The sequence below is a fragment of the Phoenix dactylifera genome, chromosome 6 (assembly GCF_051530095.1).
Source record: "Phoenix dactylifera cultivar Ajwa chromosome 6, Ajwa_hap1_PhDact_Kaust_v1.1, whole genome shotgun sequence".
NCBI lineage: Eukaryota > Viridiplantae > Streptophyta > Magnoliopsida > Arecales > Arecaceae > Phoenix > Phoenix dactylifera.
In genome coordinates, this window is record NC_143195.1 from 30,505,768 (window position 1) to 30,649,946 (window position 144,179).

The 144,179-nt window shown below is 38.8% G+C and overlaps 9 protein-coding genes across 26 annotated transcripts in view; 5 read left to right on the forward strand and 4 right to left on the reverse strand.

Annotated features, from left to right (window-relative positions):
- Positions 1-18,752: 18,752 nt before the first annotated feature.
- On the forward strand, positions 18,753-21,269 carry LOC103697445 (uncharacterized). The gene has a single exon (XM_008779300.4). The coding sequence runs from the start codon at positions 18,964-18,966 to the stop codon at positions 19,867-19,869; it is 906 nt and encodes a 301-aa protein (XP_008777522.3). The 5' UTR covers positions 18,753-18,963; the 3' UTR covers positions 19,870-21,269.
- A 2,693-nt stretch (positions 21,270-23,962) lies between these two features.
- Positions 23,963-47,974, reverse strand: LOC103697443 (MADS-box transcription factor 50-like). Its single transcript, XM_008779298.6, has 8 exons — positions 47,764-47,974; positions 47,461-47,673; positions 25,760-25,829; positions 25,103-25,164; positions 24,886-24,985; positions 24,763-24,804; positions 24,611-24,652; positions 23,963-24,299 (listed from the first exon to the last, which is right to left on the reverse strand). Exons 2-8 carry the CDS (start codon positions 47,640-47,642, stop codon positions 24,171-24,173), a joined length of 627 nt encoding a protein of 208 aa, XP_008777520.4. The 5' UTR covers positions 47,643-47,673; positions 47,764-47,974; the 3' UTR covers positions 23,963-24,170.
- A 10,474-nt stretch (positions 47,975-58,448) lies between these two features.
- Positions 58,449-70,019, forward strand: LOC103719655 (SUMO-conjugating enzyme SCE1-like). Its single transcript, XM_039126688.3, has 5 exons — positions 58,449-58,617; positions 58,722-58,805; positions 69,209-69,361; positions 69,448-69,561; positions 69,651-70,019. Exons 1-5 carry the CDS (start codon positions 58,549-58,551, stop codon positions 69,711-69,713), a joined length of 483 nt encoding a protein of 160 aa, XP_038982616.3. The 5' UTR covers positions 58,449-58,548; the 3' UTR covers positions 69,714-70,019.
- A 602-nt stretch (positions 70,020-70,621) lies between these two features.
- On the reverse strand, positions 70,622-92,270 carry LOC103719656 (dual specificity protein phosphatase 1-like). 5 transcript variants are annotated; one of them, XM_008808998.6, is made up of 7 exons: positions 91,996-92,270; positions 90,689-90,797; positions 90,475-90,610; positions 83,760-83,880; positions 78,369-78,514; positions 71,734-71,790; positions 71,319-71,632 (listed from the first exon to the last, which is right to left on the reverse strand). In XM_008808998.6, the coding sequence occupies exons 2-6, from the start codon at positions 90,794-90,796 to the stop codon at positions 71,765-71,767; spliced, it is 537 nt and encodes a 178-aa protein (XP_008807220.3). In that variant the 5' UTR covers position 90,797; positions 91,996-92,270; the 3' UTR covers positions 71,319-71,632; positions 71,734-71,764. The 5 variants fall into 5 exon arrangements, with proteins under 5 accessions (XP_026665258.3, XP_008807220.3, XP_008807219.3 ...); XM_026809457.4 differs by lacking the exons at positions 71,319-71,632; positions 71,734-71,790 and adding an exon at positions 70,622-71,025; XM_008808997.6 differs by having other exon boundaries at positions 71,319-71,790.
- Positions 92,271-101,434: 9,164 nt separating this feature from the next.
- LOC103719657 (scarecrow-like protein 8) lies at positions 101,435-103,761 on the forward strand. The gene has a single exon (XM_008809001.6). It carries the CDS (start codon positions 101,677-101,679, stop codon positions 103,558-103,560), a length of 1,884 nt encoding a protein of 627 aa, XP_008807223.1. The 5' UTR covers positions 101,435-101,676; the 3' UTR covers positions 103,561-103,761.
- Positions 103,762-110,716: 6,955 nt separating this feature from the next.
- Positions 110,717-111,966, reverse strand: LOC149753405 (thioredoxin domain-containing protein PLP3A-like). The gene is made up of 6 exons (XM_089923743.1): positions 111,949-111,966; positions 111,734-111,829; positions 111,419-111,460; positions 111,281-111,342; positions 111,025-111,122; positions 110,717-110,937 (listed from the first exon to the last, which is right to left on the reverse strand). The coding sequence occupies exons 1-6, from the start codon at positions 111,964-111,966 to the stop codon at positions 110,822-110,824; spliced, it is 432 nt and encodes a 143-aa protein (XP_089779869.1). The 3' UTR covers positions 110,717-110,821.
- Positions 111,967-112,148: 182 nt separating this feature from the next.
- On the reverse strand, positions 112,149-115,743 carry LOC120110842 (zinc finger BED domain-containing protein RICESLEEPER 2-like). Of its 4 annotated transcripts, XM_089924016.1 has the most exons (6): positions 115,417-115,743; positions 115,183-115,308; positions 112,845-114,558; positions 112,504-112,753; positions 112,323-112,405; positions 112,149-112,234 (listed from the first exon to the last, which is right to left on the reverse strand). In XM_089924016.1, exons 3-5 carry the CDS (start codon positions 114,552-114,554, stop codon positions 112,332-112,334), a joined length of 2,034 nt encoding a protein of 677 aa, XP_089780142.1. In that variant the 5' UTR covers positions 114,555-114,558; positions 115,183-115,308; positions 115,417-115,743; the 3' UTR covers positions 112,149-112,234; positions 112,323-112,331. The 4 variants fall into 4 exon arrangements, with proteins under 4 accessions (XP_089780142.1, XP_088575744.2, XP_089780141.1 ...); XM_088719618.2 differs by lacking the exons at positions 115,183-115,308; positions 115,417-115,743 and having other exon boundaries at positions 112,845-114,197; positions 114,408-115,171; XM_089924015.1 differs by lacking the exons at positions 115,183-115,308; positions 115,417-115,743 and having other exon boundaries at positions 112,845-115,171.
- Positions 115,744-118,615: 2,872 nt separating this feature from the next.
- Positions 118,616-131,564, forward strand: LOC103719672 (B-type cell cycle switch protein ccs52A-like). Of its 11 annotated transcripts, none has more exons than XM_089924022.1 (10): positions 118,616-119,019; positions 122,244-122,290; positions 122,377-125,151; positions 125,248-125,369; positions 125,456-125,560; positions 128,920-129,163; positions 130,385-130,486; positions 130,570-130,632; positions 130,731-130,749; positions 131,146-131,564. In XM_089924022.1, the coding sequence occupies exons 1-3, from the start codon at positions 118,708-118,710 to the stop codon at positions 122,714-122,716; spliced, it is 699 nt and encodes a 232-aa protein (XP_089780148.1). In that variant the 5' UTR covers positions 118,616-118,707; the 3' UTR covers positions 122,717-125,151; positions 125,248-125,369; positions 125,456-125,560; positions 128,920-129,163; positions 130,385-130,486; positions 130,570-130,632; positions 130,731-130,749; positions 131,146-131,564. The 11 variants fall into 11 exon arrangements, with proteins under 11 accessions (XP_089780148.1, XP_089780147.1, XP_089780146.1 ...); XM_089924021.1 differs by having other exon boundaries at positions 130,599-130,632; positions 131,107-131,564; XM_089924020.1 differs by having other exon boundaries at positions 130,599-130,632.
- A 10,172-nt stretch (positions 131,565-141,736) lies between these two features.
- LOC103719659 (homeobox protein knotted-1-like 3) overlaps positions 141,737-144,179 on the forward strand; it is a 4,681-nt gene continuing 2,238 nt past the window's right edge. The window contains exons 1-2 of the mRNA XM_008809003.5: positions 141,737-142,586; positions 142,697-142,817. Coding sequence (XP_008807225.3) covers positions 142,239-142,586; positions 142,697-142,817 — 469 coding nt within the window. The 5' untranslated portion in view covers positions 141,737-142,238. The remainder of the gene's footprint in view (positions 142,587-142,696; positions 142,818-144,179) is intronic.

Below are 144,179 nucleotides of genomic sequence, written 5' to 3' on the forward strand. Positions count from 1 at the left end.
TGGGCTCGATGGGTGGGGGAGAGGGGAATTTTTCCATGCTTATATGGTTTAGAGGATTCCTTAGGTTTTCTTGTTTGGACTGAGAAAAAGATCACTGGTCTTGCGTCGGCGTACGCGGTTTGTAATCTGTATCCGTGCCCCGCGGCAAAGAAGGGAGGGGGAGAGGGGTTGCCGGGGATTGGACGGCCCTTGGCGCGTTTAAGGGTCGTCGAATTGGACCATCGTGGTGATACAAAGGGACGTCCCTTCCTCCTTGCCCCCGTGATGGACAGGCGATAGCTTCTCGGCCACCCATCTGACATGAGCTGCATGTGGACGTCAAATGGCAGTAGTCCCTATCCGTTTTAATGACCCCCATATGGAGGACTTTGGAAGGAAGCTCGGCATCATATAAAGCTTATGCTTTGATGTTGATCATGGACTTCTGCTGCTTTGATCCATGGCTGCTGGATCATGGACTTCTGCTGCTTTGATCCATGGCTGCTGGGTTTGCAGTTCCATGTGCGTGGGTACTTGGTGGAGTTCCATACTATAGAAGATCATGTATGTTAGGTAGAAGCCGTCGTAATACACTCGCATTGTTCTTCTCAGTTTAGATGAAGATTCATTGGAGAATATATAGTTCTTGTCGCACCAAGATACTTAACAACATTGCATATGATATAGAAGTGCTTCAAGGACATGAGTCATCGCAGAAGGTAGTTCATTATGGATCTCATGTTTTTTCATGCATTAATGCGTTAGATAGGAGAGAATGAACATCTTAATGGTACCACACTTGTTAGTACTGATACCAACTAGTGATGTCCGTGATCCAGGGTTGAAATCCCCGTTATTGCTTCCAAAAAAAAAAAAGTATGTTTATGTATCTTATTTGCTCCAAAAAGAAGGAAGGGAGGGGGGGGGGGGGGGGGGGGCGAAGGGAAATTAATGGCCGGTCCATCCTTGAACTGGCCATTAATAATTGGTCCCTGTAGACCGGTTTAAAATATAACTACTCCCATCCTCCGAACGAACGAGAAATCCCTTTGTTTCATCGTCGTATCCTTCCTCTGAAATTCCGTCGATCCAATGAAATTTCCTTTCCCTAATTCTCCAAAAACATCTCTTACCGATCTTTCCCTAGTTTTGCACCCACCCATATTCTGTCGACTACATATGTTCTTAGAAGCCATTGATACTTGAAAAAGTAGGAAGAAATGAAGAGATGTTGCAGAGTGCTATTTCAACATTTGCTGTGAAAAAAATGATGACATAGAATAGAGAGGATTCTTCATTACGGGCTCCTTTTCTACCTTAATAGACTAAGAATTGGAACTGCTTTTAGTTCATATATTATACAGAGAACCAAATGGGAAAGAAGAGATTTTGCTCACTTGAAAAAAATATGGGATGATAAACAGATTTGGAAAAAAAATACAAAAGCGATTTCAATAAACGAAATAATTTTCATAAATAACAAATATGGGTATTGGAAATAATTACCTTAAATTAAATGGAATGCGATGATAAATAAAATTACAGTATTAGGATTAATTATCTTAACTGAAATCGATGAATTGCGATCACCCAGGATATCAGAATCTTTTCATTGCATTGTAACCGTTTTGGTGGGGGCTGTGGGACATCTTCAGAATTTTAAAATATTGACATAGCTATTAGGGACCGAGAATTAAGATTTGCGAAATAGCAATTCTAGTTAATAAGAAGTTTCTGTTATACCTCGGTTATTGAGAGAAGGGAGAATTAATTTCCGCAAAGAAAGGTCCATATATGCTTTATCATGAAATGCAAGTATTTGTACCCAAGAGTACTTCTAGCATAATGGTGAACTGTCTTTTTTTGACGTAAATAATGGTGAAGTACTCGAGCTTACAAATGTCATGTATTTTTTTCAACCATCACCCTTGCACAACTTAAAAACAGCTGTAGTCTTTGTGTCACTTCGAGATTTACCTCTTTTGGCGATCTCTTAGTTTTATTAGTTCCCAAAGCCTGGACTAGATTTTAAAAATGCAACTGAATCAGGCTTTTGCCGTAATATTTCCACATCACAATAAACCTATTCTAAAAGCTTGTTGTAAAATTTGCAAATGAGTTTCACATTGTCTCCATATTCCATATAGCTAGTAGTATGGTAATTTAGAGTATCCAGACAACATCTAAGGAGATTCCGAATCGTAATTAGAATTTCATATTTTATCAGTTGTCCCAGAATATCACCTCAATAGCAACCAGTCTCTGATAGATCTACTGGTCATCTCTTACATATATTTCCATGCTCAATTTATCTTTTCTTCTTTCCACAGTACTAAGCCATGATGAGTGGGAAAGAAAAAGAATTTTAGAGTGAGTAATTTTTACAAACCTTATAATTTTTCTTCTTTATCATCACTTGGTGCCCCTATGATCATAACTGCATGATAAGGGAAGCTAGTATAAGACTAAGCAAGAGTCCCTCTACCCATGTTTTCAGCAAATCCTTTTTTATTTACTCCCTCCTATTCATGTTTGTAATTGCACAGGCGCACAAACTTAGTCGTAGTTCTAAGCTTAACCTGTAGACATCTAATCACCATGTTTCATTGCAGGCAAAATTGTTTCCAACAATTGATGAATTAGGTATTGGCCATATGGCGCATAGAAATGAAATTTAGTTCTAAACATTATTGTTAAGGGCAATTATTTGAAAGTGCAGTTAGCCAAACATTTGTTCCCAATGATCTGCGAAAATAGTAAAATAATCTACCATTAAAGCTATTATATTCTAACAAGAAAATTTATATGTGGCGATCGTTAAATTCTAATGAGGAAATCATTGTCTTTGAAAAAGAGCTCATGATAATGGACCCTCGGGATCCCTTTTTTTTCTTCTTAAGATAAAAAAAGTCCTTAAAAAATAAATAGCTTAAGGGTGTGGGATGTTTGCCAAACACCTCTATTGGGTGAAATTTTTAGTTGAATCAGATCCAATGATGGACCAATCCAACTATTGTATTGCTCTTTTTTCCTCTTGTTTTTTTTTAGTTCTTCTTATGCATGTTGGTTTATTAGATTGATTTATTAGTCATTACTAAGCTGGTGAATCTAGTCCAACCAAGTCCCATTTGGAAAAGCTATTGGTAGTAGAGCTTTGGAAGTAGAGCTTTTATAAAAAGCTGTTTATTGTTTGGTAACTATATTTTCACTACAAGAAAATACATTTTCAGCGACCACTTTCGGTGACTAAATGAATAGTGATCGCTGCAAATAAGACTATTTGCGACCAACATCCTTATTAGTTACTGAATGATTGTCCTACACCGACTAAATGCATATTTGGTCGCGGAAAATCAAAACCAAGTTGGCGGGGTGGAGGTAAAACGTTTGGCGACTAAAGTTTGGTCGCTGCAAATAACGCCATCTGCGACCAACATTCTTGATAGTTACTGAATAATTGTCCTACACCGACTAAATGTATATTTGGTCGCGGAAAACACCTAGGCATATTTGGCGACTAAATTTTGGTCCTTAAAGGTTCACCTCCAGCGACTAAAAAAAATTTAGTCCAGGAAAACTTTTACGAATGGCACTTTTTCCAATAAAAAAATTGGACAAAAAGTTTGATTTTTTAGTGACCAAACTTTTGGTAGTGGAAGGTTCCCGTAAAACCAAACGATGTTGTACTAGCCCCTGTAAGATGCTAATTTCTAAGTTCAAAAAAAAAAAATTGCTTATTTTCAAACGGTGCTGTTTAACACCTTAATTCACTTAGGCATATCCTCGTCTCTTCGACTGAATCTCAATCCCACAACTTTTCTTCATACTTAAATTATTTTTTATTTTTATTATTATAATATAATTTTAAAAGCTCGAGCTCGGTGCTTGACTCCTTGTCAAATAAATATACGGATCGCCAGGATACGCGGCATGCGGACGTGGGAACGGGAATCTGCTTAGAAATATATAGAATTCTTGGACATCCTACGGGCAGGATCGAAAATCCGCTTAGAAATAAATTTGCACACATCCTTGTTAGTTACTGAATGATTGTCCTACACCAACTAAATGCATATTTGATCGCGGAAAATCAAAATCAAGTTGGTGCGAGTCCAATATTTCGCGCGGGCTGGAGGTAAAATTTTTGGCAACTAAATTTTGGTCCCTAAATTTAGCGACTAAAAAAAATTTAGTCGAGAAAAGTATGCATGTAGGGGACATGTGAGAAACCAAACAAACCCTAATTCCCTATTCCTCTATTCGGCTTTAACTCCTTACCTTCACCCGCACGTCGCCTTCGCCCGTTCGCCCGTTCGCTCATCACTTCGGCGTTGGCGTCCCAAGGTACGTATGTGTCCTCTGGAATTTCATTTAGCAGAGGCCGGGAGGGAGAGGGAGAGGTGGCCGAGTGTCGTCGGGGATTGTCGGAAAATTTGGAGGCGAGGCGAGAGAAGAAGAAACCCAAAAGGGCTTCTCCTCCTTCGCTTACGTGTCCTCTGGAATTTCATTTAGCAAAGACCGGGAGGGAGAGGGAGAGGGAGAGAAAGAGGTGGCCGGGGGTCGTCGGGGGTTGTCAGGAAATTTGGAGGCGAGGCGGGAGAAGAAGAAATCCAAGAGGGCTTCTCCTCCTTCGCGGCTGCCGCAGCCACCGCGGTGGGCTTCTCCTCCTTCACCGCCGCCGCAGCCACCGCGGAGGGCTTCTTGTCAAGGCGGTAGGGAGAGAGAGCGAGGAGGCGAAGGGAAGAGAGCGAGGAGGCGAAGGAGATTTGGGGCGAGGGCCTTTTCTTGGGCCGGCAGGGAGAGAGAGCAAGGAGGGATTTGGGGACAGTAGTTTCGTTTTGGGTGGAGAGAAACAGAGGGGAGAAAGATAGGGGGATTGGAGATGGACTTCACTTTTTTAGTTTTGGTCTTGGTTTTCCTTCCCTCACGTTACTCCTGATCCAGTTGGGCCATCGGGAAGAAAGATAGGGGAGATGGGAGATGTAGCTTGGGTATCGAAGGGGAGATGGGAGATGGGAGATGGGAGATGGTGGGATGGGACTTCTTTTAAACTAATTATTTTTCTATGCTTCTATTCAAGAACTATATTAAACTGAAGAGGCTTCTTGTCTATCTTTGTTAGATTCATGCATCTTTGTTGAAATAGTATACTTGACAGCTATCTATTTTCATATCATTTTTTTAACTATTTTGTACTTATTAAAATTTATTATTATTATAATAATAATAAAAGAAAAGGTCTCATTCACTGAATTTGTCTTAGGCCCCCAAATGTATTGGGCCGCCCCTGGTTTTCTGCTGCAACTTTTTTTGCAGGATACAAAAATAAATCTATAAACTAATCAATCTAACTTGATGAAGTACTTTGTAGGCAGTCAAAATGGACAAGAGTTGGATGACAATAAAAAATAGAATGAAGAGTAAAGAGTATAGAGAAGGGGTGAAGTCATTTATTGAATTTGCGGTGGCAAATTTAGGCTCAGCAAATGATATTTGGTGTCCTTGTGTCGAGTGCATGAATGACAAAAAACAAAGCATTCAAGTTGTCAAGATTCATTTGATGTTGAAAGGAATCTCGCCTTCTTACAAGACTTGGATGCAACATGGAGAATCTATTCATGTGCATCAATCTTGTGTTTCAAATGATGCTAACTGTGACAATGGTGAAGGTGTTGAGGATAGAATGGCTGGGGATGGCACCGATGATAGGGACGAATTGTCTAATATGCTGGAAGCTGTTTACATGGGCGCTTTCATGAATGACGATATTGACAAATTGCCTAATAACTTGGGGAGGGAGGATGCACAGAATTTTGATAAGTTATTCGATGATGCTCAACGACCCGTTTATCCTGGTTGCAAAACTTTTACAGTATTATCATTCATTATTAAGATGCTTCATATTAAGGTGTACAACCAGTGGAGCATTTCCTCTTTTGACATGAACATGAAGGTATCCAAGGAAATTCTACCAGAGTGTGATAAGTCTGTTCCATGAACCCTTTATGAAGTCAAGAAATTTTTATGAGATTTGGGTTTGGGATATGTGCTAATTCATGCATGCAAATATGATTGTGCTCTTTTTTGAAAGGAGAATGCGAACCTGGAGAAATGCCCTATATGTGATGAGCCTAGATATAAGCTGAATGATGGTAACGGTAAGAAGATTTCTCATAAAATTTTGCGGTACTTTCTCCTGACACCGAGATTGAAGCACTTATTTTTGTCCCCGAAAATAGCTGTAGATATGAGATGGCACAAGGAGAAGCGAGTGGATGACGAAACATCAAGACATCCGGCTGATGGGGAGGAATGGAAAAACTTTGATCGGCAACATCCTGAGTTTTCCAAGGATCCGCGGATTGTGAGGTTAGGGCTAGCCACCGATGGTTTCAATCCTTTTGGAAATATGAGCACATCGTACAGTATGTGGCCCATTATCGTATGCCTTATAATCTTCCACCTTAGAAGTGTATGAAAGAGCAATTTTGTATGCTGTCATTGCTTATTCCCGGAAAAACAGTTTCCGGTAAAGAAATATATGTTTACTTGAGGCCATTAATTGATGAGTTGAAAGAGCTTTGGAAGGATGGCGTGCAAACTTATGATGCCTCTAGTGGAAGTACATTTAGAATGCATGCTGCTCTCATGTGGACCATTAATGACTTTCCTGCATATGGTAACATGTCTGGATGGCCAACAAAAAGTTATTTAGCTTGTCCCATTTGTAATGAAGATGCTTCATCAGAATGTTTGAGGAGTAAGATTGGCTATATGGGTGCGAGGAGGCTCCATTTTTATCTTACATGCTTCTATTTTTTATGGAGAGTATGATGTATGTCACGCCCCCGCCTCTGCGAGGCACGTGAGGCACCTAGTGCCCACGTGGGGGCCACATGAGGGGGGAACACGGGGCTCCCCTGCCAGATATTGTCCGGTTCTGGAGCTTCACGCAAGCGTCCTTCACCCCTCCCCGGTTTTGTTTTCCACCCAAAACGCGTCTGCAGGATTTGGAGTCACCCGCCTCATATGCCCAGGCTCTGGAACGAGTCTTTCCGATGTGGGACTATTGGGCCTCACACCCTTCCCACCATCGGACAAGAGCCGTCCTCGGCTCTGATACCAAATATCACGCCCCCGCCACTGCGAGGCACATGAGGCACCTAGTGCCCACGTGGGGGCCACATGAGGGGGGAACACGGGGCTCCCCTGCCAGATATTGTCCGGTTCTGGGGCTTCACGCAAGCGTCCTTCACCCCTCCCCGATTTTGTTTTCCACCCAAAACGCGTCTGCAGGATTTGGAGACACCTGCCTCATATGCCCAGGCTCTGGAACGAGTCTTTCCGATGTGGGACTATTGGGTCTCACACCCTTTCCACCATCGGACAAGAGTCGTCCTCGGCTCTGATACCAAATGTCACGCCCCCGCCTCTGCGAGGCACGTGAGTCACCTAGTGCCCACGTGGGGGCCACATGAGGGGGGAACACGGGGCTCCCCTGCCAGATATTGTCCGATTCTGGAGCTTCACGCAAGCGTCCTTCACCCCTCCCCAGTTTTGTTTCCCACCCAAAACGCGTATGCAGGATTTGGAGTCACCCGCCTCATATGCCCAGGCTCTGGAACGAGTCTTTCCGATGTGGGACTATTGGGCCTCACACCCTTCCCACCATCGGACAAGAGCCGTCCTCGGCTCTGATACCAAATGTCACGCCCCCGCCTCTGCGAGGCACGTGAGGCACCTAGTGCCCACGTGGGGGCCACATGAGAAGGGACCGCGGGGCTCCCCTGCCAGATATTGTCCGGTTCTGGGGCTTCACGCAAGCGTCCTTCACCCCTCCCCGGTTTTGTTTTCACCCAAAACGCGTCTGCAGGATTTGGAGACACCTGTCTCATATGCCCAGGCTCTGGAACGAGTCTTTCCGATGTGGGACTATTGGGTCTCACACCCTTCCCACCATCGGACAAGAGTCGTCCTCGGCTCTGATACCAAATGTCACGCCCCCGCCTCTACGAGGCACGTGAGGCACCTAGTGCCCACGTGGGGGCCACATGAGGGGGGAACACGGGGCTCCCCTGCCAGATATTGTCCGGTTCTGGGGCTTCACGCAAGCGTCCTTCACCCCTCCCCGATTTTGTTTTCCACCCAAAACGCGTCTGCAGGATTTGGAGACACCCGCCTCATATGCCCAGGCTCTGGAACGAGTCTTTCCGATGTGGGACTATTGGGCCTCACAATGTACTTTTTACTTCATATTTCTTTATGGCTAAATGTAATATATCTGTCTGATTTTTATTTTGAAAGATGCACAAAGTAGGTAAAAAATTTGCGAAGCCTGGGTGCTTGTCCCAAAAGCTGACGAGATACGAAAGGCAAAGGCAAAAAAGGATTGAAATAAACTCAACGAGATTAGAGGCTCTTGGCATACCGGGCATGTCCAAGGCATTGTTTGGTTCAAATCAGAATGGTAATGAAGGACCGAACAAGATTAGGAATGGCGATGATTATGAAGAATATCTGCCATCTGATAATGAAGGACTGAATTCTTCTGGAGATGCTGAACTTGTGCCCATGATGGCTGCCCAACCTACTCTGCTCCCCACCTTTTCTACCCAGCAAACCCACGAGCTTTCAAGTCCACCTATTATTGCCAACAGCGTGGGTGAGAAAACTCATCTTTCTGAATCTTGTTATTGCTAAGATACTCTTGGTAAAATGATGGCATTTCAGTGATTTTGTGTTTTTTTTTGCGTTCTCTTTGTCTATCACTAGCAGGTTTGTCTTATGGCCTAAAGTATTTAAGTATTTAGCAGGTTCATCATCAAAGCGCATGCGGGGTAAGACAGTTAGGAAAGGAATTGATAAGCTCATTGCCCAGAATGGCGGAGAAAAGCTCTCTATTCCAGTACTTGATGAGTGGAATGCTTTATGTGGTATTAATGCCCCAAAGGTAGCCAATCTGTTGGGGGTGTATATTAGGAGAATGTGTCCAATTAAGGGCATACCGACGTGGCGGCATGTAGACGAGGCTACTCAATCTGCTATCATACAATCTGTCCTTGTAATTATTTATTGCACAATATTTTTTTAAGTACTTGTACTAGTTGCATTAACATACTACATAATGATTTTACTTATATTTTTAGGACAAGTTCAAAATCTCAGATGATTATCATGGCAATCTAGTAGCTCAGCAAGCTGTCCATAGAAAATGCTACAGTATTCACAGAAATTGGAGGCACAATATGAAATTGCATTACAAGCATCTTAAGAACGTCTTACATGTGGATCCTTATAGTCATCCATACGAACATGTGACTCAAGAGGATTGGCGCCACTTAATTGACGATGTGTGGAAAAGCAAAGAACACAAGGTAACTTACATATTTAGTGCTTCAGAGTTTATAAGTAAAATATTTGATCATAATGTTTTCTTTAGATTTTTAGTTTGTAATTTTTTGAAGGTGAGATCAAAAGCTGGCAAAAAGAATAGGAAAAAGCTTGAGTACAATTATTGTTCAGGATCTCGGTCATTTGTTGCAACAATGACTATACATGTAATATATTTTTGAGTATATACTGGCTATATTTTTAGTGAACTGCCTGTGAAACAATCTATGGGATAGTTTTGGCTATTGTAAAATAGACAATTTGCTGCAAGTAGATTTTTATTCTAGTTTGCTGCAAGTATATTTTTTGAATCATTTTATGCAAGTAGATCTAACAGTTATTCTAGTTTTCTTATTATGTAGTTGCTATATACTAATCTAAATTACACTTTGCAGCCAGAGTTTAATGGTTCTGAAAACCTTGAATTTCCAGAATTTTATAAGAAAACTCATACCAAGAAGAACAAATAGTGGATTGATCCTATTTGCGCCGTGAAACATGTAGATATCTAAAATCTTAATAATCATTTAAATCAGTTTCAGCTTTTGCATGGTTATATACGTTTAATTCTGTTGTTACCTTTGCATTGACAGTCAAAGATGTTGAGCTTGCGAGAAGAATCTTCCCAATCCGGTGTGCAATTAACATCAGAGGAGATGTCTAGGCAGACACTTGAAAAAAGAAAGAGATACATTTTTGAATTTGGGGATGGGCCGAAGCCCTCTTCATCTTCTTCCACACCCAGTCGTGTGTCACAAGACCATGTTGAGGAGTTGCAGAAACTTAAAGCTGAGATGGAGGAGATGAAGATGGAGCGTGAGGAGCTGCGGAGGCAATTGGAGCAGGAGAGGAGAGAGCGTGAGGAAAAGAAAGAGTGAGAGGAAGAACAGAAGCAAATTGCACATCTTACAAGTTTGGTAACAGAGTTCTTAAAGAAAAAGACTCAAACACACAAGTCATCTATCCATCATGATGGGGCCATGTATTCAACTGGTGGTACAAATACTCGTTGGTATGTATTCTCATTTATATTACGTAGATTATTTAGAGATTTGGACCAAATTAAGCGAAATATCATTGTGAACTTATACTTGAATTTTAGTTTATTATTTTTCACATGTGGTTATTGATTGTGTATTCTTTTTTGCTTTCTCAGATACATGGTGGAGTTATGAGCATGTAAAATCTAGTTTTTGGTATATGGATAGCTTTTGTTCAGATGATCATGATGGAGTTGTCTACAAGCAGAATCCAGTTTTTGGTATAAGAATATTTTTGTCTACATGATGATTGTATGGATGAATAGCAAGATCAGATATTTTGAAATTTTTAATTTACATTTTGATGTGTTTGGTGATGATTATCACCTTAACATATGGTATGGATGAAACATTTTGATGTATAGTTAATAGGTATGCTTGACTTTAGACTTATAGATGATGATATTTATAATGAATGATTATGGATTCTCCAATATTGTGTATACTTCTATTTGGATGAGCAAATATATTATGCAATATGGATATTGGATAGGCTGTAATGGTTGTACAGGATTTGGAACGAGCCCAAAAATAAATATTAAGCTTATAATTTGAATTGTTAATTAAATACAGGTTAATACTTTCTGCCACCAAAAAATGTTTGTTGCCAATGCATTCCAATACATTCTGCGACCAAACTATTGGTGGGGGAAGATAGACATTCAGTGACCATTTTTTTGGTAGCGGAAGACAAACCTTCCACGACCAACTATTTGGTCGGCATTGAAATTAGCGACAACAGATTTGGTCGCTGATAATTTTCTTCGGCAACCAAACGTTGGTCGTTGTTGGTGTACCTTAGGTGACCACACAATATTGGTCGCCAAAACCTTTCAGTGACTAGGGTTCGGCGACGAAGGGTATGCTAGTCGCGAAAAGGTTTCAACGATCAAGTATGGTTATTCGGCGACTAAAATCTTAGTTGCTAAATATGTATTTTCTTATAGTGTTTTAAAGTGTCGTGACACTTTAACATGTATTTGGTAAACAAACTGAGAAAGTACTTTTGTATGAGAAAATTATTATAAAAGACATTGCATAATATTATACAACAGAGCATAATAAAATATAATATATATTAATATATAAGTATATGATATAGTATAATATTATTGTAATATAATATTATATTATTATAATATAATAATAAACATTGTATATTATAGCATAATAATTCAATATAATATTAAATTATTTAACATAATATATCAATGTATTATGATATAATGTAATATAGTATTATATTTATACTATAATATAATAATAAAGATATAAAATATTATAATTATTAGTGTAAATTAATTTTTCATAATATAACATAATATTAAATTATTTAACATAACATATTAATGTATTATGATATAATATAATATTATATTATATTTATAGTATAATATAATAACAAAGGTATACAATAATAATAGAAAACAAGAATACCTTTTTTTGCACGGAAGGAAGTCTGATCTACGGCTAGAGTTCTTTATTAGGGCTCCAACAAATTTTTAGGTTTATAAAGGGACAAAATATGTATTTGTTATATTTATTATGAGCATTTTGGTCAAAAAAATAGCTTTCTGACAAATCTCCAAACAACTTTTTCGAAAAGCTCAAAAATGAAGCTTTTTTCCAAAAAGCTATTTTTAGCTTTTTGAAAAAGCTAAAACAGCTTCTCGAAATTTTTACCAAATACCCTTTTTCATCCAAAAGTACCTTTGGAGGACCAGAAAGTACTGTTTGGCCCTCCAAAAGCTCCCCCAAATGGAGCCTAAATCATTCTTCGACTGGACAAAGGAGATACACAAAGTACCAAACCAACCCATAAAATAGATTCATGTAAAAGTGACCCGTGGTGAACACTAACAATAAAATGGTTGGCTGGTGCTTCGTCACCGTCTTCTTTTTTGGAAGAAAAGGTTACGTGATAATTTGTTGTGACAGAAGCCCTTTTTAATTTCCTGGGAAAAGAAAAATCCTTAATCGGTTTTTCTTTTATCTAGAATGAATCATAGGAGAGAAGAGGAAAAAATCTATCTAAAAAAAACAGAAAAAATTCTAGGCTTATTCAAACATGCTACGGAGAACTAGGACACATAAAGTCCAACATCAAAGAACCATTGACCAACAAACCAACCAAAATCTATGCAGAATAGCTGTCAACAACCAGTTAGCCAACAACTGTCATCCGGATCCATTGGAGAACAACTGATGATACATGCCCATTACCCTGGTGTTAGAAGTTCAAATGTCTAGAGATTTACTTGCAGATATGGAACGTACGAGAATGGCGCAGCTGCTCAAAAATGTGAGACGAGGTTCACGGACTGCCTCATAACTCGAAACAGAGAAGTGGCCCAGCTACTCAGGTATCCGTATTCCAGTTCGTGACTTTTTGGAGTGATAAGTTACTAAAAAAAGACACAAACAATAGCACCTTATTTATTTAGATTCACTAATTACCTCTCTCTCTCTCTCTCTCCCTCCCTCCCCACCTCTCCGTGGAGTTGGAAACTTTATTTATTTATTGTCCCGTTCTTGGGCGAAGGGGTTAACTCTCTCACGACCGAAAATTCTTCCGGCTATCTGAAAGCGTTTATTTCCACCAAGCTTCCGACTCCGCTTCTCCCTTCGATGCCGGCCGGTAGATTAATTCCAAGACCAAACCCATTGATTTCATTGGTGAAAAGATTGCTGATGGGAACTCGATAGTGCTCCTAAAACTACTTTATGCATGTTCTATTGTCGGCAAAGAAAGACGTGTTGGGTCAATCCAGCACGTCACGCTTGCTAATACAGTCCAATTCTCTGTTAGTAAAAGAATAGATGGTAAGAAAACTTATCGGTTGAGGCGTATTATCACTATCCTTAAAAATAGATCGTGTTTCTTGGAGAATGAATCTCAATGTAGCAGATAATGACGGCCTATCCTCCAAGATATAACAACCAGGTCGCAGATGCAGTGACTAGTGAACAGCCCAGAATTGCTCGAAAAAACAGAAATAGAGAAGAGGAAGATATGGATGCAATTTTTTATTACACGCCCGGTTAACCCATTTTTGGATCGGATCTGCCAATATTGTCCTAGGTCTTCATTGGGCTCATGCGCACGTAGGCTACTTACTTTCTTTATTTTAAAATTTTAAAAAAGTTGAAAACTATATAAAGACCATTTGAGTTTCATCACTTTCCAATGTGGGACTAAAAAAAGTACACAAGAGAAAAGAAAGGTAGGCTTGGAATTTTGAAATACTCTAACATTCTCTAATTGATGATTGTCTGTATCTCTTTCTTTGAAGCAGAAAAGCAAAAAGTGTTTCACGTTTCTTCTGAGAAAACTCAAAAAATATATTTGCAAAAGCTTTAGAGGCCATAGAGCAAAAGATTTCTTTAAATAGCTCATTTTCAAGTTAGTTGTTTATACAAAAAAAAAAAAAGAAGATAAGGTTAGCTTAAGGCAGTACAGTATCAAGAAATGCTAAGAGCCTGGTTAATTGGTACCATTGCTGTTTTTTTTGTCTCTATATATTAAAGAATATTAAATGAAAGTTGATGTGAAGATAATATTTGCAGGAATTGGAAGCTACTCCTGGCTATTATTTGCACTCTGTTTTGAAAGTAATAGATCTTTGTTTTCGAAAGCTTTAAGAATTTTACAAACAATTTAAGAAAATAAAATAGTTTCATCATACATATCACTCGGCTGAGTTCATATTTCTGTTTGGATTTTTGAAAGCAAAGGCAATGCCAAATAGATCTTAAATTGACATGAAAACAAAAGAATAATTGCAAAGAATCATGGTTGGCACTTGTTTAAGGGGGTGAAGGGACAAATACCTGATGACGGGCCTCCTTAAAAGCAAAGTTCCGGAACACTGGTCAAGATTTTGCAGCATCTATGGTAGCAAAAACTAGTATTCTTGTTAGTCAAAAAGTCGACCTGCTTTGTTTCTAAGGAGGCCCAGCCGAGCTACCTAGACTCGATCGCAATAATAACAAATTTTACAAGGTTTCGCTTAACGACATCCTAATCTAGTTCCTAATCTGATGTTTAAACTACCTAAACCCAAACCAAATGAGTGAATGTTTGTGGTCCTGGTCCTGGTCTGGTTCTTAGTCACAACCCAATTGTATGCTCAATTAACCATCATAAACAATTAAGCAGCTCATTTTTATTAATTTTAGAGCATGACTATGACAAGAGAATCATGATCAAAATGGAGGGTTATCATTAAAAACTCATTTAATTCATGAAAAAGGAGAGAAAAAAGTATAATCAATGAAAAAATCGAAAAATGTCTTATATTTAGTACCATTATTTTATGATCAATCAAATACATGAAACTATCTTTCCAGACATCATAGATTCAGGCATCAATTTTTCAAAAAAATAATATTTTAGTAAAAAAAATTCGTAAACCAAACAAGTCCCAAAAATTTTGTACCATAATTTCTAACTTTAGTGTGCTACTTCGTTGCTAGTCTTCTGTCCAAAAGGAAAACCACTACTTACCATTAGATTTTACTATTTCACGTGTGCTTGAGATCAAGAAAAGGTGGAAATGAGAATCAGATTGAAGGATGTTACGATCGTTTTTACAGCATTTCCGTCCTCCACGCACAATCTAACGCTTGATTTGCGATTCTGCTAGTACATGTACGTTAGCATTCCTCTCAAAGTTAAAATATAGCGCGGAGTAATTTAATCATGGGTTAAGTGATGGCGAGCTATTCAAACATCCTCTTCGCCATCCACGACTATGAGGGACGTGCTTTTGAAACATCCATTTCAAGAGTCAAATCAGGAAACGTACGATGAGAAGATGGATGGTTGGAGCAACTACTGACGTATGACTCTTGCTGAATTATTTATTTATTTATTTAGCTAGCACAGATAAAGTTCGCTGCAGAAATTTATGTAATTTTTTTTTTTGTACTTTTCTTTTCTGCTCTTGGTGAGATTAAATGCATGGCAAGAAATTGCATGGATATTTCTAAATAGGCTTCCGTACCCATTATTTTTTTTAAACGATACATCTCATGTGTTGATGTGGCAGCATGTGATTGGACTGCAGGTTGCACCTTTATTTTGGTTCCAAACACGTGTTACCACTTTGGTGTATGATGAGGTGCAAAGCGCAAGAACTTTTATAATTGGAGTGGAGGCATGCCGACCGTTGAGCGAGGCGAATTGCCGACCGCACAGATCCGGGACTAAGACCTGAATTAAAGTTTCTCAACAGAGGTCGGTGTGGTAGAGTTAATTTCGTCATCCATGATGCCATATAATCTCTGGTCGTGATGGAGAGAGTTCTACTTTTTGACACAATTGTAGGTTAGACTGAGCTGAGAGCTGCTTGAGAGGGTCTGGTGTATATCACTTCTCTTATGTAGGTTGACAAAAGAAGATTCTAAGACAGTGATATCATAGCTTAGCACTAGGATAAGGCACCCTAATGTCCAGCTCTAATCGGCATTCATAGACTCATTACTAGCTGCACATGTTGTCGGATCAGATATACATACAGAGAAGACAACAACAGGTGCGACTAGGTAGCATCTACTGATACAGTGATATAGGAGTCCTCATTAGAGCTACTCCAACAACTTCATTATTTGATTGCGATGGATGTTTATGGTTGTATCTGCTTTAAGATACTGTAATAAAGCTAGTTTCAATTAAAAAAGAAAAAATAGATACCTTGCATCTTGTGGTAACTATTTTGTTATCCTTCATTTTTTTTCCGACTTCAATAAATTTCGTAAGACCACCAAAGACCAAGGAAATCAATTATGAGGAGCCCCTAATATTTCTTCGATATTTCTAGATCTCTTTAGAGATAACTAGAATATATCATATGGAATGCATATGGATGAGAAATCACGGACAATGCTTCAATAATGCACTCCCTCGGGGGCTGCTGTTCCATAATAGAATAACAAACATCTTTAGTAAGTAAGGCTGAAAGTGGGTCGGGCTAGGCCAAGCCATGCCCCTACTCAAATCAAGCCCCTTTTTTTTTGAGCTTGGGCTCAAATTTTTTTGGATAATCCAGACCCAAGCCCGACCCATGCCCAAGCTCGAATCCGACTTGAACCCCATTGGCCCGAATTATCTGTTTAGGCCAAAATAAGTCTGGCCCAAACCCAATTGAAGGTTAATACTTCATAATATTTCTTCCCAAGTAAATGAGCTAGCTAAAAATTGGGCTCTCTCCTATATTATAAGTAAATAATATGTGATACATTTCTCTCAGTTAAACCCATTTCAATTTGTCCTTTACTTCCTCGTTATTCTCTCTAAATAACAATATACAAAAATAAATTGATTTGGGCCTGAATTTGATCTCTGTTTTGGGTCTTATTCGAGCTTAGGCTCGAGCCGGGTTAGACTGGGCCAATGACATACCCGACCTCGGTTTGAAAAATAAATGTGCTCTACATTTAAGCCCAAACATGGTCTGAACTCTTTACGAACATAGTCCGACCCAAAGTTGGTTCAGCCCGATGGGCCTCTAGCCAGCTTGAGCCCATGTCTAGCAAAGGGTTTGGGCCCAAGTCAATCATATGCAAAAATTTCAATAGGATCATTTTAAACCTGAATGCAAGGAACTGCACCTTCATGTCCCTATTCCATAGAGTATAACTCCATAGAGTATATTGGCTATAATTGAAAATTTACATACCCAGGGTTATGACCTCATTTTTAATGGATCAAATTAAGTTGCAGCAACTTGCGCTTGTAAGTAGTTGGAAATGCGCGCTAGAATTGCAAACCCAAAAGCAAAAAATCCAGCCTAGGCTGGCACTACTAGGGGCAGTAGCGGCTGTGTCCATGCAGTGGCCCAACCCTAGGAACTAGCTCACGATGCCGCAAGCTCGATTCGGGCAAGGGCCTTGGTCAACGTAAACGCCATAGGACGGGACCCCTACTACTTTTTGATATGACTGAGAGCCCGTTTGGCATTATTTTTATTATTTTATTTTAAAATTAAAATTAGAAAAAATTGAAATAAAAAATGTACTATATTTTTATTTTCAAAGATATTTTTACTATTAATAAAAATGAAATAAGAAACTTTTATTTTTAATGTTTTAGAATAAAAATTTATATTTTTTACTATCATCCACTGCATCACTTTCACTATCTGTCTCCGTGGTTACTACCATCACCTTCCGTATTGCTAGCTCTCCCTCCATCTTTGCCTCCCTACAACAACCACTCACCACCCCCATTGCTGCCTTCGCCGCATCTTACTGCCATTGTTCTCATCTTCTCCATAGTATCTCATTTTTCACCATCGTCTCCATTGTCTTAGTTGCTACTATCACACTATTTTATATTTTCTAGAAATAATTAACTATATCATATATATTTTATTTCTATTTTTTAAATAAAATTTTATTTTCCACTTCAAAAATGATAAGTGATTTTTTTTTTTTGGGGAAAGGAAAGGTGGGGTCTAGAGTAATTTAAAATAAAATACTCGGAATTTATCTAGTACTGCTGTTAACTTCGGCCCGATTAACGGTATACATAGTGAGTAGGCAGGTATTGCGTTCGAGCTCGGCCTGCAACAACGCAAAGAAAGATTTAGCTGGTTGGTGCTTAGCCCAACTCAATTATTCCTTGGGCCGGGCCACCTAAACTCCTAGGAGCCGACCCTACCCTTCCCTCATCAGCACGCTATCATGTTTCCCTTCTACCCCCTCTTTTAAACTCCTCCAGCTGCCGCAGCAAAAGCAGGGTGTGGTTGAGCTAGAAGAGGAAGCAGAGCTTCATGAGTTCTTCACTCAGGCAATGCTCCAGGCCATCTCGACCTGGCCACAAAGTCCTGACTTCAAAAGCTCAAGCTAATCGACTAGTTTACGTCAACAAAAAGATTTTACAAGCTATGTGAGGACTCCAGCTTGGCTGTAGACAGCAGCAATCCAAGTACACCCGGACGTCACAAAGCGTCCCATAGTGAGAATTCCAAGCGTAAAGACACCCTCAGAGCGCAGTTCCAAGCATGCCATTCCCACCATCATTCCCATGAGCCCCAGGGCTGCATCCCTTCCGGAAAAGAGGAGCAGGCTTGCCCGAACCCATCCATGCCAAAACGCTTTTATGCCCCCTCTTCCTCCCACTAATCAAGCTTTTGTGCGCCCACTGTCACACTAATCAATTACCAAAGAACGTAAACACGTGACCCCCAAATCTAGTCTCCTTTACTAAAGTAATCCTAACACACATTCCACCCTCATCATCATATTTCCCAAATCCAGCTACCAACCAGAGCTCGGCTATAGGAGTACATCAGTAAGAAACTTGTAAGCCATTTCTTTTATAATCTAGAGACATAAACTAAATGGAATTTATTAAGAAACGAGATACTCTATCTGTCCTCCATTTCCTTCTCTGCCCAAAGATTTCCCACTGCCCTGGTTTCTATACCTTCTGGTCTTCCCTCCTGCCTTTATAAGTCGGAAAAGGTTGCAGAATGAGAGCCCTCGATGCGTTTTCCAGTGGAATCGGACTGCAGAAAACTTTCTTTCTTGCTTGCTTGCTCGCTGTCCAATGGCTCTCCCTTCCAGACCTCGTCTCCTCTTCCTCCTCCTCCTCCTCCTTATAATCATGTTGCCATCCCCTTCACACCAAGCCCAAGACCCTCGCCTCATTGACCGCATTGTAAGGGACTACGCCTTCCAATCCTACAACACCAAGCACCACAAGACGGCCATCCTCTATAAGCTGCTGCTCCCACCGAGCCTCTCCGGAGTCGCCGCAGAGACCGTTCGGTATCGAGCCGGCAGCCTTAGAAGATATGGAGCAGCCATCAGAGAATTCCGGGTCGCACCTGGTGCCTTTGTTCGCCCCCGCGTCGAAAGGCTCATTATCGTGCGCCAAAACTTGGGCAACCTCTCCTCCATGTATACCGGTTACGGAAACGTATCTGGGTTCCAGCTCGTCTCTCCAGTCCTGGGCCTTCTCTTCTACAATTCAACCAGTCTCCGTAGCTCTCCTTCCAAGAATCTATCCGAGCTCGGGGTCTTGGTCCCTAGAAAACCGATCACGGTGGATTTTTCCAGAGTTGTTGGAGACTTGCAGCGTCTGAGACCGCTCTGTGCGGTGTTCAAGTTGGACGGCAGTGTAAGCTTATCGAATCAAACGGCGAATAACGTCTGTGCCTCGCGGCAGCAAGGCCACTTTGCTCTGGTGGTTCGCTCTGGTAAGAGCACTGATGGTATTGAGAAGAAGGTGAAAGCGAGTAGATGGAAGGTTGTGGTGCTGAGCGCAGCGGCGGGTGCCTTCGGAGCTGTGCTTCTGGGGCTGATCGTGGTGGCGATCGCGAGTGCGAGGAGGAAGAGGTATCAGAAGGAGGAGATGGAGCGGAGGGCATACGAGGAGGAGGCGCTGCAGATCTCCATGGTGGGGCATGTGAGGGCGCCGGCGGCGGACAACCATGCATCGTCTTCTTTGTGATTGGGAATTGAGGCTGAGAAGGAGAGTTCTTCGTTAACAGGGCGTCTTCCATAGATCCGATTCGTTTAGGCTTGCCTTTTCCATGACATTCGTCAAGAAGAGAGTTCAAGCTAGACCGTTGTTGTGTATCTGCTTGCTGACCATATACGTAGAAAAATTCTTTGTACAAGTTTGTCTCTTCTCTTTGTTTTGAGAAGCAGTTTGGATTCTTCGACAAGACAAAGGTAATCCACTGAATCGAATCCTGAAGTTGGATTTCCAGGAGCACGAGCCATTGCCTATTGGCAATGCATCAGATGAGCGCTGGTGGGAGTTGGCAGGCAGAGGTTGCCAAGCATGATTCCTTGTACTGATCTTTCGAGGACAAGAAGAGGCAAAATCATTGTGTTTTTTTTTTAGTCCTTGCGTTTGGGCCACGGTATGCTTGCATTTGTTTAAAACACTGAGAGTAAAGTTCCCCAAGCATAAGATCACTACACTATAGATAATTGGGTACAAAAACATTAAGAAAAAAGATAATTAACAACCATGGTTTCCCCTTCAGTATTGTGTTACTAAGTGAAAATTATGAACCCTATTCATTAGAATCATCTCCACTATAGATAATATTTAAGCATAAGATGAAACTGACTAATGCTAAAAGAGCTCTACGCGCTTGGTTTTTTTCAATAAATCACCACTTCATATGTTCTCTCTTCAATCTTTAAACCCATGTCATTAAAATCAAGTTCTGGCAATTTTACCAATTAAGCTATATAATGATATAAAACTCTTCTTAGATAGTAATTCATAGTTTAACAAAATCGTATATTATTTGTACATGTAAGTGAAGATCCTAGTGTGTTGTCAAGACCTATTTTCTCAGCTTCAGCTTGAATAAGCCGAGCTCAAGCACCACAAGATCGTTACACTGCAGGCGACTCATGGGGAGATGCTACAATAAGCTGCAACATGTGCCCATAGGAGCCATAAACATGGGCCAAACCCAATATCAATGTCAAATGGAACAATAAGCTTAAAAGCATGTGCCTGGAATATTTGTTTTACCGCCTTCTCGCAAAGTTAAGAAGGGAATTGGACAGGTTAACTCAAGCCCAACCCAGAATTCGACAGGGTTGGGGCAAGTTTGGGCATGACCTACGTTGGATTTATTTTGTTTGAAAATTGTAACCTAACTCAAATTGGTTTGGCTTCGGGTTGAGATATCAGGCAACGCAATCCAATCTGAACCCAAACACATACAAATACGTTATATACACATATTAGGTGCCGCTTCCTTTTTCAAGAATTCACTAGTGTTTGTTTAACTATTTGAAATTGGAATCCATATTAAACTCATAATGTTGCCATTCCTGAATAATCTTGTTTTACTTTTACATACTATTATACATGATATTGGAGTATCCAGAGTTTTTTATTTTCTGCTTAGAAAATAATGTTGTTATACTTTAAATTCATTGAGGGAGTGGAGGAAGAAAAGAAAAGGGGAAAAGGACATGAAGGGCCACCAAGCCCTCAAGCCCAAAGTAGACCAGGTCTTAGTCAAAATTGAACCATAGAAGAGAAGTAGAGGATGCTCTACAGAAAAAAATTTATTTTACAAGCACAAATTTACAGTGTGCGGTTTGCACTACGGAGTTTGGTGCAACATTCGATGGTTGCCATCAAAAGATAGATGGTCATCAAATAAAATTTGATGGTTGCCATTGAGCTCTACACCAGACTCTGCAACCCTTATTCGACAGTTGTTTATCTCTTGATGGCAGCCATCGAGCTATACCAGACTCTATGGTGCAAAAAGTGCACCACACGGGATCCTGCCTCCTATTTTTTACATTGGGGATCGAAAGCCCTAGGTCCATCCCGAGTTCAAGACCGTCATTACTACTGTATCTCAATTAACGCACACTTGCCTACCTTCCGCATTTCTCTCCCTAAGGTCATATATGGTGAGTAATAGCTAGAGGAACACCTTCACCCTGAATTGCATGATTCCCTCGGTGAAAGCCCGGGCGAACGGACTTAGAACCCTGCCTTGAATTGCATGACTCCCATCTCCACTCTTGTAGAAAGGTCTTGAGGTCGGTTGGATTGGATAAGTAATTCCCCAGAACTTCCTCATGAGTTGAGAGTCCTGCTGAAACATAACTTCCCCACGTCACCACTTGGTCTTCTATCCTTGACTGCCCTTCTACTTAGGCACTCGGATTTCAGGCAATACAACGATACAGCTGAGGAAGGCGCTGAGCCAATGCGAAGTTCCCGGCCCAGCTACCCATCCAGAATTTAGCCCATCGGCGCTTCTAGAATTGTAATAATATCCTGCTTGAGGGGCAGGTGTTTGAATTCAAAAGTGATAAAATATTTGCTGAAAAAAATAAGAGAAAAAAAGAAAGAAAAATAATTTTATTTTTCTACACACGGGATACATCTTAAGGATTATATATAGTTGAGTATAGACTCTATACAAAAAAAAAATAATATATGCTGATATAAAATTATACTAATATAAGAGCATAACACTCGCTGATACAAGTTGTTATGTGATTGCTAAAATTACTTCAATAAGAACATGCTAATAAAAAAAAATAATACTGACCGATACAAAATCACGCTAATAAAAAAATATTATGGACTGATATATGTTGTTACATAATTTTTAAAATTATGCTAACAAAAAAAAATTATTTAATTACTCAACGAGTAATAGGTCCATGTTACCACCCGCTCGGCTCTGGCCTCGTTATCCTCTAGAGCAAGGACGCCAGTGGAGCAATAAGAAAACCGTAAAAGATACTTATTGATGGAAGACAACTCACCCGGTAGTTGAGGCTTCCTTCATGCTTCGAAGCTCAATTTGTACATTTATTATATACTGTCCACTTGTGATTGAAATCTAATTCTCATACCCAAAATGAACAATACTATAAGAAAAGATTTGCTTTAAAAAAAATTACCATACCTAATAACAGATTGTAACATTCCAGCATCTGAGTGATGAGTTTTCTTTCCTAAAAGCAATTAATCAACACCAATTTCGGATAAAAACTTTAGAAATCTCACCAAATAAATCATAAAAATTTAATAAAAAGAAAAATACGAAAGACTCACCATCAATCTTGTGGCTGGAACTAGCTATCTAGCTAGGTTAGGATTCGTTAAAAATGAAGAGAGCACGACATGTTAGCATTTGTTAGTGTATCATTGTAAAGGATGGTATTTTAGAGGGGGAGGAAAAAAAAAAGACTGCTTGCTGATGGGAAGCCATTTTACGTATCTTTCATGTAAGTATTTCCATCCATAATATGAGTAAATACTGCTTATACGAAGATAAATTAGCAACATTAAAGAAACGCCATCCTGTCGTGGGCACATCTCATCTCCCACCTCCCAAGGAACCCCAGGCTTCCCGCTACACTCCGTGGAAAATCTCGTCGCATTGAAGCCGTGATCGCCCACCTAAAACCGTCTCTCTCCCAGAAGTCCACTACGCATCGAGCACCCGCCATTCCAAACCCTATCGAAGGCAAATCGCTTCTCCCATCTCTAGTTTCAGGATATTATTCCTCACTGCCCTCCTCTATTTAGCCTTTTCCTAACTACCATAAGTTCCACGAAACAGTTTTCATAGCATTTCAGTCCCTTCCCAACCCACCCGGGTCTAATCCTCTCCTTCAACAACCCATCCTCCCCCAAACCTCGGGTCTCCTACACCTTCTCCCTCTCCAGTCTTCCAAGTTCCTCCACCCCCAGTCCATTATTTTTCTCATCTAATCCAACCCCACACTCAGAAACCACCTCATTCAGCTGCTCACGAGGCAAGAATTGAGGACGAGAGCAGTTTCCTCCGTGGGCTAGTTGGCTCCACCTCCAAATCTTGTGCAGCCATCCATGATTCTCGCGTCTGCTATTATAGGAAATTGCATTGGAAAAAGGCCCATGAAAATTCTCGTGGCGAACATAACTTGCTTGTGCTCCCGTTACCACGCACCTTCATTTAAACACTTTGTGGGCAACTTTTTTTATCACAAGTAGGATAGAATTTTAGCATAAAGCATTTGTATACTATAGCTAAATAAGATCGCCTATGTTCTGCAATATAAAACTGCCTTCTCCACATATTCCATTCATTATTGAATTTTTTTCCCTTTCTGATTGAAGCCTGCAACAATCCGGCACGACACTAGATTTCAGCACATCAACATATCACTTATTGTCGAAAGAGGTAGAGCCATTGGTATGTTATTAAATTATATAGACGCGCTTTAGCGGAACTGAATTGCCAGTCAACCTAGCGACATTCAATTGGTCCTCCGCCTTCCAGGCCATCCAATGTACAGCTCTGTCTCTACCTCCATATTCTGACTGTCGTGGTCGCATGGAACAGTTTCCTCTGGAGCAGCTTGCGGTGGTTGAGATCGTAGCTTGCACTTCAGACATACCAAAAGATTATATTAGTTACACATTTGACATTTGTTTATTATCCTTTATTGACAGATCAAATAATTCATGCTAGATACATGTTTGATGTGATTATTTATTATCGCAGGACATTATCAATTACTCCCATGAATGATGAAAGAAAGAATGCTGCATATATTGCCATAGGAGCAGCAATAACATGGTGGGTGATAAGAACTACTTTTGCCAAAGTAGCTGATCATAATTACCTATAGGAACGAAACTTTTAATAAATTGATTGATTACTGATGGAGAGGATTTTAGACAACTCGTTACTTACCTTCTCTAGTAGTAATGCATTCTCTTTCATGAGCATCTGCTCCTGCATTTGATGAACAATATATATATATATATATGTATGTAGAAGTTTAGGATCTAGCAAATCCTTCAGCAAAATGTAACACAGCTATCATAGAGAAGCTAGTTATCTACCTGTTCTTTGAGCTGTGCAATCTGCTCTCCTAGTAACTGATTCTGGAATTTATATGAGTCAAAAAGATATGCTTTTTGTTTATGGCTGAATTAAAATAAACCTAATTATTTTTCACAACTTACCTTCCTCCCTCTGATGTTGCAGAGGCTTTGCTCTATCTTACCCTCTATTTCATGCAGTTCTTCAACAGAGCATGATTCTAGGCTTTCACCTAAGAGCTTCCTGCACCATACTTAATACTCCCAATATTACATGGCATACCTCATGTACTTCTCAAGTGTCAACATTTAGGAGAAAGGAGTGGAAACTGCAGTACCTGTTCAAAGTTTACGTACTTACCGTTTGGAAACTTCAAGGAATTCGATCTTTCTTGACATGCTGGTAGCTTCAAACTTCCATTGCTGCAGTTAGACAATCTAAAGAAATTTAGGCATAGTAGAAAATATAAATCTTACAACTGTGATCTGACTATTTTGAAATGATTATGATCATTCTGGAGTACGTATAACTTGGAGCTCCCCTGTAAGAAATGATAATGCAGATTTTCTTTCTATTTTTCATTGTTTTATAAGTTTATCATTCATACCACCACTTCACAGGGGTTTATAATGTGAACTTGCCAATACAATCATTTTAAGCACTCTTTCGTCTTTTTTTTTTTTTGAAAATTTATCTCATAAATGACTACTTTTCAAGATCACAATCTGACCATGTAAAAAGCATATTGAATCTCTGCCGTGAAAATCTTTTTATTTTTGCTGCAGATTTGCCGCATAAATGACTAGTTTTCAAGATCACAATCCAGGTATGTAAAAACACATTGAAAATCTGCCAGGAAAATTTACATTGAACTTGTTGTTTGGAGAATCTTACTATAAATTCAAGTGCATATTTTTTTCAAGAGAACCAACACCTGATCAGTTCTTACAAAGATCCAATAAAGGAAGCAACTGAAGCCACTGTACAAGAAAAATAAAATAACCAAAAAATTTGCACCTGAGTTACTTCACTGTTGTTGATGCCATTTTTTGCATGTGTTCTATAGCGATCAATTGTTTTCTCCATGCTACAAAATCCCAAGAATAACGAAAGGTATCAGTTTGCAATACAAAACTGGGGAATGGAAAGATGAAATATATATAAACAAAACTAGGAAAAACTATGCTGCAGAAACTTAATTCGTTTAAATAATGCGTGCATATAGTGCTCATATTCACAATTATGAAAAAGTAGATATTAATGGAGAATCTCATCCAACTTCCTGTTGATCAAAAAGAGCAAGCATTCTTGCTCTCCCTTGCAGATCTACCATGAAAATCTGAAATATTTCATGATCTAACGTTAACATTGGTTGAAATCCTAACCTTGCTAGCAGATAAGATATCTAAAGGCATAAGCTTCTCGGAATTCATTACAAAGTAAAGAAAGTCAAGGGAGTAGGGCAACTAGGTTAGGCGATACCCATGTCACCACAGCTGACCTCACCCATGCAGGTTTTCTCTGGCATCAGAATGGATATGGTGCAAAAGAGTTCTATGAAACAATGAAAACTTAGGATAAAGAGAACAAACTAGAAATAGACAGGATATATACGAAATATCAGTGTTCACATCTCGCAGACCCATGTGAGAGAATTTCTCAACTCTCAAATCATGCATCAAAAGTTATTTAACATGATACTAATGGTTGCCTTCTTCCTCTTACTAAACAATGTTATCTATCGAAATCATGTCATAATATGAAGTACTAATAAGGCCAAGCAACAGTTGAATTTAGTAATTGCTTGCATGCTAGCTAGTTATTTTGGATCTTAAAAATTGCTTAAATGTCCAATGCCATCCAAAATAAAACCCTCTTTCCTGGTGAGTTTTAAATTTCCAGAAACTTTCAATCAGCCTTTTCCCAGGCATGCTAGTAATGAAATTCTAGCTACTAAATGTTAATTGGATAGTTATGGACGATGGTGTTTCGTAAATACCGTGCACATAAATATTTATAATCATGAGCTATTATCCTTTTCCCCTAGTTCATTAAAAAAAACTCATCTTTGAGTTTAATAGTGACAAACAATTTCGATCACTCATTGTTCGAATTGACATACTTGATTTTTAGGGATTTTGATCATGTCAAGGATATGTGCCATGAGTTCTCCATGATCATAGATGATACAAGGTTGTATCACAAGCTCAACCATTAAAATCAATTGCAAAATTGAATGAGCCTATTGAGAATCACTTGTGAGGTTTAATCCCGGATGGAATGAATTGTGGAAGTGTGAAGGATTGATATACATAATTGAATTCAAAACCTAAGAAAATGCCTTTAGAGCAAGTTAGGTTCCAACATGTATATCAAGGCTTTCCTAATTACCCTCTCCATCTATCCAAGAAGTGGTATCAAAACTAGGGGTGTAAGTCACTTCCAAAAACGTGAGCTAATTCCAATCAACACAAGTAACATAGCAAATCCTCCTTATATTGCTAGCTAACTAACTAACTAACTAACTAACTAACTAACACACACACACACACACACACACACACACATATGGGTTATTAGGTTTTTAGATTTGATTTTAGCAGTCCAACCGAATAAGAAATTAAATCCTATATATGGAATCCAACTGACTCAACAAGGTTGTCAGAAACCTAAATTGGATTAGTACCCGATTATTGTAAAATTTCATTATTTGTTTTCTTTTTTTAGTTGTTCTCGTTGTAGTTCATATTTCTAAAGTCATAACTTTATTTTCTAATAAATGGTAGAAGGAGAATACAAACAAACAACAGCATTAAGAAACATAAGATGAAATTTTGTTATGAATTGAACCCCATAAACACTTGAACCCAAAGTCAAATCCATCTACTAATCATGTTTGGACTCGAGTTCGGATCTTACTCATTTTGATGGATCCAAACTTGAATCTAAACTTGGATTATCTTATCGAGTTTGTACCAGACACATCACGGATCTAACTCGAGCCTTAATCCGAGCAATAGCTGAAGATCTTGGGCAAACTCTCCAACATACAAAGGCACCAAAATTGATAGCTCTTAGGAAAAATGGTAGCATGCGGGTCATTGGAGTGGATTCATGGTGGTTGCAACGTGGTGAGTGTGGCAAGTGGACTAGATTGAGCAAGGCGACCTGGTTCCTAGCTCAAGATCAGATATGGTTCTTGAAATAGTAAAAACTTATGTAAGGGTGCAATTAAACATGGCTCTTAAAAAGTAGGTGGCTCTTAGACTGGAGTGATTACACATCTTCAAGAAACATTACTTTTACAGAGCACGTGTATTTACAACACAAGCTCAGATATGGTTCTTGAAAGAACAAAGTTATGTAAGGGTGAAATGAAACATGGCTCTTAAAAAAACAGGTGGCTCTTAGACTAGAGTGATAACACATCTTCATGAAGCGTTGCTTTTGGAGAGAGTGCTCTTAATTGAAGTAGTAAAATGTGCACTCAAAGAATAATTGACTGCAAGGCTTGATTGTAGATTGTTGGATCATAATCGAGGAAGAGTTGAATCAGCTCACACATGAAGGGGAAAATTGTTGAGGATCATGCTTGAGGTTTAGTCCCAAAAGAGAATTGGGTGCAAAACCTAATGGCTTAAATTTTTAGGTCAAGTTAATTTCTGACATATATATCAACATCTCCTACATGGTGATGTAGTGTAGAAGAAGCTACCTTTGGTCAAAAAGTCAAAGTCTTATCTTTTTAATTTTTAGTAAGTTGTGTTTTAGTAAGTTGTGCTTAGTAAGTTGTGTTGCTAGTAAGTTGTGTTTACATTTATTTTGGGTTTGGAAATTGTAATGGCATTGACTTAGGTGGTTGAGAGTTGGAGCATGATTAATGCTTAGACTAATGTAAATAGACTATGTGGTAATAGTAAAGGGCAGATTGTGAATACTAAACTATTTGATACATGAGATAGCTTGAGCTTGTAGCTCGTTTTATCCATCCCCTTCTCTTGTTGTAAATGATTGTTCATGCATTTATCATTTTCATTTGGCCTTTTTCCCCCTTATCATTTGGAAACAGAGCTTGTGATTACGCGCTTATATTATTCTCTTCTTTCTCATGGCAACCGAATGAGGGATAAAAGGGATGATGAACTTCAAGCACTTCGAAGACAAGTCGAGGAACTTACTTTGCATCTTGAGCTGCGAGAAGCTCGCAATGAGCAACATGGTTCAAGCTGTGGGTCTTCTAGTGACGAATCCGATATGAATCCATATGCCAATTATGGAGGACGATTGGAAAGGATGTTCTATCATGATTCCGATACTTTGAAAATTGATTTACCGAAATTCCATGGTCGCCTTCAATCCGAAGAGTTTCTTGAATGGCTTAGCATCATTGAAAATTTTTTTGAATACAAGGACACACCGGAGATTCAAAGAGTGAAGCTTGTTGCTACAAGGCCTCGTGGTTATGCTTCGGCATGGTGGGATAGAGTTCAAGAGATGCGGTTTCGCAAGGAAAAGCCTAAGATTTCTTCTTGGGAGAAAATAAAATCTAGGCTTAAGGAGATTCCTTTCGGTGGATTTTGCTCAAATAGCTTTTTCTCAATTCAATAATTTTTGTCAAGAGTCTAGAAATGTGATTGATTACACTGAAGAATTCTCCAAGCTAATGGCTCACAATGATCTTCAAAAATCCGAAAAACAACTTATGTCGAGGTATGTTAAAGGTCTAAGAATTCTAATTTGGGATGAAGTAGAAATGCATCGATTATAGAAACTCAATGATGCGTATCAACTAGCCTTGAAAGTAGAGGCTAAACTTGCTCGTAGTGAAAGAAAGAAATTTGTGGAGGTACAAAGCCTTTACCCGCCCTCCAAAGGAGTCTTCACATGGTGGAGGTACAAGTTCTAATGTTCATGGTGTCCTTAAAGACACTACAAAACCAACTTCGAATACTCGTAGTGGAAATTATTTTGGCCGCTTCAATTCTTGTTTCAAGCGCGGACAAATTGGTCATTATTTGATACTCGTGTGAATCTTGTGAAAGAAGAAGAATATGAAAACTTTGATGATTCAAAACAGCCTGTGTATGATGCAGAAGGTGAGATTGAGCAAGTGGAGGTTGAACCGGAAGAAAGTGAAAGTCTTGTATTCCAAAGGGTTCTTTCTACTCCGAATGTTAGTTTGGATGAAGATTGGCTCCGCTCCAATATTTTCAAAACTCGGTGTAAAACTCATGGTAAGATATATAGTATTATGATTGATGGAGGAAGTTGTGAAAATATTGCTTCTCAAGAAATGGTGAACAAGCTCAAGCTTTCAAACCGAGCCTCATCCAAAGCCTTATCGGATTGCTTGGTTCAAAAAAGGTAATGAGATAAAGATATTACTAAACGCTGCCTAATCTCATTTTCTATTAGTAAAAATTATCAAGACCAAGTATGGTGCGATGTAGTTCCTATGGATGTATGTCGCATACTCTTAGGAAGCCCGTGGCAATATGATAGGCATGCCATTCATGATGGGTGTAAGAATACTTACACCTTTAAGATGGGAAGGGTTGAGATTGTTCTTTTACCATCTAAAGAGAAAAAAAGCTCCCAAATCTTTACAAGAGGAGGATAGTAATTTTCTCACTATGTCAAAATTTGTAAAAGAAAGTGAAGAAAGTGGGGTTGTTTATTTGTTGGTTGCAAAAGAAAAAGAGAAGACCATAGGTGTTCCTAGTGAGCTAGAACCACTCTTGGAAGAATTTGGTGATGTTATGCCTGATGAGTAACCTAATGGGCTTCCTCCTCTACGAGACATTCAACATCAAATTGACTTGGTTCCCAAGTCAATTCTTCCTAACAAAGCCCATTACCGAGTGAGTCCTTTTGAAGTATTGTATAGAAGACTTCCCCAACATTATCTTGATCTTGCACCTACACCAAATCCATCCTTGCCTAATAAGAAGGTTGAAGATTTTGTTACTTCAATAGCAAGAGTTCATGAAGAAGTAAGAAAGAAGCTTGAAGAAAGCAATGAGAAGTATGAAAGAGTTGTTAATCTTCATCGACGAGCCAAAGTTTTTAATGAAGGAGATGTGTGGGTTTTCTTAAAAAAAGAGTAGTTTCCTTCAGGTTCCTACAACAAGCTCAAAGAAAGAAAGATTGGCCCTTGTCGAATTCTCAAGAAGATCAATGATAATGCTTACAAGGATGAGCTCCCTCCCAACATCAACACTCATTCCACTTTCAATGTTCGAGATTTGACACTTTACTATGGAGAGTCGAATGACAACTCGGGGTCGAGTTCTTTCTCACCCAGAGATGATGATGTAGTGTAGAAGAAGCTACCTTTGGTCAAGTCAATCTCTCATCTCTTTAATTTTTAGTAAGTTGTGTCTCAATAAGTTGGGCTTAGTAAGTTGTGTTTCTAGTATGTTATGTTTCTAATAAGTTGTGTTTACATTTATTTTAGGTTTGGAAATTGTAATGGCATTGAATTGGATGGTTGAGAGTTGAAGCATAATTAATGTTGCTTAGACTAGTATAAATAGACCATGTAGTCGATAGTAAAGGACAGATTGTGATAAATAAACTATTAGATATATGAGATAGCTTGAGCTTGTAGCTCGCTTTATCCATCTCCTTCTCTTGTTGTGAATGATTGTTCATCCATTTATCCTTCTCATTTGGCCTCCCCTCTTATCATATAGACTCTCCATCTCCCTAACGAAACCTTCATAAGTTTCTCATCAAATTGTTAAACACCATTCTTCATCTGCTATAATACAGGTTACTTGGTCAAATCATCAAAAGATTGTGACAAAGATGTCATTGAAATGAAGGACTACTCCAATCTAAATGAATATTTGCAAGGAAAGTCTATTCTAGAACCAATTTGATGCAAGAAAGTTAAGATCAAGATAAAGAGAAGAAATATAGATCAAAGCAAGGGAATTTTGTTCATTAAGAATATGACAACAAAAAATAGATGGGGCTTGGACACTTACCCAGTAAAGAGGAAGCATTTTACACTCATACAAGCTTCAAATGAAACCGAATTTCATAATAGTCATTAAGCCTTTGACCCCATTCTAGCCATCCATGGTATGTACAAGTACAAATTTGAAGCCCTAACTGCCACCAAAAACTATCAATTGTTCCAATTGAACCAACCATGTTGTAGTTAATTACGCTCAAAAATTCCAAAATCTCTTAACAATTGACGCTTCTTTCTTGATAATTGAACAATTTATGACAATTTACTTATGCGATGCTATAGGGCTGCAATGTTAAATTAGCACCAATAAATCCATTATATATTAGAAAGGCTTGTGCTTTCAGTGATATTACTTGATTGTAAAGAATTTTTGCTACATTTCAATCACGAAACCATTCATCCATTTCATACTCAAAAGAAATTAAACTTAAAAATGATAAAGGGATTTAATGGCTTCAAAAACACACTTTTTATAAATCAAGTGTCGTGAACAAAGAAGTAAATGCACTTACTCGAAAACTTTATCACTCTTAAAAGACTCTTTTAAACTGGAAGTTTTTAATTTATATACAGGATCATAATAAGGATGTCCTCACTTTGCTAAATTTCATGATGCTCAAAATAAAAAAGACGATTACTTTGATATTATTGAAGGGTATCTATTCAAAGAAAAGCAGCTTGTCATTCATAAAATATACTGTCACCTTCCAATTATCAGCCAGTTGCATGGTGACAAGCTAGGAGGTGACTTTGGAAGAGGCAAGACTACGGCAGTGGTTCATAACTGAAACTTAAATGCCAAGCAAGCGACCAGCATGGCCAATGGAACCTTGTTATCATATGTTGGATTATTGGATGCCTATGATGGAGACATGTCATAAAGCTGAAAGGAAGTCATATCAAACTATGAATTGAAATGGATGGGAATTGTTTTGGGATGTTCTCCACCTCCTCTCCAAATTATGGAAGTGTTGATTATTGTGCCACACGTATGGAGGGACAATATTCGTGCTGCAAGTATTTTGGCTAAAATTGTGCCACCAAATACTTTGAGAGAAGATCTTGTGATCACCTACCCGGACTTGACTGTTCTAAAAAGGGCACTGGTTGCATTATCAGGAGAAAATACAACGAAGAATAAATTTTGCACGCCTTTGCTTACAATACTAAACATCTATTTGCTTTTCGAGACAAGAAAGATTTCCTCCAGATGTTGTATGGATGAAGCCTAAGACATGTTTTGGCCTTCTCTCATCCCCATATCTCAGAAAAAATAGCATATATCCAAGGTGTGAAATTTAAATCAAGGGATGAGGCCATATGTACTAACATAAAGAGTGCTTTCCCACTAACACCTGTGAAGACCGTGCTGCTTTGCCAAGAAACTTTGGTCCAAATGCTTATCAACTAGAGGTACTTGACGGAATGGATTTTAATGCTATATACCACATACTGAACCAACATATATACTATGGTGATTTTTATCGAACCTCATAAAAATTGAAAATCTAAGCTCCCTTCCAATAAAGTCATCTAGAAATGATGATGCCGCTCAAAAGTGAAAAAATATGGAGCATGGATGTTCACCCAATACACTATTTCATGCACTTAATGGCCAACTAGAGTTAGGAACGAAATTTTTAAATAAGTGTGGTCAGTCATTCCCAATCTTTCCTTTGCTAACAAAGCTAGAAACAAGGATTTAAATACCGGTGGGGCAATGGAAAACTCAAGATAACATCTTGAACAAGGTTCGTCGTCGTAGTAAAAATTGAAAATCTAAGCTCCCTTCCAATAAAGTCATCTAGAAATGATGATGCCGCTCAAAAGTGAAAATTATGGAGCATCAATGTTCACCCAATACACTATTTCATGCACTCAACAGCCAACTAGAGTTAGAAACGAAATATTTAAATATGTGTGGTCAGTCATTCCTAATCTTTCCTTTGCTAACAAAGCTAGAAGCAAGGATTTAAATACCGGTGGGGCAATGGAAAACTCAAGATAATATCTTAAACGAGGTTCGTCGTCTCGGTACCGGACACCATACCGGTTCTGGATCTCGTCCCAGTACCATTCTATCATAGTATTGGTGCATCCGGTATGCTACCCGATTCAACATATTGAGTGTCGGTATACTATACGATTCAACATACTGAGTGTCAGTATGCCCCCCATATGGAATAAGGTTGGTACCATTATAGTATGGTAGGGTCGGTACGGCAAACATTGGTCTTGAATGTTAAGATAGAACAAGATCAAGACAAAAATGGGATATCCACTATCTTGAATGTTGAGACATGATGCATCATTTTCCATAAAAAAATAGAGACAGCTCTGTTCCACAAGATTTGAATCCTTGGTTAGAAATACTAATAGACTTAGGAAGAGTATCTTCTACTAGTATCTCTGTATCCATTTTGAATAATTGCATCCTTATAGAATTGGGAACACTATGGGCCTTGGCAGCCCCATCATCATAAATATCCCCACTATGTACTCAAAGAAATAAATCAAACAATGGAGTATCTTTTTGGTTGATTTCATGTTCATAGGTTCTTTGCATGCTGGATTTTGTGCATGCTTTTGTGGATTTTCAGAGCAGCCCCTTGTGAATTCTAAAGAATATTGATGGTGAGTTGATCGATTCAGGTAAGTCACAACAACCTTTGAAGGAATTTAGTGGATGCTAGGAGTTGATGAAGACTATCGGTAGTGAAGTAAAACTACCAATTATCCTTCTAGCCTTTAGTTTTACTTGCAGCTATCCTTTTATCTTCTAAATCTACTTCTAGTTTAGTTTATGGGTTAATTATTTGCGTACTTTGATTTTAGTTCCCTATATTGCTTTGATGCTTGCTGGCACCATTCACTCGTGTCAAGTAACTAACAAGAGTTCATTGTGGTGCTTGATGCTTAAGATGGAATTAACTCGCCAAGCTGTTGTAATTAATCTAAGTATCAAATGTACAATATATGAGAAAGAAGGAAAATAACAATGAAAAATATTATCTAATCCAAAGAAACAATCTATTCATTAACTAAATGAAACCAAACCCTTAATAAAATGATGTTTACATCCCTGATCCTATGATAACACCTTCAAGCCAAGACAACATGGTTTAATTAAGTTTGCTCAAACACCCTCAGATATCGGAATTTTCTACCTAGGGTAATGCATCCCTTACAGAATTTTTCGGGAATCTTGAACCCCCTCTCGCTTTTTTAGTGCTTCCGTGTTAAAAAGGTTTCTACAGGATGTACTTCCATGCATCACGAGATTGGCTTGTGCACCCTCTCCTGATTCTGCCAACTAAGAATAGACCTAATTCCTTAAAAAAGATATTAATTAAGGCATGTCAAAATCTACTAAATATGATTAGATATGAAATAAACTTGGATCTTAAGTTAACAACCCCTAAAACAAAGGGCATTAGTTAAACCCAAGAATAAATAAATGTTAGTCATGAATTTTGGTCTATAGTGTTTTAACCCTAAACTACATGAAAAACCATCTAGCAGATTATTTAGAACCACGACTTCTATGTCAAAAAAGATTTTTTCCAAATCTTTAACCACAAGTGTATGAATGAAATATGCATATTTTCTTCTCACCTTGCGTAATCATAAGGGAAGGAATAAATTTCTTTGTATTTCTTCTTTTTGAAGTGGATTCCCATCGAAATTCTGGGTCATATGTCTTGGATTTCAAAATAGAATTCATCCCTCCATGGATGAGAAAGCACGTGTATTTCCTCCCCCTTGTGAATTATGTTTTTGTCCAACACTTTCCAAGTTGGGGCCCGTTTTCATGGGTGTGCATAGCATGGCACCAACTCTACATAATCTTACGAATGCAAAAGGAACCAAAGAATGTGACGTGATAGGAAACAAAGATTATTTTTTTATAAGCATCATAGTACAATACCTAGCAATGTTCTCTAATGCAAGATAACCCACCCCTCCCTGTTTTTTCTAGATTCCAAATAAGCTAGCCTAGAAGAAGACTTGCAAATCAGCAGAAACGCGCAATCAGCTATTACCACCCCAATATTCAAGGAATGTCACCCATTTAGCCACAAGACCTAGTGGTAAAGCATAACTGGCATAGAAACATATTAAGGCTAGGAAGATGGTATAAATCATTAATAACAACTGTCTTAGAATTACAATTTTGCTTATTACTTTATTGTTGGTCTTGAAATAAAAGTATAATTTAGAACAGTAGAATTAGAACTTTAACGCAACTACGCACTTGAAGCCTGAAATCCAAAAGCATGTGGCATCCTTGCAAAGAAAGCTTTACTAGGATTTGTTCTTACGGAATTGGTTATTTCTGAACACGCATTAATCCACTGCAAGAATTTTTTTCAACACTCTTCAAATCACATAAATCATGTTTGGATGAAAAACAATTATTATCTCAAATGAGGGGGTGTTTTATTGAAAGTTGTTGAAATTGTTATGCTTATTGATTTGGCTTTCTTCAATATCCTGGCACAAACCCAAATTAAGTTCTTTTTTTTTTGTATGTTTTTTTCCAAGAAATCCATGTAGTGTGGATTAAGAGTTTGGCGAATCCTTATTGGTTCATTAATAAGGAATCAACAAGGTACAAAAAATATCTGAAACAATGTTTTATGTCTTAATCTTGATCCTGATAAGGTATTAATATCTTTCACTTACTACATATACCACATACCCACCTACTATTAGAGCTGGCAAACCAATAGTACCATGTGTTGTACTGGGGCTATGCCAAGCCCCCTTATAGTAGCAATACCCTACCCAAGCCAATATGGTCCACCCTCAACCATTCATGCACCTTGGTACATAAAACCAAGGTTCATGATATTGCACCAACCAAGCAGTACCCCTATACCTCAAGTCGGCAAAGAATTAGGATGGAATCTCATGTCAGATTTGTCCACGATCCAAACTAGCCCAAACAAATAGATACTGACCAATTTTACCTACTGCCCATCAGTTTTGACCAACAGCTGCCAGTTCAACCATACCCAAAAATAGAGAAAAGGGTCTCCCGACTCCTCTTTTCCTCATTCTACACTTTCAAGTTGTTGGGAGATACATTTCACTAAACCAAATCCTATTACATAGGAGTTTGTGGCTCTCACTAAAAGAGTTGACCCACAACTAGAAAAAAAACTTTTAAGCATACCTCCATTTATACCATAGAATTCCTTAGATTCCTAATAGAACATTGGCAATTTTATGACTTGGATTACCATGATACTATGTTTACCATAGTAGTATGTCATCAGGAATCTTGTCTTTCTTGGCATCCTTCTCTTGTTTTTATTGTTACAGTGGCAAGGTTGTGTGTTTCATTCCGATTAAGACTAGGCCTTTGGCCATGGACCATCCTTACCTTTCTAACCACCACTACCTTGAGAATCATTATGAATAAAAATTTTGAAAATTTGGTTTCAGCCAAAAAAAAGATTTTTCTTGCAATTTTGATTGTCTAAGTCTAGATTCAGTAAAACTAATTGAAAATTATAAAAGAACAAAATATAAATATCTATTGAAATGAGGAAAAACAATGATGATATATTAAACTAAATAAAATAATTTAGACATATTGTGAAGTATGTTCTAAATCTTAGGACCTCTGGTTGTATCATTTTTTATGCTCTCATTACTGAAACAGTCAAAAAACGTGTTCAGAAATTTATATATCGTTTTACTGTTTAGTGGCAAACTATCAAATGATAATCAAAATTATTGCAATATTTGATATAGAATAGCCAAATTCAAGTACCAAAAACATCACTATTACAAGTTTCTTACGTATCTCAGCTTTCATTTGCTCATATTTATCAACCCACATGAAGACGGGGATATCTGAACAAGGTTCCTGAGAAGATCCACTTTCCTATTGTGTATCTAGCATTGAAAAGCTGTACAGGAATGATCTATATGAAGTATGGGTCAACTAAGGGCTTTGAAGCATATTACCAAACATTTCGATCTTTTATTTTTTGATGTATATGGTTAGGATTTGTTCGCAAGTTGGGTTCTTAATAATTGGTGAAAATCAATATTGCACTTCTAACACATTGATTTTGCAGATTCTTTCTAGTATAGTTTGGATCTATAATCAGTCTTGGCTAACTGTTGATTTTGTTGGATTGTCAACAAGATTAAAGATCTAAATTATAATGACCAGATGGTGTTAAGCATGCTTCAAATGAAACTTTAATGACCATGAAGAAATAAGATTTGAGGACAAATAATACCCTAAAGAAAAATGTTTAATGCAAAGGAAGAAAGGGATATGTCATGATTGAATTTAATTTTGCGAGCTATGCATCTCAAGAGATTTGGGATATATTATTAAAGTTCACAAAAGTCCAAAATTATATTATGGAGATTAGATTAATGAAACACTTCTAGTAGTAGAATTCCATTGCTTGGTCATTTTTTGTTTGAGAAGGTCGCATGGAAATGATAGTAGAGCTAAAAGGAAAATGGGCGGCGTTGATATATCGACATCTAAATGTGAATTATTCAAAAAAACTCGAGCAGACAAATTTTTCTCCTACCCACCATCCTATACTCTCCCATGCAATCTAATTGCCTTTTAAGAATGCTGAAAATGTGATCTCTATGCAATCCCTTTTAGCAAGATCATGTCTCAAATTGATCATTTGTTATTCAGCATAAGTGTTGTTACATATTAGTACTTGAATTTGAAAAGATGAAGAAATGAATAGGAAGAGGAAAAGAGAAAAGAAAAAGAAAAAAATTGCATGAGGAAGAAGAAGATAAAAGGTTAGCTCTATTTACTCAAAACTAAGTCTATATCCTTCTTGAGAACAATCTTTATGACCCCCAGAAGTTATTGGTTTTGATTGCTAAATCCTTAACCCCAAATTTTGGCTATTAACTCTAACTTAATTGACATGAATGATTTGCAAATAAAGCTCATAGATATTAATTTAGTTACTTGGTTTTTCTCATATAACATAAGGGGTTGACTCATCACTTCTCCATTCTAATTTCTACATGATACAAGCAGAGATGATGCATAAATATTTTCCTCTACTATTACTTACCAATTGAAGACCTAGAGGTCAGGCAATAATCAGTCTAAAATTAATATTTCATGTAAAATAATAAATTATTTATTTAAAATTTTGGCTAGTAAATAAACTAATGTTTTATAGGGTAGCAAAACTAAAGGAATTTCTTTAAATTGAAAGGACATTCTATTTTTAAGGAAAATAAAGAAATAAAAAGATTGATATGTTTATAGAGCTGCAGAGATTATTTACACCAATAGTTGCCTTCCTTCTATAAAAAATAAGGTTTATTAATGCATTATAAAATATGGGTTTGGAGATTCATCAAATAACAAAACTTATTTAATATATACCAAGCTTACATCTAATACCAAGTTTCATCTGGAATTTTCAGATAGCATAAGTTAGATATATGCCCTAGAAGCCAATCTGGCTGACACATTATTAATTTTGGAACATTATTTTGTACTTGACTTTATTATTATTGAATAATAAATGGGCATTCTTTTCATTCATATTGTTTATGTGTCTATGAATCGTCCAAGGAATTTATAAGATGATACACATTCTCAAAAGTTGAGAATTTGAGCCATGTATCATTGATGATTAATTTCTAAATACTTCTGATCAATGGATCATCACGAGGACGGTGATCGATCCGATAGATCAGTGCATAGATCGCTTTTCTTATAGATAGATGAGACTCGAGTTCACAGTGTAGAGACACTGAAGTGATAGTGCAGGTGCTTGTTAGAGAACAAGAGTACTGAGCGTGACCAAGACAAGAAGTCACTTGGATGTCTATTCACTCGTCGGTGACTTGCTTGATGTTGCAGTAGTGCGACTGGTCCTTTGACCTGCGGTGATTCGGCTACTCACAGTGGGGTTATTGTAGTTTGACTATACATATACATGGTCTCTAGTCATATGGGTCCTTGTAGTCTAGATTGGCTGCAATAGGTTCACTATAGGAGTAAGGTATGCCCCTACATGAAATCTATCAATCTTGATAGATGAGGAGTGATCCTATGTGATTTATAAGACTGAGTTATAAAACCTTAGCCAGGGCAGTATATACAATGGAGAAAGAGTTTTCCACTCTCGAACTCAAGTCGAATAAATCTAGACATATGACAGACGACGGGGTTTGACGAGTTATCCATGACCTCCGTTCTGTAGGATCCACGATAGAAGTATTTTATCATACGATAAATGCACTTAGAGGTTCACCATTCCATTCTACTGGGTTGCCACTACATGCAGCTAGGTGTCACTGGTGGATGGTGAGACTCATAGGGACCATCTTGATGGTCGATGATCCCTGGTGAGTTGAGTTGGAATTGTTTCAACCCATTGAAAGAAGTTTTCAATGATATTGTGATAGAGATCGCAATATATCTCACTACCGGTCAGAATAGAACCTATGGGGTCACACACACTAGAAGTGTTGACTGATTCGATGGTTGAATTGTGATTAGGAATCACAAATAATCAATTTGATTGATAATTGGTTAACCCACTAAGAGTTAGTGAGTTGAAAAAGGAATAATTGCAATCGGATTGCAATTTAATTTAATTAATTGAATTTGATTAATTGGACTTGATCATGAGTCCTACTTGGAGTAGGATCTTTGGGGTCCTAATTGGATTAGGATTTCAAATTAAATTAAAGTCCTATTTGGAGTAGGATTTCTAAAGTCCTAATTGCCTTAGGGCTGAAATTTAATAAGTTCTAATTAGATTAAGATTTTCTTAAGTCCTAATTAATTTTAATTTTAATTTAATTAATTAAAAGACTCCTAATTGGATTAGAATTGAAGAGTTCAATTGAGTCATGGTTCAATTAAATCCTAATTAGATTAGAATTTGGAAAAAATTGAAATGGGTGCAAATCCTATTTTGAATAAGATTGAATCCTAGCACTTGGACCCAACCCTTCCCACTTAATTAGATTGAGTGGGGGATAACCAAATGGGAGAAGAGGGAGGGGCCTATAGATTGAGTGGGGGATAACCAAATGGGAGAAGAGGGAGGGGCGTAGGCCCCTCCCTTAGCTGGTGGCGTGAAGGAAAAGGGAGGGGCCATGCCCCTCCTATTTTGAATTCACAAAGGGATAAAGATGAGTTCCTAAAATTTAGGAGCTCATCTCTATCCACATACCATAAAAGAGGGGTTCAAAGAGGCTCCGAATTTTCATGATTTTTCCTTGGAATTTTGGCAGCAAACTCCTCCTCTCCTATCCTTCTTTGAGCCGCAAGCAACAAGAAAAAAAAAGGAGCCTTGGCGGCTCTCCTACTTCCTCCATTTTGGTTCCAACGCGAAGGAAAAAGAAAAAGGTTGCTGGCTTTTGTTCTCCTTGCATTGAACCAACCTTCTTCTTCTTCCTCTCTTAGGCATTCAAGAGTTGATTGAAAGGGAGGATATCAGCCATCAATATCCATCTCTGCAAGGGAGCTAGCACCCTGGGGAGATCCAAAAGCTTCGATCGGTGCTTTACCTCGTGTGGATACCCGTAGAGACCAGACGCGTGTGCGGCTTCTATCGAACCTTTAACAAATCTACGTGAATCAGATTTGCGGAGACCATCTACCCGTACAAGATGAAGATCTGACCTTTTTAATGATTTAAAAATAGTTCATAAGAATTTAATCCTAATCTATCTACAAACAAAGTTGTAAAAATACGTTCATACAATGAACGGGATCTCGCGCATGCCTTCCGCTGTGATCTGAAAAATTTTTGAAATTTTCTGCGGCATGCATCAGATACTAACAGCATAATCATTATTATTGATCACTGATTGCTTCTAACATAGAAGTTCTATGTTAGGAAAATCCTGGTTTTTCACATTGCTTCGCTTTGAGCATTAGAGCCCATAATCATATACCAAGAACATGTCTTAAAATTGTAGTAGTCCATATATGGGAGATCAAAGATCGCCTTAATGAGATGGAAAAGTGAGTTAAATTCCCAGGAGAAATTAATCTTCAAGAAACAACTAATATGTGCTAAAGATGAAAGCATGAGAATGCTTTCTTTCCCTAATAAGGCAGTAGCAAGACTGGTTATTGCATTGATTTCTCTTCCCTAGTGTTAGTTGTATATCTAGATCTCTAGAGGAGCATTAGGAAAATATGAAGGCCTTTTATTGAGTAACCTTTTTAGTGTGGTTCCAATGTTCTAATGTTGGTAAACTCTTAATGAACAATTCCTTGTTGGTATGATGGAGCTCCTCCAATGTTTATCGTATTAGTCATTTTTTTCTTTTAAAAAATAACTGAAAAAAATCAAGCATATAGATATAGATCATTAGGACCTGATATTTTGGTATTTGATAGTTGCATTTTGCTAAAATCTTTCAAACTATTGTTACATCCAACTGTTTTGGACTTATTCTCATTTATTATCCTACACCACCTTGGTTTACACTTCGGCTTGCACGCTATCAAACTAAGATAAGTCCTCTACAGGAAGAAAAGCTAATCCCGACTGTTATTTGCCGACACTAGAAAAAAAACGTTGATAAGTTATCTATCACGCCAAAATTTGCTAACGCAACTTATCAGCATCCGGAGATTATGATGCTTAAAAGTGTTGACAAGAAAGAGATTTTATTGACGCCTTCTAGTAAGCACCGTTATATTATAATGCTTAAAAGCATCATCGGAAGCCAATAACAGACGACACTTATAAGCATTGCTGGGTTCCACATATTTTTCCTTATCGCTCAACCAACCCACCATCGATCGGCCCCTTTTCTCTCCAATCCAGAGCATTGCTGCCACTGCCGAGCTCCGCCTCTGCCTTGCCGCTAGTCTCCTTCTCCTCTGCCTTTCCGTCGGCCTCCTTCTCCTTCGCTAGCTTCCTCCTCCTCCCCGCTCGTAGCCACCACCAATCTGCGGTGTTCTTTAAAGCTCCGACCGACCACCCTCCTCCGTCGATGACGCTGTTGCCGTCCTACAGATCTCAATCAACCCACTCTCCACTAGTGATTTTTCAATTTCAGAATAATCCTCTTTTGAGTTTTTGCTTGATGCCCTAATCATCCCCTTTTGAGTTTTTGCTTGATTTTTTCCATTTCCAGTTTGAAGATATATATTTTATTTCCTTCCTAGTTTCAGAAGTTATTTGCATTTTAAATGAAAAGATCTAGAGTGAATCAATAGTTATTGGCATTCCATCATGTTTTTTAACACGATGAATTATAATCCTTGAAAGGATTATCACTGATTATCTTAGCACCCATAATGTGATGTAGGCTTGCCAAGTCCCTGAATGCCCTTGAATGCCCTCCACGTCCTCCTCCTCTATAGAAAAGGATTCTGACGATATATCTCATTAAATTCACTACATATGAAATAATTGGCTAATGCACATTGTCACTTGTCCTTGTCAATGTGTGATATTGCCTTGCAGCAAAGCAAAGCCTACATTCATAAAACAATAATAATCAGCCTAAAGAAAGACTGATATAGTTCTTCAAGACTAGAGCTGAAACTATATTTTAGGGCTGTTCAATAAATGGCTCTAAATCTGAAATTATTTTGTCAAAAGCCAGAACACTATCTTCAAAAGAGTATGGGGAATGAGACATGGAAAAAGAAGAAAGTGAAGGAAGATAATGACAATTTTAAGAGAAAAGCAGGATAGGACACTTGAGGCAAGAGAAAGAAGGGGTTGGTGGGGCATAGGGACATCAATGGGGTTTGCCAGAAATAACAATGACTATAATCTTATGATGGAACATAATCTTATGACTATAAGTAGAATAGGGACATTTGTGAAAGCTTGAGTTTACCATTTTCATTGAAACCCCATTGACGCAACATGTAATTTGTTCAAACGTATTAGCCCAATACAGAATTACAATAGAGAATATAATCTTATGATGGATAGCAGAACTAGAGCTTGCCGACTTGAAACTCAAAGCACAAAGTACTCTTAGATTCAATTGTGAAATCTGCTAAAGACTGTTAGGCAATAGTGGAAGCCAAAGTGACAACTCTTCTCACAATACTTCACCTGCTCATAACAATTGATTTGCTAGCCATTCAAGTAAAACATCAACAGGCATGTTATAGTGTAGAAGACTAGGCATAATGCACAAGTCCAAGAGAAGATGATGAAGTGACCCATCTATAATATGCTTAAGTCACCGACAATCCTCAACCTCAATATGCTCAAGCAATAAACATTTCCTTCAAAAAAGATGGAGAACTATTTATAAAACATGTTAATCAACAAAAGCTCAAGTGTTCACCGAATTGATGGGACCAGAGAATTATAGTCGAGTGAGGAATTATAGCATTGGAATTACCCCCACTCAGTTGTCAGTGAACAAATATACCCAAGATGTTAGACATAGTAGCAGCACTGCAGATGTTTATAGGCTAGGGGCAGAGATAGAGGAGATGAGACAGAGCTATCCGGCAAAGATATAATTTTTGAGTGCTCAGCTTGACCAGATTACATCCTTGTTGCAAAGGTTTGTCCCTCCTCGGATAAATAACTGCATCTATTTGAATATTTTATATAATTATCATGTATATTTTTGTATATGCTTACTGATTTATAATACTTTGTGATTTTCATATTCTCAACCTCAAAGTTTCTATCTTTTTCTTATGGGTTTCTAATACTTCTAACAGTCGTAGAGATGATGATGATGATGATGCCATGGACCACTAATAGGCCATACATTTTTTTTAAAAGTTTTATATGTGTATATTTTTATGTTTTTCGAGGCACGTTGCATTGTAATGGACATTCAATCATGTTTGACAATGTAAATATAATCCTATTTGACAATATAAATATTTGCTATATTTATATATGAGACGTGTTATTATATGACTATTGTTATGTATGTGTTTGGTGTATTATGTGTGTACAGAATTTTTAAATTTTTTAAAATAAATTTTAAAAAAATAGTTTATACTTACGGCGCTATAAAGCGTCGCCACATCACTTTAAAGCAGCATTAAAAGATACACAAATGGCGAAATAAGCATCACCGGTTGATAACTAGCGATGCTAACTTGCGTTGTTAATTAGCGACACAAATAAGTGTCATTAAGTAGAGATGCTTTAGTGCTGACATTTGTAAAAGCGTCATTGATTAGTGACGCTTAAAAATGTTGTTCTCCTTAACTCACAACACAAATCAAAAGCATCATAAAATAGTTTTTCTATGGCTGCACTATCGACACTTTTGCGACGCTTTAGCAAGCATCGGGGATCTATCAAAGGCGCTTTTTCGCATCGGCAGATGACTTAAAAAGCGTCAGCAATGCCAAATGTTCCTGTAGTAGTCCCGCACAGCTAGCTGCTATAATTTGTCATAGAATAACATGGATCATAAAGATAGACATGCTCATAAAGTTTTTCATTACTGGCTTCCCTCAACTAATCAATAAATTATCCTGAGAACATTTCTGTAAAATATATAATGGAACATATTCATCCTTTACATGGCAAAAACTTTTTAATGATCAAATCTGGTCCGTACATCCTAATCCTATTACTGATTGGGTTCCATAGAGGTTTTAAGAAATACAAAGAGTGGAGCAGCGATGAAGATAGGAACTCAGTAAGAATTAAAAATTTAATCAAAGAACGGTCAGCAAAGTGAATGAAGATGACATCCTGAAGCTAGGATGTGCTTACTTGAGGTAGAGGCAGACCTCTAGTCAAGTTTGTCTTCTGTTGATCATACTTGCTTGCTGTCATATAGATGTCTAGTTATGATGACATTCACTATCACAAAACTTTTTCTATATAAAGTGAAAATTAGTGTACCTAAAGATGAAATCTTGAAAAGCTCTGAAGTAATTCTTAGCAAACATGTTATTACAAGCATATATCTTCTTGATTATTATAGCTTCTCAAAGGATCTCATGCATCGATAGCGTAAAGAAATACATGTTAGGTTTGCATAATATTTTTCTAAAAAGTTAATCTTAACAATCTGTTATATGCTCAAACTTCTTATTAAAATAGTCAAATTATATTCATTCACTGCAAAACTAGAAAATTATTTCCTCCACACAAGAAAAGTGAAATTTTTGGCATCTTATCAACAAATACTTTACTTATCAAGGGAAAAATTCAGCTAAGTTTACAATTTTACAAAGTTTGAGTGGCATCCTTTTGAATGTCAAGCTATGTGCATATGAAGATTCAAAATTTAGATGATTAGTTGTTTGGATGAGAATTCAATACAATGTGAAACTAGCATCAAATCTAAAACTTCATACAGCACCGTGACAATTCTTCACATAAAATAGAACTAGCAATAAGTTGTAACGGATGCTTCTGTATTCAACTCCTCTTCTAATAAGAGCTTTCACTACCTAAAACAACCCAAGTGTCATGTTCATGTTGTTATACCAGGAAAATTGCAATTACATCATCAGCATTTACTATATTAATATAGATAAAGTTTGTTTCACTAGGATACTATTCTAGATTAGTACACTTACAGAACTAAAAATTTACGCATTGATATGGAGGAAATGGAAAATTTGTATATAGAAGAGCTATATCTGTTAAATAATAGTTTTCAGGTAGATTAACTTCATTTGGGTTTCAGCATGATAATGTGAATCACAGGACTATATGCTGAAACCCAAATGAAGATATCATAAAAATGTGAAACAAACTTTATCATAAAAATGTGAGACGGCATCTGCCTTACACAGTATCTTATGCTTTCATTGCATAAATAACTTGGACAACAGTACACACTCACTTTGCGTTGGAATTGAGTGTGATGATTTTTTACATATTAATGCATGAAGGATGTTTTTATTTTATGCTTTCGGTCGAAAGGAAAAAGATTATTCGCGTTGTACAAATTATTCTCTAATTGAAATAAAATAAGAAGTAAATCTTATGAGAAGATGACAAACTTTCTGCTCCAACACCATCACGTTTATTGAGAAATTCACTCCTTTTTATTCTTTTCTTTCCTTCCCTGATGTTTTACTTTCTATTTTGGGAAGCTAAATCTACCGGGAATGACCCACCTATGTCTTGGCCAGCGATGCCTTTTGTACTATAGTTTCCATATGAAAGCCATAGTATAATCTTTCAAGGTTAAGTTAAAACGCAGGAGCACACCAAAAAGTAGGACAATAACCAAGGAAGAGTACAGACTTATGTACTATATTCCACGATTAAAAAAAAAAAGAAGAAAGGGGAAAGAAGAAGAAAGAAAGAAATGACTCATTAAGCTGAAACGAAGAACCCAGGCCCATCGGCGCAAAAGAAATCGGGTGCAAAAACAGTTCCCCGAATGCATCTCGATAAAAAGCGCAGACCAGGAAGGAAATTCTCTAGGCAAGAATTGCACCACGGATTCACGGTTCGCGATTACGGAACCACCGAGCAATCTGTGGTGCAAACAATCGAGAACCCCTCTTTGAATTGTTTTCTATTTAGACTGGAGTTCCATGAGATCTGAAAGAAAGAAAGAACGAAAGAAAATTATTAAGAAAATCGACTCCTGAAGGATTATGGGTTAACGGAGATCGACGATGGAAAGAAACGTAGGCGGATTTCTTTCCTCTCTTTTTTTTTGAGTTTTAGCCTTCAAAACATCGAGAATGTTCCCGGATTTCAAAATCGGAAGAAGAGAAAAGAAGTGGGAAATCGAAAAGAAAGAAAAGAAGGGGGAGGTGATGCCGAACCTGGTGCTGGAGAACTCGTAGAGCCTTCCCCGGGGAGAGAAGACGATGACGGCGACCTCGGCGTCGCAAAGGACCGAGAGCTCGAACGCCTTCTTCAGAAGCCCATTCCTCCGCTTCGAGAACGTCACCTGCCTGCTCGTCACGTTCTCTATCAGCTTCATCTCCGTCTTCCCCCTCACCATCTTCCCTCCTCCTTTTCCTCCTCCTTTTCACCTGGAGTCAAGTTTCCCAAAAATAGAAAGAAAAAAAATAAACAAGGAGAACGGAGGAGATCTGAACACCAGCATGAGGAAAATAGGATACCTGATACCAGAAAAGGAAACCAGAAGACTGCACGATCAGAGTGGAATTTTCTTGGAGCCCTTCTTAGGTGTGGAAGGAAAGGGAGACCTGGAACCACAAAGGACTGCCTCACTCCTTTCCTTATTCGTCCCCTGGCCCCCTCCCCCAAAGCAAAAAACAAAAAAGAGGAAAATGGGGTAAGCGGAACCATCCCATTCCCGTTGAAGTAAACAAATAGATATTATATATATATATATATATATATATATATATATATATATATATATATATATATATATATATATATATAAAAGAAGAAGAAGGAAGCCTCCACCCAACCAGCGAAATGATAAACTTTGGGTAACGAAATCAGGAACAGAAACCGACCTGAAAATATCACGAGCTCAAACGGCCTCCCATCAACGGCGCTATTAGATCTATTGCATTCCAGCAGCGAGGATGGTTCAAATTTCGGGCAGTGGCGTGGATGTGAGGTTTTCTTAAAAGCCTGGCATATTTTTCCGCGGTAACTCGAAAAGATCACCACAAAGAGTCGCCCAGGCCCAGGTATCTTCCCACCACTCGCAGCGGTTTATTATGCGGCACAATCCACAGTGCACATACAAATGCAAATAGGGCAGTGGGAATACGGCACATCAGCTGAGTTATTATTTAACTTACCAGAAACTTCTGTATTTTTTTGTTTTCTCTTTCTCCGTTGCTCGCACGTTGGGTCCCACTTTGTACGAGGGTGCGATGGGCGTCGTCGTCCCGCTTGCGCGTCGTACGTGTCCGCCGCTAGGATCGCGACAGGTGGGTCCGGCGGCCTCATCGCGATCGTCGCCCCACCAATTGGGTCGTGGCGGGGTACCTCGTCACGTGCATTCCTTCGTGCCCCCCCGTCCCACTGCTTTCGAGGCCTCCGCACTCAAAACCGAGCAAAGATCACTGTAGCCCACATAATTCACCAAACGCGACCCCATCCGACGTGGCCTCCAGCGAATCACCCAGACTATTCACAAATCAGCCGTAAAATGATGCCAACTGATACAAGAAACCATCCTGTCCGTCATGCTTGCGGTCCCTGATGCACGAGCGGAAGGAAGCAGGCGGTGCCTCCTCGTTATATACCCAAAAAAAAAAAGGAGACGGGCGGGGCCGCGGGGTTGCGCGGAAAGCGAAAGAGGGAGCAGCGATTGGCCGAAGGCCCGAAGCCGTCCAAATTTCTTCCGTGGGCTTGGAGAGAGACTGTGATACTTTTGTGCGATACACGGCGTGATACCGCGCTTCGCTGTGCAAAAATTGCTTTGCAGAGAATCCCCAAAAAACAAAAAACAAAAAAAAATCCCGTTCGATGAAATTTTCGGATTGGCCACGCCACTACCGCTTCAACGCGGTCCCCGCATCAACCTGCCATGGATCTCTTTTTTTTTTCTTTGGGTAAATCGTTGATTTCTTGCTATTTCTCTTTTTTGCCATTTTGGTCCTTGGGTTTAGGTTCTTCTCCTTCTTTTTTTTTTTGCTTAAATGGTTCTTCTCCTTTGTATCTCGCGCCAGGTTCCCCGCGCCGCGGTCCTTGGGTCTCTAAGCTCTAGGCGCCCCCACCACGCTGGTTTGTTTCAGATTTTTTCCAAAAAAGCAGATACTAAATATCGCCCGCTAAACCGGTGGTGAGTTCATAAATCTCACAGCTTTTGCTCCTTGCTTTTTTTATTATATTTTATTTATAATAATTTCAAATCACAACTATTTACTGAAGAATAAATATGTTCTTTGTATCCTATTACAACCAATTTCGAGCCTAAGTGGTCCAACTTCCTCCCAAAAGGATGATATGGACATGGAGGATAAGGATGATATGGACATGGAGGATGATATTTCTATCCCGAGGCAGAGGTGAATGCAACCCAGGCAGGTATGTGTCATGCTTAATGCATAATTGGCTATAGTGATCGACTGGATCCAGAGATGCACTAGTGACAGGATGGCTGACGTCTCCTACTCCGAGACATTTGCAACATGGCAGGTGAAGATGTAGACTTTTGGGCCAAACATGTCTATAGGAAACTTAATAGAGCCGTGATATTTCTGTCCCGAGGTGATATTTTTGTCCCGAGGCGGAGGTGAATCCAACACAGGTAGATCTGTGTCATGCTCGACGCGTAATTGGCTACAGTGATCAGCTGGATCCAAAGATGCACTGGTGACAGAATGGCTGACGTCACTCTAAGACATTTGCAGCATGACAGGTGGAGATGTAGACTTTCGGGTCAAACATGTCTATAGGAAGCTTAATGGAGCCACGAGTTTTCTAGACTAGTAAAAGAAAGCTAGAGTGCTCCATGAATCATTATTTTTTGACTTTTTTTGGATATATTCACACTAGAATTGTATTAGTCATCCACTGTGAGGTTGATAGTGTTATTTCGATGATTAACACAAATATTGAGGGAATATCAAATTGATAATAAAGTTTAATTTGATACATCACTAATGAATATCACACCCTCGATACATTGAAAGAATGAGATCAAGACGACTCACAATGATTAACAACAAGATAAAATTTATAGTAGAAAAATGATTGAAAGCTTATAAATTTAATTCAGCAAAGTTTCAAGTGAAATATACTCTTAAGGGCAAAATTATAATTTTTATTGTTAAGGGTATGAAGTTCTATCGTGGCATACACTCAAAATTACCTGAAATATGTTCTATTGATTCTATGAATTAGACTAACCTTAAGATGCAGAAAATTATGAGTTGAGTCGACCCTGATACATATGGCACGCACTGGCACGGAGTAACTTACTTAGAACAATGCATGAGTCGATCCCAGAAGAAGTGGAGTCGATCCTGGCACATTTTGGATCCATCTAGCACACCCTTGGAAAAATGGCTCAGATGAACAGTAACTGAAGTCAACCCCAAGTATCCTTGAACCGACCCCAAGAGAGGAGCCGAACCCAAAAAACTATGAGTCGACCCCAACTTAAAGCCTCCAAGAAAATAACTCTCTAGATTTTACTGAGGGTGTCGACCCCACATGGAGCCAACCCCAGTGGAGCCGACCCCAAGCAAACAAGAGCCGATCCCAGGATAAGTGTTCAAAAACCATGTCTCTGGAATCCCTGAGAAGGTCGACCCCAATGAAACTTGAGTCGACCCCACTATAGCACAGGTCGACCCCAAGAAAGTATGAGTTGACCCCAATGAAAATGCTGAAAAACAAAGTTTCTATGGTTCCTGAGAAGGCCAACCCCACTGTAACAGGGGTCGACCCCAGAGAAGCTTGAGTCGACCCCAGAGAAGGTTGAGTCGACCCCAAGGTAGATGAACAATAACTTGAGTCGACCCCAGAAAAGCTTAGGTCGATCCAGCACGGCTGACAGCATAACGGCTAGTTCTGCAAAAGTATTTTTTGAGCTCTCAACGGCTAAAAACGGCTAGTTTTTGAAATCAAACTATTGAGAAGTGACCAATAGAGGTTGGAAAGTATTTAAGAGACACTATTTATCAGAGGGAAATATATTTTGCAAGAAATTAATAGAGTATTCAAGTGAAAGCAAGCCCAAGTATTCTTCATCAAGTTGCTTCATTCAAGTTCCAAAAAGAAGGTGGTTGAGCAATCTAAAAGTGCATTCAACAGCTCCACCAACCTCTTATGAAATGAAGTAACCTGAGCAAAGAAGAGAAGAGCATCCTCAAAGCAATAACTAATTCTCATCTCTTCTTTTAGTTCATATTTGTTATATTTGCTCATTTAGGAGCTACATACTTCTTCTATTTAAATTTCTTGTAAGGTTAGTTGGTGAGCCCGTAAAACCAACGATGTAGGTTGTTGGTGAGCCCGCAAAACTAACATAGGTTATTGGTGATCCCGAAAAACCAAAGTATAAAAATTTTTGGATTGTAAGCCCGGAAAACAATCCAACTATAATCCGCGGGATTATAGTGAATTCCTAAGGGGATGCTTGGGGAGTGGACGTAGGTGCTTGGGAGAGCACCGAACCACTATATTTCTTGTGTGTTTGCATTGTGTGTCTTTCTAATTTCACTACACGCACTTAATTAATATTAGCTAAACTACCCATTCATCTACCAATTTGATTAAGGGACTAAAAAATCAGAAAACCCAATTCACCCCCCCCCCCTTCTTGGCTTGTCACCTAGGACAACACGTTGTAGCAAAAAAAATGATATCGATAAAGGTGACAAGATCATTGTGTTTAGTTACACCATATTGATCCTATGTGATAAAAAAAATGATCCAAAATTACATCCACTCCTCAAATCATCACTTAACCCAGTGATGAAAAATGTGTTCTTAAGATCGGGTATCCAAGATCATCCTAAAGCAGTGACTTTGGGCTGAAATTATCTCTTAGTCCAACAAAAAAAAAAGGTATATCAATATAATTAATATATTACATTGGTATTATATATATTATATTATATTGATATAACATATATTGTATTTATGATAGACATTATATTGTAATTTATTAATAATATTATATTATTATTCAATTATAGTTTTAAATTACAATAAAAAATATATTATTGTATTTTATATGTATATTATAAAAATATTTAATATATTACTTCTATTTGCCTTAATTTTATAATCAAAGTAAAATAATAATATATTATAAGTATACAATAAAATATCAATTGGTGATTGATTAGTGGTAACCATAGACCCTATCATATTCTGGACTAATCCTAAATTACTATATTATCATGATAAATTGACCGGTGAACTGATAAATGCTACATAGCAGTATTTTTTTTAGATAGAATTTTCCATCATGAGAGTAAGCATGATACTCATAACTTATCTCTTCATAATGATATAAATATATTTTTCTACATGCAATAAAGTGCAGAAAGATCAAGTATCAACAAGGGGAGATTTGTAAGAATTGAAGCTTATCGGACCAATTTGGATGATGGAGCACCAAGATAGACTTCACGTACCAAGATGTGCAAAATGTGTGACAATGTATGCATCATGTGATAAAAAAAATTAATGTACTATGTGGACTTGTTTGGTTCACAGGAAGAAAAGTGTAGTTCAATAAAAAATAGAGATATACCTTATATTAGGTTCGAATTTTTAAAAAATAGGGATGAAAAATAATTTTTCCATAGGAATAAGATTTCCATATTTTATAAAAAAAATCATATGGGATATGGAATGTTCAATTTCCATCGATTGAAAATTAGATCTTTTTTTTTCAAAGTACCCTTAAGTTTTTTTTTTAGGGGAAATTGTTGAAAAGCCAAGGTGCTTAATCTTGCAGAGGATAATGAACTGAAAGAGTTGCAGGGACCTCCTTTCTGCAATGAAACCATCCTCCTGACATGTCACCAAGCTAGTTTGGAAGCTTACTAAAGATGACAGTGATTTTGTGGCATCGTAGGTTTATCAACCCGAGAGAACTACTCTACTCTTGCTTGAAGGCATTGCAGAAAGTAACAATGTCAAAGAAGTGAAAAAAAATTTTTTTATATATTTTATATTTTCTTATACTTTTTCTCATATATGAGCCGGACTTTTTTTTAATGGATAAGCTCAATATGTGAAATTTTTGCTCTGATATCATGTTAAAATTACCACTAGTATTTAAGCTAATGATTCAAGAGAATGAGAAGCATCCCCTCCTACTGATTATATGAGGAAAAAAAAAGGAGATCGGCCAGTTATCAGTCATGATCAATTCATCCGTTGCCCGTTTGTCAAGCCCTTTTGGAGTACTCTTAGGGCCTACATTGGAATTGAAGGCAAGCAATAATATTGGACACAGTGGAGACCAGTTTGGGGGCAATCTCACGAGCTATGTGTTAGGCAAAATATTAAGGATGAAAGAGATCACGATGATTCTCCAAAATATTCACTTGACTAAAATAATCAACTTGATGTAGAAAATTTCAACAAGAAGAAATGTCCAGAAGATACCCACGATATAAATTAGTTTGATTTGTTATGACCTTTTGCTCATCCAGTGTGGAAAAGAATTATGAAAAAGAGACTCTTGATATGACATTCAGCTCATCCACCGTGGAAGTAGGCATACAAGAGATTTGATATCTGCTTTAGCCAAAAAAAAAAAAAAAAAAAAAAGAAAAAGAGAGAGAGAGAGAGAGAGAGAGACTTGACATCTAGCCCACATTAAAAATTATTTAAAATGAATTTGATTGTTTGAGTGTGCTTTAGTTCAACTGCAGTGCCAATTTCGTACTGAAGATTTGGTACCCATTTCATGGTCAGGAACGTAGATTGGGCCTGACTCCAAGAAAACCTCGAGGATGACATGTGAAAGTTGACGGAGTTCCAGAAATCCTTTAGTTGAGAATAGCGTCAAACGTCAACTTTTGGAAATTATATATTCAGCCGACAAGATGCTGCGGATGGATGATGGATGGCCTTGCCATTTTTTTTTTTTAAGGAGCATTTTACTTTCTAATTTTTAAAAATATATTATTTTTTATTTTTTTAAGACATTACTCATGTGGGAAGTATTTTAAGGACTGACAATATTTTCTTGAAAAAAAAACTCTATTGCAGTGATCAAATAGATTTGGATGCAAAACGGCGAGGCGATGGCCATCCATTGCTCAGAGATATTTAGAGATTAGCCAAAAATTATGGTTCATTTTGGATTGTTCATATATATCGAGAGACGAACAAGGCGGTAATTGAGTTGTCTTCTTTCCTGCTTATTATTCTAAAGAGTTTTTTTGGATATGGTCTGACATCAGCACGTTGCATCTCTACTCATATGCTATTTTCTTTTTCTTGACTCTGTTGATTAGTATACAATGCACACGTGTGTATAGTTTGATTTTATTATTTGTTTGTTGGGAAATATTGGGAATAATGTAAACTAGAGAACATCTCAGCAAATGTGTCCGTTTCCCCCTTAAAGACGTTTATATTTTTATTAAAACTCGGTCAAGATGTGTTACTCATTAATTTAACATGGCATGCATTGCATCCATCTATGAAATAGCTATTACCCAAGCAAATAAACTTCAATGCGAGCACATCTTTCCATGCGCATGCAAGCTTCAGCTGTCGCAAAATCAGTTTATGTGAGAAAGGTAGCATTACCTAGAGAGAAAGAAACAGTTTCTAAAGTCCAGAAAATTTGACTAGTGCAAACAAAGAACTGCTATAAAACCACACAAGTCGCTAAAATTTCTGTCCTAGATGCATGGTAGACTAGATAGTCGAGAATCATGCATAGGGAACATGCATTACAAGTAAGAAAAAGGTTTACCCTTTGAACTATCAACTCATTAGTATGAATTCAACGTTCAATTGAAAAAAAAAAGTTCAATCAATAACGTATCAATCTGAATGATGCCATACTTTTATCTCACCATAGGACAAAAATGGAAAACTAAGCTAATCCTCGACCTCCACCTATTGGCCGTGTTTGTAGATCTCATTCAAATCAGAAATAATGGTACCATCTTCATTATATGTACATATATGTCCGTATATACTTTTTTTTGGGGGTAAAAAATGGGAGGGGAGAGAAAAAATCTCATCCGCGTAGCAGCCCCTATTGGCCCTCTTTCCATCAGAAAATATTCGATGCAGGCCGCAAGTTTCCGCGTACCCTCTTTTTTTTTTTTTTTTTTTTTTGCTGAAGCGGGTGCTTCATACAGAACGTGTATGAATACACCCAATAAGATCAAAATACAATATCTCGCGGAGTGCCAGTGGCAGCTCCCCCTCCCCTGACCAAAGGGCGTAACCCGAATGGTGGGCCGCATAGGCGGCCACCCAATCAGCCGCCCCATTGGCCTCCCGAAATACATGCTTGGCCTGGATGGCCCCCCCATCTCTCATCATCCTGACTATATCGCGGATCAAGGGGTGGTCTAAGCTCTCACCCCTCAACCCCTTCTGAATCCATCCAATAACAGTAGCTGAGTCGCCCTCCAAAATAATCGAGCTGGTCCGCGTCATCGCCCGTGCATGTCGAAGCCCCGCCCAGGCAGCGCGCAGCTCTGCTCCCGGGACTGATGTAGCGAACAACTGGCAGCCACCTGCGGCCACAACCCTGGAAAGCAGGTCCCGTATGACAAAACCTGCACCACCTCGCGAGCCGCCATCCAACACAGACCCATCAAAGTTGACCTTGAGGAAGCTCGGGGGTGGGGGCTCCCTGGTGAAAAACACCATCTGAGGAGCTGCCGGAGCAAGGGGGGAACCCCAGGTGTCCCGAGCTGTCAAAGGTCTAACTAAGGAAGGAATATGGCTGATCTCCGTGGCCTGTGCTCGAGCAAACTCTGCTGCAAACCTCGGTGACACCCTGCGCTGGCCGAGAGTACGAGCATTCCTTGCCAACCAGATCTGAAGGGCTGTGCAAGTCGCTCTGATGCCCTCCTCATGAGTCTGCGGACTAGCTAGCCACTGCCGCGTCACACTAAGGAACTGTATTCGCGCACATCGGGCCTCCTGCGGGATCCCTGTCCACTGCCATGTCGACATCGCCCAAGTACACTGAAAGAGCACATGGTCCACTGTCTCCTCAGCTCCATGTCTAAGCTCTCACCCCTCAACCCCTTCTGAATCCATCCAATAACAGTAGCTGAGTCGCCCTCCAAAATAATCGAGCTGGTCCGCGTCATCGCCCGTGCATGTCGAAGCCCCGCCCAGGCAGCGCGCCGCTCTGCTCCCGGGACTGATGTAGCGAACAACTGGCAGCCACCTGCGGCCACAACCCTGGAAAGCAGGTCCCGTATGACAAAACCTGCACCACCTCGCGAGCCGCCATCCAACACAAACCCATCAAAGTTGACCTTGAGGAAGCTCGGGGGTGGGGGCTCCCAGGTGAAAAACACCATCTGAGGAGCTGCCGGAGCAAGGGGGAACCCTAGGTGTCCCGAGCTGTCAAAGGTCTAACTAAGGAAGGGATATGGCTGATCTCCGTGGCCTGTGCTCGAGCAAACTCTGCTGCAAACCTCGGTGACACCCTGCGCTGGCCGAGAGTACGAGCATTCCTTGCCAGCCAGATCTGAAAGGCTCTGCAAGTCACTCTGATGCCCTCCTCATGAGTCTGCGGACTAGCTAGCCACTGCCGCGTCACACTAAGGAACTGTATTCGCGCACATCGGGCCCCCTGCGGGATCCCTGTCCACTGCCATGTCGACATCGCCCAAGTACACTGAAAGAGCACATGGTCCACTGTCTCCTCCGCGTACCCTCTTTGACCTGTGAGCTTTTTCTACTGGGATCAACATCCACGTATAAGTACATCATCTTAGCTGGTGGCCACTTATTATTTCATTATCTAAGGCGCTAAATAATTATTCTTAATAAAAAAATACCCCAAAAAGAAACAAATAAAATAATTATATATATATTAATTATAGTCTGGGAACGCGCCCGGGCCCGCCTCTCGTACCCCGCACAGCTCCGGTGGGAAGGTCCCGGCAGAATGGAGCGTGCTCGAGAATCCTCCTCGCGCCGGCGCTCCTCCCCATGGGAGAGGAAGGAGCGCGGGTTGAGGAGGACAGGCGAACGCTCAGGCAGCAGCGGCTCCTGAGCCCGCTGCGGTGCCCGGGACATCGCACCCTGCAGATTCTGCACCGCCTCCGCGAGGGTGCGAACCTGCTGGGCTAGCTGGTCGAACTTGGCAGCTTCGACCGTCTGAATGGGCGGTGGGGCGGTGGAGTGTTGCTGAGAGTGTGTTGGAGATGCAGCGGCCTCCCGGCCAGAGGCGCGAGAGGCCCCGCGACCGGAAGCATTGGAAGCTCCACGACCACCTCGCCGTGCCATTACGATCGCTCTGAGATCCGTTCCCTTCCTCTAGCGCCAACTGTTGCTGGAGGTCCAAACCGAGAACGATTGGCACAGCGGTGTGAACGGGGTTCCCTTTGAATTGCTTTGGTTGCGCTCCGCCCTCCGCCGGGAAACCTGCAAGCAAGCCTCGCACCACCACCAGGGTAGTGGGGGCCCTCCGACGATCAAGTCAGGGGAGATCGAAGGAGAAGGAGAAGGAGAGGTAGCAGGTAAGATGATACTCTGGAAAATCTTTCTTCTCCTCCCCCTTCCCCCCCCAGCCCCATATATATCAGGCTGGGGGGTTTTTCTGGGGATTGGTCATCGTGTGGCACGATGGGGTTGCCACTGACGTGGCCGTTACAGGGCGTCGTGGGGCAGCGCTGGGTACGGCCATGGCAGGGCGTAGTGGAGCTCCGCTTTGTACGGCTGTTACAGGGGATCGTGGGGCAGCGCCGGATTCGGCCGTTGCAGGAAGTAGTGGAGCAGGGGGCCGCGGCGTGCCTCAGGGGAACAGTCTGTTGTTGTCAAGAGATTGCCGACCCGAGGTCGGATTGCTGGATCAAGGGGCAACCGACTCGGGGTCGGACTGCGGAGCCGAAGATATCCGACCCGAGGTCGGATTGCTGGATCAAGGGGCAGCCGACTCGGGGTCGGGCTGCGGAGCCGAAGATATCCGACCCGAGGTCGGATTGCTGGATCAAGGGGCAGCCGTAGTCTTTCTGAGCGCGCGTGCCGGTCACGTGGGGCATGGTGGCTAAGTTCCCCCGTAACAATATATATATATATATATATATATATATATATATATATATATATATATATATATATATATATATATATATATATATATATATATATATATATATATATATATATATATCCTGTGGCCGTTTATGCCCCTGGGGAGAAAAAGTCCGCAGAAAATAATAAAACAAGACCTCAGCGGCCATATAGAGGGGGCAACCCGTCCTGTCCCAGTTCGAAAGGAAGGTGAAGAGGCAATGTCGGGAGGTATCGCTCGCGGACGACTGGCGGAGGAGCGCAAAGCGTGGCGGAAGAACCATCCGCACGTCCGTATCTTTCCCTACTCTCTCTATCTCTCTCTTGTTTTGTTTCTTTCCCCCTTCTCTCTTTGTCTCGGTGTTTGATCGTCCTTCGTTTGGGTTCTCGATAGGGTTTTGTGGCGAAGCCTGAGACCTTGCCCGATGGCTCCGTAAACCTCATGGTCTGGCACTGCACCATACCCGGCAAGCAAGGGGTAAGAAGTCGCCACGCCAATGCCTTCTTGCTCTTCTTCCGATCGTTTTCTTGATTTTGTGAAGTTGGAAATGTTTAGACTAAGATTAGAGTTGTGTGATTGGAATTTCTTGTCGCCTTTTTTATCAATTTGGTGATTTGGCTTTGCCGTGACCCTGAATTTCTGATTAGAGATTTTTGTTTAAAAAAATCTATTTTACTGGTACTGATCGGTCGGATTAGGTTTACCGGTAGATAGCAAGTCCGTGCTTTCCTTCGCAGATTTTTGTGTGGATCCATAGGTTTTTGGCTTTTAGTTGAGTTTTGACTGGGGAAATAATTTGGAAAACGGTCGGAAGGTTTCTGGACGTTTGGGGTTTGATTGACAGTTCTTTAGTTAGCGTTGATCAGGAAGCCAAAAGGAGAAGGATTTGATGTACTAACCAGCAAGATATCAAGAGGAAAGAATGTTCCTTTTTAGGAACTGGTGTCACGAATGCTTCTGAGAGTCAGCATTCAAGGTTCACGGAGTTATCCCCATGACGAGAAAATGCTAAAGATCTCAGACATTACTCAAAGACTCTTGTCTATCAAATTGAAAGACCTAGTAAATTTGATCAAGCTAATAAGAACCTTAGGAGTTTATGGAGTGCACTCCTACTCCAATAAGAGATCGAGCTAATAATCACTTAATCAAGGGAATTCAACCATTTTCCCTTTTCTTTTTTCAGCCTTCTTGATTTTCATCTTCATTAACATCTTCCTCTCCCTCCTCTCATGCATTTTGTGGTCAATTTCTATATTGTTACTCCATGGCCTGGGAGAGCTAAGCTCCACCGAATGGATCAATTTCTTCATCAAGTTTTGAATCTATGGATTGAAAATCATTAGCCAAAGTCCATGCAGTGTGGGAAGAAAAAGCAACTTGTGACAGCTTCTGTTGTTTGCCACCACAAGTTGGTCTCTCATAACATCTTCTATTTCTTTCTGCAATTTTGGAAACTTGAAAGCAATCCTATTTCTTGCTTCCTGAGTCTCTTATCCTTGTGATGATGATAATATATAGTTAAATCCTTTATAATGGATGTAGAACCAAAGTTGAGGTCCTCAGGATGATCCGAAGCATGAATATAAAGTTTTGCTTCTTTGTGAAATTGTACGCACACCTGCTTGTAGAATAAAACTCGCAATATTTCTCCATGGGCATTCTCTTGGAGTGTCCCATAGAAGTTGCACAGTATTAAATTTCTGTCAATTGGCTTTTAGTATATGAGGTGGCTTATGGTCATCTGCCAAAAAGTTTAGTTGGCTGATGGATTGAGTAATGTAGTTGGGAAGGTCAATCTTGGGTTGAAAAGTTGATTCTTCGGAAATTGAAGATTCGAGCCAGTATAGGGCTGGTTAAGTCCAGCAATCATGATTAGGATGCTCTTGTAAAAGACTTGCTGCACTGTATAAGAACCGAAAATTCTTTTAGTTTTGTATATTTTGGCTGTTAATAAGTTCTTTATGTTATTGGTATTAGATTGGAGAGCATTAAGGGTGCCTTTTCTGTGTGTATATAGTTAGTGGTGGGAACATAGGGGATAGAATGGTCTGCTTTTTGTGTATTCATGTACAATTTTCAAGATGGAGTCATGGATGGCAGAATTAGCAATGAATAAGTTCGAGATGACTATGTGTTGCTGGAGAAGTGACATTGGAAACTTAGGGGGCTGACGAGTGACGAGGCTAGTTTATTCTAGGGACTGCGGTAAAAGTATTACACCTAACTTTTCTGCAAGGTATTAAACCTAAGAGCTTTTTGTTCAGTGGGATATGTTTGGAAAGGCTTTCAGGAAACCTAGAGCACTTTGGATTATTCATTCGTCAGCATTACTTGCATGCTATTCTTCTAGACTAGCTTCAGATAACACCTTTTTTTTGGGTCTAAGTGTATCATGTATTTGCTTTCTTTTCTCTTACACTTGTTGTCCCCCCTTTTCTTGAAATATTTTATTATTGCTTCACAGTTAATGTGATAGTTGTTCTTCCTTAGTTCTGTATATCTTCTTTTATTATTTTTATAGTGTATTTCATTGCATAAAGAAAAGAAGCTCTCTTTCAGCCTGCTCTGTTGAAAGATGCGCAAGGAGCAAACATTTGAATATAGGAAATATGCTAGCAATGCTGCAGGCTTGCTATCAATTTACATTACTTTTTATCAGTATATGAAACAATTACTAAAACCATATGCGCCAAAACCTTACGTGAAGTACCATGATCTTTAAGATTTTACAACCTAAATAATTTGCTTAAAATTTAAAATTCAATATTATAGCCCAATTTTTTTCTATTTATTGATGAATATGAGGCAACAAATGTTTCACCAAATTCATTCAGATGGAAAATTTATATTTCAAGTAAATATGTTACCAAACATTCAATAAATAGATAGTTTTAATCCAGTATTAAAGTTATGCTCTGAGCCTCCCATGAAGCACGCTGTATCATTATCTCCTTAGAGATAATTGATGTTCAATCTGCTCACTTATTATGGGCCTTCATTTAAAAAATTATAACAGACATAAGCACTTCGTCTTGACGATCCATATTTTCCATAGGGTAATATAAATGCAAGTACACTATCAGATTGTATGTTAACTTTAATGAATTTCATCTTTCTTGATTCTCTTGTGATGATGCATTTTATGATCTTTTTAGGCAAAAGCTCAAATTTTAACAAAATAGTTATTTTTCTGTGGAAGATCACATCGTTCTGGTCTGCCTTTTGCACATATATGTTATGTTAATTGAACTGGTGAGTCTGTATATAACCAGTCTTGATTTTATTACTTCCATGTTAACCAGTCTTTGATCTGGCATCATCTGATGGTATGTGTTTTAGCCATCAATAATGCATGTAAAGGAGACTAGTTTTCATATAATGAGCCTGCAGCTGTCATTTATTTTATTTGTATGCTTGATGCAAGGTTTGTGGTATGTTAAGAATTCATGTTTCTAAAGAAGTGTATCCATAAACTTCAGAGTACAATCTTTAAGAATTCATGTTTCTTTAATGATATAGTTGCATGCTTATTTATATGTTTGAACCCCATAGTGAGGCAAATTGGATGGCATCATTTGTTGCTAGACATGACAGGCCTGTTGTGTGCAATCCTAGTCCCCCTGTTTTCTTCTCAGTTCTGTGATCTACTGTACTCTGACACTGCCATCTGCATGTATTCTAGGGCTTTATAATTGTAACTGCCAAAAAAAAAAAAAAAAAAAACACAGTGGGATGGCCATTACCATCTAGAATTATGTTAATGGTGGAATAGGGTGTCTCACATACCAGAATATCCTATTTGCATTTACATGACCAATATGTATTTGTTGGTCCAGCAAGGCTGTTATTAGAGAAACAGTTAATTTTGTGGCTTGAGATTATTATTTGTAAGTTGACATGATATTGGTGAAATGACAAGGTGCATAAAACACAGGAAATGTTTGCATTATGCTGGCTAGTATGGGTTGCTTTCAACCATGAGTTTGCTTATAGAACTCTACTAGAGGAGTGCTCGACCTATGTTGATGAAAACTATCTGATGCTTTATGAATCATAACAACCTCAAATTCTTTGTGGGGCGCTATACTAAAATTCATGTCTTATGTAGATGATTTCTTATGCTTTGATTGTTCAAAATGTATATCCTGCATTGTCAGCATAATTTAAATTGATGTATGGTGTGGATATAGATTTTTATGTGTTTCCTAGAAGACTAGTAGCAAGATTAGGATCTTTATTAGATCTCAATGGCTGATTGGTGTCTAAGGAGGTTATTATGTTAGTTACATTATATTAGATTCGCTTGATTAAGAACTAGAGTCCATCAAGTTCCCTCCAGTAGAAATAAATGTTGCAGTGCTCAAATTAGCTGCAAACCAGGCCGTCTGGTAGAAATAAATGTTGAATGATCCTAGGACTATTAACACAGATAGCTTGTGTTTTGGCTTACAATTGATGCAATTGTGCTGGTGACCCGTCACTAACCAGGGGCCTTGTGCAACTTGACTGATTCTCATGAGCTCCCTCCACAATTCCTTCCTGACAGATGCACTATTAGATCCATACACCACAGAAAGATTCACATCCATCCCAATTGTTGGCTAAAAAAACAAGTTAACATCTCTTCGGATTCCAGGACTTTAGATACATTCCAGATATGGGGATCCCAAAGCAGCCAAACTCTACCTCTCGGGCTGCTACTATAATTGAAAAGATAGCTACAATCCTTCCAGAATTTCTTAGCAACCCTACAACACTTGTTTTCCTTGACTTTTGTTTCAACAAAACCCACCAAGTCCACTTTCTGAGATCTATAAGGACGAATAGCCGCTGACTTCCACTTTCTTAGTTGGAATCCAATCCTTACTGCACTTCCGGAGATCAAGTTTCATTCGAGGTAGATATGAAAGTCCGATAAGGTAAGTAACACTAAGCATACAGGTAGAAAAAGTGCTCGAGCAGAGACAAAGCTAGATCATTTTTCGAGTATACAGACCAAAAAGGCTAAAGTGGAGGACGGTGGAGCTAAACCCGAAAATAAAAAAAAAGGATATATATATGTAAAAAAGGTCAAAATAAAAAAATCAATTGAATTGCACTGCATGACCCCGTCAAAACATTGAACTAGAACAAATCGAAAAGAAAGATTTGAGGAATCCAACGAAAGCCAACATCCATTGGGATGTTGAAGAATTGAGGGACATACCTTCCGAGACGCATTGGGACACAAGTCAAGCTGAAAAACGTGATAGACGTGCGTACTCGCGCGATATGGCTTTTCAGCACGGGGGCAAGCTTAAGAAGAGAGTAGGGGCGTGTCTGAAAAAACAGCTTCTTCGAATGCCTCTGCCCTACCTTCATTCCCGGGTGGTTGATTTTGAAAAGCCTTCTTTCAAGGATATGTAGTATTTAGCAGTGAGGTTTAGCTATAGTAATTCTGCTTTAATTATGTTAGGTGTGGGTTTTCTTTTTTTGGAGCTCCTTGCTACCAGTCATCTAGCATAAGCAACTAATGTTATACGCTATCTGTCAGATGGTTGCCACCATGTACTAACCATCGGAGGATTGACACTATGTTGACAGTTGATTATAAAATTTTCAATATTTATTTGGTGAATCTTTTTGACTAGTTCTTTGCTGTATTTACAACTAAATATTGACAAAATAGTTGTTTGGTTGAGGCAAAGGTGGTAACCTTGTTCCCTCTGTTCTGCTCTTGCGGTGTGTCTCATTTACTGTTCTTCTGTATCATTTCATTATTTTGATAATTTTGACTAAAAATATATGCACCTTTGGTCCTCATCACACATAATGATCACTAGATGTTTTTCCCTTTTCCACCTTAGATTCTTAAAAACATCAGAATCAAATGTGTTTATTTTTTCCATTAATTCGTATGTTGCATCTGCTATATAACCAGTCCTTAAATTGTCTTAAATTGACTTCATACTGGTGTCTAGCGCTGCAATCTTACTTTCACTTGTTACACTATTATGTACAAATTTCATATTCTTGTATCTGCTTCCTGTACTTAAAATATAGCATTTATAGGGAAGTTATATAATTATAGATTTATTCCTGATCAAACATTTTGGACATTTTAATATTTTATTTTTTCTGATTCATCAAAGAAGATTGTGATAGTGAATATGGCTGTTAAGGTTTAAATGGCATACAGTCTATGTGACTAGCTTCACTAAAGAGGATAAGGATCATGAGCCTTGGCCGATGTTATAAGTAAAAGGACATGCTTATTTCATAATTCATATGTTAAGCTATTATACATTGAATGCTGCCATTTTCTCATATAGCTACTTTTTGATATTTGTCAAGTGATTATACATAGTAAAGTGGAGTGTCTATTTGGGCTTCAGGAATTGGTCACCTAGTCTTTTGGTTTTCTTGATACTAAGGATTTTTATCTAGCAATCAGCATCTTTTGAAGGTGTCAACAGTGAGACAATTTCAATTTTCAATTCATGAAGCCTGCTGACAAGGTAGAACTTCAGAAAATTTATATTATAAGATGAACCTTTGTAAATTACTTAGAACATAGTAAGTACTCTGACTTAGGAAATCGATGACATAGATGCAATGATTTATTGGAAAATTATAAATTATCATAGAATATGATCTATAAGGTAGAAATTTAAGCACCTTTACTTGGTCAGGAATTATTTGTTAGTAATGATTTCTTTTTGGATTTAATTGGGTCATTCTCCTGCTAAGTACCCTTATAAATTTTGGAGAGATAGAAGCCACGAGTGGAGAGGGAGTTGTGAGAGAGGTTATAGGAAGTTAATGATGGGAATCTTATAGGTTTTTGATGGAAGGGAGATTGGGGGAAGTTAAAACGATGGATTAAGAGAAGGAGAGAATTAGATAAGTAGGATGTCTATTTGGATAAGCAAAGAAGTCAGTGATTAAACAGAGAGTGGAGCAATTGTATGGTTGAAAAAGAGAACGCATGATGTTCGGTTGGTTCATCTAGATGTAAATGGAAGAGTGATCTGATTGCATGTTAATTGGGATAATAAGGGAAGGGGGAAAGAGAGAGAGAGGTCCAATGAGAGACCTCAACAATCTTAACACGAATAGGAAGAGAGGGAGGGCTTATGTAGATTCAGTTGTGGGTGCAATATATGGTTCTTTGTTACCATGTTTCCACATGCTTAAAGTTATAAAGATTTGTACACCAGCTAAATAGTTTGGCATCTACAGGCAAATTTGACAGACCCAGAGGCTCTTACACTTTATAATATAGTGTAGATGAGTTATGGTTCCTGGAACCTTTGCAACATGGTATTTAGTATTGAGCACCCGATTGCAGTGATAGTCAAGCTAGTTATTACCATGGCAACTTGTGAATATTTCTCACCATCTATTGGATCATTCAAAAAGAAAATGCTTGTTCAAAAAAAAAAAGATACACTTCTGCTCTTTTCATATGACCATTTCTGATATCTCAAAATCAGATGCAGTTTAATCTAACAATAGTTCCAAAACATTTTGTTAACTTTTGTGCATCTTCCTCTGGATAATCATGTGTTGCATAGGGTCCAATGCATTTCCTTAATATCGTAGACATTGGAATGGTATCTATGAATACCACATTGATACTGATTGTTATTTAAATCTATTCTCTCATGCATATCCTTGTTACATGTTTCAATGAATGGTGGTACTCAGTTTGAATGTTAAGTAATTTTCATTTTTCCATGAGTGGTAAAGGGGGACATGTCTGAACATTTGCAGTGGGTCTTTTTTCTAGGTCAACCAGCATAATTAGTTCTCTACCTGCTCTGTAAACTGCTTACCACCTTTAAAGTTCCCACTAGAACATGTCTAAGCTGAAAATATTCACCTTCAAAGCGTATATATTTATGTTCTTTTCCTAATTAACCTACTTCAGATAATGTCTTTTATAGTAATTTATACACAAGCATGCATGTACACATGCATGAATGCACTCACCGATCCACTCATGCTCACTCACTTGAGCTCATTCTCTTTTTATTGTATTCTATGGTCAATCCTAGTGAGCTCATATGGCAACTCCTTTGGCAATCTACTGTTGACTAGCAGAGGCCTTCTCTGTAAAGCAGCATGGATTTTTTGCTGGGTCTATAGTGTTGGGCGGATGTATGTTGTCCGATTTAGGGACAAAGAAATGGTGTCAGGAAATATGGTCACGTGCATGCATATACATCTTGCAAAACTGTGAGTATATTGAGTAAAAGCTGTAAGTTCCTTGTAGCATGATGTCTTGGGGAAACAAATATATGTTACGCTGTATGGAAGATAGAAGCCTTTGGGTTCAAAGCTGTGGGCTCAGGCATTTAGGATACAGGTCTTTAATCAAGGAGATAGATCCAAGTGTTGCTATGTCTCTGGGACTGATGTAAGAGCAGACTGAAAAAAAAACAATCCTGTTAATAGGGGATTGAGTCATAGATTGTACAGTGGGCTGGATTGGATTGGATCGCAAATCATTATACTTTTTTTGATATATTTTATTTTTTTTTGAAAATATTTAAGTTATACAAATTGAAATACGAGTCAAATTTAGAATAGATGAATGAAAATATAAAAAGTCATACATGCAAGAAGTCTTGTCCCCACCGAATAAGCCCATATGTAACATGTCTAATGCAACAAAAACTGTGTTTGTTTCTTCAAGCTATTTATATACCACCTATCAGTTCAATTGTCATTTTAGTTAGAATGTCTTAAAAACAATAAGGTTAAGATTTTAATATATGGTTGTAAATATATGAAAAATTGCCTTTTATTTTTAACTGCATAAACTCTAACAACAAGCTTGCTAACTTGACAACTCAAGAGTTATTAGTAGTAAGTAATTTAAAGGCCATATGGTCAAATAACTTATAAAGAATGGAATAACATGATTTAATATCTGAAAAGCATAATCATGTTGGATCCTATCACTGAAGGGATTGTATAATTCGTAATACAGATGTAGATCTTAGTTTCCTAACCAATCCTTATCCAAGGATGAGATCTTGATCGTCTAGGGCCATTTGGATCCGGTCTATCAGATCTGATTGTAAATTGTAAGATTTTCAACAACAGAAAGAACCATTCATTATAGGTTTTCTAATGGGAAATTGATAGAGACACTCCCACCATGTGATATGCATTCATATTTCTCCCCCCTGAGGATATGTCTGTAAAGACACAAACACAAGGAGAGTACATTAACACACAAAAGGAGCATTATGATATATGTTGCAAAGATTGTTTCTGCATTGAAAGATAAGTTGTCAGTTATTAAAGCACAGTACCATGTCTGTGTCATTTGAGTTCTGTCATTTTCTTAATTAAGGGCATGTGTTTTTTGGTAGCAGTCAAGCAGTATATAAATTCCTGAAAAACTTGTTTTGACTGGTCATCACTTCATTGAGCTTAATTTGAACTTAACAAATGATATAGTTGACCAAGTATTGATGGCTAGTAACATGAAGAATGCAGACATTGTGTTCATATTAGAAGGTTCAGTAGTTGTATGGTTGCCATCCAACAAGAGTTATTTTAACTATGTGCGGTGCACAGCGCTTAACAGTTGATTAGTGGAGAATAAATTCAAGTACTATCTGCTGGATTCTGAAATTCTCTTGGTGGGAGAGTCATCCTTCTTTTTTTTTTTGTTTGAAAATGTCAAATAAGAGGTCTTGGCTTTAAAAAACTTGAAGGAATCCAAGAATATGTGAGAAGTGTGAGGCTGAAAGTTCGATTGTGAGCCGCCCCTTAATGCATGAAGCTGCAAATAGATAGCAAAGCGAGCAAGAAAATCTGGAAAAATCTAATAAAAATAGAGAAATGGACAAATTTCATATTAATAGAAACATTTATTTGTCATCCATAAGATAAAAATGCTAAATCTGAAAATCTAACATTCATGTATTCATATACAGGTATGTATATATGTCCATATATGATTTGAATCATCAAAGGAGCTGTCAGAAAAAGTTGTTAAAATGGTTGAACTGCTCGATAAGCTGTTTGAAGAAGTTTTTCATTATTTCAAGTTGTGAGGTGACGCAACCCATAGTAGCTGGCGGGTGTATGAGTTGGGTGGCCAACCAGGTTTACCTGCCTGGGTTTGAAAGACTGATGGAAGAATCAATCATGTGTACCATAGATATAATGATCCCTGATGATAAGTATTAGTTGGAGCCTTTTTCTGAATATTAAATTAAAAATTGTCTTATTAGAGCCACAAAAAACTCTTATACTGGAATTTAATAGCAATGAAAGCAGTGAATAAGAAGCATAAATGCTCCGAAGTAGAAAGAGTTTGTCTTCTAAGTTGAAAGATGTTGCAGATTTTCGCAAGGGGCTGTAAGAGATCAATGCGGAAATTGCACCTGTGATTGGTTTGATGGGAAGATGCTGACTGAATTTTACTCTGTTTTGCTGAGTGTGGGAATAATGAAGATTGTATTTCCACATGGAAGGATTCATGTAAGATTCATAGGGGGTGGGTGAAATAGATTGACTGTGCATCAAATGACCCCCCCCTCCCCTCTCAAATTGTGGATCATGTCAAGAGGAATATTTAGGCCTCCATGTCAGTGTTATTTTGCTTAAACTACCATCTTCTACAGCATATAATTTTCATTCCTCTTCTGGACCTATGAGTGCTGGTAGTACCATGTGTCAACCAATTTGTGTGGCATTTTGATCTTCTGCTTCCAACCAAGCGATATTGTAGGTTATTCTTCTTTGTGATTCTTATGTCTACGCTAATACTTCCATTGGACCTGATGATGTTGCTAAATTTCTTTCTGCAATATGAATTTGTATTGAGAAGAAATTAAATGCAAGCATGAACGCGCTAATCTTTGATGCTGCAGACTGACTGGGAGGGTGGATACTTCCCTCTGACACTCCATTTCAGCGAGGACTACCCCAGCAAACCTCCCAAATGCAAGTTCCCACAAGGTTTCTTTCACCCAAACGTCTACCCTTCTGGAACAGTATGCCTATCAATTCTTAATGAGGACAGTGTAAGTAACTAGGCCACAAAACAGGCTTCAGATTATTGTCAATTTAGCTCGATCACTCTGGATCACACAATTTTTGTTATTTCCAGGGTTGGAGACCAGCCATTACTGTGAAACAGATTCTTGTGGGAATACAGGACTTACTTGATCAGCCAAATCCTGCTGATCCTGCCCAGACTGACGGTTATCACCTCTTTATCCAGGTCTGTGGATTAGCGACTCTTTTGAGTTCACTGGCTGCTTCAATTGAAGTTGCTGATGCACAGTTTTTCATGAACTATTAAATTGGCAGGACCCAGCAGAATATAGGAGACGGGTTCGGCACCAGGCCAAACAGTACCCACCACTGGTCTAAATATTGCCTCAATGTTTGAAAGTTGATGCTGCACATCCTCCAACACTCAAAAGCCTCTCTTTTGTGTGTTTGGACTGGACCATAAAATGTTTGTTAAAAGTTGGGTGCGACACCTATGAGATATTGACTTGCCTGATCTGTTTAGTGAAAACTTCTACTGATATCATGGTTATCGTGATGTTTATAAAGAGGTTAACCTGTGTTTTTAATGTTGTTTGTAGTTGGTTTGCTTGCTGCCTTTGTCAAATGACGTTACTATGTATTGACAATAATAAGTCAAATGAATCAAGAAATTGTTCAAGTTCATTCAGAAGGTCAACCTCTCAGGACCCGGAGTTGTAATTTTGGCTGAGCTTTGACCAAATGATATTTCGCACCTTTTGTTATCCGAGAAACCGTGGTATTTGACACTTTTTCTTGTTTTAACATGAAACATCTTTCCAGCCTACCACTACCGATGTTTAACATTGGAACTGAGTAGTATTTATCATAGCCAGGTTGACGTTAGCATCATGCCCATGGGAATGATCTGAATGATTTTAAGGTCGTAATTATCATCTGTTCAAAAGCAAGATGAACGCTGATCATGATGTGAAGCCAAAATAAAGCCAGTGGTATTGAGAGTCGTTTGCTGGTTGCATTACCATTCTTCAGAATGGAGGGCCGACCATCCAAGTCAGCTATAAAACAAAATTTACAAAGTGTTCCTTTTGCAAGTTGGAGGTCTTGCAGAGTCGAAATGGCTACTGATCCGAGAAATCAATCTGATGAGGTTGTGAAAGCCTTGCTCAGATCGTTTGTTTAAGGGGAAGAAGTTATCGGATCATGTTTTTGCAACTTATGGATGCCCAACTAATGATCCCTGAAAAGATCCCGTTATGATAAATGATAAAATTGAAGAGAAAACATTAATATCCAGGACCACATGAATGCTATTCTTCTAACATATCAAGTATGGTACACCATAACATACCAAACCGAATGATACAGAACATACATGATACAGAGGACGAACTGATATTTAGTATGCCAAACTGGCTCCGTATCATACCATACCAATATAGTGATAACATAACACTAGCATAGAGCCTGATACCGAAATAGCATATGGAGTCAGATATCGAGACAACACATCTTAATATTAAATATGGTATCTTGCAAATGGCATGAATTGGGAGCTAGGAGATTCTACACATCAAGATTTTCCAGTATCCAGCTAAAAGGTGACTCGAATCTGGAATGCTTCATAATACAAGTGTTTCACATATATCAGCTAATATGTGCATATAGTTGCTGAGCATCCATTACGCCCCTGAACAATTTTGTAGTTAACTATGATTAAAGCATAATACTTTGCTGATATAGTATAAAGAAAAACTGAAAACGGTTGTTCAATATTAATTCAATGCCTCTAGGTTGATTATTGACATGTTAGAAAAGGTTCGGAGGTAGCAAGAATAGCTAGTCTTTGAAAACCTGAAGACACTATTGTCCTTCTTTTTATGAGGACACTATTGTCAAGTACCTTAAGTTAGATGGTGATGGTCAATGTTTTACAACTATCAAAATCACACGGTAACAATAGCAACATACTGAAACTGCTAATTATAATAATCTGATTGAATTGACAAATATAATCACTTATTGAGTGACGTAAATTCTATTGCCTAAATAGAAGACTTAATGGACATATTAGATACTTCAGAAGTGAGCGGATGCTAGAGCCAGCCACGGCCCAGATTGATAGAACAAACAAGATTACATTTTTTGCTTATTCTTTTTTTTCAACAAAGGATAAGATAAAAAAATTTACAATATCGGAATGAGATTGTGGTGGTACAATAAGTTGTTTTCTGGGAGATTTGAATCTGCATTGACTCGGAGGACTTGAGCCATATTCCACGATTCTAACTGCGAGTCTTCAAAATATGGAGCCGACAATCACAGGCTTTCCCCAGTTAGATAGGACAAAAGGAACTGAGATTAAATAGAAGGATAGATATATAAAATCAAATCAGACCATCAGTTTTCAGCATTCCATGTGCATTGACTCACGTAGATTTTGCATCTTCGATCACTGCATTACAATACCAAAAGAGGAGACAATAATATATTCTCATCGTTGTTATACTAGCAGATCAGAAGACAGGGGAATCACCAAGGTAAGAGAAGCAACAGGAACTCAGAAACTAAGAAATTGTCTCCAATATAGTGTTATGAAAATGTAGAACTCTTGGGGCTGTTTGGTTGCCTGAGATTTTTTATAACAAATAATCATAAAAGATGATTCTCAATAAAACAGGTATTGCGAAGAACAGGGGAACCTGTTTTTCATAAAACTTATTATTCAGGTTTTATGACTCGTCCATTTTGGCAAACAGGTTTTATGGAAAACAAATAAACAACGATTTTTGTACAAGCCATTCATTTGAGTTTTTCGGAAACCTGTTTTACCAAAAATTATCAATTAAACCGCACATCAGAGACAGCAAAACAACCATAACATGGAAACTTTTAAGCAATAAAAACATCATAAAGATGATGTAATCAATATATAGATATGACCTTATCATGACAACAATGTACAGTCATAAATTCTATAGCCTGGAATACCCTTCTTTTTATTTATGTAGTAGTACTAAGAAAGCAATATGCTTGGACAGATAAAGAGGACATGCTCCAATTGTGCTACGGGGAATTATTATCTAGTTTGTTTTTTTTTGGCTTATTGTCACGTACATTAGTCATCAAATATATAAAAACAGCCATAACATGGAAACTTTTTTAAGAGTGATGAAAAAGTAAAGCAATAAAAACATTTTAAAGATTAGTATGTAAACAATCTAACGAAATATCATGGACAGATATAACGTTTTATTTTTAGTATGTATTCAATATATAGATATGATCTTAAGGCAACCACAATGTAAACTTTTCTTAATGTACTCAATATATAGACATGATAACAATGTCCAGTCATAAATTCTATAGCCAGGAGTACCCTACTTTTTATTTTTGTAGTAGTACTAAGAAAGCATATGCTTGGACAGATAAAGATGACATGTTCCAATTGTGCTACAGGGCTATCTAGTTTGTTTATTTGGCTTCTTGTCATGTACAAGAGTCATCAAATATAGAAGAACATTAAAGGGTTCAGAATCTTTACCTCCAAGATAAACACAGCATAAGAGAGCACATAACAATATGCTCCTGGAAAGATAAAAATGACATGTTCCAATTATGTTATGGGGAGCTGTTATCTGGTTTGATTAATTGGCTTATTGTCATGTAGAATAGTCATCAATATACAAGAAGATTACAGGGTTCAGGATCTTTACCTTCAAGATAAACACAAAATAAGGGAACACATTTTTCAGATGATAAGCCATTCTAGCTGACTAAAGACCACGATATCAATATGAACAACAGTATGCATATTAATATAATCCTCCGATCCTTCGCAATTGTTTCAACTATTTTTGTACTGAATCATGATATAAAAACACTATAGGCTTGATCATGGCTAAGTTCTTGATAAGTGCTAGAACTAGGAAGCTACAGGAGAATTTTTTCACTCCTTGAAAAACTAAGAAATGGAAGAAACTCTCTCTTGCCAAACTGGTTCAAAATGAAAGGCCGTTATTAAAATTCTGAGTTTGTTACTTTGAAAGTTTAAGCTCCAGATGGATGTCATCTCTAAGCCTGTAAATAATGCTTATAATTATTCTTGAAGGATTTTAAGGATCAGAAGCTTTGGTAAAGTGGACTCAGACATCTATATAAAATTAGAAGTGAGGGCGCCAGTAGTAATCATTAGCATCTACACTAATATAAGATGAAATCAAATAACCTACTCTTACAGGGTCTCGTATGTCAAGCATGCATAAGAATTTGATTTTCTACTACTAAGTTGTCAGCACTGAATAATCATTTGCTTTAATTCTGGAAAATATATATGTATTTACAGATGGTGATTTCCCCTCCTATCCAACAGTCAAGCCTAACATGTTGCACCTTTCTTTTTCTTTGGGAAGGGACGGTGAGGGGGTAATGTATAGTTGAAAGGCAATTGTAAAATTCTGATCATTCCTTTTAAGCGGTTCTAGATCATAGTTGTGTTCCATAAGCAATGCCATCTAGATTGGATAACTCTTAGCTGAAGTCATTGGGCTAGTTACATATGTCTACTTCCTAGAACACTTCTACACCCACAAATTCAGAGTCGAGCTCTACTACTTTTGGTCCCCACTCCCCGTATGTCAGAGAGAGGGTAAATTCTTGGGTATTATCAAAAGTGGGTACACTAAGTATTGTTTTTGTATTTGTTGTACAACTTCATATTATACATAGAATACTGACAAATAAGTATTTCAGACTTTTTCATGTTTCAGATGGCAGATGATGAACTTTTCAGGCTTTTGTCTATCAACAAGGAAAACAATGTCTATTAAGCATATACCCGTACAGGGCACTTGGTTTTTGTCTCTTCTTGAGTTGGCTCAAAGAGTAACTCTTTCAAACACGTGAGTTATTTTTAAAAGGAAGATAACTATATTGCCCTTACATAACAAAAGAGCAACTGATTTGTTGTAATACATGCGCATTGATAATGTGTTAGTCCATCAGATGTTGTGGAGAGATGAAAGTACAAGTTTTCATGAATTATACAGAAAACTACTTGAGAGTTGTACACCAACTAATGCCCCATAAATATGACAACTCAAGAAAGTAGATAATATTGATCCAAGTAGGCATAAAAATTCATGGACTACTACATCTTAGCATGCTAATTTGGTATTCTTTGATAACCTGCAAATCATAAATCGAATGGTGTCAAGTGTCAGCAAGGTATATATACATGATATGTGATACTTTAAGTCTTGACACTACAGTTGTGAGGCCATCCAATTAAAACATATAAAATGCTAGCAGTTGGGGTGTAGTTAACCAATTAAGGTTAAAAAAAGCTTAAGCTTAAAGATGAAGAGGGCACATTAACCATGAATTCACAAGCGAATTTGTATTCATCAGAAGGCATTAATCTGAATTAGATATGTACCTACCTACCAAGTAGCAAAAACGTTTAGATTTTAGAGTATGGCTGAGACTGTGCAAGACATCTCTAATATTTCCTACTCCTTTCCTCTCCCTATTGTTTCTATTCATTGTAGTTGAATTCTGTCCTTGTACCAAAGCATTAAAGCTTGAAGGAAAAAACCTTATTTTACACTCTCATCATGAAGACAACCAGAACACTTCCTAAGCTCTCTTTCTCTCTCTCTTGTTTTCTTCGTCATAAAATCTCTTCAATCGCTTCTTATTCTTTATTCTCATCAAGTCCATCTTATCTTATTTTTCTGTTCTTTGCTTTATTGTTGTCAAAAAAACTCCAACTTTTACACCATTCCTCCAATTAATTTAGGTTACCATGTCCTAATTTTGCATCCTCAGAAGTCCACATCCTATTTCCCACTTCATTTCTCGAATCCAATGTCCATTTCATTTCTTTTGTATTAAATTTGCTTTACTTTCACTCTTATATATCTAATTGTGTCAATGTTGAATCATTTTCATCAAATCCATCACTAAAATTCAAACACTTATTACATTTTCAGTTTTCCCTTAGTGGTGCAAGGTGAATCATTTTCACTGCTCAAATCAATCTAAACCCTAGAACTATCAAATCAAGCATGAACACTCTGACAAACATGATCGGCAACCTAAATGATCTAGAGATTTTCCTATCTGGATCCTTTGATTATTCAAAGATCCTTGAATATTTGAAGTTTATGTAAATGAAAATTGAAATTATAGACTGAGGACAAAAGGACAATTTCTTAGTCATTCCTAGGACAAAATGAACATAGGTAACATAGAAAAAATCAAAATGAGAACGGATACTAGCAATAGTAATATGGATGACAGGTAGAGATTGTCGAATTCAGGTAAGAATTCCAGTGTATCTTTCTAGATAACCAAGTTAGAGAGTAACTAGCAACATCCGTAATATGATATGTGGCTTTGTTGTCAATGGCCCATGTTGCTTCAAGAGTAGCAAGTGACAAAAAAGGACATATTGTAAGAATTGTTGGCTGATAATTTCAAGTCAACCAGTAATAATTTGTAGTAGCTGTAGGGTCTATTCTTCCACCTATTTGTTATAGATTGAATTGCCTCGAAGATGAGTATGTACCAGGATTTACCGTGGACATGGATGGAACCATTGCAGTCAATATAAAAGAGATGGAGGTAAGGTGGGTAATGGTTCATGCTTTGTGCCATAGGAAGATGATTGGTGTTGGCGATGTACATGTGGATGCTATATTTGGAGCCATTTACATTCTTATGGTCGCCTTCCTTGTTGGCATCCTCAACCAGGACCTTGATAATGTTGCAAGAGGACACTGGTTGCTGGTATAAGTGAGGAAGCATACTTTTGTGTGACATTTTTTCCACGAGACTTTCATTTTGTAAAAGAGGTTATTTTGTGAATAAGAGAAGCAAAAGCTGAGAGGTAGTTGATGTGATAGACATAGTTTAGTGCTTCCAAAGGCCTTTGAGAACATAGAAGTCTTTCTCATTTATTAGATGATAATCAGTAACTACTAGCTCATCAAAACAGCCTTTTTCTTTGTTAAGATATCAGCCAAGAAGAAAGCGTTTCTTATGCTCCAACTTTGCAAACCTTGTGTTTTGAATGCTGAGCAAAGGAGCATTCTTCATGAAGAGTGACCAGTGAAACATCACAATTGAGTATGGATTTTTTTTTTCCAGAAAAATATACAAAGTATGTACAATTACGTGGTCCAATTGTAAACCAAGTTACTGGTTCTAGTTCACCATTATTTTCCTATTGATGAATCACTTTCTTTAGTTGACATGTTAGAGGGAGTTTTCAAGAGGAATTAGTGAGCAATTATGATAGACCCACAGGATTTTGCCTATATGTGAAAACCATAATTTGCATTTCCAGAAAACATCATTGTCGTGAGTAGACTCACAGACAACTTGGGAAGAAAGATTTCAGATTTAATACTGTCATGGAGGAAGAATTCATTCTCTTACTCGTCTCTTCTCATGTAATGATGAACTCCCAAAATGGAGACATGAGGTAAAAGTACAAAAATTGGGAAAGAGAATAGACAAGAAAAATGGTAGGAATGGAGGGAATAGCAGAAGAATTCTCATGCTGCACGGCAAGATGAAGAAGTTTAAAATCCTCAAATAAAGTATATCTTGGGTGGTAGAATAATATGAGATGCAATGTATGAGGGGGCTCGCCCCCTAATCTCCCAGTAGGGCATTCACTTCTTTCTTGAAGATGGGCTATTACATAACATAATCTCTCTTTACCTATGTTTTTATCCCTCAAATTTCCATCCATTAATGGCTGAAGTTAATATAAGAAGCTCCAAAAATCATATTTATACTAATAAATTTTGGCAATAACTCCTTTTTGGCCAGGTCAATAATTTATTTTTATTTATTTTACAAGTTCTACATCAATCCCCTAGGTTGGAAATATTTTGGCTTGGATGGGAATACTTGGATTTGCTGAATAAACATGTCAAGATTCAACTTCTTCAAATTCTCTTCAGAAATACGTGTGCTTTTACATGACGGTTATCCAAGCCACTTAGACTATGCTTGGAAGCGGAACAAGAGGCAGTAACAGTTCCTTAATCCAATTATTCCCCCATTTTCAGCCAAACATTCATTGGAGCAGTTGGGTTAAACAGCTATTTTAGAAGGGTAAGACAAGTATTTTTAAAAGTTGGGACACAACTTCTTGCCTTTCAAATCCCTTTACCCTACTTGACCAGGAATAAGTTACTCCACCATGTAGGTTGGAATAATTTATTCCAGATTAAAGAGGAGCAACCAATTTACTCTTGCTTAACTTATTCCGTTTCCAAATGCAGCCTTAATGAAGAATTAATGCTATTGATGTCTCTTTCCAAGAGTTCTTTATTTTTATAAAAAACTAGGATGGGTGGATGTAAGACAAAAATCCATGTGACGCAGGATCAATCCCAAGTCTCTTGTACCAAAACAAGAGGCATTACCAACCAGTCTCCTTGGCATCCTTGCCTCTTCCTATAGTTGCCTCCTCCATATCAAGGATATCCTAAATCATGTACTGGGGTTTTTTATGAAGTTGGTCCATCTTCTTGGAAGAGTTGTTTGAATCTTGAGCATCACGAAAACTATTGAAATGAGACTGACCACATTTAAGATGGGACTAAGTTTATGTTCCTTTGAAGGTCCAGCAGATCATCGGAACTAAATGTAATGCTTTCCATTGGAACTAAATGTAATACTTTAAAAAAAAAAAAATGCACCAGTTGATCTAGAACTGATTATGCAACTAAATGTAATGCTTGCCATTAATAACCCTTTTTTGAGGTAAGACACCCAATATAGAAAAAAGATTATAAACATGCGAGAGTAAGGTTTGATGAAGCATATGAGATGACGAATGTACAATTTCAGTCTTATACCAAAGAGAATTCTTATGGAAAAATACTTTGTACACATAGTTGAACATATGGAAACTATTTACCAAATACATTCCAGACTTCTTAACACCAAAATAATAGGCCGTAAAAATGTAACATAAAATGGCATGTCAAAAGCATCACATTCATACATTACCTCCTAATGATTTGCCATAGTTCTCCAATTGGGTCATAAATCCGCGATTAGGAGCTATTTGTGGTCGTTTGCTTCTAACAAGCGATAAAGCATGTGACAAACTCATTTGGTACTTCTTCATTAGATAAGCAGCAATAATAGTGACACTGTAGAGTAAATTTAGAAATCTCATCATGAGAGGTAAAGTAATTACAATACAAAATATAATAAATCACATATCTATTAGACGTCAAATTTTGGAAGTTATATAAGTATCGGAATCCTTTTCTACGGACTGCTTTATAAACTGAAGAGTATTGGTTTCTTGTCTAAGAATTTCTGTGAGGATAGAATAAAAAAGAATGCATCATTTAAGTAGTATAGCATGTTAACAAAACTTAATTATAGTAGGCTGTCTCGCATGGTCGTGCATTGTATTCATGTTAATGCATACCATCATTACCTTATCTTAGTCTGCTTGCATATCCTATGCACATGCATAGATACTTCTTAAATCAAAAATATGTAAGAAGCAAACAAGTTCTACATGGAAGCATTTGGGGTTAAATGGTCTCAAAAGCGGCATAGCTTTATTAAATACTTAGGAGTTGTTACAAATATGATGTCAGTGCTATTCAAAGGATAACAAGATAATGGAAGTATTGTACACAAAGTACCATTTACATGGATAATTTCCTAAGAAGAAGAATTGTACAGAATGGGCCTTCAAAAAAAAAGGTCCGCAATTTGGAGTGTAGAGGTAAGACATGGCAAGTTTCTGGAAGTATAGCACTAACAAAGCAAGTGGTAGACAGTCTTTATATGATTGGCCTGCTTATAAATATTCGAGGTGCTCACGTTATGAATTAATGTTTGCAAATGCAGTCTAGCCACAACCACTTGTACGCTTACATGCAGATGCAGCCTTAACATAGCACCACATTAGATGCAATATCCATATGATGCTGAGCCACGTCGAAAGTTGCCAAGTGCTTGCATAAGCTTAGGTGCATAGTTATATTGGACTGGACTGGCCAATCAGACTAAAGAATTAGTGAACCTCTTTGGCTAGTCCGACCCCTTTATCAGATCAGAAATGCTAAATAATCAATACCTTAACTCACCAATCTTTCCCATGAACCGGAGATTAGATTGGTTCCTGAGGAATAAGTTGGTTATGAAACCGACCCATAAGACCCAAATTGCCCTTGCTTTTAAATCCCATTCTATAAGAGTATGTGGGTGTTTTTGTAATTTGATATTAATAAAAAATAAAGAAAATAGAAACCTAACTGAGCTATGTTCGGTCTTGGTTCCTCTTTGAGGCTCCTCTGGTATAATGAGTTGAGAATTAGTAGGGTGCCAAACTCTTCTTCGTTCTCTCTATCCAGCTTTGGTGCCAAATGCCAATGCTAAAGTCAAAGATAAGAACACTGGCTCCTTCCAAACAATTCTCATTTTACATCCCCCAACCTCTAACTCCATTCCCCCTCGCCTTCAGATGCAACACCTCCCCTTCTTCTGCCTCGTACAAATTTGTCACCTCTAGCCCTCCTCATTGCTATCTCCTACCACAATGCCATCCCCACCACCTTTACCTTTGAATAGGTGGTAAGAACTAAAAGAATATCTTATTCTCAAAAGAAAGAGAAAAACCTAATCTCTCAAGATATTTATATAGAACATTTTGATTTCTTTAGTCTTTTATATCTTAGGGTGGGTCGGTGCATGAGACTCCCGCTACCACAAGGTCTTAGGAGAGTCAGATGTATGCAGGCTTACCCCTGCATGCGAAAAGGTTGTTTCCATATTTTGAACCCATGACCTCCAAGTTATAATGGAGCAACTTTACTATTGCACCAAGACTCACGCTCGTAGGCTTTTATATCTTAGGTGGACCAAAAAAAAGGCAATGCAAGAAAGAATGATCCAACAAATCACAAGCCTAGAATCAACAATGAGGGAAAGTCTCAAGCGCTACTTTGCCAATCTATTTACAATGGTCATCGATACAGGATTTTACTTCTTGGAAAGTGATTCGTTTTTTTTGGCTCAGAATGATACCACTTCTCATGTATGCTTTGTTCCAAGATTCATCTTTGGAGATATATGAAAAAATGCTGGTGAAACCAACCTCGAAATGCATTTTAAATCTCATTCTAAGTTCAAGGGTACTTGGTGCACAAGCTAGTGAAGACTAAGTAGCTTTATTTAGCTATTTCGCATGCCTTTAGCTTGGTTGGCCCACAAAAACTAAGGCATGTCATGCTAGCTAAGCTACTAATAGTTATGAAAGAGCAACACCCAGATCACTAAGATCTTCTTTGGTTCATAAATAAACTGGAGCAAGCTCGAATAGAATCCACTTCCTTGGATTTATTTTGGCGAAGCACCAGACTAAAATAGGTTAAAGTAACGATACTTGGGGATTTCAAAAAGATGGAAAACAATTTTTAGATATTAATTCTTCTTGACTATGGATAAAACTATTCAAGGAACATGGTCAAATAGTTCATTTTTTCTAGACTTAAGCATCTTTATTTCTCTGTTTTTGCCCCGAATTTATTTCTCCTAATAAAATAACCAAAATAATAATGTTGGAACCAAACAAGGTCTAAGTAATGTAGGAGAACTAATAAGTAATAACACATGAAGGTTATCAAAAGTTAACGGAGCTCACACTGCACAGATGGATTATTGGCAGCAATATCTCCATTTGTAAATTCTTTTGGCTATACTACTTTATGCTTACACATCGTGCACTTAAGAAATATCAAATTTTGTAATTTTTAGTGTCAAATTAGAGCAAAGTTTAAACTATATTTGTTTCAGTTTCTTCAAAAGTCTTGTTAAACACTGTAGTGTTAAGAGTTAATTATGATGAAAACGTTCCTTCGTGCACTTGCAAAACCAACTTTCATACATGTTATGGCAGTTTTTGTGGCACATGTATTGAGTTTTGTCATTAAATGTTCTATCGCTACTAATAAACTTTAAGTCATAATCTTGCATCCTTCACAAAGCTTGCGAGGTGATGCTTTGCAAGGAATATTCATTTATGAGTGCAAATGTTGCCACCACAACTATTTATGAAGATTCATGGTGATAGATTCTTTACCATGGATTCAAAAACGGTAGAATCGGATGGTACCATCGTTACCCTACCATTCTGACATGAAATTAGCACCAATACGGGTGCTGGGACATCGAAACAACAAAGGACCATGACATTTTGATCATTTGAATTGATACCAAGGCCGATATGGTTGGTACAAACCCTGTCCCACTTGGGTTGACAAATTTTTAAGAAAAATGCATGGAAATAGGACAAACCAGTCATCCCAATCAGTTCCGACCAGTCCAAGCCAATACCAAGGCCATCTCAATCAGGATGATAATCTTTTTTAAAAGAAAGGTGGAGGATCATGTTGGCCGACATAGTGCAAAGTGCTAAAAGGCAAATAAATTGCCATTAAGCCCAGTACAAATCATACTAGAAACAAAATATCCCACTCAATAATAAAAAGCAACATGTTACAATTATTCAACCATAAAAATGTTTTTTCCTTGTACTAGAGGCAAATCACTCTCAGTTGATTGTGCTACAAGGCAACAAATGTCAATCAGATCCATATAGTATGTAATCAAATAAACTTCAATTTAGTTCATATCTATATTGCACACTAACAAAAAGAAAATATGATTGACTTAATATACATACTACATATCAAAACCCCCCAAAAAATGAAAAGAAACCCAACTTTGAGTATTGGTATGGTGCCGGTATGCACCATTATCCTACGAGTCGGTATGGTATAGGTTGATACCATACCATTCCTAGGAAAAAACTAAACCACCCTTGGTACCAATATTACAATCCTTGTTCTTGGCTGCCTTGGTTTGCTTCAATCCTGGCTGGTTAGAAACAATTTGATCCAATGACTTCTACTTCTCTTGCATTAAATGTGTCGGATTAGTCAGAAAGATTTTTTCTTGATTAGATTTCTGACAGTGAATCCTCCCATTATATGACCCCTGATACTTCTATAGTGGTTCACCACAATACAACAATCATATATATCTCCTATTAAAGCTCTTCCTCACTATGACTCATCTAACTAACAAATATTCATCATTGTTTGAATACTTCTCCTATTTATTATGTACTTAAATTGGTTATGAACATAATTTTTGTACTAGGCATATCAATCACCAATTAACCAGAACACACTATCTTAGTTGAGATTTCATATCCCTAGGTGCAAGACCATCACACAAGGGCAAGGAAGCTAATGGGAGAAATTGTAGACTTGGCAGGCTACATAACTTGGACCAACTACATCTCCCTTGGTTACTTTTTCTCTTTAGATTCTTCACAAAAATTTCTCCATCTATTGCAGCGCATACCAGCCTAGGTAACCCTTGGAATTGTAGAAGACTAGAATCATTTATTCAGTCTATAGTGGCTCCCTCGATATGAGAGCTCCACCTACCATGGGTCCATGAAAGGGTTAAAACTTGCTAAATAACTAGGCCTACCTTATAAGTTGTTCCGGACATGCCTTTAAATAATAGTAGCCTCCAACATCTACACTTCTCTCATTTCTTCAAGTAGCAAAATCCAGTCCAATATATTGTGGAATTGGACAATAGTCCAGAACTCCAGATTTATTAACAGCATGAGTATCTACTCAAAACACTGTGCAACCATCCATAACTCCGTTCTCTCTTTGGGATATCCTGGGGCATCATGGAGCTGCCAGCCTGCCACTTAACTTTTCCATCAGGACAACTAATAGCTTCTCTACTTCCTATTGGCATGTTAATACCTCATGTTCTCATCTCATCTATTCTCTCTTCCTCTCCCCTCTAATTCTCATCTCTTTTCTGTTATTCTTTATCTTTGCACAATTTTTACTGAAACTTTATCAATATGTATTGAATCAGTTTGGTGCATGAAATGCACCACATGCTTCAAATCTATGATTGGCATACTATCTGGTGTATGTAACTTATACATAAAACCATTAAATATTGACGAAAATATTTCCACCCAGCAGGTATTCTCCCATACATGGATTCTCCTGCACCTCTTAGAAGGCCTTCAAAACCTTAAAAAACTTAAGTTAGAGATTCCCATGACATTCTTAAGTTTCTGCAGACAAGTATTTCTGTACAGCAATAGAAATATCTGCAGAACTTTTTTAAATTTCTTAAAAGGGCCTTGGAAACCCCAATTGTTGAGCTCTTCACATTAGCACAGCATCAAATATCCACCAGATAAAGACAATACAATCAAGTGGAGAGCTGATAAATTATTGTTTATGGAACATGAAGATACTGAACTCCATTTACTGCATAATCTAGAATAATAAACTGCATTTTGAGAGCAAGGTAAAAAAAAAAGGATACCTTCTTGACCTTCCTGCAAAACAATGAACCAACACACCTCCACCTGCCCTTTTAGCTTCATCGATGAAACTGAAACACTCATCGAAATATTCTTGTAAATTGGTGTCTGGGGTGTCAAGCACTGGCTCCATTCACAAGAACCGGGACAAGTCAAAAAAAAAAAAGAATAAAAGAAAAGAATTGATGTTAGCCGAAACCCAGCTATTATAGGCATTAATTAGTTCAATACCTGGCTTCTTTTCTAATAGTCAACCTATCATTAAAATTTTCAGCTAAAAGATTCGTAAGGAACAAGGGATTTACAATAAAGAAGCAAAACAATATAGTAATATCAATATTTACTTTATCTGTTCAAACTACATGGCATGAAATGTCAACATCTTTTAAATTTCTTAAGAAGGGTAAGAGAATATAGAAATACTGATTTACAAATGAGAAAAGGTCCATGCCTTACATCAGGTTGCATTAGCAATTCTAACTATATGTGCTGAATAAATCTTTGCTTGATATTTGCTATGCATCTTTTTCAGTTGTCAACCAAAAGAAGTTGTGACATTCCAGATGAGGCTCATTTTGGTGCACCCTAGATCATAATCATACGAACCATTAGAGTACCTGGCAGTGTCATATTCACCATAAGAGCTCCTCTAATAGTTGCAGTGTACTGATTGAAAAAGGAATTCAAGTTGACAAGAACTATGGTGTAAATCTGCTGGTTAGCAAATTATCGTTGAAGTAATTTTTTGGTGACCTTTCTCAAATAAGGTGGCATTTGGGCAGCAACCTACATCAACCTAAGACATCACGGGCATATCTTATATATGAAATGATAAACAGCTGCAATGGCATGTTGGCAAAGGAAGTTAGGGCACTTACACAGTATTCAAGTGATGTTCGATTCTCCAATCCAACTACATCCATATAAAAGATAATGTGCTATTTACAGTGGTTCAAGCCCTCAACTTAAATGAAACCAAGTAACGACGTTCTGCTTACATTTTTGTGTTATGTGCAGTGGTTCAAGCCCTCGACTATTTGTCTTGTTATCTCATATATAAGGAGTTTGTGATTTATTATTGCAGGTTTTTCATACGAAAGATGGATAGAAAATGTGCATGCCAGATTTCAGTAATTTACTCATGTTTATATGTTTGAAGTATAAGGAGCTGATCACCATCTAGTCAATGCATCGGGAAGACAAATTATGCTAACCATTTTGTTAGGGAGGAAGTCGTCTTTGATCAGTTCATCAAAAAACTACAGCACTAAAAAGATTCCGACCAGGTTTTCTAAGAATTTGCCAGGAAACAAGAATATATCCCAAGTTGATATTATCTATGCCATGCGTTTATTCACAGTTGTCTAGTGACTCGAGTCCTCCCAACTGAGTTGTCTAGAGGTCACATGTTGGAGAACCAACCACCTAGGCAGATATTAACAATAAAAGATTCTGAGTAGGTTCTCTAAGAATTTGCCAGGAAACAGCAAGACATCCCAAGTTGATATTATCTATCACATGGATGTGTTCAAGGTTGTCCACTGACTCTAGTCCTCCCAACTAAGTTGTATAGGGATCACATTTTGGTGGGCCAGATACCTAGGCAGATATTAACAGAATTAAACTATTGCAACTTATAGGTTCTTTTAGATAAAGCTTTCTAACAGAGTTGCAAATGTTATTTGGATACCGGGAGACACATACAAGCTTATATATTCCATTGCCAATACCAAAAAGACCCTTCAGAAGACTTGTGTAACTCTTTATTTTGCATACACTGGAACCAGTAAATAGCATGATTCTATTTATGTTTTGATCAGTTCTCTAAAATGGACATGTTGTATTCTGTGTAATAGAAAGATATTAACATGTTCATGACAACTAGGATGATCTTCAAAGCGGTGACCTATCATCATGGAAACTAAAGACCATTATTGCTGACATTAATTGCAAATTCATGAGCTACTTTTGATAGACTTTATGAAAGCTAACAGCCAACTAGCACTTCAGTATCCCAGCACTCCTCACCTGCAAATAGATGGCCAAAATAGGTTGTAAGGTTTACCGTCTCGGCACCAAATCCCATACTAGTACCATCATATTATAGTATCGATATGCAGTACGGTACGAGACGGCAAGGCATACTGAGTGCGGATACAGTACGAGATTACATACCAATACGAAATGGTACGAAATTGCATACCAGTATGGTATGGTACGAGGCTACGTACCGGTATGATATGGTACTAGGCTACGTACCAATACGGTATAGTATGAAGCTACGTACCGGTATGGCGAAACTTGTTCACGATATTAGAAATCTAGTGTAATTTTCTTTCAACCCACTTTATATATGCTTGAATTTGACTATTGGGCCACCTTTTCGATTTGTTCCTTGACTATTGGGCAACTTGTCAAACATACTACAAAGCAAAAGCCAATTTATGCAAGAAATTTGTGAAATACAATGTTCCTTGTTGGTATAAAGTCATAAGGCCAGAGTACAGGGCCATATAATACATTAAGGAATATGTTAATAAAATTTGGGAGGTCTACCTCCCTTTCAATTAAAAAAATTAAAGAATATAAATTGTAATATTTGTGCTTTTGAGTTGCTTAGAGGATTGAATATTGGCACCATTTATAATGTTAAAGATTTTGTTATCATGAAATGAAAGCTTTGAGAAGCTAGACTTAGAGCTTTCTCCACTTCGTATGATGGCAGGTTTGTTAGAAGATCATATTGTAGAAGATTGGGATTTGTTTCATTTGTTCTCATTCCTTTTATCTTTTGTATTCGGTCCCACATGATACAAGAAAGATGTTTCAAGGTTCAGCTCATGGAAATTTTTCACCAGGTGTTCAGCCATTTTTTGAGGAAACCTAAGAGAAGCAAATATTAGTGCAACTCCTACATTTCCTCCAATACAATCATCTGTATCTCTCACTCCCTCTGCATGTTATATAGGTGTACCATCATTAGTTTACAAATCTTTATATCCTTGTGTAAGAACAATTTGATACATAAAAAAGTGAATAGGAACCTCCTACTTTAAATTTATCGAAAGTTGCTCAAACCCATTCTAATGGGAAGACCGATTAAATTAGTAAAAGAATGCAGTATACAAATAATGATATATTACTATGAAGGATGAAAATTTATTCCATTAAAAACAATAGAAGATATTTATGTTAAAACATAAAATTGAGCGAAAAAACAATAAGATAAGAATCCAAAGACATAACAATCAGTCTTCTGCACTTGGCTCTAAATTCCCCTTTGCCATCTAGAAATAACAATGGCCAAACTTTGAGCAAGGAAAACAGTTTAACATAACCCCATGCATCTTCTATCTAGGTTTTCCGAGTTCCTCCCTCTTTTTGTTCAAAGAACACCTTCCTCTAAATCCAGGTTTCCTTTGGTCTTCAAAACATACAACAAAAAATCAGTTAGTCTTAATTCAGATTGTATTATATTAGTGAAATTCCTATATTTTCTCCAATACAATCATCATTTTCCCTCTACAAAATTATTTTAACATTTTCCAAATCTTGCTACATCCATCTGATGTACTCACACCTGTTTATTTCCCATTATTATAATCCATCACAATCAACTTTGCATCAGTTTTGTACAATTTTCCCTTCTGTCAGTAGTGTTATTTTAGTGTGATTTGGAAGCCTCAGAATGGAAGTACACTGATATTTGTACAACATGCCTTACTATCCGAGTCTTTTCGATATCCACCACTGTGCCCAAGATCTTGAAAGCTTTCATGTGAATCATACTTATTGGGAGGGCAATGTTGCTGTGGACTGGTTGCAAGCTTCGCATCCATCTCTCTTGATAGCTACTTGAATTGATGAGCTACTACCTGATCTTTGCATGTGCATCTGGTATAGGTATAGGTGGAGTCTTAAGCCAAGAAAAGCATCCTATCATATACTTCAGTGAGAAGCTGAATGATGCCAAACGGAAATATTCCACCTATGACAAAGAGTTTTACGCAGTTGTACAAGCGCTGCGTCACTAGCGCCACTATTTGTTACCTCAAGAGTTCATCTTATATTCCAATCATGAAGCTTTGAGATACTTGAATTCCCAGAAACGATTGAGTTTCCGACACGAAAAGTGGGCTGAGTTTCTTCAAGAACACACCTTCATGTTATGTCATAAAGCAGGAATTGACAATAAGGCAGCTGATGCCTTAAGCCAACGTGTAGCATTACTTTTTTCAGTAAGCATAAAGGTTACTGGATTTGAGCGTATGATTGAAGATTATGCATCTTCTCCAAACTTCGCTGAGATTTATGCTAGCGTGTTAGAAGGTCGCACTAAGGACAATAGTGACTACCTTGTGGTAGATGCTTTCCTGTTCAGAGGAAACAAGCTGTGTATTCCTCAAACGTCCCTTAGAAATTTTCTTATTTGGAAACTCCATGCGGGAGGAATAGCTGGCCATTTTGGTAGAAATAAGACCATTGATATGGTCGAACAAAGATTTTATTGGCCTAGTTTGAAAAGAGATGCTGCGAAAATTATTAGTCAGTGTCGTACTTGTCTCTTATCCAAACAGCGCAAACAAAACACTGGCTTATATACCCTCCTTCTTGTCCCTGATCGTCCTTGGCAGGACATTAGTATGAATTTTGTGCTAGGGCTACCAAAGACTAGAAGTAAGCATGATTCTATTCTCATGGTAGTGGATCGGTTTTCTAAGATGGCACATTTTCTGCCCACTTCCAAGACTTCTGACGCCTCCAAAGTTGCGAGGATAATCTATGACGAGGTAGTTAGACTCCATGGGCTTCCAAAATCGATAGTGACTGATAGAGATATCAAATTTGTTAGTTATTTTTAGAAGATCCTCTGAAATTTTATGGGCACGAAGCTTAAATATTCCACAGCATATCACCCCCAGACATATGGTCAAACTGAGGTGGTTAACCGCAACCTAGGAAACCTTCTAAGATGTTTAGTGGGTGACCACCCGAGTAATTGGGATCTTCTTCTATCCATGGCTGAATTCGCCTACAATAGCTCTGTAAACAGAACCTCTGGCTTGAGCCCTTTCGAAAATGTTTTAGGCTATGTCCCGTGAAAACCTGTTGATCTTAACCCAGTAACACCTAACAACAGAATCTCTGAGACCGCCGAGTCCTTTGCGCAACACATGCAAAACTTACATAAAGAGATTAATAAGAAAATTGAAATCAATAATGCGAAATATAAAATGGCCGTTGACTTGCATCGACATTATCAAAAATTTTGAGTGGGTGATGATGTAATGATCAGAATCAGACCTGAACAGTTTCCACCAAAAGCCATTAGAAAATTGCACGCCCGAAGTATGGGTCCATACAAAATTCTAAAACGGGTTGGATCTAATACGTATGTGGTGGATATTCCAAGTGATTTTGGGATTAATCCAGTTTTTAATGTAGAAGACTTAGCTGCCTACAGAGGTCTGACAACTATTCCTGAAGACCCATTTAATGAGCCTGATATTGACCTCACATCCACTTTTAAAAACATATCTCCTACTCTTGCCTTGCCTCCTGTCCTTTTTTCTCCGCAGATCATGGATATAGTGGAACAGATTTTGGATGATCAGATTGTTAGTACGTAGAGCGGTGGATATCAGCGATATCTTGTCAGATGGCATAATTGACCTCAGTCAGATGATACCTGGATTAGCCGAGATGAGCTTCAGCGACTTGCTTCAAACCTATTGGAGCATTACCAGAGCTCCGTTTCGCCAGGGGCGAACTCTTCTCAGCTGAGGAGAGTTGGTGAGGACATAGACCACCGTTTTCAGCATGTTTACAGGTGTCGCCGACGTGCATAGCACTTTGGTCAATATGCAGGGGCCTAGTGTTATTTTCTTGTGTACTTAGTGTTATTTTCTTGTGTATTTTTTTTATTTATTATGCATTTCCGTCCTTATGTTAGTTGCTATTTTCAGCCGGCTTGTTATGGCTATGTTTAGTTGTTTTAGTGTCCCATGATGTTTGTTGGATCATGGGTAGTTAAATGATCACTTGTTGGGATCATGGGTAGTTACATAGGGGGCTACATATGGAACCCCGTGTCTCTTGTTTAGTCAGAATATTTTGGAATGAAAATTTTGCTTTGGCAAAGGTACTTCCGGATTAGAGACCACTAGAAAAGGATTCCTCGAATCTGGTGGACTCCAGATCTTCTCCCCCCCTTCTCTTTGTTTCCTAAATTTTCTGTCCCACATCACTTACAGTTTTCTTTCTATAAGGCTGGAGTTCCCTTTCACCAACCAAAAACAAAAAAAGGTAGACAATTATAGTCACGGACAAGATTTCCTTGCAAATCGCAATTCTTCTCAAGTGACACCGAGAAGCTTAAAACATATAAAAAGACATACATATAATAAGGTCCAAGCTAACAAATTAAACTAGATATTTCTTGCATAAAATGAATAAACATTTTTGACATTCTTATTATCTTGACATCTAAGTTGACTTGTAGCATGGTCTAAAGAACATATAGATACAAAAGGATCTGAAGACTACTGGAAATCCAATTCTAGTTCATAAGCCTATGACGTGAAACCAAAAAAGCTCGAGTTAGCAATGTAATTGTGCACAAAAAATACTCTGAGTCAGTCTAAAGATAGTGGGAAATAAAAAGAAAAAAAGAAAAGTTTCACGTCATCAATCATGGTGACACTGAATTTTTCCTACCTTCAATCTTCTTATAAACAAAATCATTTGGGAATGCAGGGTCCAGTGATTTGGCCACGATTAAGATATGAGTGATGTTCAAACTTTTCAACACTTCCTTCTTGAGCGCCACTCCTACAGAACCCAAGAAGAGACCCTGATATTGGAAAAATGTTTCAGCATCATATAAGACTGTTGACAAGACATTCATGAATAGAAATTCAACTACGGATACCTCCTCAATCTTGCATGGGACATTGTCCTCATTCGCATATTTTATGGCATAGAATGCCTGAAGACACGCTGTTATCCTGTTTCCGTGCTCTCCTCCAATAAGAGACATCCTATTCCAGTCATGATACAAAAAAGTGCACATATTAGAAGTCTACAACACGTCACACTTTAGTATTTTTTTTAAAATAAAAGGTGGCAGAGGGAAACTAATGATAAAAGAAATTTCATTTTTCTAGTTAATATATATCTTGATGCAATTCATTTATCTACAAATTTGACATCAATCCAAAGATAACAAGGAAACTCAAAAGATTTTTGAAAGTTGGTCAATGGGCTGAGATCAAGGTTCACCGTACCAGTACCGGTCGGCGTACCGGTAGCAGCCCATACTGGTACATACCAATCCCATACCGGTTTCGTACCGGTCTGTACTGGTTCCGTACCGAATCTCCAACGATAAGCTACCGACACCGAATTCCATGCTGATCCGGTACCAGTCCCAGGCCGGACCGGTACGGTAGACCATGGTTGAGATATTTCAGCTTGGAATAAATCCATGTTGAGAATAGGCTGCACTTAGCCCGCTATAAGGCAGGCACAAAACCCAATTGTATAAATGCACATACATACATACATGTAATGCGCACAAACACAAACACAAATCAAGGATAAAAGTAATGAGGATCAAGCTCACGCCAAACAAGGGCTAGGAGAGTATGCATATTGTGCCAACACTTCGCATCAGTTGCAAGAGGAGTTACCCAAGTCTAACAAAAGATTGATATATGGCAAGTTAAGATACATATTTTATCCAATTATTTTAACAATAGAGCAATGCAATTGCTTTGTTCTAGTTCATAGAAATAGTCAAAATGAATTACTAAAGTTCTTGATTAATTTATATAAATAAAAGGCGCAATTAGTCCTAGATAATTGCAATTGATCGCAAAAGAACGTGTGCATCGCAATGATTCAAACAATTCATCGTATCATCAATCAGCAGAACAGAAATGATGATCAAGATCTAACAGTGAGAAAAAAAAATATATAAAAGAAATATCCTCTTACTAACATCAATTGTAACCCCAAAACCCAAAATGAAAAAAAAAAAAAAAAGAATCAAAAAACAGACAGAGAAACTGAGAAGGATAGAGACAGGAACACTGGGATTGGAACATAGGATTAGAACTTCCCCTAAATAGATTTATAAAAACTTTCCACCCATACGTTGTTCTAAGCAGCGGATAATCTCTGTTTCACATAACAATTCTTGCGGGCGCAAACAACGAGAGAGAGACGCGGACTTACTTTGAAGAATCTAGAATCGCCGCCGATCTCCTGGGATCGAGCGTCTCCTGGCCCTCGTTCGACTCTCGTCGCTGCCGAGAGTGGTTCGGTGGTGGAACGGAGCCGCTCCCTTCTCTTGCCCTAAGAGCAGAGAGAAAGAGAGAGAGAGAACCGGCCTTGAGGGTTTGCGTCTGATATCAGGCGGCCCGATACGGCAAGCGACCGTCTCCCGGGTCTGAAGCAGCCGTCTAGGCGCCCCTAGACGAGCATCCATAACAACCTTGTGAATATTTGCGAACCTAATTTCGGTATGGATCGAAATTTCTGACCTTAAAGTGATCCAAAGTAATGATAGCCAATAATTTAAATCATATTTAATAGGAAGCATGTTCCTTCATAATATAGAATGTTTTGAGTAAATATTATTTACAGGACATGTTACTTTTTGTTGCTGAAAATTGGACCCGGTAACGACCGCGGACCGAGGAGGAGGAGCTCCGGCTGACAGTGCGGCGGCAGACGGCTGTCTCCAGCGGACCTGCAAGAAGCCCATGGCCGGAGGTTCCGGCGTCAGCCCTTTGATGCTTAAAGTCAGAGGAATTTTTTAATGGAGAGAAGTAGTGGAGAAGCAATCGAGAAAAGTAATGGCTGGGGCCGAAGGGAAAAGTTCCCTTGCCTCGAGTCCTCCCCCCTTTTTATAGAAGGGGGTGTAGGGGTTACCTGTGATTAGACGTGATCGTGCGAATTAATGAGTTACCGTAGACGGCCCAAGATTTTGGGCTGGTTGGCGATCCGTTGAGATCGTGTGTATTTAAATATTGACAGTCGTTGAGGCAGAGATCGCGGAATTTGATCCCGGATGAGGAGGAGGTGGACTTGATTTTCGGTGGAGTGGGGAGATCTACTACTCCCTTTGACTAAGTCTTTCTTGACCTTGAAGTCGATCGGGCTTAACTTAGCCGAGATCAAGGTTGTGAGCTTTGGGGTGGTTGGTGCCGAGACTGAGTACTCTTAGGTCGACCGCTCTAAGGTCGGACGCTCTGAGGTCGAATGCCCTGAGGTCGGACGCTCAGAGAGTATGCTTGCTGTCGTCACGTTCGTCATCAAATGCCGACGATTTGACCACGTGCTCGGAGTGATCCATTTTTTTTCCAACACTTTTAGTTCTTAAAAATTGAGAAAAAAAAAAGAAGAAGATAAGCAAAACAAAGTTCCCGTGGACCATTTTTTTAACTTAAAAATTTTTAACTTCTCATATTTTCCTTTTTGCATGTTATTAACAAATTTTCAATATTTTTGGATCATTCTATCATTTCATTCTTAAATTGAATATTTTATTTTTGACTGTCATCTTTTACTGCAATGCTACAATACCGTCAAAAATAAAAGATTACTTAAAATTTTGCACCAATCATTTTGTTCCTACACGGTAAACTTGTTGAACAATATTTTAAGTTACTAAAATATTTATCTTTTTTTCTTTACGATGCAGGAATAAAATCATCATAAATAAATAAATCTATATGCTACATTTTAGAACTAATACGACACTTTTCACGTGTAGATAAATGGCTTGCCACGTCGAACCAGCGAATGGTGAGATTCTGTTGTAGCATAACACCCATCTTCCATGCGCCACATGGCAAGTCAGCATGGTAGAAAAAAATTATTTAATAAAAAGGTTGGGCCTCGTGATATTTTTTTATAGAAAAAATTAGTTTTGCTCATCATTGATCGAATATTCCATCATGAGGTCTATTCGAGCTGCGGACCATGGATCCAGGACTGCAGAGAGCCAAGAGCGACGTTACTGAAACCCAGGCGTCGCCCACCATCTCCATTGTATGGCTGAAAAAGGGGAAAGGACTGAGTACAGTGTATCCAACGGTGGATGCGAAAGGACTGCCATAGACGTGATGTGACATGCGGGAGATGGACTCATTACTACAATGTCGCAAAGGAATGGTCCCCAAAAGCTTGGTAATGCCCGATAAAATGACTGCATGGATGAACCTTTGGAGAGCTGCATCATTATTCATCAAGAAAAATAAAAATAGTCGGCATTGCGATGCCTTATGGAAACTTTCCACGCTCTTTCGCTCACGCTAGCTTTTCTTCTCTTTTTTTTGTACGGCGTTTATCAGACGAGAAGAGCCGCTTTTGTAGTTCTACGTGTGAGCCCATCTGTAACATATTGCAGGGCTTTAGTTCTGTTTGCCATGATGTGATGACGTGTTCAACGGGGCAGTGAAAAGTTAGTAGCCCTGAGACATCTTGCATACATCAGTATCTGCCGGATGTTGGAGATGAGTCTGTAGCAATAGACTTTGGCAGCAAACTTTGGAAAAAAGAATGAATCTGTAGGTCCCAAATGGATTGACTTATTCGAAAAAAAAATCTTGTTCTTTGGAAGATCTATTTCTTATCTGGTACTGCATGGTTGCACTCTGCAAGAACTCCAAATTATTCTCTTTAAGCTCATCTTCTTTATGAGAAATGATTCACTTGCCCCGAAATGTCGCAGACAGCCGTCCTAGTCTAGTGAGCTCATCATCTTGGTATGTGAATGTGTCACTCTAGGTGCAAGGTTTCGTTTCCCTCTAGCCAAAGACTCCTTTCTCTTGAACATGCAACTGAGCTTCTAATTGGCCTTTGGCGGCATGGAGCTACGTGGGAGGTTCGAGAGGGTGGCTATTATAGCATTTTCGGTCGGAGGCCTCTAATTATTAGAGGTTCTGTAACTTTAAGATTATGTAGGTGGATAGAAGAGAGACATTGGAGTGCTTTGAAATCTATATAAGATACGACTCAATGATTGTCGTCGCGAAACAAGTTGAATCATTCTTTCATGTAAAAGATACAACCCGAACTCAATTTAGATTATAGGAGTTATGACTTGAGCCTTATTTCCTTACATGAAGAGGCAAATCAAATAAATTTCTTTAATTGAAAATATTTACTATTTTTTTGACTTCCATACTGGTTGGATTTTTTTTTAAAACAAAAAATGTGGTAACCTATGGATTGAGCAAATAACACCGTAGCTATTCTAAAACATTCTTCTTTTGTGCTCCAGTGATAACGTTATTTCCAACCTTCTATGGAGACCACACCATGGTCATCCAGTGCAGAGAGCTTTGTCATTCTTGAAAAGCTCTTTAGGTCAAATAATCCATCTACAAGGGGGGTAGTGGAGCCGTCAAACCTAAGAACCATAGGAGCAATAAACCAAATAAACCTTCAGAAGGTGCAATTATTCCGTAGTTGTTCCACCATCTTTAGACAATTATCATGGAATGAATGCAGCGGATCCAAAGAGTGCACTCTCTTATACAATATTCTCATTTAATAGAAAGTGCTCCTACCAAACATCGCCGCCGCAATACTATCTTGAAACATATGCAAATGTAGCTAGCTCGCAGAAGTGATATAAAGAATATTGGCAAAGAATTAGTACGTTGACTTTGTAATGAAATGTTCATGTGAGGAGACAAAGTTAAATGGTCGGTTGCTCGAGAGGATGGATTTTTAGGTTGTTCTTATTTGGCCGATTTGCTATTCCACATTAGGATCAAATTAAAGGATGAAGTAGACATCAAGGTTTTAGGATCTCTCAAGTAGTTAGAAGATTGAAGGAGTATCCCGAAGTCTGCCAGAAATGCATCAACTTAATCTATGTCCGCTTTGCTTGTGAACTTAACCTTTGTCCAATTTGGTTGTGTACTGTGTTTCCACTGCTCAACCTCTTGGCTACACTTAGGCCCTATTTAGGATTATTGTTGGCAGCAGAGCTTTTAGAAGTAAAGCTTTCAGGAAGTAAAATTTTTATAAAAAGCTAATTATTGTTTGGTAACTATATTTTTAAAATGATGTGAAGTTTTATCATATGTTTGGTAACCAAAATGAGAAAGTACTTTTGGTATGATAAAATGATAATAAAGGATATTGTATGGTATGCATAGTAAAATATAATATGATATAATATTATTATAATATATTATAATATAATATTGAATACTATAGCATGGTAATATGATATGATATAATGATATATTATTAATAGTATATTACTACTACAATGTAATATATTATTATATAATAATACTGTAATATAATGTAATAATATAATATAATATAACGGATTAGAACATAATAGATTATATTATATTATGGTATAATAATATTATATTATTATTAAATTTTATTATATTAGATTGTATTATTGTAAATATAATTGTATAATATTATATTATATCATATGTTTATATTATAATAACATGACATTATTATAATATAATCATATAATAGAATATAATGTAATGTAATATGATCTAATATGTTATCTTGTTATATTATTAATAGTATATTATAATATTATCAATAGTAAAACTATATTATATTATAATTTTATATTACTATGATAATGTAATATATTATATTATTATAACAATATAATATAATATTTTATTATTATTATATTGTATTATATTATATTTATTGTATAACAATATATTATGATATGATATAAGATGTAATCGTGAGATTTGTTGGTGAGCATTTTGGTCATTAAAATTTTTTATTAAAATCAAAATAGTTTTTTGATATTGACGAGAAAGTACTTTTAAAGAAAAGCTTTAAAATAAAGCATTTTTCAAATAGAAGTTTTAATTTTCTGACAAAGCTAAAACAGCTTTTCGATTTTTTACGGAACACCACTATACCATCCAAAAGTACTTTTAGAGGATCAAAAAGTTTTTCTAGCCCACCAAAAGTTTTACCAAATGAGGCCTCAGAAGTTAACTAAACTAATTGTAGTGGACCAAGTGCCTAGACATACTAGTTAGAGACCAACCCCCACTAAATAAAGAGTTCCAAATATCCTATCAACAAGCCTTTTGTGGCACGCATAGTAGCCAACCATCTTGGTTGACATCTTAGTATCTGTTGCTGGAAATTCTGGACCCGGGGGCCGCCGCGAACCGAGAAGGGGGGAGGAGCCTCCGATGCCGGGACGGTGGCTGTGGATGGCGGTGCGCCGACGGCTGGCGTCCTCCTGGAGAGTCCTGCAAGAAAGCCGGTGGCCGGGCTTCCCGGCGCCGGCCCTCCGAAGCTTAAGTCAGAGGGGGCTTAGTATGTGGAGGGCGTTAAGGAAGGAGAAGGCCTGCCCTTTTGTTACTTGTTTTTTGTGTGTAGGTGTCTCTGTTTTTTTTTCTCTTTTTCTCCCTCCTCTTTTTTCGGGAGGAAGAAGCCTCCGTCCCCCGTTTAGGGAGAAGCTCCCCTTTTATAGGAAGAGTGGCAGGGTTACCTGTGGTGTGACTGGGCGAATTAATGGGTTACTGTCACTGTCAGGGAGCTGTCACGATTGATCGGACCCGTTGGGGTGGTTGAACCGCCGGCCGTGGTGGGCCTAGGGTTCGTAGATGACAAGTGCATTGATTGCTGAGTGAACCGGTGGTCAGAAAGAGCCATACGCTTTGATGGTTCAGTGATCCGGAGATCATCTTGAGCCGTGTTCATTTAATGACTGAGTGCATCGGAGGCCTGAGGGGCTCTCATGCATTAATGATAGGGTGTGCCGAATGCCTGCGGAGATCTTGTGCCTTAATGACTTCGGGATGGTGGCAGATTGAAGTGGAGTCATGTATTTAGTTGTCAGATTCTTTAGAGGGTTAGGCGGAGATTGGATATTTGGCTAAGGCCTTCTGGTCTCGGCCTTCTGTGCTCGGCCTTCTGTGCTCGGCCTGCTGTGCTCGGCTCGCTGGTCTCGGCCTTCTGAGCTCGAGGGCGGAAGAGCCGGAGCACTTGGATGAGCTCGAGGGCGGAAGAGCCCGATCACTTGGATGAGCTCGAGGGCGGAAGAGCCCGAGCTCTTGATGAGCTCGAGGGCGGAAGAGCCCGAGCTCTTGATGAGCTCGAGGGCGGAAGAGCCCGAGCACTTGATGAGCTCGAGGGCGGAAGAGCCCGAGCTCTTGATGAGTTCGAGGGCGGAAGAGCCCGAGCTCTTGATGAGCTCGAGGGCGGAAGAGCCCGATCACTTGGATGAGCTCGAGGGCGGAAGAGCCCGAGCACTAGATGAGCTCGAGAGCGGAAGGATTTGGGTGCTATAATTGCATTTGTGGGGTGGTCCATTTTTCCACCAACAATATCTATTACCTTCTCATGTTTCACATCATCCAACCAAGTGTGTGCACCAAACCATCATTGTCATTGAACCTCTTAAAGCTTCATTATGTGTCCCTAGATGTAATGGTGCTGATATGGTCGGGATTCACTGTTCACTGAAATTATGCCCATCCGCACAATTGATCAACGAGAGTGTAGCATATATCATATGAAATCAATGACCGAACAAATTTTTGAACGATTAGCGTGGGCGATTACAGCTCAGTGCAATCTCGGCATGCCACATAAGAAAGGTTGTATTCGCTCAGAACGTCAGATAAAGAAAGAGCATAACAACCTGTTTAAAAATCAGGTGATTCGAATCGCGACGACTCAACCTTCCACTCATACCTTTTGCTTATTTTATTATTTTGCTTATATCTCTATTATTTCTTTCCAGCGTTGAGCTTTGCTTGACTTAAGCATCAAAGAATTTTCAACTAAACACATTTCAGCAATCCCTAATTACTCTTTTTTGATTGCAGATCGGCTCTCGGACCGTCTAGCCTAGCTTCAACAGAGTGGAGCAACCCGACCTCCATCTACTACATCACCTTACTTCATCAGATCAAATTTTGAGCGGCAACGGCATCATGCTCCAACCAACACCATTTTCGTTGTAACAAAAGTTGACAGCCGTGCCCTCATATTCTCAATGGAACGAGAGGCGGGTTCCTCCATTTTGTTTGCGAAAACAAAAAGGGAAGAGAGGGAGGAAGAGAGAGAGAGAGAGACAGAGAGAGAGAGAGAGAGAGAGATGGCACCACAAGACGCTATGTCCAATCGAAGTCGGTACCTTCTGAGTGAAGCACAAGACGAGACGCTCTACGTTAAGTCACTTTGTGGGTTCCCTCTCGTAATTCCACTGCTCATTATCATAAGAGAGAGAGAGAGAGAGGGCTTACCTACCACACCCTCTATATCCGCCCTATGTATACTATGCTTTCATTTGGTAACTAACTCTTGGATTTATATCTTTTATTGTTGACATAATTGACTCAACCACCTGCCTAACATTTGGGGCTTCTTGCCAACTGTTTTCATGTTACACGCCGGATGGGATCCTATGTGATTCAAGAGCAAAAGCTGCCGAGTACTGAAATCATGCCGGTCTAAACCTTATACATATGTAACCCGGTCAAAATCCAAGTTCTCTCCTTATGGTAAACTTGGTATTCCAAACTTCCAAATCATATTAGGCCCATCTTTGTCAAGATTACCAAACTTTAAAGACAATATTAGACCCCAAAAAAAAGGGAGAAAAAAAGAAAGAAATGATAGATGTAATACATAGGATTTTCAGATTTTGCTAATAATTTCAAAAGTTGGCATCGAGATACAAAGCGCTTCTACCAGTCATCTGATTTATTTGTTTCCATATTTTAAAAAGGCCACATCATCATTTTAAGTGCCATTTCTCCCCTTCTTTCTCCTCTTCCTTTTTGTCAGGAGGATGCTTGGATGGAAATATCAATGGGAGGTTTCAGCTCTTATCCTTTTTGTTAAAAAGCCCAAGGCAAGGGTAAGAATTTGCCAAAGCTTTAGCTACTTTGGCGTCCGGCTTGAGCTTTGAAAGTAAGACTACAGGACAACCCTTGTCCCCACTCTTTAAGTTTACTTATTGATGCACTCCCTTCTAATGTGCATTTATTTTTAGAATACAGATATTGTTTCAATGAGTACGTCGCTGAGCCCATTTTTCACTAATCTTCTTATCCATCTAATCATCCATGAAGTAATCTTGCCTGAGCTTGGAAATTTAGAGTGAGACACCGCGTCACACCCAGCCGCCCAACTAATTTCTCTATGGATTCATTTTTCATCAAGAATGCTCGATCGGCATCATGATCTGCCATCCGCGCAAATCATATGTCCAGCGACAAAAAACGACCAATCACATTCAAATGGTTCTTTATTGGACTACCTACTTAACTTACTAAACTATCAAGATGAACAATATGGGTTAAACTTCATCTCATCAACTAATAAGATTAATCGTGGATGTACTGATACTAGAGTTGTATGATCTATCCGTATACTCATACTAATAATGCAATTACACACTTTCAAGAATTAGCATGATGGGCCAGATGCCTTCAATTCTGTATGTCGGCCTGCCATCGAGGAGAGATCTTCTGCTCAAAAGAGAGCAGAATTATCAAGAAGGCATGGTCAAGCTGCCTGCCTGTCTCGCATTGCTACGCCCAAAACCATACCCATCAGTTTTAATCTGAAGCCATAATAGGGGTCTCACTTACTACACAAATGGACCCACTGTGGAAGAGGTCCACTTGGAGCACGTCAAAACCCCTCTCCCTGCGGGAATGGTACTGGTAATATCTCTCAAAAGAAATGGTCCAAGGCATCACTCCTCAAGCAACCTATCCAATATCTAACACTTTTGACTCATCTTGTGTTCCACAGCTCATATGGGGGCTCCGTGTGGGTCTCCCCCTCCATCCGATTTAAAGGGGTTCGAGGAAGAATGGTTGACATTTACCGTTCGATCACATCCCGCACAGATCTTAAAATATTTTAAGCTCCCTCGTTCACCCGCACAGCTCTCAAAGCTGCCATTGCGCAATCTTCATCGCGCGAAAGATCCAGCTCCCGTCCCAGATGGGGCGCCGCAGGAGTGGCCCTCACAATGGCACGGAACATTCGGGTTTTGTTGGCGGACACGTGTCACGAGGAGAGCACCCCCCCTCACATTCTCTCTCCTCCATCGGCGGGTGGTGGGTTGTTGGATGGTTCGGTTTCCTAACCGATTCCACCGCACGCCCGCACGCAACCGTAGCTTATTAGCCCCTTCCATAAACCCCCGGTTATCTTTTTTTTTTTTTTGCATTTTATAGAAAAGATTCCTTCATTTGACGATATTACCCCTATGTTACCTTGTTATTAACTGAAGAAACCACGGTGGAGAATATTTGGAACGTGGAATCTTGAGAAAGTAAAATGGTCAGAAGGAGAAACAATGGGCAGGATTAGTTTGAGCACGGAATCTTCGGAGGGTAAATTGGTCAGGAGGAGAGGGGTATTTATAAAAATGCGGTGGGGGCTACGAAAAGGAGGTTTAGGCGGAGGGCAATTGGCGTTGAGTGGCCGAGGCCTCGCCAACGTCGCCAGAATTTCCAAATTTTAAAACCAGCGGAAACGGGACGGAAGGGAACTCCCCCACCGAAGCGTGGCGGTGTGTGGGTCCCTTCACCGGCCACTCCCGGTTTTCTCAAGAGGAGATGGGCGGGCGCGACACCTCTCACCTCTTCTTCCCCCCCCCCCCTCCTTATTATATGCATTTATTATTATAATAATGAGCGAATCAAGGGAGGAGAGAGGGGCGGATGGGAAGAGAGAGGAAAATAGATATAAAATGGGCAGAAAAGGAGGGCTTTTTTATTTGAGGAGCTCGGCGGATGGGATGGCAGAGAGAAAGCTGCCGCGAGAGATGAGCGTCAGCGGCAGCAGCAGTAGAGAGGGCTCTTAGATTCGGTGGTTCCGATCATCGATCGTCCCTTGGTCCGTGATCTTTGCGAAGCCATGGCGTCTGGGTTCCCGGGGCGCGATCTCCGCGGGGGTTTCGGGTTCGGAGCCGGATCCGCGATCCAGATGCCGCCGTTGCCGAACCGATCGGAGCCCGCCGGCAGCGAAGGAGGAGCCGCGGCGGCCGGAGGTCTACTGAAGCGGTCGCTCAACGAGATGGAGAGGCAGCAGCGGTTGCAGCTTCAACACGCTCTTTTTCTCCGATCGGTGAAGCAGAGGACCCATCTCGCCTCTCCCATCTCCCCTCTCTCCATGGTCGATCTGTCGTCGTCGTCGGCGTCTTCTTTTTCCCCTGATCTCTCCACTCTCACCTCGTCTTCTTCTTCTTCTTCCTCTCAGTCCGCCTCTTGTTTTTCTTCTGGTTTGGGCGGCTATGTGAGACGGCAGCACCAAAAGCCGAACCCGCCGGATTTCTCCTTCTCGGCAGCGCCGGTGGCGGCGGTGGCGCCGTCTTGTGTGACCGAGTCGGAGAACAAGTCCACCACGATGCGGAACCGGCTGCTCGAGGAGCTGGAGAGGCGGCTTCTTGACGATGAGGACGAGGACGAGGTCAGCGCGTCGGGCTGCTCCGCGGTGACCACCAGCGAGTGGAGCGAGACGATGCAACAGCTCATTGCCCCGCCGCCGCCGGCTGCGTCGGCGGTCCAGAACCCGCTCTCCCCTTCGCCCACCACATCCTCGTCCTCCACTGCGTCCTCCTCCGCCTCCTGCTCCCCTCCCTCGGCCACGCCCTCGCGGCAGATGCTCTCCGACACCGTGGCGGCGATCGTGGACGGTAATCTGGAGGCCGCGGCCGCGAATCTCGCTGTGCTGAAGCGGGCCGCGAACCCCCGCGGCGATCCCGAGCAGCGGCTCACGGCGATGATGGTGGCCGCGCTGTACTCGCGGATAGAGTCACCGCGGTCGTCCGGGGCGCTTCATCATCCGTTCCCCGAGCTGTGCAGCGCCGAGCACCTGGCGGCCACCCAGATGCTCTACGATCTCTCCCCCTGCTTCAAGCACGCCCTCTTCGCCGCCAATCTCGCCATCCTGGAGGCCACGAGGGATTACCCCAGGATCCACATCCTCGACTTCGACCTCAGGCAGGGGAGCCAGTACGTCCCCCTCATCCAGGCCCTCGCCGAGCGCCACCGCCACCGTCCCTCCTCCAGGCCCCCCTCCATCAAGATCACCGCCGTCGCCGACCCGACCTCCCCGTTTAACTCCTTCAACAACGGCAGCGGCGGGCTAAGGATGGTCGGCGACTGGCTGGCGAAGCTGGCGGAGCGGTCCGGGGTGGGGCTACGGTTCAGCATCGTGTGCCGGCGAGCGGCGGAGCTGGACGAGGCGGCGCTGGGGTGCGAACCCGGGGAGGCCCTGGCGGTGAACCTGGCGTTCGTGCTCTCCCGGGTGGCGGACGAAAGCGTCTCCCCGGCGAACCCCCGCGACGAGCTCCTCCGGCGGGTGAAGTCCCTCGGGCCGCGGGTGGTGGTGCTGGCGGAACAGGACATGAACGCCAACACGGCGCCATTCGCGGCGCGGTTCGCGGAGGCGTGCGGGCACTACGGGGCGCTGTTGGAGTCGCTGGAGGCGTCGGTGGGGCGGGAGAGCGCGGAGCGGGCGCGGGTGGAGATGTGCCTCGCCCGCAAGGCGGCCAACTCGGTGGCCCGGGAGGGCGCGGACCGGGTCGAGCGCTGCGAGGTCTTCGGCAAGTGGCGGGCGCGCATGGGGATGGCCGGCTTCCGTTCCCTCCCGCTCGGCCCGTCCGTGGCTGATCCGGTCAAGGCCCGGCTCGCGCCCTCGCTCCGGTCCAACCCCGGGTTCACCGTCAAGGAGGAGGCCGGCGGGCTGTGCTTCGGCTGGTTGGGCCGAGTCCTCACGGTGGCTTCCGCGTGGCGTTAGGCTGAGGCTGTCATCATCATTAATATTATTATCATTGTTGTTATTATTATTGTTGTTGCTTCTGTTGTTATCATCACCAACTTTTTTTTTCCCTTTCCTTTCTAATTTTGCTGATTAATGATAATAATAGTACTAATTGATAACATTAATGTGGATATTATTATTTAACATTGATATTTAAGCATCTATTGTATTTCTACATGACCATGGTTGAGTCATTAGTTGTAATATTATTGTTATTTGTTGTTAGCCTTGGGGACATAAGTGGTGCGTTTTAAGGGTGTGGGGAAGTTGCTTTGCTTTGGGGAATAAAGGAATGGGGTTGCATTCGTGTGCACGAAAGGCCCGGGTGTCAAGGGGTTGGACGGATTCCTTTGGTGATGTTGTGTGTTAGAAGGCAACGGAGAATCCGCGTGTGTGGGCTGACTTGGTTTTCATCATCGTCTAGCCAGCTGGCCTCATAATCTTCTTGATTTGTTGCCAGCGAGGATGATGTCCCGCGTAAGGATCTATCATCTATATTTTTCCCGTTTCGAATGGTGTCGATAAATTGTTGTCTTCATCTTTGTGAGGGCCCCGGTGGTACAATTTGGTTTGCACCCTCTGGTTTATTGGAGGATTTCCTGTAATCGGCAGTGCATGTCCCGTCTGAGGTCTGAACTGGTATTCTTGGTCTGGTTTTCGATATCATGAAACAATAAAAAACGTCTCGAGTTCGGCTATATACTAGCGGACACGAAACAGGGACAATGCTTGCTCTTTGGCAAACACAAGGGCTGCGTGGCTAACTTTCGGCTCCTGTTGGGCCCTTCCGTGCAGGTAAAGGGCGTGAAAACGGGTGTTCATGGAGGTCACTTCATGTGGCTTTGATGCTAAAAAGTCATCAACTGCATTACAGAAATTTTAAGTATTGTAAAGATAATGCTAGAACCTTGATACCCATCCACGAGCAGCTTATTAATGACATGAAGACCACCTCTTATGGTTTTGGTACTACCCTGTTTGTTGTTGGAGGCTATACTCCTTAGAACGGTCCATTCTTTTGATGCCAGCTACCAGCTACCTTATTAGGAGGATAGACCAAGCTAGGGAATCCCCAGCCTCTTCCTAACCAAGCTAGGGAATCCCCAGCCTCTTCCTACCAGCGTATAACTACGTAAATTTAATTGAAAGAGCTTAAACAGACTTCAGCCTTGGACTTCTGCCCGATTTAAAGAGTTAACTTTAGTCAAGGAAACTCGGTCTGGTTTATGCTGCCTATGACAGCTTCAATTCAAGCTAAGTCAACATAAAAAAAATATTTACTTAATACTCTTCATGTAACTGCAACACTACAAAATGTCTAAGTAGAAAATTTAGACAAAGGGAATCTTGTTGTAATAACAAGACTCATAATTTGTCTACACTAGGCTTACCTGATAAGCAGATTTGAGTTCAAAATCTATAAATTAAATGGAATTGGGACTATTAGGATTTAGGATTCATGATTTTTTGTTTTTTTATTAGCAACATATGTAGTTTGGGTTTCCAGTCGCAGTACGTAACCTCAGCTTTATCCGACTTGTTTAACAGCATCTTTGTATCCCCTACTAAGAACACAGAGGACAGGTGCCCTCAGGCCCACTTTTACAAAGGACCAGATGTAATGATACAAGGGCCCTCATTGTACAAGCGAACACTAGATAAAAATAAAAATCTGAAAAGTTTGTGAAGCCCCCGTTGGGTCCCAGTCGTCCTGCATCTCGCCTTGCACGTCGCTAGCAAGTGGGAGAGAAATGAGAAGCTAAGCGAGCTGGTTAAACCAGCCCATGCCATCATCCTCTCTGGACTCTGGTTATTCCCTTCTATCCCTATCCCAAGTAGTGAGGTAGGAGAGAACTATTGATTAATACCAATGACATTATATAAAATTGGCCGGAATGGTTGCGGATAGAAGCTCCGCTCCGCCATATCAGGAATGCTTGCTGTGTGGGCCGCAGAAAGAGGAGTGAATGCAAAGAAGCTAGGGCTTTTAGAAATTTTTTTGGTTGGAGTATGTTAGATTATGGGCTAATTCGAGGATTCCTAAAAGTTATTTATCCAGACAAATAATTGTTGTGGTTCAAATTTGGCCCGAGGGTGACCACGCTGGATGAGTCAAGGGAGTTGCCGGCTGGAGCAGAGAAAAAAGAGCTACCTCTCGTGCGACGGCGTATCTACACAAAGCTTCACCGGTAGTTCCGGTGAGGACCCTCCGACGCTCAAGTTAGAGTGGATCTTAGTTGGTTCAGCTAAAAGTCCTTTAGACGTTACCTGATAGGACTATTATAGTCTCCGTAGAGGTGCCCAGGTAGCGGAGGTATGGCCCATCTTCATCATGGAAGGAGATGGCTTTTAGCCAGATGGCGCGCAGCTAAAACTTGCTTGAGGTGCATGACATAGGCTGTTATTGGGAACGGTAAGGCGTTGGTAGATGTAACAAGGTATGGCTGGGGTAGGGGCAGCATGGCGTCATCCTTGGTTGTCGTTGGCCAGCAAACAAAACATGGCACAGTGAAGTTGTAATATACGGCCACATATGCGGGCATGGGCGCGCACGTGGGGTTGAGCTCGATGAGAGGTTGCATCATATACTCGGTGAGGTCAGCCTAGTGGGCGTTGAGGTCGGGCTCGCTCGGGGGCCGCGACGTATATTTAGTAAGGTCGGCTTGGCGGGTGCTCAGGTCGGCCTAGCCTCCCCGATTCTGAGATCTGCTCGGTAGGGTGCCCCGAGCTCGGATCGGAACGCGTCGGCGAATATAAAGACACCCCGAGCTCGGGTCGGGGCGTGTTGGCAAATATAAAGACGTCCCAAGCTTGGTCGGAGCGCGTTGGCGAATATAAGAGCACCCCGAGCTTGACCGGGGTGCGTCCGCGAATATAAGGGCGCTTCGAGTTCGGCCGAGGCGCGTCGTCGTATAGTCCTGCAGTCGAAGGAGCTTTTTGGCTCGCAGTTGACGCAGCAGGACGCCCCGAGCTCGGGCTCGGAACGTTATTATAAGCATCAGAAGAGGTCACGGTAGGTCGTAGCAGCGGAGAGATCTGGCCGAGGTCGGCTGAGCCTTTGGCAAAGTCCCAGATCGGTCTGGCTCCTAACAGGATCGAGATCTGGCCTGGTCGGTGCTGAAGCCTGCCCGGCTGGAGTGGGATGATCCCTTGTCCTCAGCATGACAATCCATTATGCCCCCCATCAATAATTGCAGGAGATAATTTTTTTTTTCCGCATTTGGTTGGTGAAGAAAGTAATTTAGAAAATGGTACTGAAAAAAGATTTCCATATTTGGCTAGAGGTAATCTTATACAAAAAATATTGCTAAATTTACAACGAGGCTTTTGAATAAATGATTCAAGTAATAACATTTTTTTTATTCAATCCATTTATAGTTTACTTATATGAGGGCTATGAACTATTGCAAATATTGAAATATATTTATATGAGTTAATAAATATTTTAAAATTATATATGTTAGAAAATATATTTCTTATTATAAGCAAATTTTAGTAATTTCAAATTCTTATTAAGTAAATATATTTAAACATAAATATACCGTTAATTGATTAATTGGAAAAAATATTAAACCGTTAGTGTGGAATTGGCAATATTCATAGGGGCATTTGTGGATTTCAATGAAAAAATGGGGGTAATCCCATCAGCAATGACCGACATGAAAAAAAAAAATACCACCTCCTTATGCTATTCATTTTACGTTCTCTCTTAGTTAAATAGGCATGAGATCCACAATTTATTTTACCATATATCTTACCATTTTTTTTACCAAATATGGTAATCTAGCAACCGATTTATTTTTCATGCTAAAATATCGCCAACCAAACGTACCTATAAGAGTTGTCAAGGGTTTGTTAGGTTGCCCAATTAAATATCTGAACTTGCAAGAGTCCATTTCGAATATTGCTGGTCGGTCAAAGCCAACTCCCGAAATGGCCCATGAATGGGACAAATAGCCCGAAATGAAGCGGAGTTCGGTGAAGTAGACTCTCACACAGGCCTTGAATCAGGCTGAGCTCCATGAGTTGCGACGAATCTGACAGGAAAGCCATCTGATGTGTGGGAAGTATGAGGTCAGTTCCATACCAAAGGATTCGAACATTTTGGCAAAGGCGAACGCTACAGCGGCCTAATTCACTACATATTCGAAAATTTTGTGGATGCAAATGCGATGAAGCCGTGAGAGCGATCGCCTTTATTCTCGTCCTTGCAAGGATGGGAAAGAAAAGTGGGGCGGGGGCGAGCGACGACACCTTTAAAAATAGTTCCGGATCCACCGCCGGCTTTATGCGGACTTATTGCTGATCTGATTGTTTTATGAAGACATAGTACACATGCCTACGTCCAAGTCAATGCGTGTACAGAAGATATCGTTATAGTATTCATGAAGTCTGTGGCACGATCCCTAATGCATGTAGGTGGGCAGTGGTCTTTACTTGAGATAAGCAAGTCTAGTAAAACCCTTCGTGGGACTGGGACAAGACGTGTCAAACAAGAGTTTTTAGAAAATTTTCTATGTGAGGCCAGCACTACATGAAGAGAGAACCATTCTTGAGGGGCTCAGTCGAGATGATTAGACTATTTCTACATACAAGACTGAGGAAAGCAGACCTCTCACTTCTAGAGAACATAGGGCTATTGAGGGAGTATAGGGCTTTTTAAGCTGCACATATTTTAAATAGATCAGAAAGACGAACAAAGCTGTAAATTAGGCCGTGCTTATTATTTTAGAGATTTTTTTGGATCCACCTTGTATCGATTTTTCCTCCTCTAAATTGCATTCTTTCTCTTAATTCTAATGATAGTGCTCAGCGAGATCAACATAAGCATGTATCGGAAAAAAAAACTAAAAACAAACAAGACTCCTACTAATATTTGGACTGTTTGAGGCCGTGGCCTTCTTTTTCTTAGGCCACGGCGAACCGTGTAGTGCTTTTCTACAGTCGGATGGCCAACCAAAAATATAAAAAGGAGAAGCCGGCCTTGTTTAACCTTTTTTATGGTTCATTTGGTTCCGAGAAAAAAAAACTTAGAAAAAATAAAAAAATATTTTATATTTATTCAGAATTTTGAAAACAAATAAACAAATAAATTAAATATTTTAAATATATAAATTTTTCTCACGAAACAAACGAGCCTTCAAGAGAGGAATCAGGGTCGTGGTTTTCTAGCATAGTGGAATTGTGACCGGCGGCTGCGGGAAAATGTGCGCCACGGGTAAATTCCTAGCCGGACACGATGCTTGCGCCGAAGAGTATGAAGCAATGCCAGCCATAGAAGAATAAGAACAAACACATGGCGGGTGGACGGTTCCGACTTCTAGAGAATCTCTTGTTAGTTGCCCAATTGTGCTAAAAGGCTCTTGGACTTCGCATTGGTGGACGGCTACAATCTAATCAAATGGCAAGATATTTCAGATTAGATTGCTTATGAATTTTCAACTATAAATTTGTGTCATGGATGATGCATGCCACCAATGGGCAGAAAAGTAGGTAACGTGAACTGCACATTAATTCAACTGGACTGAGTTTTTCCCATCGGTCATCTTAAACTAAAAAAAACCAATAAAATGGTCATGAATAACAATTTTGCTATTGATTTTTTTCTTAAAAAAAATTAATGCAATGTTTGTGTTGTAAATCGATCAATTAGGATAGCTGGTCAAGTGATGAATTAACAAATGTATTGATTAAATGATAATTATAGCTAAGGTGTATGGAAATATCAAAATTAGACACTACTTGCCACTTATAGGGCTCGTTTGGTTTGCGGAAAGCATTTTTCTTTCTAAGAATATGATTCTTGAGAAGCAGATTTCTGGAAAGAGTATGCCTCAGAAAGTATTTTTGGAATGTTTGGTTGACAATAGGAAGTGAGTGCTTATGTTTAGTTGATCATCCACTTTCCTGAAAAAGTTATGTGTAATTCCTATTATACCCTTAATAGAAATTAGGTCTTTAATACCTCTTTAATGCCGAGTGACTTTTTTGGGAAAAAAAATGAAAATAGAGTGATTTCCGGCTTATGGAAAAGTAACTTTTACATGTTTCTCATGGAAAAGATTTTTTTATGAAACATGAAAATCATATCCTCATGTGAATACAACTTTTCCGTCTCTCTTTTTTGAAAACTCCAATCAAATAAGAGGCATCTCATTATTTTTTCGTTGACCATACTTTTATAGTTTTCTTCTTTCTTTTCCCACGAGCCAAACGAGCCCATAGGGAAGTCATGCAAAGGCAGTAACAGGGTAGCAAGACAAACAACACAAGGGCAAGGGAAGTTATGAATTGAAACAACTAGTTTGGTTCTTTTCAAAAAAAAAATGAAAGGGACTCTTTGAGTTTCACTTCTAGGTAAGTTCAACACTTACAGGACCTCCTAACCTCTTTTATGTTTTTTTTAAATTAAAACATTAGGTTAGATAGCAGGTTCTGAAATATTAGTAGTTTATTATTTAATTTTCTCAAGTGGTTCTTTATACATACCACATACTTGGTAGGGCTGCAAATGGGTCGGGTCGGGTCGGGTCCTGAGTGACCCCGACCCGACCCGGTTTTTTGTTCGGGTCCTAATTTTGGACCCAGACCCGACCCGGTTGAAATTCGGGTCGGGTCGGGTCGGGTCGATGCCGACCCCGTCAGGTCATTCGGGTCGGGTCGGATCCGGATCCAATCGGGTCCGGTCGGGTCCATGAGATGTTTTCTCTTGAACAACACATCAAGCTAAAAACAGCCAAGAAAATAGGTTGGCAATCTTAAGTCTGGACAGAAGAACAGGAAGGACACCTGGATGGAGATAAAATAAGAAAGGTTGTGCAACCAAAACGTAACCCATCCTCGTGAGCAAATGGAATGGGTTATCAAGAACATAAATTGTGTTAAATTGACTGTGGCGAAAAATGTGCAAGACTTCTAAGTTCTTCCGTTCTTCATCTGGATTTAACGAGCAGAAGCAGCTCTGGACTTCCAAATCAGCTAAAAACCGAGCAGTAAAAGAATATAGTTTCAATAACCAACCAGAAATGTGGCACCATGAACAAGAAAAAACAACAATCTTTAGAAAGATAAAATAAGAAGGTTGTGCATCAGTACATATCATAGATGATCTGAAGCCCTGCTTGTTTGCTGGAATTTGTGGGTTCAAGAACCCCTAGCGGATGTGCAAAAGTACTTTTCTCAGAGTATATGGTCAAGATAGACATTAAGATAAAAAAATTGTGGTATTGCTGTCTGCTCAGTCTGAATCAGAATCCTGAATTGTAGAAGACCTGATGTTCCTGTGTTTGTAACTGTCAGTATCATCGTCTGCATCTTCATCATTGTCACCTCCTTTCCTTTCATCTATGATGCCTGAAATTTTTTTGGGGGGCTTTTTATTATTTTTATGTATCTCACAAGATAAGTCATACAAAAGATCATCAAAGGAAGGATAGTTACCTTTTCTTTTCAGAAGATTCTCCAAGGCACTCATGGTAAAATCATCTTTGCTGCCAAGATCTTGAAACCCAATCAGCCTGTCGAAGGCAACACCATTTCTGGGATAATTGCCGTTAGATGTGTCAGAGCACAGTCAACCATATGAAGCGATAATAAAATGCAGAAAGTTTGGCCCTCAAGAGAGATGATAGTGATTTATCCAACATTATAAAATGTACTAAGTGAAGATGCGAAGTGAAAGACAAGGAGCCCTCACTTGAACAATATGATGCAAGGCAGAGTTTTGACTGCTAATTTTGTCACAAAGAAGGGCGCATTCTGCATCAAGTACCCAAGCAATTAGTCTCTTGTTTGCAAATTTCAACACAAATGCAAAGGGTTAGTGTAGACTAACTTCAGCATCCAGCTTGATGAACTTTGTATCAATGTGGGTGTTCTAATCAGTTTCAGAATACAAGATACTATAGAACCATCAAGCACAGTCCACTATTTTAGAATGGCATGTTACATCCCCAGTCAAGTCTGCATAGAGAAGTCCAAAAATCTTGAATGTGTGTTTCATTTTGTTACGGTTGATGAAATCTGTTAATAACGGTAAATATGTCGAGCAACAAGATAAAAACTAGGCTGAAGGGTACATAAACAAGCACAAAGCACAGGTTCAGCACAAGAAATTGATAGCTTTGAAACAGAGAGAAGATATAAGTACAATAATGCAGTTATCGCACTGAGTCGTTTGTATGTTGAACTCATCTTGCAGCAAGAAGCGGGTTGAGGCAACTGAGTTACCAAAGCATAGGAAAACCTGAAACAAAAATGTCAAGTGAAACAGAATTCAATGATATGAAGTAGGTGTGAGACGCAGTTATTGGATGACATTTCATAGATAAAGTTTTAGCTATATGCAGCAAACACAGAATATACACATTCAATTTTTTCCATCTAAGATTGTAATACTGAGCCATTCTAAAGGATGAAGAATACCAATCACAGCCTTGAGTTCATCATCTGATAAAAATCTAAAATAGAAAGCAGACCCACCTAAAGGATGCATCATAGCATCAACATCATATTCAGTGAATTGTAGAATTACATAACTAAGAACATGTATAATGAACCACAATTTTCTTTATCCATTCGACCACAGCTAAAGGATCACCCGCACGGCAGAAACAATCAAGAACATCAGTTAAGATAGATTACCACCATCCTGCATAACTCAAAGAAGCAACGTGAGATGATGCAAATTAGAGAATTCAAATGTCAACATAATAATAAAGATGATTGTTACTACTTACCAGCATAAGCTAATCATCGGTATTAATATCAACAACAGTTTCGTAATCTTCAACCTTGTATTTTGTATGAGGAGGTGGAATATCTACAAATGAAAAAAATACGAAATTAAAAATCTCAAAGTTTCTAAGCACTAGTACAGCTGGTACATGATAAAATTTATGAATGTTGTAGAAATTGAACCTGCAAGATGAGGCAAGCTATCTCGAAGCCAATCTTGTGCGCATATCAATACCTCAACCGTATTCGGAGATAGACTGCTACGAAAATCATCCAAAACCCTGCCAGCAGTGCTGAAGGCAGACTCAGATGCAACGGTAGAAACGGGAATTGCCAAGATATCACGTACCATCCTAGACAATATTGGATATTTTGATTCATTGAATTTCCAATACTGTAGAATGTCAAAATTTTGATCTTCTAATGGATGAACCTGCTCCAAAAAATTAAATAGCAAGTCATTTTTATTAGAATTATTGACTAATAATTTAATGTAAGCATCCAAATTAGAGATCGTAAAATACCTTCTCTTCCAAATAGGTCTCTAATTCTGACTTCGATGGTTGGGTAACTTGTACTCCGTGGATGAATTCTTTATAGCCATGCATAAAACGATTCTCATCTCTTCCACCTTGGGATGTAGACACCCTCTCATCCACTTGAACAAGAGAGACATTTGTGCCATATAAAATTGCATAATTATCATAAAAAGTTTGAAGAACTTCACGCACTTTGTTGATCTCAAATGAAGCACGATCACCATTACCATGGATTGTGTGAAAGCAATAAATAATAAGATTCATCTTATGTCTTGGATCAAGAACAACCCCTACAGCAAGAATGTGAGAGCATTCCTTCCAATACTTGTCAAATTTTTCTTGCATCTTTAAAGCCATCATCATCACAACTGCATTTGAACTTCTAGATTCTTCAATCAAGAGCATATTGATTCTCCAAATTTCATAGAAATACAAATTTGCAGTTGGATTTTTTGTTTGTGAAAAAACTTCAGTTATAAGATGAAAAACCTTTAAGAAGTTACAAATAATAATGCCTTGAGACCAATCTTCCTCAGTTGGCGCATTATCAAAATTAGGATCCCGGGCCACAAGTCGCATAAATACATCCTTGAATTCTATAGCATCATTTAACATGAGATATGTAGAATTCCAACGAGTAGGTACATCTATGCATATCCTTTTCTTACCATTCATCTTGAACTGTTTCACAATTCCCATAAACAATTCCAACCTTCCTTGAGATGATTTTATATATTTAACAGCCTCACGGATCCTATGAATAGCACCCTCCACTACCTTCAACCCATCCTTCACAATCAAATTAAGAATATGTGCACAACAACGCACATGAAAGAATTTACCATCCAAAAGTAAATCTTTTCTAAATTGTTTTTGAAGTTCTGTTGCTACAACTGTATTTGCTGACAAATTATCAAGAGTGATTGAACCCAACCTTTTCTCAATATTCCAAGATAAAATACAGTTAGCTATAGCATCACTAATGACTAAGCCTGTGTGTGGTGAAGGAACCAACTTAAAATTGATAATATGCTTTTTCAGTTTCCAATCATTAGTGATGTAATGTGCAGTCAGACACATATATCCCAATGTTTGATTTGATGTCCACATGTCCGATGTTAAGCTGATTCTTCCACAGTTCGTCTTGAACAAATCTTCAAGTCTTCGTTTTTCCTTTTCATAAGTTTTAAAGCAATCAGAAGACAATGTTGTCCTTGAAACAATATGAAATTCTGGTCTAAGGTTCCTAATAAACATCTGAAAGGCTGGATGTTCAACTGTTGTAAATGGCATCTCTTGTAGAATTACCATCCTTGCAAGGTCCTCACGACTTCTTTCCTGATCAAATGAATAGGGAACTAATTCGTTCAACGGAACACCATCTTTCGAAGTCACAGTGCCTATTAATATTTTCTGTTTCTTATCATGAAATTTTTTTGCCTTACAAATATTAGTATGCTTGTGAAGATGACTTGTCCCATTTTTTGGATCAGCTGAAAAAATAAAACGACAATAATTGCATTTAGCCTTGTCCTTTTGGTTTTGTACCTCACAATAGTGATTCCATATCTCCGATCTCTTTCTTTTGTTCGTTTTAGAGCTATCTGTATTAGAAGGCTCTATAGCTTGAGAACTACCACAACGAAGTACACTTGAAACTTCAGCCATATTTTCATTGCTATCCATCGTAGACATTAACCTATTTTGCATAGAAATCAATAAAAATGTATGAGCATAAAATGCAACTTTATAGATGCATATAATCTAAGCTTTATAATGTCTATCATGTTATTGCATGCATAAAAAAATCATGATCAGTTTATTTACAAAATTTAAGCTATGAACAACATTTCAGTATTCCTAAAAGCTGAAGTAAATGCCATGTCATGTAGTTAACTATTCAAAATTACTGACAAAGTGACACTACAGACTTCATATAACTAAAGCGTACTTCATATAACTAAAGCATCTTTTAAATAGTTATAAAATGGAGGTAAATATGATTACTAAAGCACTAAGAAACTTAAAATATAGTGCACATAAAAATGAAGACCAGGTGAGAACCAAAATGATATTCGGCCAGCCCATGCAGTAACAGACTAACAGTCATCCTGATTCTTTCAATTAAATCAATAAATCATTATCTTTCCTCAAAGATACTCGTACTGTTTTCTTGAGATAATCCCATATTCAGCGCTGCTGCACTAGTTCGGTCCCAAGTCCCAACATCAAGTCCAGCCTCGTTGCCCTGTTACAAGACAAGCCCCCCTCGCCGGAACCTCCTCCCGGCCTATGCTAAAAAAAATACATAGGAGGGATATACCTTGGGACGACGAAGAATGGGGAGAGGGAGATCCGCGGAATGGGGAGCCGGAAGTCGGGAGATCTAGGGCACCGCCGCACCGGGCACAGAAGCTGTCTTCTCTTCTCCGCCGCCGCAGCTCAAGATCTACTTATCCATTATCATAATAGAACAAGAATAGCATTAGCAAAATATTTTGGAAACGATTTGCAAGATATCAGGATGAAAAATATAGAGGACAAAGGCGACTAGCACCTGGTACAGGCGTACAGCAAGGTCCTTGGGACGCTGAAGAATGGGGAGAGGCCAAGGGGGAGATCCGCGGACTGGAGACTGGAGAGCCGGAAGTCGGGCACGGCCACACGGAAGCGGTCTACTCTTCTCCGCCGCCGCAGCTCAAGATCTAGGGCACGGGGCACCTGGGCACGATCGCACGGGATCGAAAAAGAGAGGAAGGCGCTCAAGATCCAGGGCACCTGGGCTGCTGGGCAGTGGGCACGGCCGCACGGGATCGAAAAGGAGAGGAAGGCTGGAAGGCGATCGAGATCTAGGGCACGGCCGTCGGCCACACCACACGGAAATACGGGATCGAAAAGAGAGGAAGGCCGAAGGGTTTACCGGTTTAGGGATTTAGCTTTAAGCCTTTATATAGTAACGGGTCGGGTCGGGTCCCGGATCAAGATTGGGTGGACCCGACCCGACCCGAAAAATAGTTCGGGTCTAAATTTAGGACCCGACCCGGCCCCGCGGGTCCTAAAATTCGGGTCGGGTCGGGTCTAAAGCGGGTCGGGTCGGGTCGGGTCCCGGGTCGACCCGACCCATTTGCAGCCTTAATACTTGGTAGTATTAGAACTTTAATGCACATCGATTGCGTTCTTTCTCGGCAGTTCACCAAATCTGATGGCTCTGGCACACTGGCTTTGGCAATCAAGTGGCTTTGGCAATCAAGTGGCTTTGACCCACTTTATTTTGATGCAACTCTTTCACCCACTTTAATAAGGCATTTATGCACCAATAGAAGCCAAGTCCAAAAATCCTAACCAAAGCATTTGTCATCATAACCAGGGCCATTTCTCCAACAGCACAGCATTCATGACCAGTAAAAGCTTCTTGAATGGAATCGGTGCCAAATTTATTGGAGACCAATAAGTAGAGTAAGGTGGCCCAAAGAAAATATGGCAAAATAAGAAACCCGCCCCACATAATATCCTCTGGCGCATGCAAGAGAGGATTTTTTTGATGAAGATGGAAGGGAGTGAACTCCTTGGATACATCGGTGAGGATCTTTTTCTAAATTGAAGGTTCTTGGACATGTTCAACCAGTGCATTCGGTTGCATCCCTACTGATTCTTCTCTAATCCAATGGCAGGTGCAAACGTATTTATGCAGCACTACTCTTGGACATGAACCTTCAAAGACCAGTGACTGATAGATGGCAGCTAGACGAGGGAAATCCAACACGCCAAACAAGACTTGCTCAAATATTTCAGATTTGGATTCACTTGAAGTGCAATGCGATTTTTAAAGCATTGCAGGTGCGGATATGTTGGAGATGTCTGTAATACTATTGAAGTGGAAAGCATAGCATGGATGTTTTCTGGAATTATAAGTAAGATTTGCTTCATGACCAAGCATGTTATTGTGCTGAGAGGACTTCAAAATCCAGCCTTCTGGACTCATTCAGCCAATCAGACCTTCTCTTACCCCAGTTGCCACCAACATTTTTGGAAGAGTGCATGGGAGCAAGATTCTGAAATGAGCGCAAACAACAAAATAGTGGTTCAGAAGATTCTCTCTTTAAGATTTAGTTATGGGGTTAGTTTAGTTCAGCTATAAGAGCTTTGAGCAGAAATAAGAGCTTTCCTCGAAAACAAGATGCCATCAATGGACTTTGAGATTCATGTATGCCTGAATAACTGACCTATTGAACACAGGTGCTTGAATCAATTTTAGCCTTCACACAAAAAATTCTTAAGAAAGGAAAATCTTTCAAGAGGAAAAGAAAAATTAATTGATAAAAAAATTGTAACAACCTAAAACCTCATCCAAATAACTGATATGGGACTAAATATATACTCGCACGGATCCTCACATATTTCTTCTATTCAAGCCTTGAAGTCCTCGTTAGGCTAAGGGTTCAAAATCCATTCAAATCTAATCAGCTTCGGTGAATCCATGCTGCAGTGTCTCCTAGTCTATATAGACTATGAGCCGAGTTAGCTTTGATATCATTTGTAATAATTTAAGATCTTATCCAAAATGGCTAGCCGGAAGGTATTTTTTTGGCTCTTTAGTTCTGTATAAATACCCACAATCTTCTCGGCGAATAACCTATGTGGAACTAAATACACATTCGCACAGATCTCACAAAACCAAATGATAATATTGACAGCAACAAGAGCAAGCTAAAAAATATAGCTAAATGTTTATGCTCATAATAACGAAAGAAAGAACATGCAAAAGCTGAAGAACAAATTTAATTCCCAGGCAATCTGTCCCCCAGCCTAGACAGAGGAACTGTAGAAACCTAACCTAACCTAACCTAACCTAACTGGCCTTTTCTAATATGCGAACCAATCATGATGATTATTGCTTGAGCTCCACGTTGACCTTCCCATCACTCTCCTTCCTATATTTATCGTGCATCAAATCACATGATCTGGCACAATTTGCATATATGTAGCAAGCACAGAGCCTCATTCATCTATATGTAGCTGGGCTCGCTCAACTCACTTCCTATCCCCCAGCTACGAAGCAAATTAAGGATGATATCATTTTAACATCCAATGGAATTTTCTGAGTTAGAAGAACACATACAAGCACTGAAATGATTCGGAAACTTCTCAGCATATGCCAAAGGGTGCAGATTGTGAGACTAAAAGTTTTTCATTGGGCCAAAAATTTTAGGCCCAGTGAGCCTGATAGTATTTGTTGGAAAATATACATAGTTAATAAGCAGACCGTCTTCAGACTCGGCCATGGTGATTGAATAAATCCAAGGTTGGGGTTGTTCAGTCGAGGATCAGCCGCTGCTCCACAATATTTATAAATTACTGGAGGAGTGCGACTTCCATCAAATTACACACGTATACCGGAAGACAAACGATGCTGCAGATTGAATTGCTTTCTTCGTGGCTCACCATTTTGGAGATTTTATTTGGGCAGATTATGGGTCTGTGCCCGTACTTTTATGTAGTATTTTGTTTTCTGATTTTGTTGGCCGCATCCATACTCGTCGTATGTGAGCCGCCAATGTACAAAAAAAAAAAAAATCTAAACGGAATGGGCTCAAAGATTACAGCGTGATCGATGCTAATCTCAACCCCTTTTTTTATATATTATTTATTTATATTTGATGTATTTATAGAATTAATTGACATGCAAATACAATAACCTAATTGATATGAATAATTAAATAATTAAATATTACTAATAATCATGTGATTCTCGAACCAGGAAATCCAACGGCGGGGATTCTGCCCCCCGCTGCTACTTCAGAAGACACCGCCGAAAGCAACAGCCGACAGAGCCGGTGCAGAGGCGGCGATGGCGTACGAAGGCGAAGAAAGGAAGAACCGAAAGAAGAAGAAAGCAAAGAAAGATAGATGGGGTCAGCCCGTGCTGGCGGCCGCGGAAGAGGCGGAAGAACCGGTGGAAGCGCCGCTGCAAGAAGACGGCCCTTGCAGCGGCGGTGAGGGGTATGAGCCCAACAAGGTGGTGGTGAGCGGGATGCCCTACTCCACCACCGAGCACCAAATCCGGGACCTCTTCAAGGACATCGGCCCCATCCAACAGCTCCAGCTCTCACGATTCCCGGACTCCGGCAACTTCCGCGGCCTCGCCTTCCTCACCTTCCAGGTCCAACTCTCCTTTCCTTTCCCTTGCTCTCTCTCTCTCTCTCTCTCTCTCTCTATCTCTCTATCTCTCTCGTTCCTGATAAATTGCATCCACCCATGGAGTGCCTTGTTGAATTTTTTTGGGCGAACAGTAAACTATTAAGTTGCCTTGGTTTTACGAACTAAACCAATCAAACATACAACACGAAGAGAGAAAAGAAGTTAAAAAGTAACCTTTTGTAGTAAATTTCCACACTAATGTAGAAGCATAAGCATTTAAAGACTTTTTTTTATTAGATTTTTTGATATAAAAATATCAGGCAAAATTGGAGTGAATAACTAGCATGACATGTATCTAGCATTGAAAATACCAGAGTGATGTTGTTTGAGGGAAAGATATGAATTATGCCAGGCTCTAATTCTGAGTTTGATGTTGAATAACTTCCAAGAGGGTGGACACTTCTACTAGTCTAAGAAAAGTGAGTTACAGAGTGATGTGCCCTTGAAACTGATAAAGTACGTATTGAAGCAAATGATCATGCCAAAAGGAAACCGAAGGAACAACTCTATAGGAACTCACGGATATTGTAACATGTTCCTTGAACTGATGATGGGTTACAACTTTTCCTGTCTGAGGTCAAAAGTAGTGTCTTTCTGATTGTCTGCTGCCCAAGTTACCCAAGCATTTGCAATTCTTAGACTCGTGTTTAATCACATGCTGTCCTCTTTTCTCTAATGATCTGTGACAGCACTGTCAAAGTCCATCAATCATATATCTTATAACATCTAAATCTGCGTGTGAAAGATAAATTTCCATTAGTCATTACTATCTCTCTGACATAGAAGCAGTCCAAGGTTTTGTATCATATGACAACCTCCATATGGGGATGCGTATACTTCTAGTATGGAGTTATTCTTCTAATTTCGTATAATGCTTGATGTTACTGAATAGAACTGGCATATCTTTATGAAGAAAAAGGTTGTCCACTATCTTGAACTTTAGAAGGCAAAATCTGTACTTAATTTGTTGGCTCTCTTAAGGAGAGTTGGTGAGTTGCCTTACGTTTCAGTATAGCATTCCAAATTTAATCGTCCTTTCATAGCAGACCAAACCATACTGCAAGGTTGTTTGTTTTGTACCAATTTGGTTTTTGTTTATAACTTAGGGAATTAGCTAACTACAGCCCTTTTCAAAAATCTCTAATTGAAGATCTTATTCTGAGACAATAGCTTAAACAACAATAAAAACAAACCTTTTCAATCAAAATTTTGATAGGTAAGCTAGAGGGCTTCATATATGGATTGAATAGCATTCCTAAAATCAATAACCATCCTGATATCAGTCCACCCCTGACTGTGCATTGGTTTGTGCCAACAAATGGATGTGGGGAGTTGCTACCTCATGCAAAAGAAAAATCTTAAAATTAGCACAAACCAAATTTAGATGCAATATTATGTATGGGATAGTTAGAAAATAGAAACAATGCCTACGAATACTACAACTGACTTTCTCTGAATAAACAGACATGCATTTTCTCTATTTTCAACTTCTTGAGCCTTTTCACAATGTTTACTTGTTGATAATGATTCATCGAGTGTTATCCTCACATATTCATAACTAGTTCAAATGTTAAGGGGTTCATGTGTTGGATATTCTCAAACCCCTAGGTGGTGCCAGGGCCTGGTTCGATTGTTTGACAGCTTAGGTGGTTTGGTCACCAAGGAATGAGAAAGAATAGGACGTAGAGGAGCAAGAGACAAATAAGAAAAGGTAGAGGAAGAAGAGGAGGAATAGGAAAAGTAAGAATAAACTATAGGTTTTGAAAATTTGAGATCAGAAAAATGAAAGAAGAGAACTATGAAAGAAGGAAAAAAAGTGCAAGAAAAGAAAGAAAAAATTGGATAGAAGGAAACAATAATAGAAGGGAAGTAAATGAGAAAGAAGAATAAAAGAGGACAAAGAAGATGGCTTACTTGGAAAGGCTACTGGACAAGCAATTTTAACTATCTTAAGTTATGCTATACCTATGTGAGGACTTGTTCATTTCTACATATGTCATTGGCATTAAGGTTATTGCTTAAAGCTATCAATTTCAAAGCATATTAGTTTAATATAATAACCAAATTAGTTATCATAAGCTAGAATTTATGAGAATAACTTAATTCAATGTCTGCTTATGTTGTATTATCTGATATCTGGAGTAACCACTACCACAGTTGTGTTATCTGATATCTGGAGTAAACATTAAGCGGTAGTCTTAGACTGATTAAGTCTCTAAAGTTTGGACCTCCCTGAGCAAGATTCAAGATATTATATTACCAAAGAGCAGCTTTCATATGGGCTCATGTGGTTTCTATGAGGTGCATCTTGTTGATGTGTTAGATGCAGAATATGGGCTTGTACAAATCAAGTATCACAGCCTAAAAGTGCTATAACAGAATTATGAATGCAAATATCCTCTTTTCTAGATCTCTACTCATATGTTGATTAAGGCTTGAATGGTTCAATAAATTGTGTCCAAGTTTCCTGTATTTATCATAAATTTGGTATTGAGGGGTAGACCTTTCCAGAAAAGTTGAAAAAGATACATGGAGTGCTTTTTTTTTTTTTTATTTCTTCCTTTTTCCCACATGCATGGAGGATTTGTAAATAGCTGTAGTTTTAGACATGATTGAAATCCTACTCATCAGTTTCTTAGATCTAATCTGAAAGTTGGATGAAGATCTCCTTGAGATTCAATCATTGAAATCAAGGGTCATCATCATGTCCAGCACTATTACACCTAGTTAGGAAATGTTTCACAATAAACACTGACATCTTGTAATGAAGTAATTTAATTGGGACTTTGATTCGTAGAAGATAAAACGATTCAGTTATGCAACTGTTCTCTTAATTATTTGAGTAAAATAAAACTTTGAATTATTGAAGGTTGATTCTCGCATTTTGGATTTTCATTGATGAGTTCTTGAATCCACGTGTTAACAATTTGTCTTGAGGTTTGAAACACCTTTGATGCCAGCTACAAGTCCATGGCAAAAGCTCTGAGGATTGCTATTTTGTAGTTCAGCTGTTTTAAACAGGACCAAACTAGAACCATCCCAATCAACTTTTTGTAGATGATAGGGCATTTGTTGGGATCAGCAGGATTGAAGTTTGTTGGTCCAGGACTTATCAGTAAGAAAGCTTTGGTTATTATATGTCTTAGTGTAGCTTTATCTGATTGTGATCCCATTTTGTTGTACCAGACGGAGGAGATTGCAACAAATTCTCTTACACTTGATGGAACCAAAATGTAAACTTCTTCAGCATACCCACATCTCTATATATTCTCTCTTTTGTGGTTTTTCTGAAACCTAGCCTTTTTCTTCTGAGTTTCAGGGGGAATAGGTTTATAAAGGTCGAACGATGCAGACTAGATTCCCAGAGAAAGAGGAAGCACGAATTTCTTAGTGAACCTGGGAAGGCTGATGGATGCCTCTCAGCATACATTGGCAATCTATCTTGGGATGTGACAGAAGATGACATCAGAGACTGCTTTGAAACATCCAGCATTGCTTCTATAAGATTCGCCTTTGACAAGAGGACGGGGAAATTCCGAGGCTTTTGTCACATAGATTTTGAAGATGATGAATCACTGGAGAAAGCTATGAAGAAAAACCAGGTAGAACTGTATGGGAGGCCAATTAAAATAGCATATGCAGTCAGCAGTAGGAACTGAACCTGCAAAGTTGTTTGCAAAAGATCTTTCCTGTCCTGTTGAAAGCTGACAGATTTCTCAGCACAAAACAGTCAAATGATCCATTTCCTAGATTCCTCCTGGCTGGTAGAATTCCTTTAACAGGCTCTGTAACTGAAATTTTAAGAGCACAGTCTTGCGCTTGTGGATGCTAGGCTCAGATTAGTTGTTGTGGATGTATTACACAGTTCCATGCTGAGAATTCTTTAAACTGCATTTTTTTGTTTTGTTAAATGAATATATTCCTTTGCAAATCTTTGCATTAAAAGAAAATCTACTTAGTTGTTGATTTTGCAGAACGTTGGATTAATTTTTCAGTACAGTGAGAGACATTTCAGGATTCCTGGACAAATTAGTCTTTCAAATACGGTGTGAATGATACACATTTAAAATGAATATCTGATATACATGTAATAAAGACCCAATGCAATAACACACACACAGATGTGTGTATGTATATATGTATGTATGACATGTTTAGATTACTATGTCACCTACTTAAATGCAAGAGCAAAATTATCATAGATCCCAATTATGTATGATTCAGAGAAAAGGAAAAATAATTCCCAACTTCCTTTTTGCAAGATCAACAATTTAATTAATTTATTATTATTATTATTATTATTATTTGCAAAATCGCTATTCCGCATCTGAAAGATGAATCATAGAGTGGACCACTGTTCTTTTCTATGTTAATTTAGGTGTCTGTTGAGCTTTGCCTCTGCTCATCCATTAAATACAGCACCAAGTCAGGCAAATATCTTAATCACGGCTTGATACTTGACAACAGTAATGGCCTACCGATTAGCTTACGTCTGTCATGGATACAATAGCTACTCAGCATCAAATATTCTGGACCTTTACATCCAACAGTACTTTATTTGGCTTTTGCAAATTCCTCTACTCGATCTCCATCAATAAACTCATCCATGCAAATCCATCCGCTATCAAGCCTCTCATTACAATGTACCAGCATACGATTATTTTTATTTGCAATTATGCAATCAATTCTATACAAAATAAATAGGAACTTGATAAATTATAGACTAAATTCGGATCACATGCACTAGAAGAGGATCATAGCTTATCTACAATTGCGCGAGAGATTAAGGGTGGCCATAAATAAAGAGTTTGATAATTAACGAAGCATTGTCCAACTCAACTAAATAAGTTACTAAAAATATATATTTTAAATAAAATCATAAATACTAATACTTATGCTCTTCATGTAGTTTCAAGTAATAACAAGAACGTCAAAGTATTATCCTTTTGGTCATTAATAACCAAAGAATATATGATTGATTTAAATCTTCACAACTAACTCCTCTATATATGTTCCAATTAGATTTGTTGTAGTCATAACTTATAATATATTTATTAGTGCTTTTATATAAATAATGACAAGCATAGCCATAAACTGTAATGAAGCATACCTTATTCTAATCCAATGAATGACATAACTAGTTTGGTCCTCAAATTGTATGATGCTGAGTTGTTTGCTCAAAAGTAATATGGCAGCTCGATAGCCACCTAATTGTACATGATAAAACTATATATTGCCACTTGATAATACAAAGTAATTAAAAGATTGAACATAACTTAAGATTCAAAATTTCCAAAGAAAATGTTTAAAGAGAATATATGTTGAATCTAGCGATTTGAACTCATTTCAAACCTTTCAGCTAAAAACATCTACTTAAACCATTTCAGAAAATAGTATTTGATCAACAAGAGTAAACATGACTCATGGAATCTCATTTGTCTCTTTGGAGATAACTGATGAAATTAGGACTTATAATAGCTCTTTTCACTCACCAAATCATGATAGACATGGTCATGCTTAACTAATATAACTTGAATCATATGGACTTTAAACCCGAAATAATCCATTTTTCAAGATCTGGGTCATCTCCAACTCCTAGTGAATTCCCAAGTTATGAATTGTTTTTACTTTTCATCATGCTGTAACGCTCCGGACTTTCTAATTAATTCAGATCTGTCACATTGATGTCTAAGAAGAGGGAGAAAAACAAGATCACAGCCTCTTGTCTTGGTTTTAAAGAAGTGGTACTCAAACGTCCAAATTCCTAATCCTAGAAGTAAATATTAATCCAAACGCAGGGGAGAGAGAGAGGGCCTACTCCGCCCTCCTCAGGACTGTGCTCTTCGGGCCGGATCATGGCGTCGCGCCCCCCACCACCCCCGACCGCTCTTCGCCCCTGGAAGGGCGGAGCTCCTCGTCGTCCTCTTCGCCGTCTTCGTCGTCCTCGCCGTTTTCGACTCCTAGCAGGAATATTTTTCGGTTCAAGGCGGAGGTGCCGCGGTACTCGCTTTCGGATGGGTTTGAGGATGCCCTTCCTGGGGTTGCGCCAAGCCCGCCCCAGACGCTGAGGAAGGTCCCGAGATCTCCGTACAAGGTCCCAAGACGCTGCGGCGGCTTGTTACTAATTTTCCTTTTCGCTCAGAAAGATTGGATTTTTATGGTCTGCTGTGTTGGTTGATGTTGGGTTTAGGTACTGGATGCACCAGCATTGCAGGACGATTTCTACCGAAATCTCGTGGATTGGTCTTCGTAGAATGTGTGGCTGTGGGTTTGGGCAATGCCGTCTATCTTTGGAATGCCTGCAGCAGCAAGGTGAGGTTTTGGCCAAGGTTTGGTCTGAGATCAGCATCTTTTTTTTTTTAAACTAATGATTGTCGGCAATATGGTTCTGATGGCAGGTCACCAAACTCTGTGACTTGGCGGTAGATGACAGTGTCTGCTCTGTGGGATGGGCACAGCGTGGCACCCACTTGGCTGTTGGGACAAACCAAGGGAAAGTGCAGGTGAATTCTCTACTTTATTTTATGGTGTGATGTGAGAAGAAATCTTGTGAATGAATGTGAGCTTGCAAATTTCATTATGACAGTTATGTAGCATGATTCTGATAGATTTGCCAATGATGTTTTATTAATGATATCTGTGCCCTCGTTACCAAGCATATTCATCCCATATCATGATTTAGCATTAACTGTTATTCACATCTCAACGGGATCATGTCAATATTTGCTATAACACAGACAATGTGGCTTGCACTAAATATTAGCAATTCTGGCAAAAATGCGGAAGCACCATCATTAAATAACTTAGCAGAATAATATTAAGGACTTCTTTTCATTACTCCCTTGTGAGCAATTTTTCCCCAAAAGATATAATTCTTAGTTTTTACCCATCATGGGTGTAAATTTTTCACTCTAAAAACAAATAATTCTTAATGTTTTTACTGTCCCACTCATGTGTCTACAGTGATGGGAAACTTTTGGTGCACCTCTACTTTATGCCCACCAAATTATCACTTGTATTCTTTTGCCACATTGATTGATGGGATTATGCCTTCCCCCCTCTTTAGCTTTCCATTATTTCCAAAATGCAGTAATTATCCTGATGACCTGATAAAAAACTTTGCATGAAGCCAACTTGTGTTTGAATATTACTGCCATTTTATTCTGTGTCCATCTACCCTCACATATATCTTCTATTTCTGCCTTTAAGATGAAGTTCTTAATAGTTGATGCACTTTAGCATTCACACAAGCTCGAAAAAAATACCTTTCCAACTGTTTGGGAATTTAATAAATATATCATCATGTGTTAAAGTAGTTAAGAAGTTGATGCATTTAACTATAGAAGCACATCAAATAAAGTTATCAAAAATAATTGATTAAATGACGCTTGCATCCTGATCCCATACTAGTTATAAAAAGTATGCTGCATAATGAAAACTATAATCCATATCAAAAAAGTCAAGATTAGAAAAAGCATCTTCTCCATTTATAAAAGATTAGGAAAAACTATGTGATCATTTGCTGACTGGAACAAGTTTAATAATTGGACATGAACTGATTTGCCTTAGGGAATATTATTGTCTATTACCATACTGTGCATGACACAAAATTTGCATCATAGCTCCAAAAAAACAGATCTTAAAGTTTTTGATGGGTATCTCTATGCGACATAATAAACATGAGAAGAGAACAAGGCTTCACTAGAAGGGTACTAATTATTGAGGTTACCCCTTTTCAAGTTGATAGAGATGACTTGTTTGTATGTGAATCTCCCACTATTAAAATTTATATATTTCAGGTCGAGATGTTTCTTGACAGTTACCAGAAGGTACTCAAAATTTAGTTTCTTTTAGCTGTTGTTTGAAACTTTGTTGGTGGATGAATGGCATGTTAACATTGAATGGGACAATGTTGGTGAAGTTGGTCATTCAGACCATGCTTTACCATCTCATGTCTTCATTTTGGTGCTCCGCAGGTATTTTAAAAATGTTGATGTAATGGTATGTGATCCTATGGAACTTGCAATTGAAATTTGCGGTCTTATGATGTGCTAAAATGTTATTCATACTATAATGTTGGGGGCTTTAGGGATTAGTGTAAATACCAAGGATTTTATGACTAGGAAATTAGGTTATCTCCAAGCACAAAATTCTACGGTTCACAGTTATTCATGTGAAACATAGGATTGAAGAGTTGAACCCCATCTCTTGTAGTCTAGTCAGATATTGAGCATATGATGATTTGTTTGTCAAGGATATCCTATTATTAGGAAGGTCATCATTGGTTCTTGGGATATTGAATGAAAGTTGGAATAGTGAAAGACCCTTGTTTGGGACATTTTCTCTCAGTCAAACTCCTAAACCAACTGGATCCCCATCTATGTTCAGATTCTTTTGAGTGAATCAATGCAGGCTATTGATGAACAAATTATAACCATTCATATTGGAGAATACGATGGATAGAACATGAATCGATGTCACGCGGATTCATTCATTAGACCATGATTTAGATATGCATGTAGGCCGAAACTGCCTGCATGCATGAACCATAAATCTATGTTTTTATATAGGGGAAAACTCTACATTCTATACTGGAGGACCACATTAAGGGGACATTTTCTCTCAGTCTAACTCCTAAACCAACTGGATCCCCATCTATTTTCAGTTTCTTTTGAGTAAATCAATGCAGGCTATTGATGAACAAATTATAACTATTAATGTTGGAGAATATGATGGATAGAGGTTTAAGAAGCAAGGTACTTCAAATAACATGCTATGTTGGATATGCATCAAATACCAATACTTGTCAGATACTTTTAGGATACGTGTCCTATACATATGCTAAGTGTCCTATTTGTCAAATTTTGAAAAATGCTGTGGATACTTCCTGGATATGCTCAAGATGCTTCCAAGGTATCTCAAAGAATAAGGGTAGAGTTTTTTTATTTCTTTCTTTCTTTTGTCTTTGGTTTACTCAAAAGGAAACCATTTTCTTTTTTTCAGTAAGCCAAAAATAAGTTTTCGTAAAAAATAAAAGGGCATAAGTTTTCACAAAAGTAGAAACACATGGAAAGCAAATGAAAAACCATCTGAAAATCTTTAGGGCACCAATTGTTGGTGGTTTTCTTGTTGTTTTCCATCCATATAATGTATTCTGAATTTTATGTATAATATTTTCTCAAATGTAATTTTCAAGTTTGGAGGAGTTAAATTATCTTTTCTAGTAAATTAATCTAGAAAAACAATCTTCTAGAAACATGAATCGGTGTCACACGGATTCATTCATTAGACCATGCTTTAGATATGCATGTAGGCCAAAACTGCCTGCATGCATGAACCATAAATCTATGTTTTTATATAAAAGGGGGAAAACTCTCCATTCCATAATGGAGGACCGCATTAAGGGGACATTTTCTCTCAGTCTAACTCCTAAACCAACTGAATCCCCATCTATTTTCCGCTTCTTTTGAGTGAATCAATGCAGGCTATTGATGAACAAATTATAACTATTAATGTTGGAGAATATGATGGATAGAGGTTTAAGAAGCAAGGTACTTCAAATAACATGCTTTGTTGGATATGCATCAAATACCGATACTTGTCAGATACTTCTAGGATATGTGTCCTATACATATGCTAAGTGTCCTATTTGTCAAATTTTGAAAAATGCTGTGGATACTTCCTGGATACACTCAAGATGCTTCCAAGGTATCTCAAAGAATGAGGGTAGAGCTTTTTATTTCTTCCATGGTGAGAGTTGTTGTCTTTGATTGTAGATTAGCTAGAGTCTGTGTTATGATGCCTTAGTTGCTAGTTCAGCTAAGTAGCTTGACACATGTTTGCTGACATTGACATCACACAGGTACTATGGAATCTGTGCTCAAGAATTAAGCACGTCTGTCAGGCATGGCTTCGACGAATACAATTAGAGAGACCAGGGAAGCCACACATGCACATGCACAAGGGGAGGGAGGGAGTATCTGGTAGACGATTTTGTCTATGATCGGAGGAAGTGGGTGGCAGACTGTAACGAGACGAGAGGCAGAGCAAGGTGGACCATGGATGGGGTGGGCTATGGCATTTTATGGGATGAAGAAACAGCCTAGGTTAGGGCTTTTATCTTTCAGCTGATCTGTTGCACATGGTTTATTCAAGAGGATCATTTGATGGGTGGCTGTGATTCATCAATAAAATAGTTTTAAGAAAATTGCTATTTCAACTACCTTTTGATGATGAATTCTTGTTGCCTAAAAATTTATCTGCTGAGTCCTTGTATCCTTACATAGGGGGATAGGATATATCCAACTCCTAAATGTACAGCCTATCCAGCACATACCTGAACTCATGTATATATTTCTTGCCTTTAAAGATATTGACAAATTTTTACACAAATTCTACCCTTAGCTGTTTAAGCTGCCAATCAAGCTTGTGCAAGTTAATCATGTTGTTTGGGATTATGATTTCCTTGTGGAGTTTTTTATGGTGTTATTAATGATTTGCCGGTTTAATGGTGTAACTTCCTCCTATTTAGAGTTTTAGGCAGCAAAAATTTTAGGCTTAGCTAGTGGATGATTTGTGTGCCAATTAACTAATTGTTGATGAATCCTGTGTTTGTTCTGCACATCATTTGTTTTAAAATTTTAATGTTAAATTTATTTTATTTTTATTTTTTTTGGTGGTGGTGGTGGTTTGTGTGCATGCATGTGTATGGTATCAGAAGCAACCATCATAGAAATTAGAGAGTCTAGACAAAAAGGGGAAAAGGATATATTGCAAAAAAGGGGACTTGATCAGGCACAGATTATAAGACAGAGGCCAAAGCAATGATGCCACCCAATTGGGAAACTCTTTCTTGTTATCTGGTTGGGAATACATTGACAGTTCCCTTCATTTAGACAAATTAAAATGTGGAATGGGAACTGTATTTAGATAAACAATAAATGTTAAAATTTAGCAAACAACGATGATGTTTTTGGCGATGTTATCAAGGAACAGATTTTTTTGTTGTTCATGTTAGTAACTTGCATTCATCTTCATTTGTCCACCATATGAGAACATTCATTTTCAGATGTCTGGTTGTTTACCTTCAATGTATTACTGAAAAATGTATATTTGTTACTATGGTTTAGTAGATGATGCTTAGATAAATCTCTGGCATCAACTGGGAAAAACAAAGTGAGAATTACGGAAACTATTGTGATAGTCTTATGCAGTATTTTTTCTTTTAAAGAAGTTTACATGGAAATGCATTTTCACCATCAAGTACAGAAACATATATTCTTAGAAATGAAAGAGAAACTTACATGCTTCTGTCATCCTTTGTGCAGGCCTGCAATCTTGTGTGGTCAAAGAATGTTAATGAACTGGCGAGCACCCATGTGTACTCCCAAAACCAAATAATTGTTTGGCGATACCCGACAATGTCAAAGGTACATTTTCCTATTTATACTGAAATTGAACAGAATTATGAATGTTTTCATTCTACAAAAGCATACTATATTTTATTTTACAGCTTGCAACACTAACTGGCCATACATACAGAGTATTGTATCTAGCCATCTCTCCGGACGGGCAGGTAAATGCCTTTTGTTCTCTATTTAACTTTGCAGACTGTACAGCTTCGTCCTCCAGCAGCCTTTAGTTATCTGCTTAACATTCTCCTTCCTTTTACAGACGATTGTCACAGGAGCAGGTGATGAAACACTTAGGTTTTGGAATGTGTTCCTTCTCCTAAATTTTGGGTAATTGGTTTCCTCACCGAAATAAATAAATCCATGGCGTTCGCGAGTCAGATTTCTCATTTTTTGACTTTTATCACTCTATTCTTAAATATCTCAATAGGGTGCGGAACACTGAACCAATCCTTGTAACCTGATATAAACATTTGTTTCAACTTTTAAGCATTCTCAATCTCTTTTCAGTGGCGATTTTAGATTGTCCTGTTGATCTATATAAATATTTATTACCAAAAACACAGCATAAATATTTTATTTTGATGCTCCCTTTTACTCGCATAACATCACCATTTTGTTTGCCTCATAAAATGCAGAAGATTGGCTCTTTTTGCTGACTATAGTTTTGTCGGCAGAACGCTGACAGTGATATAGGAGCCCGATCTCTTCGCTGAACACACATCTGATGACCTCATGAACTATTTGATGGGAGCTGCCCATCTCTAAAGCTACTGGTTTCACAGTATCGGTTGTAAGTTACAATTCTGCAAGCTTGACCATCGTCAGCAACAAAGAGACATGTATCACGCGATACTGAAATTTCTCCCATTCCAGCCCTTCCAACCTGACTGACCACTGAGAGCTGATGAATTGCTCAAGATCGGCTTATTGCAAATTGCAAGTGCCTTTTGGCTGATAATTGTAGATATATGATGGATGGCTGGGAAGCAATCGGTTACACCTTGTAACGTGAAATATTAGCATGTATCGTGTTTCCACGAAATACACCTTGTTAATATGTATTCTATATATTATCTTTGTTGCTTTCTTTTTCCCTTTTGGCCTCCTCTCTTTTCCTTTTGTGATCGCTTAGTCATTTATGGAGAATAACTGAACTGCAGTGAGGCATGGAAAATGGGCAGGTTGGGTCGGCTGAAGAGGCAACCCTAGACATTGAGATCTCGGTCCAGGCCCAACCCGACCCAACCTTTAATGCGATCTCCCCAGTCCAAATCTGACCTGATCTTAATTTTTTGGGATCGAGATCAAAATCAGGTTGGTTTGAGTCGGGTTAGTTTGCGTTTGTTTATGTCAGGATGCATTGGGTCAGGTTGGTTAGATCAATTTATGCAAGTCATCTATAAATGCTCCTATGACATATAAATAATATCTAAAAGTAAAATACAATGAAATAAAGAAGTAATGTGTAAATATAATATGAATTATAATTTTAGATAGTTAAAGAAACATTAATAACATGTTGAAAAATAGAGATGCATCTATGTATGTTATGTATTTATTTAGGTTCGGATTAGATTTGGTTTGGGTTGTCCAGTTCGGAGTTTTCAACCCAACCCAATTAGCGCTTAAACTCGTCCAAGCCAGGCCCAGTCTTAGATTTGGCCCATGTTGGGTTCTCGCCGAAGCACCCAATTTTTACCCTAATTTAGGATGATTCTAAATGTGCGATGTTTGCTTTTCTTTTTCTCATTAAATATATTTGATTTCATCAACTGCAATTTTATGTGAAGTTACTCGGCATCTAAGATATGCGAAGGGTTGTTGATTCTGCTATGAAATTACGCACGATTTATAAGACAAATTTGCGTGAATTTAGTATTATACGGATGGCCGTAATTTTATTAATAAACATGTTTGGAACGAAGGATTACATGATAAATGACGATGAAGGAGATCCTTTATCTCATATATATATATATATATATATATATATATATATATATATATATATATATATATATATATATATATGCCACAAATATGCCAGATTTTCTTTTTTAAAAATTAATTTAATGTAATACATGGCATATTGTATTATTCAAGATTTATTAAAGAGGATAGATATATAGAGTATTTGATAGCGGTTGGATTTCATGACGTGATGCGCAAGTGGCTCTAGTGAGGAGAATTTCCAAGGAATGTTGCGAATTCGTCAACATTTTGCAGCACACGGAATTGTCTCAATAGAAACGCTAGCTGATGGATATTTATTCCATCAACTTGCATGCCCGAGACTGGCGTTTTGCCACGCTTTTTCGAACAAGTGAATTAGAGGGTAAACGTGACTGTTTTTTTTTTTTTTTTTGGTGCAAAATTAGGGGGGGAGAAATTCAGTAACAGCATCTGAGGTGGTGAAATCAGGGTCGTCGTCCTTGCTTAGGCCTCCATATTGAACTGGGACCTGCTCGGGTGAAATGTATCTGTAGCAAAGAAAGGCAGAATCCATAATAATGACAGATTTTATCACATAATTCGTAAAGAACATAGTGCGGTGGAAGAAACCCATCAGCGTAGCAACCTCTACTGGGCCCCCCTTCCAATAGAAAATATTCGATACGGGTCGCAAGTTTCCGCATGTCTTTTCCGACCCGTGGGTTGTCCCATGTGTGAGTACGTCACCCCAGCGCCACCCCGGTACCAGCGCATCAGATGGCGACTCCATCGGAGGAGGTATCCGGTCCCCATATTTAATCGACTCCCGCGCGTTTCGAACCTGAGTTACTTCAGTGGAATCTTAGTCCCGTTCGAACCGTGCTATACCACCTTGGTTGCACGTGACTGATTCAAAAAAAAGGTGCGCCTCACAAAAGATGGCGGTTCCATCGGCAAATATAATAATATTGAAAGGAATGACCTTCATCTCTATTCCCGTCTGTTTCTTCTTCTTATTCGTGGTAATACTCGCATGCATTGCCTTCTGATTAAATAGGTTGGGTTCTGCTCTTGCTGCTTCTTCTCGCCAAAATATTTGCTGTGCTTCCGTTATTTCCCATTGCACGAACCCTGTCTAACATTTCTATACACGAAGAATCCAGTTATGGAGATAAATGTTATAGAAATATGATGTTGTTGTTGTGATAATTTTTATAAGATGTTGCAATCGTGGGTAGGGGCTGTATCTCTCGCGAAAGAAGGATTGATCTTCCTTCGCACGAATTCATAGATAGATCGTGCAATCGTTGCTTCGAATTCATGTAGCTCAGTGAACGAGGGAGTTCAGAGTGCTTTGAGAGTTGTGTGGAAACAATGTCGCAAAAAAAAGATTAATCATTTTTTCATGCGAAAGATACAACCCGAACACTGAAATCATAAACTAATAAAATGGTAAAGATGGCACCAAAACCATCGCTAGGATAATTATAATGTAAACAACCATATTTAAGATTACGGTTGTCACCAATTATATATAGCAGGCTTAACAAATTCTGCTTTATAAAGAATGCCAATAATTAACTACCGTAAAAAAAACAAACGCCAACAATTGCATTCCTTGAGAGGATGATGTTCTAACCTCTTTTAGCATATGATGACATTAAATTACTTAGAAAATCATCTTTGCAATCCAGTCTAAAGAAATGTTATGCAGTTTCAGCATATGGTGGATTAAGTTCGCCAAGATTTTGGGCACTTTTAGCATATGATGACATATTACACTCGAGTTGCATATGTTGCGCGACCGTAAATCCTTCAATCAATAAAATGTGGGAAAATTGGTTTACAAATGGAACCATCAAATATCTTCAAACAAATTAGCAGTTTTTACTTGGGTAGGAAAACACTTGTTCAACACAAGCATACGATCTAGTTAATATGAATTTATTCTGATGTTTGATGCTCATAATTCTATTGGGTTGCAACAAATCGATAAATGTGTCCCCTAATTTAGCATTTAAAACCTAATAGCTTGATTATATTGCCCGAAGCCCATCCCGTAATCCAACGGTCTATTGGATTAAACAGTCTGAGCCAACTTAAGACATAAAATTAGAGAATACTTGTTCAAACCAGTGACCTAAGCAGCTTCACTTGTTTTGGCAATCATGATCGGTACACTTCATCTTAAAAGCTGCAAATTAATGAGGAACAAGGGATGGGGCAATGGATTAGATCCAACCACCCCCCACCCCCCACTAAATGGCCTCGTTATTCACATCCATATGCAAGTTGAGGTGGTTGTGGTCCACCATATAGGTCCTTGGAATGCCTCACCTACTAAGCTAATTTGCAAGACCACACGAACTAATTAACCTTGTTCTTAATCTTAATCCTTCATGCCTGTGCATTACCAGTGACTTCTTAGTAATTGGGATTAGTTGATAAGAAAAGCAGCATGGACCCGTGGGCTTTTCTCTCAAGCTGCTGCTAGAGTGGCGTTAAAGCCCAGCAAATCAAGAGGATAATGCCTTGTAGGTGGACAAACCAATCAGGGCCCCACCTGGGATCCCAGCAAACGCCCACCACCGACACTACCCTACATTTGGTGTTGCTTTGCTTGGGTAGTCACATCCTAAAGCCTCTCTCTCTCTCTCTCTCTCTTCCTCCCTCTTCTTTTTATCTGTCTTCCCTAATCTTTCTCTGATCTCCTGAAAATTTTTCTTAGATTTATCAAGTGTACTGGCTCCACCTTCCTCAGGAAAAAAACAGAGCGGTCAAAGATGATGCATCATACCTTTGTCTTGAGACCCCAAGGTCAAATGCCACATGAAAAAGTGGTCGTTAACATGCCTTCCTTTGAAATAATTCTTCTAACAACTACTTAATTAATCTGCGCTGCCGTAAAAGATGATGAGAAATGAGGTGAAGCTTATTCCGCTTGATATGATAGGTGGGACCAGCACGTGATCCATGAACCGATATGCGTATGGCGAAGGAAGCCATGTACACGTGCGAGGTTCGGACGCTTTCCGAAATGACCCATCCAATTAATTCTCTAGTGCATTTTTCTTTTCAGTGATAGATATTTTCATTTTTTTTACATCTATATGTTGCTACATTATGCCATGATGCATTACATGCGCATGCTGTTGGACACATAGCATCCAAAACATACATGTACCAAAAAGTAGTTGGGTAGACACCTAGGTTATGTACAGGCCATGGTGGCAAATTTTATGCAGGTCTATAGTTACATTGGTGGTAAAAGCGATCAGGATAAGCAGATGAATTAATTATTAGATATTCTTAAGTAAAATTTTATATATGCCAATGACAACTAATTATGTGATTGTTTTGTAAATGGTCTCATCCATGCACAACTTGACACACCAATCTGGCAATATATAATTAGAAATGATTTTCAAATTTAAAAAACATTTTGATTTTTCTTTCGACCAAAAAGTAGGCAATGGTCACTTTGATTTGACAAAAATGGAAGGAAAGGATGTGGTTGTGCTGAACTTTTAAAACCACAACATCAAGTCACCAATGCTGAGAATGAGTGTCGAGTCTGCATGGCTTATCATTTATCATTTTTGTAAGGATATGTAATATTGGGTTTGTTCATGACAAATAGTACCTTATGAAAGTTGTTTCTAAGATTAGAAAAGACTTCATGAAAAGTTGAACATTGTAGATGCCAACTTAAGAAACATATCATTGATCTGTAAAATACACAGCTGACCAACATGTGATCAATTTTCAGGAGTTCTTTGCATTACTAAAAAGAAAATTATTTTCTTTTTTGGGTATGCCAAAAATAAGTTTTCGTAAAAATAAAAAGACATAAATTTTCACAAAAATAGAAACTCATGGAAAGCAGATAAAAAACCATCTGAAAATCTTTGGGGCACCGGTTGTTGGTGGTTTTCTTGTTGTTTTCCATCCATATAATGTATTCTGAAATTTGTGTATAATATTTTCTCAAATATAATTTTTTAAGTTTGGAGGAGTTAAATTATCTTTTCTAGTAAATTAATCTAGAAAAAACAATATTCTAGAAACATGAATCAGTGTCACCCATATTCATTCATTAGACCATGCTTTAAATATGCATGTAGGCCTAAACTGCCTGCATACATAAACCACAAATCTATATTTTATATAAAAGGGGAAAAACTCTCCATTCCATACTGAAGGACCACATTAAATTAATTAATGCTCGTAGCGATACCAAGAGGCGAAATGAGTCACGTTACACAACATCTAAATCTAATTTACCTTTACCATTATACATCAATATTTAAGTTTAGAATATTAGAAATGCACTTGTGCAAACGAATCAAGTCTATGCCAATATTACTTTAAACTTACATTCAAGGAAAATATCCATCCAGTTGCATGAGAACGCAGAAAGCAGTCCATCAAGTTAGTCAAGAACTCCTTCATATACTGATAATGCTTGAAAGCAACGCATGGCCCCACACGATTCGAGATCACTCATGGATAGAAGTAACATGTCAAAAGAAGAAAACATGTTCAGCCATCGAAGCTGAAGAGATTCAAAGTACTCAACATGAAAGGATTGCAGCCATTGGCGGATAATATATATGCAGGAGATCATCTTTGTGCGAGACCAAAATATCAACCACATGCAGGTGTTGGAATAACTCCATGTTGTTGGCCCAAGGATTCGCCGATGAACATGATTGGCGAGTTGATTGACTTGTATTTATTTATTTATTTTTTTTTTATTTTTTTTATAGGCATAGGAAGAGGAGACGTGTCAAGGGGATTAATTGACGGGGACGATACCGGAGGATTGGAGGGTGGCGGAGGAGCGGGGACCGCACGAGGCGTCGCCATCGCGCGCGTCGAGCGCGTAGCGACAAGCGATGGCTCGGCAGGCTCGGTGCCCGGCGCTCGACGCGTCGTTGTCGGCATCCACCCACTCCACCCTCCCTCGCGGCTCGGCCCCGGCGGCCACAGGATGGAAGATGGAGATGAAATAATTATTGTCTCACAGGAGTTAGTTGAATTGGTATATTATTTCTTAACCAGGTTTAGCTCCCACATCACTGGTCGACCTAATTAACCTCTATTCTGGATTTTGATAAGTTTGAATGAGTAAGCAGCTCGCTTAATTGGTTGATGACTTGATGTGTCAACCTGGTCCTTGGTTTTGAAAACTATAACAATCCAAAAGTATCCTTCTGTTTTTCAAGACCAAGATCTCGATAGTCTTGGCAGGTGTCTGAACGAGATTGACCAAGATTTTGGTTTATCTCAACCAATGTGAGGAATAGTTAATTTTTTAAAAAAAGACTGCTTATCAGTATCTCCACCAATATTTTAGGACCAAGATGGCCAATATGATAAAATTAAAAACCACTCTTATATTAACGCATATATTTTAGAATATATTTCTTAAGAACCTATTTCAAATAGATAAAAAGGTAACATAAGATTTGGCTAATATGTTCCCATCATATTGGTCATAGATGGCAAGTTATGAACCGACTCGCCAACACGACCTCCAACCGATCTAATTTAATCAAGTTTAGATTTGGCAATCATGTTTCGAATCTTGAATCACTTAAAACATTTTGACCAATTTAATAGTTGTGTTGTATCATAACTAGATCCATTTAAGATCTATTTAACCTATTTAAAATTCATTTAACTCATTTAACTTGATCCAACTGATTTTATTAAACAAATTATGTAAGGTAGTTCGGATTGTTTGTTTAATAAAAAGAGTGTCAGGCTTGATTTTTGGATTTTAGACTCAGCTAATAAATGGGTTGGGTGTAGGTTGACATATATTTAACCCAAACCATATCTTCCTTGACCCGATTGCCATCTATATTAGACGATATATCGAGATTTCTCAATTTATATTGGTTGGATATTTAAGCCCAAGATAAATTACGGAGCATATTAGGTGGTACCTAATGCCGATACAAATCAAGATCTTGACCAATATTCTGGTCACTTTGAAGTATCCATATATTTGGATTTAGAATACTTGAGGATGCTTGTTAAAAGTTTCTCTCTCCAACCTAAAGTAGGCTTGGCAAGTTATTTGGGCAACCTGATGTATCTAGTCAATTCTCTCAAGTTATACTAATTCTCTCGAGCCATGCTAGGGAAACATTCATGTGAATGAACTGCACACTCCTAGCATTGGCCCTAATTGTACTGCCACCCAATCCAAATGGGGCCTTACCTAATATATACAAAATTGATTCTGATTATAATATAAAAATTATGATAAATCTTATTAGTGTAGAACTTGAATTAAATTGACTTGATCTAGCCTGATATAGTTAAACTCAAAGTGTATCATGGATAACAATTTCGGTATCGGGCCTTGACTAGAGGGCCAAGAAAGACCTCTTTCTACTAACAAATTATATACCATAAGATGGGACGATACACAACTTAGTTTCTCAAATTAAAACCTAGCCCAACACTGGCCATGATTTTTTAAACTTTGGGTTTAACTATAGTGTTTGAATATGAAAATAAATGTTATTTAGTTGGATTTTTGGATTCCAAATTTAGACACAAAGTCTTATCGGATCGGGTTTTGGATTAAGGTAGATCTATACATCAAAATTCAAATCCTGATACATACAAAAACCTATATTCCTATATCATATATATATATATATATATATATATATATATATATATATATATATATATATAGCACACATATATATACTTGCATATATAAATATATAAAAACATATATACATGCATGTATCTATCACTTCTTCTTTTTAATAAAAAAATAAAAAAATAAAATGTCAAGTATAGAGAAGTGAAATCACAATTGATCTTATTCTACCAAATTTCTATCCATTTCATTTATTATAGTCTTTACATAATATATTTATTATGTATATTAATCTTGATTATGTCTTCTTCTTTTTTATGAAGAGGGAGGCAAAGCCACCCCGCCTTTATTAAAAAATTGGAGTTTACATAAACTATTTATAAAGGATTTGCAAGAAAGAAAAATATAAAAAAGCAATAAAGAACTTTTACAAAAGCTAGTGGTTTGTAAGTAAACCTGTTTAACTATTTAACAAGCATAACAATCTCATAAGTAATTTGAAGGATCTTTGTATCTTCAATGTGCAACTATATAAACTCTGCATTATGATGTGAGCGAGCCTTTTTCTAAAAGATAAATTAACTCTCTCAACGTGCGGTGCTAATGCTACGAGGTTATTTTCAAGTTTAAGATGAAGATCAAGTTGCTTCTCCGAACACAAATATTTTTAGTTGAAGAAGGTTGATAAAATTTTCTGCAAAACACAACAGATAGAACTATTAATCTTGATTATGGCAAGATCTTTTTCATTCTTCATATCTTTTGACTGCATGGAATCTTAAGTAACAAACATAATAGTTGTATAGATGCCCTTTTTTTGCTATATTTTTTACATTTTTATATATTCGTATTTCATAGTTCATGAGACCTCATTTTGGATGCATCAAATAATTTAAAATATAGTTAAAATTTAGTAAAATAACTTGTTAAATATCCAATTTCTACCAAAAACTTGTCATGCATGATGTCAGATCTTTATTGAGCCCAACACTGAGTAATGGCATAGAGTTTAAATCAAGTTTGGATCTAATAAAATATATTTTGGATTTATGTATGAAAATTTGACTAAATTGGCACCGTATCCTTGACCCAAAACCTGCCCAAGTTGCTTAACTAGTGGCAAATTGTTAATGGTGAATTCGTAGTGCATGTCTGTCAGAATCTTCTCTTTTATCTTTATTTTACACTCATTCCCTCCTGATTGGTGTTGTTGTTGACTGACTTCAGAAAGAATGATAATTTCGGAACAGAATGTATCGGTGCAGAACGACCTTTACTTGGGTGCAGGGCGGGGGATATCACTCAGAATCTGGATATTTCCTGTAATTCTTATTCGACATTTCTATTTCCTCGCGGCTTTGAATATAAAGTTATATACAGAGCATTTTTTTTTTCAGTGAGTATCAGTATCAGATCTCTCTGGTAGGGTTTTTTCACTAAAAGGAACTTCTCAAAATTTATATTATTTAGCACAATTATTGCTTTCATGCTTTCAAAGTTTAATAGCCTTACAGTGCTCGAACTCTTAAATTTATTAATTATTGAATGGTTCACTGCAAGAATTTGTGTGTTTTAGTATTATTTTTTTGGAAACTAAATATATTTTTCTATTGTACATTTATCACACTTTGTTTTATTCGAATTTAATGACAAGTTTCTGATCATAATTAATTGTCATCAAGTGATGCAACTGCTAATGTTGGATTGTAAACCATACATATAGCTAGTGTAGTAACTTCTGTTATGTAGCTTGTTCGATAGAAAATGATGTTTCCAGAAATTCCGCTCAAGCAAGAGCATTTTGGTAAATTGAAAATCATAAGCATATTATTCATGAAAGTTCTGCCTAAAATAACTTAGCTTTGGCACATGAAAGGCATCTGATCAAGACTCCACAACCTAAGGAATGTCTAGTATAAAATAGTGCCCGGTTTAAAGTTTTATTTCTTGAAGATAAATAGCTAGCTCCCACTTTCTGGATGATGATGATGTGCTCATCTTGTTCCTTTCCTTTCTTTATGCAAAACAAAAAAGATGAAATGAACCCATTAAATAAAAGATGAGGTGCACATTAAAAGGTGAGAATCTTAGCCAGTACATGCAAACCTCCAATGCCAAACCATGCCGGACTATTGTCTATTGGTGCTATAAATAACAGTGATATTTATATTAACTATAATTAATTCAATCAGCTTTATCCAATAGGAAATTCAGTTGATGCATTCAGGATCCAATATTCTTGACTCAATAAACTTTTACAGCTCTGCAGTAGGCTACGTGGCAGCATTTATACCAAACAATGCTATCAAATTAGATGCATGCATATATCTCAAACATTTGATGTAAAAAGGTTATCTTTTACGCAGCTCTCATATCATTCCTTTTCAATTGGCATAATTACGAAGCAAGAGAGAAGCTGCACACCAGCGGAATGACTTCATGGGTAAAATCTCTCAATTATTGCAGCATCTAAGCAGTGTGCGAAGATTCTTGGATCAACGAAATGTAGTTTAAAAGGACTCAGCAAATGGACAAGCAGCTCTCACAGAAACTTGGATCGTAATTACCGGAAGATAAAATCGTCCCATCTTAAGGTCAAAACAGGAGTCGCCGATTTGGCGTTTGGACCTCATAATCGAACTAACCAATGCCCGCAACCCACGCTAGAATTATTATATACACTATTTGGTTCTATTTTTATAAAAATCCAGGAATCAATCCATAGATCATAAAGCAAAGACAAGGAAAAAAAAAGTCATGACCAAGTGGCCCCAACCCTATAGGCTTTGGTTAGCAATAATGCAAGCATACAACGAACCCATATTAATTAAGGATTATCGGTAAACTAATAGATTAAAGGCGAAGGGAGTCGAATAGAGGAGGGTGCAGGTGTCCATGGCAGGGTAGGCTGCAGTTCTTGGCCAAACTCTTCTCTTTCCTTCACCCAGAAAAAAGAGAACAGGAAAAGAAAACTCAAAATTCAAATATCATGATTCGGTAGCTTCCTTTCCGAAAACACAATTGGGTTCCTTCCCCCACCTTCCTTCTTTCTTTTACAGTTTCCCTCTTTTCCACTCACTCGCCGTAGCAAACCCGGTCCTCCTTATCCCCTTTGCCCACCCCCCTTGCTCTCCCGTATCCCACTAAAAGGTCCCTCCACTCTTTCTTTTATAAAGTCCATCGTTTTAGTGCACATAGAAGAGAAGGATGATGCGAGGTGATCGAGGGGAGTTGGGGATGGAGATGGGACTAAGAGGAGGAGGAGGAGGAGGAGGAGGAGGAGGAGGGGAGTGTTCATCGTCGTCTGTAGCAGCGGCGGCGGCGGCGGTGGAGGAGGAGCAGCGGCAGCTGCTGAAGGCGGAGATCGCGGTGCACCCGTTGTGGGAGCAGGTGGTGAGCGCCCACGTGGGGTGCCTCCGGGTGGCCACACCAATCGACCACCTCCCTCTCATCGACGCCCAGGTTGCCGGTTCCCACCACCTCCTCCGCTCCTACGCCGGCCGCCACCGCCCCTTCCTCTCCCCCCAGGACAAGCACGACCTCGACGCCTTCCTCGTAAGTAGAATTATCCATATCTGAATTATCCACCTCCTCCGGTTCTACTCTCTACTTCTTCTGCTGCTGCTTCGATTCTCTTAGCTTTCTGTTGTCATGGAATCGAGCAGGCACAGTATCTATTGGTGCTGTGCTCTTTTAGAGAGCAGCTCCAGCAGCACGTCCGAGTCCACGCCGTGGAGGCCGTAATGGCCTGCCGCGAGATCGAGCAGTCCTTACAAGATCTCACCGGTACGACGAACTCTCTCTCGCTTTCCGTTCATATGTTTTTCTTCTTCTCTCTCCAAGCCCCTCAATTCTCATACAAAACTTTTCACGACTATTAGCTGTGTAATTTTTTTTTTTTTTTTTACTTCATCGGGTTTGATGATTTCTTAGGTTAGGAATTATGATATCGGGCAATATTTATCAATCAACTGGGCGATTTCTTTGATGTAACTTCTTCTACGGTTACTTACCGGCGGCATCAAGATAAATATAGCTAGCTAGGAGTGGCGTCTTGTTATAGTCTTTGTTTGCTTCCTTTAATGGTGTCCTTTTTTTTTCTCGGAAATCTCGTTCTATTGGTAGTCTTTAAAGGCACTATTGATGGAGTCGGGCCCGGGGGGTGAGTGTTGGTTGGTTAAGTTGGGTGGGCAAATGACGACAAAAGAGGCTTCGTCATGCTTCGTGCCCACATGCATGGTAGAGGTCCCTCTCCACTTCTGGGTTTAATCCTTCCGCTGGGTAAAACTCTCATGTTTCTGTAATGAAGCATGATTTGTCTCGATCATTTCGATGGTTTTATCCTCTATAAATTAACAAGTATGCAGTCCTGCGAGCGAGCACATCCCTACGTTTTTTAAGCAGTTTAACCATTTTTTCTTTTGACATCTCTGAAAGCAAGGAAGACCTTAATCCGATGATTGTTTAGACTGGGTCTCATAATATTGAAGAAATCTCATGTGGGACATATACTATTGTGGCAAGTTAAAAAAAAGTGAGGATGTACTTTTGATGCAGAGATCCGGATGCTTGTGGCCTTTAAAATGGACATAAGACACGATGTTCTTATCGTTGCTTTTCTCTAGAAGGGATGTAAAGTTGATCTCCAATTTACTCCGTGAAGGAAAAGGATGTTTAGGTCGCCAAAATTATATAGAAATCATTAGCTAAGTGTACCAGCACAGAAAACTTTCTGAAATGCTCTATATGAAGGGGAGACTTTGTTGTTTCTCATATTGTTTCTTGAAGTCGCCATTACCTGGCAATTCTTGTATTATAGGCCTGCTAATGACATGCTTATCAGGGAATTTATCTGGCCAGAAAACGTCAGAACCATATCCATGAAAACACTAGTATGATAAAGAATTCAAATTCAAAGCCATAATTCTATTTGCACTTGGATGGACTTGTTTTCTGAATTAGAATTCAAAGTGCTGCTGACACTAGTCTACCTTGGAGAAATGATATCATCTTGGAATATGTTGTATACAGGATCATTTTATTCTACCATTCTGATAATTGTATAATCCTTTTTGTTATTTTTGTCCATTTTATTGACAATTCTCAATAGTTTCTCTCCCACAGAGAGAGAGAGAGAGAGAGAGAGAG

What these genes read in the sequence shown, in the direction of transcription:
- LOC103697445 (XM_008779300.4), top strand. Translation starts at nt 18,964, where the DNA reads ATGGCTCTCCCTTCCAGACCTCGTCTCCTCTTCCTCCTCCTCCTCCTC.
- LOC120110842 (XM_089924015.1), bottom strand. Translation starts at nt 114,569, where the DNA reads ATGCAAAATAGGTTAATGTCTACGATGGATAGCAATGAAAATATGGCT. An exon ending in AGACCTATTTGGAAGAGAAG is followed by an intron (nt 112,754 to 112,844) that starts GTATTTTACGAT and finishes TTTTTGGAGCAG; the next exon opens with GTTCATCCATTAGAAGATCA. An exon ending in TAGCTTGCCTCATCTTGCAG is followed by an intron (nt 112,406 to 112,503) that starts GTTCAATTTCTA and finishes TTTCATTTGTAG; the next exon opens with ATATTCCACCTCCTCATACA.
- LOC103719656 (XM_026809456.4), bottom strand. Translation starts at nt 90,796, where the DNA reads ATGTCTCTTATTGGAGGAGAGCACGGAAACAGGATAACAGCGTGTCTT. An exon ending in TGTTTATAAGAAGATTGAAG is followed by an intron (nt 83,881 to 90,474) that starts GTAGGAAAAATT and finishes GAATGGAGCCAG; the next exon opens with TGCTTGACACCCCAGACACC. An exon ending in TTTGCAGGAAGGTCAAGAAG is followed by an intron (nt 78,515 to 83,759) that starts GTATCCTTTTTT and finishes TTTACTCTACAG; the next exon opens with TGTCACTATTATTGCTGCTT.
- LOC103697443 (XM_008779298.6), bottom strand. Translation starts at nt 47,642, where the DNA reads ATGGTGAGGGGGAAGACGGAGATGAAGCTGATAGAGAACGTGACGAGC. An exon ending in TACGAGTTCTCCAGCACCAG is followed by an intron (nt 25,830 to 47,460) that starts GTTCGGCATCAC and finishes GGGATTTTGTAG; the next exon opens with CATGGAGAAAACAATTGATC. An exon ending in TTCCTTGAAGTTTCCAAACG is followed by an intron (nt 24,986 to 25,102) that starts GTAAGTACGTAA and finishes AGTATGGTGCAG; the next exon opens with GAAGCTCTTAGGTGAAAGCC.
- LOC103719657 (XM_008809001.6), top strand. Translation starts at nt 101,677, where the DNA reads ATGGCGTCTGGGTTCCCGGGGCGCGATCTCCGCGGGGGTTTCGGGTTC.
- LOC103719655 (XM_039126688.3), top strand. Translation starts at nt 58,549, where the DNA reads ATGTCGGGAGGTATCGCTCGCGGACGACTGGCGGAGGAGCGCAAAGCG. An exon ending in GGCGGAAGAACCATCCGCAC is followed by an intron (nt 58,618 to 58,721) that starts GTCCGTATCTTT and finishes GGTTCTCGATAG; the next exon opens with GGTTTTGTGGCGAAGCCTGA. An exon ending in CCATACCCGGCAAGCAAGGG is followed by an intron (nt 58,806 to 69,208) that starts GTAAGAAGTCGC and finishes TTGATGCTGCAG; the next exon opens with ACTGACTGGGAGGGTGGATA.
- LOC149753405 (XM_089923743.1), bottom strand. An exon ending in TCATCAAGCTGGATGCTGAA is followed by an intron (nt 111,343 to 111,418) that starts GTTAGTCTACAC and finishes TACTTGATGCAG; the next exon opens with AATGCGCCCTTCTTTGTGAC. An exon ending in CCTTGCATCATATTGTTCAA is followed by an intron (nt 111,123 to 111,280) that starts GTGAGGGCTCCT and finishes CAATTATCCCAG; the next exon opens with AAATGGTGTTGCCTTCGACA.
- LOC103719672 (XM_089924019.1), top strand. Translation starts at nt 118,708, where the DNA reads ATGGCGTACGAAGGCGAAGAAAGGAAGAACCGAAAGAAGAAGAAAGCA. An exon ending in TCGCCTTCCTCACCTTCCAG is followed by an intron (nt 119,020 to 122,243) that starts GTCCAACTCTCC and finishes TTGTTGTACCAG; the next exon opens with ACGGAGGAGATTGCAACAAA. An exon ending in ACACTTGATGGAACCAAAAT is followed by an intron (nt 122,291 to 122,376) that starts GTAAACTTCTTC and finishes TCTGAGTTTCAG; the next exon opens with GGGGAATAGGTTTATAAAGG.